This window comes from Chanodichthys erythropterus, chromosome 16 (genome assembly GCF_024489055.1).
Source record: "Chanodichthys erythropterus isolate Z2021 chromosome 16, ASM2448905v1, whole genome shotgun sequence".
Classification (NCBI taxonomy): domain Eukaryota; kingdom Metazoa; phylum Chordata; class Actinopteri; order Cypriniformes; family Xenocyprididae; genus Chanodichthys; species Chanodichthys erythropterus.
This window is the reverse complement of record NC_090236.1, coordinates 47567981-47709923: the sequence shown is the minus strand read 5'-3', so window position 1 is coordinate 47709923 and position 141943 is coordinate 47567981. Positions and strand designations below refer to the sequence as shown.

Here is a 141943-nt window from a genome sequence, read left to right as displayed (position 1 = left end):
CTATCTATCTATCTATCTATCTATCTATCTATCTATCTATCTATCTATCTATCTATCTATCTATCTATCTATCTATCTATCTATCTATCACTTCTCATCTATCAATCTATCTATCTATCACTTCTCATCTATCTCTCTTCTCATCAATCTCTCTATCTCTGTATCTCTCTTCTCATCTATCACTTTTCATCTATCTCTCTTCTCATCAATCTCTCTATCTCTGTATCTCTCTTCTCATCTATCACTTTTCATCTATCTCTCTTCTCATCAATCTCTCTATCTCTGTATCTCTCTTCTCATCTATCACTTCTCATCTATCTCTTCTCATCTATCACTTCTCATCTATCTATCTATCTATCTATCTATCTATCTATCTATCTATCTATCTATCTATCTATCTATCTATCTATCTATCTATCTATCATCTATCTATCTATCTATCTATCTATCTATCTATGACTTCTCATCTATCAATCTATCTTCTCATCTATCAGTCTATCTATCTATCTATCTATCTATCTATCTATCTATCTATCTATCTATCTATCTATCTATCTATCTATCTATCTATCTATCTATCTATCTATCTATCTATCTATCTATCTATCTCTCTTCTCATCTATCTCTCTTCTCATCTATCTCTCTTCTCATCTAACACTTCTCATCTATCTCTCTTCTCAGCTATCTATCTATCTATCTATCTATCTATCTATCTATCTATCTATCTATCTATCTATCTATCTATCTATCTATCTATCTATCTATCTATCTATCTATCTATCTATCTATCTATCTATCTCTCTTCTCATCTATCTCTCTTCTCATTTATCTCTCTTCTCAGCTATCTATCTATCTATCTATCTATCTATCTATCTATCTATCTATCTATCTATCTATCTATCTATCTATCTATCTATCTATCTATCTATCTATCTATCTATCTATCTATCTCTCTTCTCATCTATCTCTCTTCTCATTTATCTATCTCTCCTCTCAACTATCTTTCTTCTCATATATCACTTCTCATCTATCTTTTCTCATCTATCTCTCTTCTCATCTGTCTTCTCATCTATCTCTCTTCTCATCTATGACTTATCATCTATCTATTAACTCATTCAAATTCATAAACTCTATCTATCTATCTATGATCAACTCACATAGCAACCACCCAAAACAACCTAGCAACCACCCAGAACACCATTGCAACTGCATAGCAACCACACAAATCACCCTGGCATCATCCTAGCAACCAGCCTGGGTACAATAGCAACCGCATAGCAACACCATAGCAACCACCCCGAGTACCCTAGCAACCGCATAGCAAAACCATAGCAACCACCCTGAGTACCATAGAAACACCTTAGCAACCACCCAGAGTACCTTAGCAACCGCATAGCAACACCCTAGCAACCACCCCGAGTACCATATCAACCGCTTAGCAACCACCCCGAGTACCTTAGCAACCGCATAGCAACACCTTAGCAACTGCCCAGAGTACCCTAGCAACCGCATAGCAACACCTTAGCAACCGCCCTGAGTACCCTAGCAACCACATAGTAACACCATAGCAACCGCCCCGAGTACCCTAGCAACCGCATAGCAACCCCATAGCAACCGCCCCGAGTACCTTAGCAACCGCATAGCAACCGCCCTGAGTACCCTAGCAACCGCATAGCAACACCTTAGCAACAGCCTCGAGTACCCTAGCAACCGCATAGCAACACCTTAGCAACCACCCCGAGTACCCTAGCAACCGCATAGCAACACCCTAGCAACCACCCCGAGTACCCTAGCAACCGCATAGCAACACCCTAGCAACCACCCCGAGTACCTTATCTATCTATTAAAACTCAAACTCATCAAATCTATCTATCTACTAAAACTCATTCAAACTCATAACTTTGAAACTTTAAACTTTATAAACTACTTTAAAATTTCTGGACCAACTTTTTGCTTGAAAAAGCCAACTTACTGTAATCCTATTTAAACTTATTATTATTATTATTATTCTGAGACTAAAATTTCTGACTCTAACTCCTCCTAGAGCTTTAACTCCACAAACTCCAAACTCGGGTCAGACCTTCAAACTGTTCTGACTCGAGTTTCTATATCTTTTCTAACTGATCGGAGTCACGGTTTTCCTAAAAATGACTATTAAAGCTCGGAAAAATCCCATTGACTTTCATTGACGGAATGTTCAAATGAGCCAAGACACTCAAACTCCAACTGTCAAAATTCAAATTTAAACTACGGAAGCCTATTAGACTCAAAAACTCAAATAGACTCAAGTGCCATTCTATGTACTATTTCTAATCCATTCAAACTCATAAACTCTCTATCTATCTATCTATCTATCTATCTATCTATCTATCTATCTATCTATCTATCTATCTATCTATCTATCTATCTATCTAAACTAAATCTATATATCAAACTAAATCTATCTATCTATCAAACTAAATCTATCTATCTATCTATCAAACTAAATCTATCTATCTATCTAAACTAAATCTATCTATCAAACTAAATCTATCTATCTATCTATCTATCTATCTATCTATCTATCTATCTATCTATCTATCTAAACTAAATCTATCTATCAAACTAAATCTATCTATCTAAACTAAATCTATCTATCTATCTATCTATCAAAACTATATCTATCTATCTATCTATCTATCTATCTATCTATCTATCTATCTATCTATCTATCTATCTATCAAACTAAATCTATCTATCAAACTAAATCTATCTATCTATCTATCTATCTATCTATCTATCTATCTATCTATCTATCTATCTATCTATCTATCTGTCTATCTATCTATCTGTCTATCTATCTATCTATCTATCTATCTATCTATCTATCTATCTATCTATCTATCTATCTATCTATCAAACTAAATCTATCTATCTATCTATCTATCTATCTATCTATCTATCTAAACTAAATCTATCTATCAAACTAAATCTATCTATCTAAACTAAATCTGTCTATCTATCTATCTATCAAAACTAAATCTATCTATCTATCTATCTATCTATCTATCTATCAATCAAACTAAATCTATCTATCAAACTAAATCTATCTATCTATCTATCTATCTATCTATCTATCTATCTATCTATCTATCTATCTATCTATCTATCTATCTATCTATCTATCTATCTATCTATCATCACTGGTAGCTGCCAAGCCACTCCCTAGCAACCAAACAGAGTACCCTAGCAACCATTTTGGAAAATCTATATCTCTGCATCAGAACATCATAGAGACATGGGGGTTGGTTTATAATGTCAAGCAGCCTTTGGAGTATCATCACTGGTAGTTGCCAAGCCACTCCCTAGCAACCAAATGGAGTACCCTAGCAACCGTTTTGCAAAATCTATATCTCTGCATCAGAACATCGTACAGACATGGGGGTTGGTTTATAATGTCAAGCCGACTTTGGAGTATCATCATTGGTAGCTGACAAGCAACTCCCTAGCAACCAAACAGAGTACCCTAGCAACCGTTTTGCAAGATCTATATCTCTGCATCAGAACATCGTATAGACATGGGGGTTGGTTTATATTGTCAAGCAGCCTTTGGAGTATCATCATTGGTAGCTGCCAAGCCACTCCCTAGCAACCAAACAGAGTACCCTAGCAACCGTATTGCAAAATCTATTTCTCTGCATCAGAACATCGTACAGACATGGGGGTTGGTTTATATTGTCAAGCAGCCTTTGGAGTATCATCATTGGTAGCTGCCAAGCCACTCCCTAGCAACCAAACAGAGTACCCTAGCAACCGTTTTGCAAAATCTATATCTCTGCATCAGAACATCGTACAGACATGGGGGTAGGTTTGTATTGCCAAGCAGCCTTTGGAGTATCATCAATGGTAGCTGCCAAGCCACTCCCTAGCAACCAAACAGAGTACCCTAGCAACCGTTTTGCAAAATCTATATCTCTGCATCAGAACATCGTACAGACATGGGGGTTGGTTTATATTGTCAAGCAGCCTTTGGAGTATCATCATTGGTAGCTGCCAAGCCACTCCCTAGCAACCAAACAGAGTACCCTAGCAACCGTATTGCAAAATCTATATCTCTGCATCAGAACATCGTACAGACATGGGGGTTGGTTTATATTGTCAAGCAGCCTTTGGAGTATCATCATTGGTAGCTGCCAAGCCACTCCCTAGCAACCAAAAAGAGTACCCTAGCAACCGTTTTGCAAAATCTATATCTCTGCATCAGAACATCGTACAGACATGGGGGTTGGTTTATATTGTCAAGCAGCCTTTGGAGTATCATCACTGGTAGCTGCCTAGCCACTCCCTAGCAACCAAACAGAGTACCCTAGCAACCAATTTGCAAGATCTATATCTCTGCATAAGAACATCGTAGAGACATGGCGGTTGGCTCTTTTGACTCATCCTAGCAATCTGGACTTCCAACATGCTACACATGCTAGCAGTGAATAGCTACATGCTAATAGTGATTAGCCTAATGTTAAATCTAACTACTAAACTAAAACTTAAACTTTTAAACTGAAAACTCTCAAACTTCACACTTTTAAAACTACTTCAAACTTTCTGGACCGGCTTTTTCAAGCCAACTTAAAGTTTGTCCTCAAACTTTTTTATCTAGTTATTATTCTTCTTCTTAGACTAAATTTTAAATTGTATCTCCTCCTAGACTGTTCAAGCTACAAACACCAAACTCGGACTAGACCTTCAGACTGTTCTGACTCGGGTTGCTATATCTTTTCAGACTGAGCCGACTTACGGTTTTCCTTAAAATGCTGATTAAACCTGGAAAAAACTCCCATTGACTTTCATTGAACTGCCTTGGCTGATCTGAACATTCCGTCCAACTGTCAAAATTCAGATTCAAACACACAGACTCAATTAAACTGCCATTCCTATTTCCAAGCCATTTAAACTCATTCAAACTCATTCAAACTCATTCAATCTATCTATCTATCTATCTATCTATCTATCTATCTATCTATCTATCTATCTATCTATCTATCTATCTATCTATCTATCTATCTATCAAACTAAATCTATCTATATATCTATCTATCTATCTATCAAACTAAATCTATCTATCTATCAAACTTTATCTATCTATCTATCTAAATCTATCTATCTCTATCTATCTATCAATCTATCTATCAAACTAAATCTATCTATCTATCTATTTATCTATCTATCTATCTATCTATCAAACTTTATCTATCTATCTATCTATCTATCTATCAAACTAAATCTATCTATCTATCAAACTAAATCTATCTATCAATGAAACTAAATCTATATATCTATCTATCTATCTATCTATCTATCAAACTAAATCTATCTCTATCTATCAAACTAAATCTATCTATCTATCTATCTATCTATCAAACTAAATCTATCTATCTATCTATCTATCTATCTATCTATCTATCTATCTATCTATCTATCTATCTATCTATCTATCTATCTATCTATCAAACTTTATCTATCTATCTATCTAAATCTATCTATCTCTATCTATCTATCAAACTAAATCTATATCTATCAAACTAAATCTATCTCTATCTATCAAACTAAATCTATCTATCTCTATCTATCTATCAAACTAAATCTATCTCTATCTATCAAACTAAATCTATCTATCAAACTAAATCTATCTATCTATCTATCTATCTATCTATCTATCTATCTATCTATCTATCTATCTATCTATCTATCTATCTATCTATCTATCTATCTATCTATCTATCTATCTATCTATCTATCTATCATAGCAATCACCAGATCACCCAAGCAACCACCTTGAACACCATGGCAACAGCACAGCAACCACACAGAGCACCCTAGCAACCGCATAGCAACCACCCAGAACAGCATAGCAACCTCCTAGAATATCCTAGCAACCTCATAGCAATACCCTAGCAACCACCCAAAGTACCTTAGCAACCGTATAACAACACCTTAGCAACCACCCGAGTACCCTAGCAACCATATAGCAACACCTTAGCAACCACCCCGAGTACCTTAGCAACCGTATAGCAAGACCTTAGCAACCACATAGCAACACCTTAGCAACCACCCCGAATACCCTAGCAACAGCATAGCAACACCTTAGCAACCACCCCGAATACCCTAGCAACCGCATAGCAACACCTTAGCAACCACCCCTATTACCATAGCAACATCCTAGCAACCATCCCGAATACCCTAGCAACCGCATAGCAACACCTTAGCAACCACCCGAGTACCCTAGCAACTGCATAGCAACACCATAGCAACCAAACAGAGTGCCCTAGCAACCGTTTTGCAAGATCTATATCTCTGCATCAGAACATCGTAGAGACGTGGGGGTTGGTTTATATTGTCAAGTAGCCTTTGGAGTATGGTCATTGGTAGCTGCCAAGCCAGTCCCTAGCAACCAAACAGTACCCTAGCAACCATTTTGCAAGATCTATATCTCTACATCAGAACATCGTGCAGACATGGGGGTTGGTTTATATTGTGAAGTAGCCTTTGGAGTAGCTTCACTGGTAGCTGCCAAGCCACTCCCTAGCAACCAAACAGTACCCTAGCAACCGTTTTGCAAGATCTATATCTCTGCATCAGAACATCGTACAGACATGGGGGTTGGTTTATATTGTCAAGTAGCCTTTGAAGTGTCGTCATTGGTAGCTGGCAAGCCACTCCCTAGCAACCAAACAGTACCCTAGCAACCGTTTTGCAAGATCTATATCTCTACATCAGAACATCGTGCAGACATGAGGATTGGTTTATATTGTCAAGTAGCCTTTGAAGTGTCGTCATTGGTAGCTGGCAAGCCACTCCCTAGCAACCAAACAGTACCCTAGCAACCGTTTTGCAAGATCTATATCTCTGCATCAGAACATCGTACAGACATGGGGTTTGATTTATATTGTCAAGTAGACTTTGGAGTGTCGTCATTGGTAGCTGACAAGCCACTCCCTAGCAACCAAACAAAGTACCCTAGCAACCGTGTTGCAAGATCTATATTTCTGCATCAGAACATCGTAGATACATGGCGGTTGGCTGTTTTGACTCATGCTAGCAATCTGTACTTCCAACATGCTACACTTGCTAGTGAATAGCTACATGCTAATATTGATTAGCTAAGTGGTAAAGTAGACTAACTATCTATCTATCTAAACTACTAAACTTAAACTTTCAAACTTCAAACTTTCAAACTTAAAACTTTTAAAACTACTTCAAACTTTCTGGACCAGCTTTTTCAAGCCAACTTAAAGTTTGTCTTCAAACTTTTTTATCTAGTTCACCTCTGTTTTTCTGGTTTGAAGTGGTAATAAAAACCGTATTCTCCACGTGTTAAATAAAATGAATGGCTAAACTATCTTTTATGTTTTCCTGTTGTATGACACCTTCATTTAACAATAAACTCTCATAATATCACAAATCATGTGCATTGACGGATGTTTACAGTCCTGCAGAGTTATCACTGTCCATGGTACTGAATCAATCAGATAATTGACAAGCATTCACAAAGTATAACAGCAAACATGATGTTTAACTTGGGTGAACACTTCAAAAAGTAGTGTAAAACTTTTTTTTTCAAGATGGTTTACTGGACATTTATGAGAAAGGTAGGGTACCACAATGTTTATTCACCCAATTTGTACTTTTTTTTTTTTTTTTTTTTTTTTTTTTGCAGCAATCAAGTCACTTATCAGCCTGTACTTAGGCCCAATCCCATTTCTACCCCTTCCCTTTCCCCTACCCCTTAGCCTACCCCTTAGTTTTGGGCGTTCATGTGAATGAGTAGTGGTGTCTCTTTTGGCTTGACTGGTAGGGGTAAGGGCGATAGCCATTCAAACTAATATTTTTGTACTAGTAATTTTCTGCCAGGTCATACATAACCTGTGAAGTTGTGACCATAAAACATGAAATTCAGTGTATTTAAAACACAGGTAAAACACCTCTGAAAAATGTATATGGATAATTCCTTCCAGTGTGTAGCATTAATTGCTCAAAATCTGTATTTGTACTAGTTCATCTGAAAAAAACATTACATGTAATTGTTCAAAAATGTGTAACTGTTCAATAATGAAATGCTGCATTTAAAAAAAGTACTATCTGATAATAAAGATGTTACTACTTTTACAAATTATATTTGTATATCCTTTTTTAATGAACACATCTATATTAAAATATTACAAAATCTGACCATATTACAAAATTATTTTTTATGTGTCTACTTCACAAAAACGGAGATTTGCGTTAGTGGCTACGTGATGATGTCATCACGCAATGAAATCACAATGTAATTTAGCAACTGATAGCAACAAATCGACCAGCCTGAAATCAACTGAAGGCAAAAGACATTAAATCTCTTAATATCTCAGCAGAGGAGGATTAAAGAACTCCACAAACAGCATTACCAACCTCACTTATTACTAACTTCACTGACATTTATTTCTGTCAGACGTCTGCAGCAGGATAATTAACACAACTTTGTTATGTTTCTTTCATTTAGGCCGTGTGTCCACCAGAGCGTTTTTTCCAGCTGCTAGCGTACTTTCAATTGTTTTCAATAGGAGCGCCACGTTTTTTAAACGCCAGGAGCGTAACGAGGCGCTGAGCGTCTTTTTCACGCTCAAGCGCTGAGAGCTGGGCGTTTTTTACTGGTCGCCTTGAGTTGAAGAATGTGTCAGAAGAAGTCTCGGAGTCAAATGCAAGTTCACAATGTTTATTTTGAAGAGATAGAGAGAGGGTCAGACAGAGCACAACAGTCACAGTTCACAGGTGAAGAACCACACGCGGCGTCCAGCGATGTAATCCACTCTGGTCGATGACCGGAGAGAAATCCTCACACAACAGATGACTGAAGATGTGATTCACACCAGCAAAGAAAGAAACAGCTCACCGCAACCCGGAGGAGACTGGATCTCGCCTGAAAACAAAGCGCACCAGTTTCACCGGGAAACAAGGCAGGGTTCACTCGAGGTCAAGTTCATGAACACTCACAGACGTGTGAACTCCGGGCAAAGACAAACCTCCAGATGCCGGCGACTGAATCAGAGACAGAAACTGAGAGAAAATGAATAACTGGACCAGACAGCGTGACTGTGACCAACCAAGACAATGAGCGCGCGACGAAGGACAGGACAGCGTGCTACTTAAAGAAAACAGCTAATGAGACACAACAGGTGAACACTTACCGAAACGAGTGGGAGGGGCTAGTGCACACGCGAGGAACTGCCACCAACAGGTAAGTAAATAAACATACACACACACGCACCATAAATCACCCAGGCGTCGTGACAGAATGTTTAACTTTGAGTAAAATGCTGCGCTCATCACTGTCAGAGTGGAGGAGGGGCGGGACAAATACAACACCAACCAACTGTCACAACATTCTTGCTGTACAACGACATCAACAAGCAGAGAACGGAACAAAGTGGATGAGAAATTAATATTGCTGCTCTCCGAAAATACATAGCAAAGTAATGTCACATCGTGTCAACATTTTAAGTCTGAAATAAATTACCTGCAAAATCAGTTATAAGCAACAGTGACGCGGATATTCTGTATCATAGCAACAAAGCGTCTTAACAGAAAAAAAACGCTGCGCTGCAGAAGCGCTCTCAAGCGCTCAGAGATAGGCGTTTTAAGCAGACCGCCTAGCGTTTTCAGCTGGCTAAAAACGCTCTGGTGGACACACGGCCTTAGGTGTTTTTTCCAGCGACTAGTATACTTTTTCAATTGTTTTCAATGGGAACGCCTTTTTTTAAATGCCAGGAGCGTAACGAGGCACTGAGAGTCTTTTTCACGCTCAAGCGCTGAGAGCTCGGCCTCGAGTTGAAGAATGTTCAACTTTGAGTAAAACGCTGTGCTCATCACTGTCACTTTTTAGCCAGCCATCCAATCAGAGTGGAGGAGGGGCGGGACAAATACAACTCCGACCAACTGTCACATTCTTGCTGTACAGCAACATCAACAAACAGAAACAAAATGGATGAGAAATTAATATTGCTGGTCTCCGAACATACATAGCAAGTAATTCCACATTGTGTGAACATTTTTAGTCTGAAACAAATTACCTGCAAAATCAGTTATAAGTAACAGTGACGCGGATATTCCGTATCATAGCAACAAAGCGCTCTCAAGTGCTCACAGATGGGCGTTTTAAGCAGAGCGCCTAGCGTTTTCAGCTGGCTAAATATGCTCTGGTGGACACACGGCCATAGGCGTTTTCAGCAGAGCGCCTAGCGTTTTCAGCTGGCTAAAAACGTTCTGGTGGACACATGGCCTTAAGGTTACCGTGATGGTGATTGATGTTTCCATTTGTTGGTCTCTAAAGTTTTGTTATAAGTAGTGGCGTTCTTTGACTGCTGAGACAGTTTGTTTAGCAAACATGTTTGCAGTATATCAATAATTGTAATGTTATGAAAAGTAGTGATGTGACGTTTGACACCGAGGCTTCGAAGCTTGTATAAAAAAAAATGAAACATCGGAGCTTGATTCGTTTTGCTATAACCACGTGATCGGTGACGTCCGAAGCTTCGTTTTCGCACACAACCACGTGACTACTTCGTATTCTGATTCACATAACGTGAACCCTTGCGCAGATGTGAAGTGTCATTTGCTTTTTAGCAAAAGAATATGCCATAATACGAATAAATATTTACATGTGTTCAGTTTGTATTTATTCCCAGTTCATACTTCATTCTATTACAATCATTTATTTTGATAATATACCTATGCCAAAGCTTGCCTATTTCTCCCCCCAAATTTTATTCAGACTCATTTATTTAAATTGTGTAAGTGAAATGACACGTGAAAGACTTCTTTATGTATAATAATAATTTGCATTGTTTTATACGCTTTTCATAGCACAGACTGATTTATTACATGAAACAGTCCAAAAATAGCTGCGTCGTCTGGGACGCAAAGGCAGTTTTTTTTCACCTCTTGACCACAAGATGTCGTTATGTGCACCGTGTTGAAAAGCTTCGAGTAATGAACCTTTTTACGATGCACTTGAGGGGAAAGCCTCGGTGCTTCACAAAGCTTTATTTCGCCATCAGTAATGAAAAGATAAATGATGGTTATACTAGAATCGTGGATTTTCCTTACTATCCAGTGTTAATTTGAATGTAATTGTTAACATGTGCTATATTAATAAATTAAAAAAATATATATATTTTCTGCGGTGACACAAGAACACATCAACAATCAATCCATGAATCCAAAGTGTCATGCCACAATGCATGCTGGGTACCATGGTAAACAAAACAAAACTCCCAGAATGCACCACACTATTAATAAATAATGCAGCTGAATTGTACAATATATATATTTTTTTCTAACTATTGTTGGAAAACGATAGTTGTTTGCTGTGATTTTTGTTCTGTTTTATTCGCTTTTTTATGTCGAATTTATCTTTCTGAATATTTTGTTTATTGTCACCATTGTTGAGATTCATATGCTGATTACTGATATCTATATTTCTCACTGGAGTCCTCTTTCCTTCAATCCAATTCTGCAGTACAGTTATAACCAATGTTGTACTATCACCGGATTAGTAAATAAAATATATTAAGGGCTCATATCAATTATTATATTTCAAACTCATTGATAAAACAAGATATAATTAATAACATCTAAAAATATAATCACCCAAAATTCTATTGATATATTTCCAATTCAGCTTATTTCTACAATTGAGTTTTGACACATACAGATTCAGCAGCCAAGCATAAACCAAACGTTTAAACGTTTAGTGGCCAACTACTGGAACCACCGATCACGATCATGGTCACCCATATTTATCAAGCCTCTGACAATTACTTACAAGAACACTGCTGAAAAAAAATATTGCCTCAAATCTGCGCTTAAAAGTTACTTATGAAGCATCTCAGTCATAATTTAAGTGAACTACATCTTAAGTGTCAGAGCGTCAGCGTCTTAGAGGTGATTCACGACACTTTGCTGTGCCACAAATGGTATTTTGGATGACGACATAGGCATGGACCAATCACTGAATAGATTTCCTTATTTTAGAATATTCTCAGATAAATTCACACTGAATGGTGGAATTCCTCAGAGGACTTTACATTCAACACATTTGACAATAAATATTTTTCAAGATAATGCATTATGATATACACATTGGAAATGAAAGATACACATGTTTTCCACCACGTTTTAATAGTAATTTTTTAAACGGTATTTTGTTAAATGACCTGCCTAGCCTAGATTTTATGATCATTCCACGCCAGATCATCATTCCAGATGTGACAGATACCTTTATATAGCCTACGTTCGTGATTTTTGTTTTTTTTTCCAGCGGTGAAGGGAAGTGGTGTGGAATCCTGCACAGAAATCACTAACATTGTATTACAGTGAGGTTCTTGACTGTTTGAAGTAAAGTATTTGGAGTTTCGTAGGACTTTGCAGACGGTTCCTTCCATTCTGTCTCTTAGCCGTGTGCGTATTAGAGATCAGTGCGTTGCGGATGAAAGCTGGTTTTGAGGAAAATAAGGTTGTCACTGCTTGTCTATGTTACTATGATTAAAAAGAGGTGTTATTTGTGTAGTAACAGCATTTTGCGCACACGTTATTGATCCGGGAAATTGGAATCTGTGAATATGCGGCCAAGTTTACTTTACTCTGAAACTCTGTATTAAGTAGCTTGATTAACCAGTCGTTTATGTTTTGTTTGTGAGTGTCATTTATGTTTTAAACTTCTTCAGTTAAAATTATCATTAAACACTTTTCATTTGTTCTTTACATTAATATAAATATTTTCCAACTATTTTTGAAAGGCTGTGAGTGTGTTTTGAAAAGCTATTGAACTGGAACTATGTGAGTCCATCAAAACTGCCTTAAGCCTTTGATACTAAACTTCTTCAGCTAATATGACTTCATTAAACACTTTTCAACTGTTCTTTACATTGAGATAAATATTTTGCCACTTTTTTTACACTGATATGAGGCTTGTTTCAAAAGATATTAATTTTAGAAGTGTGTCAATACAAAATAGCTTTATTACAGTTTAAGCGTACAAACTATACTTTTCCAGTCAATATTTCTACGTTAAACACTATTAGTGTGTTCTTTACATTGAGATAAATATTTCATGGAGAGAGAAAATGATTGAGTACAGAGAGGCCTTAAAAACTGCCAGATCTGCCTATTTTTCAAAACTCTTAGAAGAAAATAAACACAACCCTAGGTATTTATTTGATACAGTGGCTAAATTAACAAGAAATAAAGCTTCAACTTCTGGTGTTCCCAAAGAGCACAGCAGTAACGACTTTATGAACATCTTTACTTGCAAGATTGATAATATTAAAGAGAAAATTATAACCATGCAACCGTCTACTACAGTATCGTGTCAGACATTGCATTGTAGTGTCCCTGAGGAAAAAATCATTTCATTTACTGCTTTAGGAGAGGAAGAATTGTCTAAACTTGTTAAATCATCAAAATCAACAACATGTATGTTAGACCCTATACCAACTAAGCTATTGAAAGAGATGCTTCCAGAAGTCATAAATCCCCTTTTTAATATTGTTAATTCATCTTTGTCATTAGGATACATACCAAAAACTTTTAAGCTGGCTATTATTAAACCTCTTATTAAAAAACCACAACTTGATCCTTAAGAATTAGTCAATTACAGGCCGATCTCAAATCTTACTTTTCTGTCAAAAATACTAGAAAAGGCAGTTTCATCACAACTATGTTCCTTTTTAGAAAGAAATAATATCTGTGAAGATTTCCAGTCAGGATTTAGACCGTACCATAGTACTGAGACTGCTCTCATTAGAGTTACTAATGATTTGCTCTTATCATCAGATCGTGGTTGTATCTCTCTATTAGTGTTACTGGATCTAAGTGCTGCATTTGACACTATCGATCACAATATTCTCCTAAATAGACTTGAAAATTTTGTTGGCATTAGTGGAATTGCATTGGCATGGTTCAAATCATACTTATCTGACCGTTATCAGTTTGTAGTAGTAAACGATGAGATATCATATCGATCACAAGTTAAATATGGAGTACCGCAAGGCTCAGTACTAGGACCATTGCTTTTCACTCTGTACATGCTACCCTTGGGAGATATCATTAAGAAGCATGGCGTTAGTTTTCATTGTTATGCTGATGATACTCAGCTCTATATTTCTTCAAGCCCTGACGAAACTTACCAATTCACAAAATTAACAGAATGCATAGCTGATATAAAAAACTGGATGACCAGTAATTTCCTACTACTAAATTCAGAAAAAACAGAGATTCTAATGTTTGGACCAAAAACTTCTTCACGTAATAACCTAGAATATTGTCTAACACTTGATGGCTGCTCTGTTAAGTCTTACCAGTCTTACCAATCTTACGAAGATACCAATCTTTCATTTGAAGGCCATGTTACTAGCATCTGTATAACCGCTTTCTTCCATCTTAAAAATATATCTAAACTACGACATATGCTCTCAATGAAGAATGCAGAACAGTTAGTTCATGCTTTCATGACCTCAAGGCTAGATTACTGTAACGCTCTACTGGGTGGTTGTTCCTCCCGCTTGATAAATAAACTACAGCTCGTACAAAATGCAGCAGCTAGAGTCCTTACTAGAACTAGGAAGTATGACCATATTAACCCAGTTCTGTCGTCACTGCATTGGCTTCCTGTTAAACATCGTATAGATTTTAAAATCTTGCTAATTACTTACAAAGCACTAAATGGTTTAGCCCCCAGTACCTAAGCGAGCTCTTAATGCATTATAGTCCTTCACGTTTATTGCGATCTCAGAATTCAGGCCAGCTGATAATACCTAGAATATCGAAATCAACTGCAGGTGGTAGATCCTTCTCCTATTTGGCACCTAAACTGTGGAACAACCTTCCTAGCATTGTTCGGGATGCAGACACACTCTGTCAGTTTAAATATAGACTAAAAACGCATCTCTTTAACCTGGCATACACATAACACATTATATATTTATATTTTCAAATTCGTTAAAGGATTATTAGGCTGCATAAATCAGTTCAGCCGGAACGGGAACACTTCCTATAACACCAGATGTGCTTGTTACATCAGAAAAATAATGGCATCTACGCTAATATTAGTCTTTCTGTTTATCCCGAGGTTTACCGTAGTCAACCGGATTCGGGGCCGTTTCCAGATGAGACCGAGGACCGGTGCCTTGACACGACCACAACGCAGCCCTGTATCAGCAGAGATCGATTCGACTAGATCATCCATTGTGAAGACATCATCAACACGACAGCCAGTGCCACAGTTTCCTCAAAATTATAATCACGATTATAAATCATGTTTATTCTATCAAAAGAGTAATGTAACCATGGCTATTTTGCAAGTTCTTTACCAACCTACACTTCACCCAAAAGGCCTGTAGGTGGCACAAAGAATTAAATTTAACCAACTATGATAACTTCGTTAGATGGTAAATCAATACAAAACATGGTTTTGGTGAGCACTTTGTAATATGTATTCACATTAGATTTTAAAGCAACACAATTCGTTTGCAATAAGACAAACCAGATTCAAATTGCCCGGCAAATTCATAAAGCAAAGAAAAATAATTTCTAGCTGATCAACATTATGAAAACTGGTAAAACCTTTAGGAACTTCAAAAGATAAAACAGCGAAATTCCTAATATTACTTCCAATATTTCCAAATTATGTTCATTTTCATAGAGTGGGCCAATATCGTGACGATTATTTAAAATCAATCGAGAGAAGCAGATATCGTTATCGTGATAAAATATGATTAATTGTGCAGCCCTAATTTAATTTAATTTGACTTGACATTTGATATTCAACAGTATCCTTGACATTTATTCAACAGTGCTTTTGATCTGCCTGCATTGACACTATTCTTTAAAAGGAAAAATTATATACCAATTATCAATGTAAAGCTGCTTGCAAAGTCCCATTGTTGAAAAAAACGACATGTGCTAAAGAGGCTACAGTTTGCCAAAGAACACATTGACTGGCCTAAAGAGAAATGGCGCAATATTTTGTAAACACTGAATTCAAGCCACAGTACACCGTGAAGACAGTGAAGCATGGTGGCACAAGCATCATGATATGGGGATGCTTCTTATACTATGGTGTTGGGCCTATTTATCGGATTCCAGGGATCATAGATCAGTTTGAGTACTTCAAAATACTTGAAGAGGTCATGTTGCCTTATGCTGAAGACCCCAAACACAACAGTAAACAGCATCTTGGTTCCAGACCAACTGTCTCTTGTTTCAGTAATTGGTGTGGAGAGAGTATTTAACGCCAGGAGAAGCAGGAGCCAGTGAGAGAGAGAAGGACTACTGGCTGTTCAACACTCCTGGATTCCTGTCTGTTCGTGTTGGAGTGAACTGTTATTGATTTTGACTGTTTTATGCCGGTCTGCACACCTTTCTGTTGTTTGCACGTTATTTAATAAGCAGCCAGTATTCAAAGCCGACCCTGTCCTCTTCCTTCCTCATATTTGAACCCTGTTACACTGGTGCCGAAACCCGGGAGGGAAGATGGATGCCACCGCCATGCCAGAGTCCTCCGGTGCACCATTTGCGGAGATTATTACATCCCTCGCGGTCATGCAGCATGATCAACACCAGGCCCTGCTGGACGCGTCTCCTGCCTCTCTCTCCTGCTGCAGACTTCGCTGAACCACGCCCCCTTGCCACAATGAGCAGCCAAAGATGACAGATGATGAAGACGGGTGAGGAACATGGAGAGTCAGGTAAGTATCAATGAGACCAGACAATGAGGTGTGTGAAGAGGTCTGCTTATATAAGGTGAGGTTATAGGCTGGTGCAGGTGTGTCCAGTTAGAATTCTGGTGACTGTGCACGAGTGGGTGGAGCTAAAGGGTCTGGTGTGGCGGATGGTGCAGTCTCCATGAAAGTTACTTTTTATGAAAAGAGATGTGTTTTGTGTTACTTTTTCTCACCTGGGCTGGGCTTGCTTGTTTGTTTTTTAATAACAACAAAAGTTATATTTGGTGCAAATTTAATGGCCCTTTCACACCAAAAGTGAAATGAATAAGCCTCAGGCTAAAGGAAATGCATATTCACATCTGTACAGTAGAGTGCACAGCTCAAACAAACCTTTCAGCTATGCTGCCAATCTGGATAAAAGAAAATTAGGATATAAAGTTATTTCTAAATCGTATTAGTATGATTGAATTAGATCATTAAAGGTCAGCAGCAAAGACATTGGTTAATAATGTGAGATTAAATACATAAAGTATATTTGTGTAATTTAATATTATAGGTTTGCGTAAAATTCTGATATTGCATTTCTGTTTTTAATTCATTTTGAGGTATACTGAATGTTGTCGTGCAAGTAAGATGATTAATTGCATATTCACATTTAGTCTAGAACTACAGTAACCACATCATGTTTATATGATATTATATTTCTCTCAACATGGGGACAAGAGCTGTCAGTCAATAAATGTGTAAAAACCATTTGCATTACTTATTTGAAAAAATAACTTGTATGTATTGTTGTAAATTGAAAAAAATAATGCATTACTTTATTAGATACTTGAAAAAGTAATGATTTCGTAACTCAAGTTACTTGTAATGTGTTACCCCCAACACTGATAAATACAGTTTCAAACATGAAAGATTTTTGTACAGTTGAGTGGCATCATTTGGATTAAGATTTACTAATGCAAGAAGCTAGAGACTCAGCACATCACAGAAGTTTGAGGTTTATATTTATTTTTCATCTTGAAAAGTCTCTTGTGACAATCAGCATACTTTTTTCAAACATTACTGTACAGATAAGAGAACACTCAGTGCAATAAGACAAAGGACATAGGCTTTCTACCTGTCACAGTGCACATTTTACATACAAAGAGATTTACATTGTTACATTTCTAAACTGCACCCTCTGTCCACAAGAGAGTGAATTTCAAACAATCATCTTTTTATTGATCTGCATACAATGTAGCTTGGCACACATACAAATAAACAGGCTACAACTTCTCACAACCTTCATATTTTTGAGACTGCAGTCCAAGTGCTACCTCGGTTATTTGTTCCCCATAATCTCTAATCTGGATCAGGTTACTCAACCTCTTTGACTGCTATGATGGAAAATAAAATGGACAATCTGTCTCATACTCTCAAACGCTATTTCAGCTGTTTAATAGTTTTATTTCTCCTCAAAATCCAAAACGCCTGTGAACTAGCAACCGGTACACAATACATTTACCCCTGATAGTCTACAGTCTTTGCCACCTCTCACCCAGTGTGACCCAGTTACAGTGAGCACCGGTCTCCAAGGCAACACATTTTGTACAGGCATCAGTTTCAAACATGGAGGTCAAAGGGAAGAATGAGACAGGGGGATGGGGAGGGAATTTTTTACTACAGGATCTAAGTACTTTGGCAATGCAATGTTGCATTTGTTGTGCAAATGAATGACCACTTGAACTTATCTGAGAGGTTGAGGTAGAGGGAGAACTGTATGTATCCAGTCAGGTAATATGTGGCAACAGATTGTGGAATTGCAGCTCTCTTGTGTACAGCATCTTTGTTTATGCAGCCATAATTCCTGTTACCAGACCATAGGGACTTTCACACCAAAGAGTTCTAAGAACTCATTACTAATAAAACAACTTATTTCTCTCCCGGGCCAATTTACTGGTTGCATTCACACCTGGAATAGGAACTCTGAAGTGGCCAACAGTGTTGCCTTTAAGCATAGCATTTACAAACTCTAAAAAATGGTGGATGGAGGATGCCGTGATCGGAGCTGTGTTTGTTGTTTGTCATGGGCAACTGAAAGAGCAAAAAGTGGGGCTAAGAGACAAAATCTCCTATGATAACTTTCAGTATTACATATTGTGGCAGAGAAAAGAATACAACCCTGCAGACAACAGATAAATGCCGTTATCACTGTTTTCCATTTTCGTGAAGTAAATATGTTTACACAGCTTTTTAAAAATGTCGGGTGCCAGTGTTTGATATGCGTTTGACCAGTCAGCATACACTTACATCACTGATAGTTCATATAGTGCTGGTTTAGACCCTACTCTAAAGTAGGAGCTAATTTAGTTCCCCATAAAGGAGTTCCTAGAACTAAAATTATTCCAGTGAAATCCAGGTCCTTCAGCCAATAGTTCTAGGAAATATGAAATGTTTCCTCCGGTGCAAAAGCCCCTCATGCGGCCATGGGTACTACATACAATAGATGAGAGCTATCAGTCATTGGTTTGTGTTGCTAATATAGATATTGTGTCTGTCTGAAATTTCCAATCAATCTACTCCATTAAAGGGTTAGTTCACCCAAAAATGAAAATAGTGTCATTAATTACTCACCCTCATGTTGTTCTACACCCCTAAGACCTTCGTTCATCTTCGGAACACAAATTAAGATATTTTTTATTAAATCCGATGGCTCAACGAGGCCTGCATAGACAGCAATGGTACTTCCTCTCTCAAGATCCATAAAGGTACTAAAAACATATTTAAATCCGTTAATGTGAGTACATTGGTTCTACCTTAATATTATAAAGTGACGAGAATATTTTTTGTGCTCCAAAAAAACAAAATAATGACTTTTTAACAATATCTAGAGATGGCCGATTTCACAACACTGCTTCTTGAAGCTTCAAAACTTTATGAATCAAATCAGTGGATCGGAGCACAAAAGACATATTTGACGTTTGATACGTGATCCGAATCACTGAACCAGCCATCACTAGATATTACGTCGGTTTTTTTTGTTTTTTTTTGGCGCACAAAAATATTCTCGCCGCTTTATAATATTAAGATAGAATCACTGAACTCACATGAACTGATTTAAATATGTTTTAATACCTTTATGGATCTTGAGAGAGGAAGTACCATTGCTGTCTATGCAGGCCTCACTGAGCCATCGGATTTAATCAAAAATATCTTAATTTGTGTTCCGAAGATAAACAAAGGTCTTACGGGTGTAGAACGACATGAGGGTGAGTAATAAATGACATTATTTTAATTTTTGGGTGAACTAACCCTTTAATGTATGATAAATAATGGCTCAGTCATTATACAAGACCATTGCACAAAAATCTTTTCATTTTACAATTATCCATGTACACAATTATTCAATAATGCTGAGATGCAAAAAATACAACTTTGATATTCCAGATTGTCATTTATCTCTGGGTGAACATCCTTGCTGTGCACTTTGAAGGATCCTCACTGGCACCTGCCAGCTATTGCCACAGACCCAAAAAGGAGAGGGTCACCCCTTGTTTTTACAGTTCTACACACCATGTACACACAGAACAGTTACAACATCCCTTAAAAGAGACATTTTCTGTTTTACCCTTTTTCTATGTGCAATGACCTGACCTTAAATCAGAGTCATAGTCTCTGAAACCTACCACAACAGAAAATAAAGGCAGAACAAATAAGATTGTGGTTAAAAACAATTAAATCCTTCTCAAAGGACTTTTGAGAAATGCTTTATTGGTTTATTTCTTAATATTAGACATTCAAATAAATGATCTAATAATGTGTGGAAAGGCAGCGAGAAGTAAGCTAGCCCTAATCCAATCACCATAACATCCAGTGTTGAAACAGAATTCATTCATTGTGGTAAAATACCACAGAAAGGTCATTTCCAGAGGTCCTGAAATAGAAAGCTAAGTCAAAGCTATTGATAAAAAGGTACTGACTGTGTATTGCGATGTAAAAAAAAAAAAAAAAAAATGGACATAAATTAAAGGTAGAAAAACAACGATTACATTGGACTAACGCTACATAATCTTTGCAAAGATATTCTGTTTAATTTAGAAAATATCTATTGATGCTAGGTCATTAAGGAATCACACTGAGTATAAAAATATTAGATATTAACAATGATACGAAAACCTCTAAAATATTGCTATATTAACCTCACCCACCCATCCTCAGGTGGGAGCACACTCTGACTGGCTTCAACCCTGCCTGAAAATAAAGGGCAGAGCATGACCCTAATGTGCTCACAAGACCAAGTCAAATGGCCGTGTCCCAGAAGACAGTAGTCTGAGTTGGGTAGGGGGGTGGGCTGTACTTCTTCGCCCCGTTTGTTTTCTTCCAACTGAGCATTGTAGGCAAGCTTTCTTTTTTGCATGGGCTACGATCAGGAAGCCGCTGACGAGAGCGTATCTCCCGGCAGAGGCGTTGTTTCCTCTCGATCATCTCCAGCATGGTGCTGTCACCATACAGCCATGGCATAGGGGGCATCTATTGGACACATGGAGAAGATAGGCTGTCAGTTCATTTATTTTACAGCTGCAGAAATAAAAGTTCAGGGATAAAGACACTACCTGTTGGACATCAGAAGGCTGTCTCTGAGGTGTGCCTATTGGAGATGGTGCTACTGCTATGGAAGCAGACCATCCTGCCTTTGAAACTGTCTTAAGGTCTGCAAAAAAAAAAAAAATTTCAACAGATGAACATGAAAAATCAGCTATGACATTGTCTTTCCAGCTGAAAGATCAGCTTTGACCAACATGAATTTCTGTGCTGTTCCAGAATAGATCAGGCTGTTTATTGCTGGACTAGCAAATTTATATGGAAGCTGATCAACCAACACTGCCTTTTTACTCTGCTGAAAAAAAAAAAAAAAAAAACACACCAGCCAGATCGGGACAATCTTTTGGCTGGTTTTAGAGAGATTTCAACCATTTTTTTAGCTAGCCAGGCTGAGAAAACAGCTGAACACCAGACTAGGAGGCCTAGTAGGGTACAGAATTTGGTCCATCAGCAGCATCAGTTGACAAGCAGTGCTCAAAACTTACCAGAGTTTGAGTTCCCCAATATTATATTTGGACTCATGGAGGATCGTCCAGAACGACTGGATGACGCCATGGCTGAAGATCCAAACCTTGTGTCCTTGTCCTGTACTTTGGGTGATTCTGTGTTATAGTTGCTTCTATCTTTTGCCTCATACCAGGATATAGTCTCAGTTGTGTGTACTCCCCTATCTTTGCAGTCCCGCCTGCTCATGACATCACTGCCATTGCTGATCCTTTCCTTGCTCCCCCGCATGCTCTCTGCACTGTGGTTACTCTTTTCCTTGTCCTGAACAGATTCTATGCCATGCTTGCCACCGTCTTTACTATCTCGTTGACTTTCCAAGCCTATTCTGCCCTTCTCCTTATTTTCATGTCTGGGAGGAAGGTCTATCTCATAGCAAACTTTCTCTCGGCTGTCACGTCTGGTGTCTTGACCATTTCTTAGCAGTTCTTTACTGTCTTGCCTAGGGAATAGCTCTGGACCAATACAACCTCGGTCTTTACTGTCCCATCTGGTGATAGGTTCTGCACTGCTGCAGCCCCTGTCTTTGCTATCTCGTTGAAGCAGTACCTCAGTGCTACTGCCTCGATCTTGGCTTTCTTGTTGGGGCCCCTGCTCTGGGCCGTTACATCCACTGTCCTTGCTGTCCCTTCTGGCTAATGGTTCAGTATTACTGTAGCCACAGTCCTTGCTGTCATGTCGAGATAAGGCCTCGATGCAATTTTGCTCTTTGTCTTTGCTGTCCTGTCGATGAGAGGACTTGCCATTGCTGCTGCGGTCTTTATCTCGCTTCGATTCTTTGCTGTGATGGCTCCTCTCCTTGTGCTCCCGTTTGGATTCAGAACTGTGACCCTTTCCCCTGGTTTCAACTAAAAGAAAGAGAAAAGAGAAAAATTACAGATATTTCAGTGATCTCATGCTGAACAACAATAGGCTTTTCACACTGATACGTTCCAATATATTTTTTTTTTTTACATTTTATTTCAAGGTCCAGTTTAGACATTCTCCCAACAATATGTAACTTTGTAAATACATGTCTGCTTAATATCTACTCAAATATATTATATATCCCCATATATTCTACTGACTTTAAGTAAATTAGCATGTACATGTCAACTTACTCTACTAACCCTACTGTAAAGTTGCGGTATAATATTGACAGCTAGTGGTTGAAATGGGTACTGCATTCCAAATTCAAAATATTGGAGAGAGTTGTTTCCCTTGCCCTCTCCTCCTCAGACTTGATGCTCATGTGTGTTGCCAGATTGAGGACACGCAATTGCAATCTCTGACCCAATTTATTTTCTTCTATGGCTACTAATATGCAGTGTTTTTCGTCAACTGACAATCCAAGGTGTCAAAATACTATTGGGTAAATTGGCAGTGTACATTAGCTGGGAAGAAGGATGGACAATAAAAACAGGAATGTTATGTTGTTCACTCAAACTTCTCCTATCTGCAAGGCGGAAGGAGTTTGATTCGCCAAGATGCATCCAAGGGAGGATTTGGAAGACTGACGAAAGCTGTGGCCTCAAGTTGAACAAGCAAAGAGGGCAGGAAAGCTTTTTTCACGGTCCATACGGTTTCATAGAAGGAATTTTCAGGTAGTTGGAAACTTTTTAGTGGGGCACTGGAGCTCTATCTAAAGGCTACGGTTCACATAGAGACTGAGTTTGAGTTTACTATTGGTAGTTCAATTTGTGTTTTTACTACTAGTTAGGGCCCGAGCACCGATGGTGTGAGGACCCTATTGGAATTGCTCCTATTATTATTATTATTATTAGGGCCCGAGCACCGATGGTGTGAGGACCCTATTGGAATTGCTCCGTTTTTTATTATTATTATTATTATTATTATTATTAGGGCCCGAGCACCGATGGTGTGAGGACCCTATTGGAATTGCTTCGTTTATTATTATTATTATTATTATTATTATTAGGGCCCGAGCACCGATGGTGTGAGGACCCTATTGGAATTGCTCCGTTTATTATTATTAGGGCCCGAGCACCGATGGTGTGAGGACCCTATTGGAATTGCTCCGTTTATTATTATTATTATTATTATTATTATTATTATTAGGGCCAAAGCCCTATAAGGGGCTGAAGGCCCTTTTGTTTTCTTTAGGATTATTATTATTTATTTATTTTTTTTTCTAAGTTTTGGGGGTTTTTGGGGCCCTTAACATGCTCAAGAACTCTTGAAATTTTGCACACGGGTCAGAACCCGCGGCCATGACAGCCGTAGAAAAGCTGGTACCCGGGCGTGGCAGAGGGGCTCGACAGCGCCCCCTTGAATTGGGTCAGAAAACGTGGTCCATATATCAAACACGCTTGCACATACAAGTATAAAACTCGGTACACATATAGACTTTATCGGGCCAAACAACTTTCGCACTCTAAGTTATACGTCACCTCAACAGGAAGTCAGCTATTATGGGTTGTTTGAAAAACGCATGCTCTGGAATTTGATATACTCCTCCTAGGCAATTAATCCGATCACCACCAAACTCGGTCAGCATGAAGGCAAGACATTGATGATGAAAAATTGCCATCGAATATTTGATATCTCGAACGGTTTGGCTGTGGCGAGGCAACGAATTTATGGCGAGAAAAGGGAAACAGGAAATGTGTTATAACTTCTGCATACATATATTGATCTTTATGAAACTTCACGTGTATGTTGGTTGTAATAGTCAGATCGCATGGATGTGACTATTGTGAGTCAAAGTTATACTGCCACCAACTGGCAGCAGGAAGCGTGTCACTTTCAAAATGCTCACCATTTTATTTTTATCCGATTTGCTTCAAACTTCACCACAATAATGTCAAAACATGGCAGATGTAGACCTTTGAAAAGAATTGTGATATCTCAAACATAGTTGCCTTGGCAACGCGTCAAACTTTTATAATATTCTTGGGCGTTTTTGAAGCCGTTAACATGCTTCAAATTGGATGAAACTCGACACACATATCATTATTGTCATACAGTAGATATGGACAAAGCCTTAGAAACGGGCGGGGAGCAGGGGCTCTGCAGCGCCACCTTTTGAAAAAAGTGGGGGTTTAGTTTAACCTACAGTCACCAAACTCGGTACACTTATTGTTCTCATTAAACTGGACAACTTTCTCATTTACAGTCATTAGCTCTGACCAACAGGAAGTCAGATATTTTGGTTTAAATGTGGATTTTTCAAACATTCTTACGCACACACATAAGCTCTCTTAGACGTAGGGTCTCAGTCCCCCTACCCCCCTCCCTCTGTATGTGTGTGTGTGTGTGTGTGTGTGAGTGAAAGTGAGAGACAGAGAGACAGAGAGAGTTTTACAGCCTCAGATCAGTTATTTAACCCTTTTATTGCAGACTCACTGTGCTTAAGAGTTTATTTCCAACCCTTACTCAAACACATCTGAAGCAGCTAATCAGGCCAGTTCATCTGTAGGCCACTGACAACATATTATTACATTATTAGTTTGATAATTAGGGTTAATTCAAATATAAAAACACACTGCAAAAGCATGCTTTTGGTGCATAAGATTGGGGCACAAACAACAGCTCAGGGAGGTCAAAAACATGAAGTGTGAGGATTATTGACTAGCCTTATTCCTGACTAGCCTACTGCGTTTCAAATTACGGGTTCCACTTCCGGTTTGGTGAACTTCCATTCAAAAAAACTGAAACTTATCATTTCAAATCATATGGTTGCCCTACAATTAAAGCTTATCTGTCAGCTTGACTGAATCAGCTGTCAATTTCTTTCATGTTTTATTTTCAGACATCATGAGAATGACATAACGCTTGGCATTGTAATATGTTACAACAAAAATATCTATGGCAAGAGCTCTTTTCAGCAGCTGCTTTATATCCTCCAGAATATTTTATTTTGTCTCTTTGCATACTGCTGTAATAGTATGAAAAAGGACAGCATATACTGTACATTTGTGGTCTGTTCTCTCTATATAATTTACAATACATCCCATTAATAATTCACTGGAATGCACAAAGAATCTCCTCAAAGCCTCACGTCTCTTTCCATGTTTGTTTCACAGGTATCACACAATGCTGAAGTTCATGACCTTTTTTATTAAGGCAATGTATTACATAATGCATATATATATTACTATAGAATAGTGATATCACAAACACTGTTGCTATGGCAACACATCAAACTTTAATATTAGTTTTGGAAGCTTTTGAGACTCTTAACATGCTTCAAATTGCATGAAACTCAATGCACACACCAGAGATATCAACCAGCAGACATGGGCAAAACCGTAGAAACGGGCGGGGAGCAGGGCCTCTATAGCGCCACCTTTTGACAAAAGTGGGGGGGGTTAGTTTAACCTACAGTCACCAAACTCGGTACACTTATTGTTCTCATTAAGCCGGATAATTTTTTAATTTACAGTCATTAGCTCCGACCAACAGGAAGTCTGCTATTTTGGTTTGAATGTGGATTTTTTGACTAAACAGGCTCTGAATTTTAAACTACTGCTTCTAGGAAGTTTATTCCATTCAGACCAAACTTTTTTTACATGTTGCTAAGACATTGAAGATGTTAAATTGATGGATAATGGATATCTCGAACCGTCTTGCCATGGTAATAGATTGAAGTAATGTAAAAAAGGTAAACGGAATGACTCATATTCTCTATTAAAAAAAAAACACTATACACAATTAATTTATATATAGAATAATATAGATGTTTGAAATAAACACATTTTATTCATTTTCTTCCAATTCAAAAAGCATGTGTAATTAAAAATAGGCAGATTAATCCATTTTTCAATCAAATATAATTAATGTAATACATAGAGTAACAACTAGAGGGCAGCATATACCTATTTTTAAAACAGGGTTGGATAAGTCAAACATATATAATCATTTTGATATATAAAGAACAAATAATTTGTTTTAATTATACTGTTTGTGAAGGTATATTTAAAAAATTATCAAAGACTACTTTGTCATAATTAAGATTTTTTTTGTTTTGTTTGTTTGTTTTAAATGATCTTCTCAGTCTGTCTCAGTCTCTCTCCCTCTCTCTCTCTCTGTCCTCCCCCATATTACCTCAGGCTCATTCGGGTGTGTGTGTGTGTGTGTGTGTGTGTGTGTGTGGGTGTGTGTGTGGGTGTGTGGGTTGTCTGTGTGTGGGTCTATGTCTGTGTAACACTGTCTATATATATCTTTTTCTCTCTCTGTGTATGCATATGTGTGCTTTACAGTCTTATTTTTTCTAAATATTGAGTTATTTATTTTTAACAATTACAATGAGAATTTTTGAATTATTTATTTACTGATATAATTCAAATTTATTAAAAAACCCTGTTTCAGTAAAATTTCACATGATTATGAAAGTGGATGTTTAAAATAAACTTGCATAAGTGAGCAGAAAATTCAAGATATGAACCTTATTAATACCTGAGACTGACATCAAAATTGTCCTTGCAGGTTCTGTGATTTGGCTCTATTTATTATTTATTATTTTTCCATTTTATTTTTTATCTTATACCACACATATTAAAATTAAATGAATGCATGCTTTTGGTGCATAAGATTGGTGCACAAACAACAGCTCATGGAGGTCAAAAAACACATGAATAGAAGAGTGTCTGTGATTGCTGATGTTGTATAATCCTCATTCACATTATGGCTGGATTAGTTATTTCAGAGCATTGTGGAGTTTGCACAAATAACAGTATATAATTTGGTCTAGAATTTTTATAGGGGTTGTCTGAAGCCAACTTCAGACTGCATGATTTTCAAACTAGTCTGGTCACTGTCCTTTTCACACTGCATTACTTTCGCTTTCAATTCAGTCGCTGTTGTGTTCAAAATGCATGATGAATCGGCGACAGAAGGTTTCACACTGCATGAATTTAGAATAGGAAGAATCCCCGACACATCTGTCTGGCACTCAAACTATGTTTCACAACCAAACACACGGGAGATGTGACAAGGAAACAACACAATATCACGTATGCAAGACCGGAGTTCTCAAGTGAGACTGGGTTTATTATTAAAAACGGTAACCCGCAAGAAGCTTGCAATACGAATGGCCTGTGTGCTGATTTGCAGCGAAAACAAGAGAAAAAAAAAGAAGAATATGGAGGAGGAAATGGTTGGAGAGACTGTGACAGAGCACTCGCATAACAGAGCACTGATTTGCCTGTGATTTCGGGCATTTGTCTGCGATTTCACAAAACCTGTCTGCGAACTAAAATCGGGGCTAAAATCATGCAGCCTGAACTCACAATGAGAAAAAACCCAGACATTTCAGATTATGATGATATTCTGCACTCATTTGAAATAGACTTATAACATTCTGTGACATGAAAGTCATCTCAATTTAAACGATCTCATGCATGTGGCTTTTGTGGTTTGTCATCATAGGAGCATCAGCCGCTGCAGTGAATGTGGTTTGAAATTGATATAGTCCTTTTATGTTTAATTGTTTTAAATGCACATTGCCCGCCATGCACAGCTGACCTGAAGCAACCAGGGTGGCAGTACCACCGGCTTTGGCCCGTCATCGCTGCTCGCAGCTATATTTAGGGCCCAAGCGAATTAAGCGCGCAGGGCCCTCTTGTTCTTCTAAGGATTATTAGGGCCCAAGCGAAAATTCGCGCAGGGCCCTCTTGTTCTTCTAAGGATTATTATTAGGGCCCAAGCGAAAATTCGCGCAGGGCCCTCTTGTTCTTCTAAGGATTATTATTATTATTATTATTTTTTTTTTTTTTTTTTTTTTCCGTCTTCCGGGGCTTTTTGGGGGCCTTAACATGCTCAAAAACTCTTGAAAATTGGCACACACATTGGAATCCGCGGCCATTAGGACGCCGGAGAGGCTGGTACCCGGGCGTGGCAGGGGGGCTCGACAGCGCCCCCTTGAAAAAAGTCTGAAAATTTGGTCCATATATTAAACATGCTTGCACGTATTAGTATGAAACTCGGTACACATATAGACCTCATCGGGCCGAACAACTTTCGCGCTCTAAGTTAATCGCCACGCCAACAGGAAGTCAGCTATTAAGGGTTGTTTGAAAAACGCATGCTCTGGAATTTGATATACTCCTCCTAGACGATTAATCCGATCGCCACCAAACTCGGTCAGCATGAAGTCAAGACACTGATGATTAAAAATTGCCAGGGGATTTTTGATATCTCGAACGGTTTGGCCGTGGCGAGGCAACGAATTTATGGCGAGAAAAAGGAAACAGGAAATGTGTTATAACGTCTTAATACATATATTGATCTTTATGAAACTTCACGAGTGTGTTCGTTATAGGAGTCTGATCACATGGATGTGACTATTGTGAGTCAAAGTTATAGCGCCACCAACTGGCAGCAGGAAGTGTATCACTTTTTGAAATGTTTTGAGATCACCCTCTTATTTTTACCTGATTTGCTTCAAACTTCATCAGTGTAATGTCAATACACAGCAGATGTAGACCTATGACAGGATTTTTGATATTTGAAATATTGTTGCCATGGCAACAGGTCAAACTGTAATAATATTCTTGAGTGTTTTTGAGGCTCTTAACATGCTTCAAATTGCATGAAACTCGACACACACATCAATATTGTCAACCAGTAGACATGGACAAAGCCATAGAAATGGGCGTGGTGGAGGGGCTCAGTAGCGCCACCTTTTGACAAAAGTGGGGGGGTTAGTTTTTCCTACAGTCACCAAACTCGGTACACATATTATTCTCATCAAGCCGGACAATTTTCTAATTTACATTCATTAGCTCCGACCAACAGGAAGTCAGCTATTTTGGTTTGAATGTTAATTTTTTGAAAAAACAGGCTATGAATTTTATACTACTACTCCTACAGGGTTTATCCAATTTACACCAAGCTTTTTTTAACTTGTTGCGAACACATTGAAGTTGTTTAATTGCAAACGGATTTTGGATATCTCAAACGGTTTGGCCGTGGCGAGGCAACGAATTTATGGCGAGAAAAGGGAAACAGGAAATGTGTTATAACTTCTGCATACATTGATTGATGTTTATGAAACTTCAGGAGTGTGTTGGTTGTAGTAGTCTGATCACATGGATGTAACTATTGTGAGTCAAAGTTATAGCGCCACCAAATGGCAGCAAGAAGTGTATCACTTTTAAAATGCTTTGAGATCACCCTCTTATTTTTACCTGATTTGCTTCAAACTTCATCAGTGTAATGTCAATACACAGCAGATGTAGACCTATGACAGGATTTTTGATATTTGAAATATTGTTGCCATGGCAACAGGTCAAACTGTAATAATATTCTTGAGTGTTTTTGAGGCTCTTAACATGCTTCAAATTGCATGAAACTCGACACACACATCAATATTGTCAACCAGTAGACATGGACAAAGCCATAGAAATGGGCGTGGTGGAGGGGCTCAGTAGCGCCACCTTTTGACAAAAGTGGGGGGTTAGTTTTTCCTACAGTCACCAAACTCGGTACACATATTATTCTCATCAAGCCGGACAATTTTCTAATTTACATTCATTAGCTCCGACCAACAGGAAGTCAGCTATTTTGGTTTGAATGTTAATTTTTTGAAAAAACAGGCTATGAATTTTATACTACTACTCCTACAGGGTTTATCCAATTTACACCAAGCTTTTTTTAACTTGTTGCTAACACATTGAAGTTGTTTAATTGCAAACGGATTTTGGATATCTCAAACGGTTTGGCCGTGGCGAGGCAACGAATTTATGGCAAGAAAAGGGAAACAAAGTGTTATAACTTCTGCATACATTAATTGATTTTGATGAAACTTTGGCTTAGTCTTCGTTGTACAAGGCTGATCACATGGATTTGAGTATTGTGATTCAAAGTCATAGCGCCACCAACTGGAAGCAGAAAATGTGTCACTTTCAGCATACATTGAGATCACCCTCTTATTTTTACCTGATTTGCTTCAAAATTCATCAGAATAATGTTAAAACTTGGCACATGTAATCCTTTGAAAATGGGCAGGGAGGAGGGGCTCTATAGCGGCACCTTGTAGTGCAGTAAATGTGGAGTGAATTTGACATAGTCCTTTGATGTTTAACCGTTTTAAGTGCCTATTGCCCGCTGTGCACAGTTGCCCTGAAGCCACCGGGGTGGCGGTGCCACCGGGCTTGGGCCCGCCATCGCTGCTCGCAGCTATATTTATTATTATTATTATTTTTTTTTTTTTTTTTTTTTTTCGTCTTCCGGGGCTTTTTGGGGGCCTTAACATGCTCAAAAACTCTTGAAAATTGGCACACACATTGGAATCCGCGGCCATTAGGACGCCGGAGAGGCTGGTACCCGGGCGTGGCAGGGGGGCTCGACAGCGCCCCCTTGAAAAAAGTCTGAAAATTTGGTCCATATATTAAACATGCTTGCACGTATTAGTATGAAACTCGGTACACATATAGACCTCATCGGGCCGAACAACTTTCGCGCTCTAAGTTAATCGCCACGCCAACAGGAAGTCAGCTATTAAGGGTTGTTTGAAAAACGCATGCTCTGGAATTTGATATACTCCTCCTAGACGATTAATCCGATCGCCACCAAACTCGGTCAGCATGAAGTCAAGACACTGATGATTAAAAATTGCCAGGGGATTTTTGATATCTCGAACGGTTTGGCCGTGGCGAGGCAACGAATTTATGGCGAGAAAAAGGAAACAGGAAATGTGTTATAACGTCTTAATACATATATTGATCTTTATGAAACTTCACGAGTGTGTTCGTTATAGGAGTCTGATCACATGGATGTGACTATTGTGAGTCAAAGTTATAGCGCCACCAACTGGCAGCAGGAAGTGTATCACTTTTTGAAATGTTTTGAGATCACCCTCTTATTTTTACCTGATTTGCTTCAAACTTCATCAGTGTAATGTCAATACACAGCAGATGTAGACCTATGACAGGATTTTTGATATTTGAAATATTGTTGCCATGGCAACAGGTCAAACTGTAATAATATTCTTGAGTGTTTTTGAGGCTCTTAACATGCTTCAAATTGCATGAAACTCGACACACACATCAATATTGTCAACCAGTAGACATGGACAAAGCCATAGAAATGGGCGTGGTGGAGGGGCTCAGTAGCGCCACCTTTTGACAAAAGTGGGGGGGTTAGTTTTTCCTACAGTCACCAAACTCGGTACACATATTATTCTCATCAAGCCGGACAATTTTCTAATTTACATTCATTAGCTCCGACCAACAGGAAGTCAGCTATTTTGGTTTGAATGTTAATTTTTTGAAAAAACAGGCTATGAATTTTATACTACTACTCCTACAGGGTTTATCCAATTTACACCAAGCTTTTTTAACTTGTTGCGAACACATTGAAGTTGTTTAATTGCAAACGGATTTTGGATATCTCAAACGGTTTGGCCGTGGCGAGGCAACGAATTTATGGCGAGAAAAAGGAAACAGGAAATGTGTTATAACTTCTGCATACATTGATTGATGTTTATGAAACTTCAGGAGTGTGTTGGTTGTAGTAGTCTGATCACATGGATGTAACTATTGTGAGTCAAAGTTATAGCGCCACCAAATGGCAGCAAGAAGTGTATCACTTTTAAAATGCTTTGAGATCACCCTCTTATTTTTACCTGATTTGCTTCAAACTTCATCAGTGTAATGTCAATACACAGCAGATGTAGACCTATGACAGGATTTTTGATATTTGAAATATTGTTGCCATGGCAACAGGTCAAACTGTAATAATATTCTTGAGTGTTTTTGAGGCTCTTAACATGATTCAAATTGCATGAAACTCGACACACACATCAATATTGTCAACCAGTAGACATGGACAAAGCCATAGAAATGGGCGTGGTGGAGGGGCTCAGTAGCGCCACCTTTTGACACAAGTGGGTGTTAGTTTTTCCTACAGTCACCAAACTCGGTACACATATTATTCTCATCAAGCCGGACAATTTTCTAATTTACATTCATTAGCTCCGACCAACAGGAAGTCAGCTATTTTGGTTTGAATGTTAATTTTTTGAAAAAACAGGCTATGAATTTTATACTACTACTCCTACAGGGTTTATCCAATTTACACCAAGCTTTTTTTAACTTGTTGCTAACACATTGAAGTTGTTTAATTGCAAACGGATTTTGGATATCTCAAACGGTTTGGCCGTGGCGAGGCAACGAATTTATGGCAAGAAAAGGGAAACAAAGTGTTATAACTTCTGCATACATTAATTGATTTTGATGAAACTTTGGCTTAGTCTTCGTTGTACAAGGCTGATCACATGGATTTGAGTATTGTGATTCAAAGTCATAGCGCCACCAACTGGAAGCAGAAAATGTGTCACTTTCAGCATACATTGAGATCACCCTCTTATTTTTACCTGATTTGCTTCAAAATTCATCAGAATAATGTTAAAACTTGGCACATGTAATCCTTTGAAAATGGGCAGGGAGGAGGGGCTCTATAACGGCACCTTGTAGTGCAGTAAATGTGGAGTGAATTTGACATAGTCCTTTGATGTTTAACCGTTTTAAGTGCCTATTGCCCGCTGTGCACAGTTGCCCTGAAGCCACCGGGGTGGCGGTGCCACCGGGCTTGGGCCCGCCATCGCTGCTCGCAGCTATATTTAGGGCCCAAGCGAAAATTCGCGCAGGGCCCTCTTGTTCTTCTAAGGATTATTATTATTATTATTTTTTTTTTTTTTTTTCCGTCTTCCGGGGCTTTTTGGGGGCCTTAACATGCTCAAAAACTCTTGAAAATTAGCACACACATTGGAATCCGCGGCCATTAGGACGCCGGAGAGGCTGGTACCCGGGCGTGGCAGGGGGCTCGACAGCGCCCCCTTGAAAAAGTCTGAAAATTTGGTCCATATATTAAACATGCTTGCACGTATTAGTATGAAACTCGGTACACATATAGACCTCATCGGGCCGAACAACTTTCGCGCTCTAAGTTAATCGCCACGCCAACAGGAAGTCAGCTATTAAGGGTTGTTTGAAAAACGCATGCTCTGGAATTTGATATACTCCTCCTAGACGATTAATCCGATCGCCACCAAACTCGGTCAGCATGAAGTCAAGACACTGATGATTAAAAATTGCCAGGGGATTTTTGATATCTCGAACGGTTTGGCCGTGGCGAGGCAACGAATTTATGGCGAGAAAAAGGAAACAGGAAATGTGTTATAACGTCTTAATACATATATTGATCTTTATGAAACTTCACGAGTGTGTTCGTTATAGGAGTCTGATCACATGGATGTGACTATTGTGAGTCAAAGTTATAGCGCCACCAACTGGCAGCAGGAAGTGTATCACTTTTTGAAATGTTTTGAGATCACCCTCTTATTTTTACCTGATTTGCTTCAAACTTCATCAGTGTAATGTCAATACACAGCAGATGTAGACCTATGACAGGATTTTTGATATTTGAAATATTGTTGCCATGGCAACAGGTCAAACTGTAATAATATTCTTGAGTGTTTTTGAGGCTCTTAACATGCTTCAAATTGCATGAAACTCGACACACACATCAATATTGTCAACCAGTAGACATGGACAAAGCCATAGAAATGGGCGTGGTGGAGGGGCTCAGTAGCGCCACCTTTTGACAAAAGTGGGGGGGGTTAGTTTTTCCTACAGTCACCAAACTCGGTACACATATTATTCTCATCAAGCCGGACAATTTTCTAATTTACATTCATTAGCTCCGACCAACAGGAAGTCAGCTATTTTGGTTTGAATGTTAATTTTTTGAAAAAACAGGCTATGAATTTTATACTACTACTCCTACAGGGTTTATCCAATTTACACCAAGCTTTTTTTAACTTGTTGCGAACACATTGAAGTTGTTTAATTGCAAAAGGATTTTGGATATCTCAAACGGTTTGGCCGTGGCGAGGCAACGAATTTATGGCGAGAAAAGGGAAACAGGAAATGTGTTATAACTTCTGCATACATTGATTGATGTTTATGAAACTTCAGGAGTGTGTTGGTTGTAGTAGTCTGATCACATGGATGTAACTATTGTGAGTCAAAGTTATAGCGCCACCAAATGGCAGCAAGAAGTGTATCACTTTTAAAATGCTTTGAGATCACCCTCTTATTTTTACCTGATTTGCTTCAAACTTCATCAGTGTAATGTCAATACACAGCAGATGTAGACCTATGACAGGATTTTTGATATTTGAAATATTGTTGCCATGGCAACAGGTCAAACTGTAATAATATTCTTGAGTGTTTTTGAGGCTCTTAACATGCTTCAAATTGCATGAAACTCGACACACACATCAATATTGTCAACCAGTAGACATGGACAAAGCCATAGAAATGGGCGTGGTGGAGGGGCTCAGTAGCGCCACCTTTTGACAAAAGTGGGGGGGTTAGTTTTTCCTACAGTCACCAAACTCGGTACACATATTATTCTCATCAAGCCGGACAATTTTCTAATTTACATTCATTAGCTCCGACCAACAGGAAGTCAGCTATTTTGGTTTGAATGTTAATTTTTTGAAAAAACAGGCTATGAATTTTATACTACTACTCCTACAGGGTTTATCCAATTTACACCAAGCTTTTTTTAACTTGTTGCTAACACATTGAAGTTGTTTAATTGCAAACGGATTTTGGATATCTCAAACGGTTTGGCCGTGGCGAGGCAACGAATTTATGGCAAGAAAAGGGAAACAAAGTGTTATAACTTCTGCATACATTAATTGATTTTGATGAAACTTTGGCTTAGTCTTCGTTGTACAAGGCTGATCACATGGATTTGACTATTGTGATTCAAAGTCATAGCGCCACCAACTGGAAGCAGAAAATGTGTCACTTTCAGCATACATTGAGATCACCCTCTTATTTTTACCTGATTTGCTTCAAAATTCATCAGAATAATGTTAAAACTTGGCACATGTAATCCTTTGAAAATGGGCAGGGAGGAGGGGCTCTATAACGGCACCTTGTAGTGCAGTAAATGTGGAGTGAATTTGACATAGTCCTTTGATGTTTAACCGTTTTAAGTGCCTATTGCCCGCTGTGCACAGTTGCCCTGAAGCCACCGGGGTGGCGGTGCCACCGGGCTTGGGCCCGCCATCGCTGCTCGCAGCTATATTTAGGGCCCAAGCGAAAATTCGCGCAGGGCCCTCTTGTTCTTCTAAGGATTATTATTATTATTTTTTTTTATTTTTTTTTTCGTCTTCCGGGGCTTTTTGGGGGCCTTAACATGCTCAAAAACTCTTGAAAATTGGCACACACATTGGAATCCGCGGCCATTAGGACGCCCCAGAGGTTGGTACCCGGGCGTGGCAGGGGGGCTCGACAGCGCCCCCTTGAAAAAAGTCTGAAAATTTGGTCCATATATTAAACACGCTTGCACGTATTAGTATGAAACTCAGTACACATATAGACCTCATCGGGCCGAACAACTTTCGTGCTCTAAGTTAAACACCACGCCAACAGGAAGTCAGCTATTAAGGGTTGTTTGAAAAACGCATGCTCTGGAATTTGATATACTCCTCCTAGACGATTAATCCGATCGCCACCAAACTCGGTCAGCATGAAGTCAAGACACTGATGATTAAAAATTGCCAGGGGATTTTTGATATCTCGAACGGTTTGGCCGTGGCGAGGCAACGAATTTATGGCGAGAAAAAGGAAACAGGAAATGTGTTATAATGTCTTAATACATATATTGATCTTTATGAAACTTCACGAGTGTGTTCGTTATAGGAGTCTGATCACATGGATGTGACTATTGTGAGTCAAAGTTATAGCGCCACCAACTGGCAGCAGGAAGTGTATCACTTTTTGAAATGTTTTGAGATCACCCTCTTATTTTTACCTGATTTGCTTCAAACTTCATCAGTGTAATGTCAATACACAGCAGATATAGACCTATGACAGGATTTTTGATATTTGAAATATTGTTGCCATGGCAACAGGTCAAACTGTAATAATATTCTTGAGTGGTTTTGAGGCTCTTAACATGCTTCAAATTGCATGAAACTCGACACACACATCAATATTGTCATCCAGTAGACATGGACAAAGCCATAGAAATGGGCGTGGTGGAGGGGCTCAGTAGCGCCACCTTTTGACAAAAGTGGGGGGGTTAGTTTTTCCTACAGTCACCAAACTCGGTACATATATTGATCTCATCAAGCCGGTCAATTTTCTAATTTACATTCATTAGCTCCGACCAATAGGAAGTCGGCTATTTTGGTTTGAATGTTAATTTTTTGAAAAAACAGGCTATGAATTTTATACTACTACTCCTACAGGGTTTATCCAATTTACACCAAGCTTTTTTTAACTTGTTGCGAACACATTGAAGTTGTTTAATTGCAAACGGATTTTAGATATCTCAAACGGTTTGGCCGTGGCGAGGCAACGAATTTATGGCGAGAAAAGGGAAACAGGAAATGTGTTATAACTTCTGCATACATTGATTGATGTTTATGAAACTTCAGGAGTGTGTTGGTTGTAGTAGTCTGATCACATGGATGTAACTATTGTGAGTCAAAGTTATAGCGCCACCAAATGGCAGCAAGAAGTGTATCACTTTTAAAATGCTTTGAGATCACCCTCTTATTTTTACCTGATTTGCTTCAAACTTCATCAGTGTAATGTCAATACACAGCAGATGTAGACCTATGACAGGATTTTTGATATTTGAAATATTGTTGCCATGGCAACAGGTCAAACTGTAATAATATTCTTGAGTGTTTTTGAGGCTCTTAACATGCTTCAAATTGCATGAAACTCGACACACACATCAATATTGTCAACCAGTAGACATGGACAAAGCCATAGAAATGGGCGTGGTGGAGGGGCTCAGTAGCGCCACCTTTTGACAAAAGTGTGGGTTAGTTTTTCCTACAGTCACCAAACTCTGTACACATATTATTCTCATCAAGCCGGACAATTTTCTAATTTACATTCATTAGCTCCGACCAACAGGAAGTCAGCTATTTTGGTTTGAATGTTAATTTTTTGAAAAAACAGGCTATGAATTTTATACTACTACTCCTACAGGGTTTATCCAATTTACACCAAGCTTTTTTAACTTGTTGCGAACACATTGAAGTTGTTTAATTGCAAACGGATTTTGGATATCTCAAACGGTTTGGCCGTGGCGAGGCAACGAATTTATGGCGAGAAAAGGGAAACAGGAAATGTGTTATAACTTCTGCATACATTGATTGATGTTTATGAAACTTCAGGAGTGTGTTGGTTGTAGTAGTCTGATCACATGGATGTAACTATTGTGAGTCAAAGTTATAGCGCCACCAAATGGCAGCAAGAAGTGTATCACTTTTAAAATGCTTTGAGATCACCCTCTTATTTTTACCTGATTTGCTTCAAACTTCATCAGTGTAATGTCAATACACAGCAGATGTAGACCTATGACAGGATTTTTGATATTTGAAATATTGTTGCCATGGCAACAGGTCAAACTGTAATAATATTCTTGAGTGTTTTTGAGGCTCTTAACATGCTTCAAATTGCATGAAACTCGACACACACATCAATATTGTCAACCAGTAGACATGGACAAAGCCATAGAAATGGGCGTGGTGGAGGGGCTCAGTAGCGCCACCTTTTGACAAAAGTGGGGGTTAGTTTTTCCTACAGTCACCAAACTCGGTACACATATTATTCTCATCAAGCCGGACAATTTTCTAATTTACATTCATTAGCTCCGACCAACAGGAAGTCAGCTATTTTGGTTTGAATGTTAATTTTTTGAAAAAACAGGCTATGAATTTTATACTACTACTCCTACAGGGTTTATCCAATTTACACCAAGCTTTTTTTAACTTGTTGCTAACACATTGAAGTTGTTTAATTGCAAACGGATTTTGGATATCTCAAACGGTTTGGCCGTGGCGAGGCAACGAATTTATGGCAAGAAAAGGGAAACAAAGTGTTATAACTTCTGCATACATTAATTGATTTTGATGAAACTTTGGCTTAGTCTTCGTTGTACAAGGCTGATCACATGGATTTGACTATTGTGATTCAAAGTCATAGCGCCACCAACTGGAAGCAGAAAATGTGTCACTTTCAGCATACATTGAGATCACCCTCTTATTTTTACCTGATTTGCTTCAAAATTCATCAGAATAATGTTAAAACTTGGCACATGTAATCCTTTGAAAATGGGCAGGGAGGAGGGGCTCTATAACGGCACCTTGTAGTGCAGTAAATGTGGAGTGAATTTGACATAGTCCTTTGATGTTTAACCGTTTTAAGTGCCTATTGCCCGCTGTGCACAGTTGCCCTGAAGCCACCGGGGTGGCGGTGCCACCGGGCTTGGGCCCGCCATCGCTGCTCGCAGCTATATTTTTTTTTTATTTTTTTTTTTTTTTATTTTTTTTTCGTCTTCCGGGGCTTTTTGGGGGCCTTAACATGCTCAAAAACTCTTGAAAATTGGCACACACATTGGAATCCGCGGCCATTAGGACGCCCCAGAGGTTGGTACCCGGGCGTGGCAGGGGGGCTCGACAGCGCCCCCTTGAAAAAAGTCTGAAAATTTGGTCCATATATTAAACACGCTTGCACGTATTAGTATGAAACTCAGTACACATATAGACCTCATCGGGCCGAACAACTTTCGTGCTCTAAGTTAAACACCACGCCAACAGGAAGTCAGCTATTAAGGGTTGTTTGAAAAACGCATGCTCTGGAATTTGATATACTCCTCCTAGACGATTAATCCGATCGCCACCAAACTCGGTCAGCATGAAGTCAAGACACTGATGATTAAAAATTGCCAGGGGATTTTTGATATCTCGAACGGTTTGGCCGTGGCGAGGCAACGAATTTATGGCGAGAAAAAGGAAACAGGAAATGTGTTATAATGTCTTAATACATATATTGATCTTTATGAAACTTCACGAGTGTGTTCGTTATAGGAGTCTGATCACATGGATGTGACTATTGTGAGTCAAAGTTATAGCGCCACCAACTGGCAGCAGGAAGTGTATCACTTTTTGAAATGTTTTGAGATCACCCTCTTATTTTTACCTGATTTGCTTCAAACTTCATCAGTGTAATGTCAATACACAGCAGATATAGACCTATGACAGGATTTTTGATATTTGAAATATTGTTGCCATGGCAACAGGTCAAACTGTAATAATATTCTTGAGTGGTTTTGAGGCTCTTAACATGCTTCAAATTGCATGAAACTCGACACACACATCAATATTGTCATCCAGTAGACATGGACAAAGCCATAGAAATGGGCGTGGTGGAGGGGCTCAGTAGCGCCACCTTTTGACAAAAGTGGGGGTTAGTTTTTCCTACAGTCACCAAACTCGGTACATATATTGATCTCATCAAGCCGGTCAATTTTCTAATTTACATTCATTAGCTCCGACCAATAGGAAGTCGGCTATTTTGGTTTGAATGTTAATTTTTTGAAAAAACAGGCTATGAATTTTATACTACTACTCCTACAGGGTTTATCCAATTTACACCAAGCTTTTTTTAACTTGTTGCGAACACATTGAAGTTGTTTAATTGCAAACGGATTTTAGATATCTCAAACGGTTTGGCCGTGGCGAGGCAACGAATTTATGGCGAGAAAAGGGAAACAGGAAATGTGTTATAACTTCTGCATACATTGATTGATGTTTATGAAACTTCAGGAGTGTGTTGGTTGTAGTAGTCTGATCACATGGATGTAACTATTGTGAGTCAAAGTTATAGCGCCACCAAATGGCAGCAAGAAGTGTATCACTTTTAAAATGCTTTGAGATCACCCTCTTATTTTTACCTGATTTGCTTCAAACTTCATCAGTGTAATGTCAATACACAGCAGATGTAGACCTATGACAGGATTTTTGATATTTGAAATATTGTTGCCATGGCAACAGGTCAAACTGTAATAATATTCTTGAGTGTTTTTGAGGCTCTTAACATGCTTCAAATTGCATGAAACTCGACACACACATCAATATTGTCAACCAGTAGACATGGACAAAGCCATAGAAATGGGCGTGGTGGAGGGGCTCAGTAGCGCCACCTTTTGACAAAAGTGGTTCGGTTAGTTTTTCCTACAGTCACCAAACTCTGTACACATATTATTCTCATCAAGCCGGACAATTTTCTAATTTACATTCATTAGCTCCGACCAACAGGAAGTCAGCTATTTTGGTTTGAATGTTAATTTTTTGAAAAAACAGGCTATGAATTTTATACTACTACTCCTACAGGGTTTATCCAATTTACACCAAGCTTTTTTTAACTTGTTGCGAACACATTGAAGTTGTTTAATTGCAAACGGATTTTGGATATCTCAAACGGTTTGGCCGTGGCGAGGCAACGAATTTATGGCGAGAAAAGGGAAACAGGAAATGTGTTATAACTTCTGCATACATTGATTGATGTTTATGAAACTTCAGGAGTGTGTTGGTTGTAGTAGTCTGATCACATGGATGTAACTATTGTGAGTCAAAGTTATAGCGCCACCAAATGGCAGCAAGAAGTGTATCACTTTTAAAATGCTTTGAGATCACCCTCTTATTTTTACCTGATTTGCTTCAAACTTCATCAGTGTAATGTCAATACACAGCAGATGTAGACCTATGACAGGATTTTTGATATTTGAAATATTGTTGCCATGGCAACAGGTCAAACTGTAATAATATTCTTGAGTGTTTTTGAGGCTCTTAACATGCTTCAAATTGCATGAAACTCGACACACACATCAATATTGTCATCCAGTAGACATGGACAAAGCCATAGAAATGGGCGTGGTGGAGGGGCTCAGTAGCGCCACCTTTTGACAAAAGTGGGGGTTAGTTTTTCCTACAGTCACCAAACTCGGTACACATATTATTCTCATCAAGCCGGACAATTTTCTAATTTACATTCATTAGCTCCGACCAACAGGAAGTCAGCTATTTTGGTTTGAATGTTAATTTTTTGAAAAAACAGGCTATGAATTTTATACTACTACTCCTACAGGGTTTATCCAATTTACACCAAGCTTTTTTTAACTTGTTGCTAACACATTGAAGTTGTTTAATTGCAAACGGATTTTGGATACCTCAAACGGTTTGGCCGTGGCGAGGCAACGAATTTATGGCAAGAAAAGGGAAACAAAGTGTTATAACTTCTGCATACATTAATTGATTTTGATGAAACTTTGGCTTAGTCTTCGTTGTACAAGGCTGATCACATGGATTTGACTATTGTGATTCAAAGTCATAGCGCCACCAACTGGAAGCAGAAAATGTGTCACTTTCAGCATACATTGAGATCACCCTCTTATTTTTACCTGATTTGCTTCAAAATTCATCAGAATAATGTTAAAACTTGGCACATGTAATCCTTTGAAAATGGGCAGGGAGGAGGGGCTCTATAGCGGCACCTTGTAGTGCAGTAAATGTGGAGTGAATTTGACATAGTCCTTTGATGTTTAACCGTTTTAAGTGCCTATTGCCCGCTGTGCACAGTTGCCCTGAAGCCACCGGGGTGGCGGTGCCACCGGGCTTGGGCCCGCCATCGCTGCTCGCAGCTATATTTTTTTTTTATTTTTTTATTTATTTTTTTTTTTTTCGTCTTCCGGGGCTTTTTGGGGGCCTTAACATGCTCAAAAACTCTTGAAAATTGGCACACACATTGGAATCCGCGGCCATTAGGACGCCCCAGAGGTTGGTACCCGGGCGTGGCAGGGGGGCTCGACAGCGCCCCCTTGAAAAAAGTCTGAAAATTTGGTCCATATATTAAACACGCTTGCACGTATTAGTATGAAACTCAGTACACATATAGACCTCATCGGGCCGAACAACTTTCGTGCTCTAAGTTAAACACCACGCCAACAGGAAGTCAGCTATTAAGGGTTGTTTGAAAAACGCATGCTCTGGAATTTGATATACTCCTCCTAGACGATTAATCCGATCGCCACCAAACTCGGTCAGCATGAAGTCAAGACACTGATGATTAAAAATTGCCAGGGGATTTTTGATATCTCGAACGGTTTGGCCGTGGCGAGGCATCGAATTTATGGCGAGAAAAAGGAAACAGGAAATGTGTTATAATGTCTTAATACATATATTGATCTTTATGAAACTTCACGAGTGTGTTCGTTATAGGAGTCTGATCACATGGATGTGACTATTGTGAGTCAAAGTTATAGCGCCACCAACTGGCAGCAGGAAGTGTATCACTTTTTGAAATGTTTTGAGATCACCCTCTTATTTTTACCTGATTTGCTTCAAACTTCATCAGTGTAATGTCAATACACAGCAGATATAGACCTATGACAGGATTTTTGATATTTGAAATATTGTTGCCATGGCAACAGGTCAAACTGTAATAATATTCTTGAGTGGTTTTGAGGCTCTTAACATGCTTCAAATTGCATGAAACTCGACACACACATCAATATTGTCATCCAGTAGACATGGACAAAGCCATAGAAATGGGCGTGGTGGAGGGGCTCAGTAGCGCCACCTTTTGACAAAAGTGGGGGGGTTAGTTTTTCCTACAGTCACCAAACTCGGTACATATATTGATCTCATCAAGCCGGTCAATTTTCTAATTTACATTCATTAGCTCCGACCAATAGGAAGTCGGCTATTTTGGTTTGAATGTTAATTTTTTGAAAAAACAGGCTATGAATTTTATACTACTACTCCTACAGGGTTTATCCAATTTACACCAAGCTTTTTTTAACTTGTTGCGAACACATTGAAGTTGTTTAATTGCAAACGGATTTTAGATATCTCAAACGGTTTGGCCGTGGCGAGGCAACGAATTTATGGCGAGAAAAGGGAAACAGGAAATGTGTTATAACTTCTGCATACATTGATTGATGTTTATGAAACTTCAGGAGTGTGTTGGTTGTAGTAGTCTGATCACATGGATGTAACTATTGTGAGTCAAAGTTATAGCGCCACCAAATGGCAGCAAGAAGTGTATCACTTTTAAAATGCTTTGAGATCACCCTCTTATTTTTACCTGATTTGCTTCAAACTTCATCAGTGTAATGTCAATACACAGCAGATGTAGACCTATGACAGGATTTTTGATATTTGAAATATTGTTGCCATGGCAACAGGTCAAACTGTAATAATATTCTTGAGTGTTTTTGAGGCTCTTAACATGCTTCAAATTGCATGAAACTCGACACACACATCAATATTGTCAACCAGTAGACATGGACAAAGCCATAGAAATGGGCGTGGTGGAGGGGCTCAGTAGCGCCACCTTTTGACAAAAGTGGGGGTGATAGTTTTTCCTACAGTCACCAAACTCTGTACACATATTATTCTCATCAAGCCGGACAATTTTCTAATTTACATTCATTAGCTCCGACCAACAGGAAGTCAGCTATTTTGGTTTGAATGTTAATTTTTTGAAAAAACAGGCTATGAATTTTATACTACTACTCCTACAGGGTTTATCCAATTTACACCAAGCTTTTTTTAACTTGTTGCGAACACATTGAAGTTGTTTAATTGCAAACGGATTTTGGATATCTCAAACGGTTTGGCCGTGGCGAGGCAACGAATTTATGGCGAGAAAAGGGAAACAGGAAATGTGTTATAACTTCTGCATACATTGATTGATGTTTATGAAACTTCAGGAGTGTGTTGGTTGTAGTAGTCTGATCACATGGATGTAACTATTGTGAGTCAAAGTTATAGCGCCACCAAATGGCAGCAAGAAGTGTATCACTTTTAAAATGCTTTGAGATCACCCTCTTATTTTTACCTGATTTGCTTCAAACTTCATCAGTGTAATGTCAATACACAGCAGATGTAGACCTATGACAGGATTTTTGATATTTGAAATATTGTTGCCATGGCAACAGGTCAAACTGTAATAATATTCTTGAGTGTTTTTGAGGCTCTTAACATGCTTCAAATTGCATGAAACTCGACACACACATCAATATTGTCAACCAGTAGACATGGACAAAGCCATAGAAATGGGCGTGGTGGAGGGGCTCAGTAGCGCCACCTTTTGACAAAAGTGGGGGGGTTAGTTTTTCCTACAGTCACCAAACTCGGTACACATATTATTCTCATCAAGCCGGACACTTTTCTAATTTACATTCATTAGCTCCGACCAACAGGAAGTCAGCTATTTTGGTTTGAATGTTAATTTTTTGAAAAAACAGGCTATGAATTTTATACTACTACTCCTACAGGGTTTATCCAATTTACACCAAGCTTTTTTTAACTTGTTGCGAACACATTGAAGTTGTTTAATTGCAAACGGATTTTAGATATCTCAAACGGTTTGGCCGTGGCGAGGCAACGAATTTATGGCGAGAAAAGGGAAACAGGAAATGTGTTATAACTTCTGCATACATTGATTGATCTTTATGAAACTTCACAAGTGTGTTGGTTGTAGTAGTCTGATCACATGGATGTGACTATTGTGAGTCAAAGTTATAGCACCACCAAATGGCAGCAAGAAGTGTATCACTTTTAAAATGCTTTGAGATCACCCTCTTATTTTTACCTGATTTGCTTCAAACTTCATCAGTGTAATGTCAATACACAGCAGATGTAGACCTATGACAGGATTTTTGATATTTGAAATATTGTTGCCATGGCAACAGGTCAAACTGTAATAATATTCTTGAGTGTTTTTGAGGCTCTTAACATGCTTCAAATTGCATGAAACTCGACACACACATCAATATTGTCATCCAGTAGACATGGACAAAGCCATAGAAATGGGCGTGGTGGAGGGGCTCAGTAGCGCCACCTTTTGACAAAAGTGGGGGGTTAGTTTTTCCTACAGTCACCAAACTCGGTACACATATTGTTCTCATCAAGCCGGACAATTTTCTAATTTACATTCATTAGCTCCGACCAACAGGAAGTCAGCTATTTTGGTTTGAATGTTAATTTTTTGAAAAAACAGGCTATGAATTTTATACTACTACTCCTACAGGGTTTATCCAATTTACACCAAGCTTTTTTAACTTGTTGCTAACACATTGAAGTTGTTTAATTGCAAACGGATTTTGGATACCTCAAACGGTTTGGCCGTGGCGAGGCAACGAATTTATGGCAAGAAAAGGGAAACAAAGTGTTATAACTTCTGCATACATTAATTGATTTTGATGAAACTTTGGCTTAGTCTTCGTTGTACAAGGCTGATCACATGGATTTGACTATTGTGATTCAAAGTCATAGCGCCACCAACTGGAAGCAGAAAATGTGTCACTTTCAGCATACATTGAGATCACCCTCTTATTTTTACCTGATTTGCTTCAAAATTCATCAGAATAATGTTAAAACTTGGCACATGTAATCCTTTGAAAATGGGCAGGGAGGAGGGGCTCTATAGCGGCACCTTGTAGTGCAGTAAATGTGGAGTGAATTTGACATAGTCCTTTGATGTTTAACCGTTTTAAGTGCCTATTGCCCGCTGTGCACAGTTGCCCTGAAGCCACCGGGGTGGCGGTGCCACCGGGCTTGGGCCCGCCATCGCTGCTCGTTAGGGCCCAAGCGAAAATTCGCGCAGGGCCCTCTTGTTCTTCTAAGGATTATTATTATTAGGGCCCAAGCGAAAATTTGCGCAGGGCCCTCTTGTTCTTCTAAGGATTATTAGGGCCCAAGCGAAAATTCGCGCAGGGCCCTCTTGTTCTTCTAAGGATTATTATTATTATTTTTTTTTTTTTTTCCGTCTTCCGGGGCTTTTTGGGGGCCTTAACATGCTCAAAAACTCTTGAAAATTGGCACACACATTGGAATCCGCGGCCATTAGGACGCCGGAGAGGCTGGTACCCGGGCGTGGCAGGGGGGCTCGACAGCGCCCCCTTGAAAAAAGTCTGAAAATTTGGTCCATATATTAAACATGCTTGCACGTATTAGTATGAAACTCGGTACACATATAGACCTCATCGGGCCGAACAACTTTCGCGCTCTAAGTTAATCGCCACGCCAACAGGAAGTCAGCTATTGAGGGTTGTTTGAAAAACGCATGCTCTGGAATTTGATATACTCCTCCTAGACGATTAATCCGATCGCCACCAAACTCGGTCAGCATGAAGTCAAGACACTGATGATTAAAAATTGCCAGGGGATTTTTGATATCTCGAACGGTTTGGCCGTGGCGAGGCAACGAATTTATGGCGAGAAAAAGGAAACAGGAAATGTGTTATAACGTCTTAATACATATATTGATCTTTATGAAACTTCACGAGTGTGTTCGTTATAGGAGTCTGATCACATGGATGTGACTATTGTGAGTCAAAGTTATAGCGCCACCAACTGACAGCAGGAAGTGTATCACTTTTTGAAATGTTTTGAGATCACCCTCTTATTTTTACCTGATTTGCTTCAAACTTCATCAGTGTAATGTCAATACACAGCAGATGTAGACCTATGACAGGATTTTTGATATTTGAAATATTGTTGCCATGGCAACAGGTCAAACTGTAATAATATTCTTGAGTGTTTTTGAGGCTCTTAACATGCTTCAAATTGCATGAAACTCGACACACACATCAATATTGTCAACCAGTAGACATGGACAAAGCCATAGAAATGGGCGTGGTGGAGGGGCTCAGTAGCGCCACCTTTTGACAAAAGTGGGGGTTAGTTTTTCCTACAGTCACCAAACTCGGTACACATATTGTTCTCATCAAGCCGGACAATTTTCTAATTTACATTCATTAGCTCCGACCAACAGGAAGTCAGCTATTTTGGTTTGAATGTTAATTTTTTGAAAAAACAGGTTATGAATTTTATACTACTACTCCTACAGGGTTTATCCAATTTACACCAAGCTTTTTTTAACTTGTTGCGAACACATTGAAGTTGTTTAATTGCAAACGGATTTTGGATATCTCAAACAGTTTGGCCGTGGCGAGGCAACGAATTTATGGCAAGAAAAGGGAAACAGGAAAGTGTTATAACTTCTGCATACATTAATTGATTTTGATGAAACTTTGGCTTAGTCTTCGTTGTACAAGGCTGATCACATGGATTTGACTATTGTGATTCAAAGTCATAGCGCCACCAACTGGAAGCAGAAAATGTGTCACTTTCAGCATACATTGAGATCACCCTCTTATTTTTACCTGATTTGCTTCAAAATTCATCAGAATAATGTTAAAACTTGGCACATGTAATCCTTTGAAAATGGGCAGGGAGGAGGGGCTCTATAGCGGCACCTTGTAGTGCAGTAAATGTGGAGTGAATTTGACATAGTCCTTTGATGTTTAACCGTTTTAAGTGCCTATTGCCCGCCGTGCACAGTTGCCCTGAAGCCACCGGGGTGGCGGTGCCACTGGGCTTGGGCCCGCCATCGCTGCTCGCAGCTATATTTATTATTATTATTATTTTTTTTTTTTTTTTCGTCTTCCGGGGCTTTTTGGGGGCCTTAACATGCTCAAAAACTCTTGAAAATTGGCACACACATTGGAATCCGCGGCCATTAGGACGCCGGAAAGGCTGGTACCCGGGCGTGGCAGGGGGGCTCGACAGCGCCCCCTTGAAAAAAGTCTGAAAATTTGGTCCATATATTAAACATGCTTGCACGTATTAGTATGAAACTCGGTACACATATAGACCTCATCGGGCCGAACAACTTTCGCGCTCTAAGTTAATCGCCACGCCAACAGGAAGTCAGCTATTAAGGGTTGTTTGAAAAATGCATGCTCTGGAATTTGAAATACTCCTCCTAGACGATTAATCCGATCGCCACCAAACTCGGTCAGCATGAAGTCAAGACACTGATGATTAAAAATTGCCAGGGGATTTTTGATATCTCGAACGGTTTGGCCGTGGCGAGGCAACGAATTTATGGCGAGAAAAAGGAAACAGGAAATGTGTTATAACGTCTTAATACATATATTGATCTTTATGAAACTTCACGAGTGTGTTCGTTATAGGAGTCTGATCACATGGATGTGACTATTGTGAGTCAAAGTTATAGCGCCACCAACTGGCAGCAGGAAGTGTATCACTTTTTGAAATGTTTTGAGATCACCCTCTTATTTTTACCTGATTTGCTTCAAACTTCATCAGTGTAATGTCAATACACAGCAGATGTAGACCTATGACAGGATTTTTGATATTTGAAATATTGTTGCCATGGCAACAGGTCAAACTGTAATAATATTCTTGAGTGTTTTTGAGGCTCTTAACATGCTTCAAATTGCATGAAACTCGACACACACATCAATATTGTCAACCAGTAGACATGGACAAAGCCATAGAAATGGGCGTGGTGGAGGGGCTCAGTAGCGCCACCTTTTGACAAAAGTGGGGGGGTTAGTTTTTCCTACAGTCACCAAACTCAGTACACATATTATTCTCATCAAGCCAGACAATTTTCTAATTTACATTCATTAGCTCCGACCAACAGGAAGTCAGCTATTTTGGTTTGAATGTTAATTTTTTGAAAAAACAGGCTATGAATTTTATACTACTACTCCTACAGGGTTTATCCAATTTACACCAAGCTTTTTTTAACTTGTTGCTAACACATTGAAGTTGTTTAATTGCAAACGGATTTTGGATATCTCAAACGGTTTGGCCGTGGCGAGGCAACGAATTTATGGCAAGAAAAGGGAAACAAAGTGTTATAACTTCTGCATACATTAATTGATTTTGATGAAACTTTGGCTTAGTCTTCGTTGTACAAGGCTGATCACATGGATTTGACTATTGTGATTCAAGGTCATAGCGCCACCAACTGGAAGCAGAAAATGTGTCACTTTCAGCATACATTGAGATCACCCTCTTATTTTTACCTGATTTGCTTCAAAATTCATCAGAATAATGTTAAAACTTGGCACATGTAATCCTTTGAAAATGGGCAGGGAGGAGGGGCTCTATAGCGGCACCTTGTAGTGCAGTAAATGTGGAGTGAATTTGACATAGTCCTTTGATGTTTAACCGTTTTAAGTGCCTATTGCCTGCTGTGCACAGTTGCCCTGAAGCCACCGGGGTGGCGGTGCCACCGGGCTTGGGCCCGCCATCGCTGCTCGCAGCTATATTTATTATTATTTTTTTTTATTTTTATTTTTTCCGTCTTCCGGGGCTTTTTGGGGGCCTTAACATGCTCAAACTCTTGAAAATTGGCACACACATTGGAATCCGCGGCCATTAGGACGCCGGAGAGGCTGGTACCCGGGCGTGGCAGGGGGGCTCGACAGCGCCCCCTTGAAAAAAGTCTGAAAATTTGGTCCATATATTAAACATGCTTGCACGTATTAGTATGAAACTCGGTACACATATAGACCTCATCGGGCCGAACAACTTTCGCGCTCTAAGTTAATCGCCACGCCAACAGGAAGTCAGCTATTAAGGGTTGTTTGAAAAACGCATGCTCTGGAATTTGATATACTCCTCCTAGACGATTAATCCGATCGCCACCAAACTCGGTCAGCATGAAGTCAAGACACTGATGATTAAAAATTGCCAGGGGATTTTTGATATCTCGAACGGTTTGGCCGTGGCGAGGCAACGAATTTATGGCGAGAAAAAGGAAACAGGAAATGTGTTATAACGTCTTAATACATATATTGATCTTTATGAAACTTCACGAGTGTGTTCATTATAGGAGTCTGATCACATGGATGTGACTATTGTGAGTCAAAGTTATAGCGCCACCAACTGGCAGCAGGAAGTGTATCACTTTTTGAAATGTTTTGAGATCACCCTCTTATTTTTACCTGATTTGCTTCAAACTTCATCAGTGTAATGTCAATACACAGCAGATGTAGACCTATGACAGGATTTTTGATATTTGAAATATTGTTGCCATGGCAACAGGTCAAACTGTAATAATATTCTTGAGTGTTTTTGAGGCTCTTAACATGCTTCAAATTGCATGAAACTCGACACACACATCAATATTGTCAACCAGTAGACATGGACAAAGCCATAGAAATGGGCGTGGTGGAGGGGCTCAGTAGCGCCACCTTTTGACAAAAGTGGGGGGGTTAGTTTTTCCTACAGTCACCAAACTCGGTACACATATTATTCTCATCAAGCCGGACAATTTTCTAATTTACATTCATTAGCTCCGACCAACAGGAAGTCAGCTATTTTGGTTTGAATGTTAATTTTTTGAAAAAACAGGCTATGAATTTTATACTACTACTCCTACAGGGTTTATCCAATTTACACCAAGCTTTTTTTAACCCTTTGACGCGTACGATCACACCGGTGTGATCAGTCTTGGCTGGCCCCAGCAGCGTACGATCACACCGGTGTGATTAGAACGTTCAGTGCATTACGTGATCAACTGCCAAATTCAAATGTGCGTGCGCGCTTTAACTGGCGCTAAACCAGAGACGGACACACGCAGCGCTTTTCATATATCACATATATGCAGTGTTTTCAACCAAATAATGTTCATTTCAGGTTTCAGACATTTAAATACACATGAGTACTAACAAAACAATATATTTAGAGTTTGTAAAATACACAATGATGTCTATAGAAGCGGAAATAACAACCCTTTCCATTATAACTTGACAACACGTTTAATTCATATCAGATACACATTGTGAAAGTAACTTAAAAGCTTACTCTATTCTTCCCCAGTTCACCGGCACACTTACTTTCATGTATTTCGGGAGAAGTGGATAAATTCACGGGTTGTAAATCCAACAGATCCGATTTTCTGCGCGGTGCAAACTAACATGGCTGCGCGCGCCCATCGCTCATATGGCTCAACTAACGCGATCGTTATAAAGGTGTTTAAACAGCAAAACACATCCACTTGCACATATTTGGCAATCTGAATATTAGATATTTCATGCTATAGTAAACAAATTTGTGAATATTTTGAATAAAAAAGGAAAAATCAAATGAAAGCAGATCATCATTCATACATAACAAGCAATGACGCGTCACCATGGAAACCATAAAGTGATACGTTCTAAATAACGGTCGCTTCAAAAACTCACGCTGGGGGTCAGACAGAATATTTGAAACTTACGTGCGAAAGGGTTAACTTGTTGCGAACACATTGAAGTTGTTTAATTGCAAACGGATTTTGGATATCTCAAACGGTTTGGCCGTGGCGAGGCAACGAATTTATGGCGAGAAAAGGGAAACAGGAAATGTGTTATAACTTCTGCATACATTGATTGATGTTTATGAAACTTCAGGAGTGTGTTGGTTGTAGTAGTCTGATCACATGGATGTAACTATTGTGAGTCAAAGTTATAGCGCCACCAAATGGCAGCAAGAAGTGTATCACTTTTAAAATGCTTTGAGATCACCCTTATTTTTACCTGATTTGCTTCAAACTTCATCAGTGTAATGTCAATACACAGCAGATGTAGACCTATGACAGGATTTTTGATATTTGAAATATTGTTGCCATGGCAACAGGTCAAACTGTAATAATATTCTTGAGTGTTTTTGAGGCTCTTAACATGCTTCAAATTGCATGAAACTCGACACACACATCAATATTGTCAACCAGTAGACATGGACAAAGCCATAGAAATGGGCGTGGTGGAGGGGCTCAGTAGCGCCACCTTTTGACAAAAGTGGGGGTTAGTTTTTCCTACAGTCACCAAACTCGGTACACATATTATTCTCATCAAGCCGGACAATTTTCTAATTTACATTCATTAGCTCCAACCAACAGGAAGTCAGCTATTTTGGTTTGAATGTTAATTTTTTGAAAAAACAGGCTATGAATTTTATACTACTACTCCTACAGGGTTTATCCAATTTACACCAAGCTTTTTTAACTTGTTGCGAACACATTGAAGTTGTTTAATTACAAACGGATTTTGGATATCTCAAACGGTTTGGCCGTGGCGAGGCAACGAATTTATGGCGAGAAAAGGGAAACAGGAAATGTGTTATAACTTCTGCATACATTGATTGATGTTTATGAAACTTCAGGAGTGTGTTGGTTGTAGTAGTCTGATCACATGGATGTAACTATTGTGAGTCAAAGTTATAGCGCCACCAAATGGCAGCAAGAAGTGTATCACTTTTAAAATGCTTTGAGATCACCCTCTTATTTTTACCTGATTTGCTTCAAACTTCATCAGTGTAATGCCAATACACAGCAGATGTAGACCTATGACAGGATTTTTGATATTTGAAATATTGTTGCCATGGCAACAGGTCAAACTGTAATAATATTCTTGAGTGTTTTTGAGGCTCTTAACATGCTTCAAATTGCATGAAACTCGACACACACATCAATATTGTCAACCAGTAGACATGGACAAAGCCATAGAAATGGGCGTGGTGGAGGGGCTCAGTAGCGCCACCTTTTGACAAAAGTGGGGGTTAGTTTTTCCTACAGTCACCAAACTCGGTACACATATTATTCTCATCAAGCCGGACAATTTTCTAATTTACATTCATTAGCTCCGACCAACAGGAAGTCAGCTATTTTGGTTTGAATGTTAATTTTTTGAAAAACAGGCTATGAATTTTATACTACTACTCCTACAGGGTTTATCCAATTTACACCAAGCTTTTTTTAACTTGTTGCTAACACATTGAAGTTGTTTAATTGCAAACGGATTTTGGATATCTCAAACGGTTTGGCCGTGGTGAGGCAACGAATTTATGGCAAGAAAAGGGAAACAAAGTGTTATAACTTCTGCATACATTAATTGATTTTGATGAAACTTTGGCTTAGTCTTCGTTGTACAAGGCTGATCACATGGATTTGACTATTGTGATTCAAAGTCATAGCGCCACCAACTGGAAGCAGAAAATGTGTCACTTTCAGCATACATTGAGATCACCCTCTTATTTTTACCTGATTTGCTTCAAAATTCATCAGAATAATGTTAAAACTTGGCACATGTAATCCTTTGAAAATGGGCAGGGAGGAGGGGCTCTATAACGGCACCTTGTAGTGCAGTAAATGTGGAGTGAATTTGACATAGTCCTTTGATGTTTAACCGTTTTAAGTGCCTATTGCCCGCTGTGCACAGTTGCCCTGAAGCCACCGGGGTGGCGGTGCCACCGGGCTTGGGCCCGCCATCGCTGCTCGCAGCTATATTTATTATTATTCTCCAAAGTGAATCGCATTTGAGAGGGCCTAAACGTGCTCGAAAACTCACGAAACTTTGCACACGTGTCAGAAGTGGTGAAAATTTACGTCTGTTATGGGTTTCGGAATTGGGCGTGGCAAAATGGCTCGATAGCGCCATCTAACGTACAGCCCCACTCGCTACATTATACTAGGGTTTTGAAATTCGGTACACACATTTATCAGCCCAATACCTACAAAAAATTCTCTTGGAGCAAAATCCGAAACTGAACAGGAAGTCAGATATTTTGAATTAATTCACCGTTTTTTGCATTTTCCAGACGTTGTACTTTAACGAACTCCTCCTAGAGATTTGATCAGATCAATGTCATTTTTGGTCAGTCTAATATAAAGGCCTTTGTGACGTTAAATTGCGAAGATTTAGAGTTTTCACTGAAGGGCGTGTCCGTGGCGGCCTGGCAAAGTTTGATGTTTTCGCCATGAAAAAGGAAGTTGTTGTAACTCAGACAAAAAACGTCCGATCTGCCCCAAACTTCACATGTCTTATTAGAGTCCTGACCTGAAGACATCTTCATAACAATATTCAGTTACAGTCATAGCGCCACCTGCAGGCAACAGGAAATGACATGTTTTACACTGTGATTAACTCCTAATAGAGATTTAACCAGATCAACATCAAATGTTGTCAGTCTAATCTTAAGACCTTAGCGATGATAAATGTCAAAGATCTTGAGTTTTCAGTGAAGGGCGTGTCCGTGGCGGCCTGACAAAGTCTGATGTTTCGCCATGAAAGAGGAAACTGTTGTAACTCAGGCATACTATGTCCGATCTGCTCCAAACTTCACATGTGTGATAAGAGTCCTAGCCTAAAGACGTCTATATGATAATATTCAGTTAGTCATAGCGCCACCTGCTGGCAACAGGAAGTGGCATGCTTTATACTGTAATTCACCACCAGATCCACATTTCATCATGCCACGAAGTACCAGACATTCTAGAAACACGTTAAATCATGCAACACTTGGCTGAGTGCTAATGTATGAGATTAACGCCACGAAAGAAACAGGAAGTTGTTGTAACTCAGGCATACAATGTCCGATCTGCTTCAAACTTCACGTGTTCAATGATAGTCCTGGGCTGAAGACATCAACATGGCAAAATTCAGTTACGGTAAAAGCGCCACCTGTTGGCCGCAGGAAGTGTGGCATTTCGAAATGACTTTGGCATAATTCTCCTGTATTCACTCACTTAAATGCATGTCGGCCACTGTTCACTGTTTTCCTGAGGCCAACGGGTGGCGGTGAGCCCGGGTGCGAGGGCCCTCTCAACGCTGCTTGCAGCTTTAATTATTAGGGCCCAAGCGAAAATTCGCGCAGGGCCCTCTTGTTCTTCTAAGGATTATTATTATTTTTTTTTATTTTATTTTTTTTTTTTATTTTTTTTCCGTCTTCCGGGGCTTTTTGGGGGCCTTAACATGCTCAAAAACTCTTGAAAATTGGCACACACATTGGAATCCGCGGCCATTAGGACGCCGGAGAGGCTGGTACCCGGGCGTGGCAGGGGGGCTCGACAGCGCCCCCTTGAAAAAAGTCTGAAAATTTGGTCCATATATTAAACATGCTTGCACGTATTAGTATGAAACTCGGTACACATATAGACCTCATCGGGCCGAACAACTTTCGCGCTCTAAGTTAATCGCCACGCCAACAGGAAGTCAGCTATTAAGGGTTGTTTGAAAAACGCATGCTCTGGAATTTGATATACTCCTCCTAGACGATTAATCCGATCGCCATCAAACTCGGTCAGCATGAAGTCAAGACACTGATGATTAAAAATTGCCAGGGGATGTTTGATATCTCGAACGGTTTGGCCGTGGCGAGGCAACAAATTTATGGCGAGAAAAAGGAAACAGGAAATGTGTTATAACGTCTTAATACATATATTGATCTTTATGAAACTTCACGAGTGTGTTCGTTATAGGAGTCTGATCACATGGATGTGACTATTGTGAGTCAAAGTTATAGCGCCACCAACTGGCAGCAGGAAGTGTATCACTTTTTGAAATGTTTTGAGATCACCCTCTTATTTTTACCTGATTTGCTTCAAACTTCATCAGTGTAATGTCAATACACAGCAGATGTAGACCTATGACAGGATTTTTGATATTTGAAATATTGTTGCCATGGCAACAGGTCAAACTGTAATAATATTCTTGAGTGTTTTTGAGGCTCTTAACATGCTTCAAATTGCATGAAACTCGACACACACATCAATATTGTCAACCAGTAGACATGGACAAAGCCATAGAAATGGGCGTGGTGGAGGGGCTCAGTAGCGCCACTTTTTGACAAAAGTGGGTTGGTTAGTTTTTCCTACAGTCACCAAACTCGGTACACATATTATTCTCATCAAGCCGGACAATTTTCTAATTTACATTCATTAGCTCCGACCAACAGGAAGTCAGCTATTTTGGTTTGAATGTTAATTTTTTGAAAAAACAGGCTATGAATTTTATACTACTACTCCTACAGGGTTTATCCAATTTACACCAAGCTTTTTTTAACTTGTTGCAAACACATTGAAGTTGTTTAATTGCAAACGGATTTTGGATATCTCAAACGGTTTGGCCGTGGCGAGGCAACGAATTTATGGCGAGAAAAGGGAAACAGGAAATGTGTTATAACTTCTGCATACATTGATTGATGTTTATGAAACTTCAGGAGTGTGTTGGTTGTAGTAGTCTGATCACATGGATGTAACTATTGTGAGTCAAAGTTATAGCGCCACCAAATGGCAGCAAGAAGTGTATCACTTTTAAAATGCTTTGAGATCACCCTCTTATTTTTACCTGATTTGCTTCAAACTTCATCAGTGTAATGTCAATACACAGCAGATGTAGACCTATGACAGGATTTTTGATATTTGAAATATTGTTGCCATGGCAACAGGTCAAACTGTAATAATATTCTTGAGTGTTTTTGAGGCTCTTAACATGCTTCAAATTGCATGAAACTCGACACACACATCAATATTGTCAACCAGTAGACATGGACAAAGCCATAGAAATGGGCGTGGTGGAGGGGCTCAGTAGCGCCACCTTTTGACAAAAGTGGGGGGGTTAGTTTTTCCTACAGTCACCAAACTCGGTACACATATTATTCTCATCAAGCCGGACACTTTTCTAATTTACATTCATTAGCTCCGACCAACAGGAAGTCAGCTATTTTGGTTTGAATGTTAATTTTTTGAAAAAACAGGCTATGAATTTTATACTACTACTCCTACAGGGTTTATCCAATTTACACCAAGCTTTTTTTAACTTGTTGCGAACACATTGAAGTTGTTTAATTGCAAACGGATTTTAGATATCTCAAACGGTTTGGCCGTGGCGAGGCAACGAATTTATGGCGAGAAAAGGGAAACAGGAAATGTGTTATAACTTCTGCATACATTGATTGATCTTTATGAAACTTCACAAGTGTGTTGGTTGTAGTAGTCTGATCACATGGATGTGACTATTGTGAGTCAAAGTTATAGCACCACCAAATGGCAGCAAGAAGTGTATCACTTTTAAAATGCTTTGAGATCACCCTCTTATTTTTACCTGATTTGCTTCAAACTTCATCAGTGTAATGTCAATACACAGCAGATGTAGACCTATGACAGGATTTTTGATATTTGAAATATTGTTGCCATGGCAACAGGTCAAACTGTAATAATATTCTTGAGTGTTTTTGAGGCTCTTAACATGCTTCAAATTGCATGAAACTCGACACACACATCAATATTGTCATCCAGTAGACATGGACAAAGCCATAGAAATGGGCGTGGTGGAGGGGCTCAGTAGCGCCACCTTTTGACAAAAGTGTGGGTTTAGTTTTTCCTACAGTCACCAAACTCGGTACACATATTATTCTCATCAAGCCGGACAATTTTCTAATTTACATTCATTAGCTCCGACCAACAGGAAGTCAGCTATTTTGGTTTGAATGTTAATTTTTTGAAAAAACAGGCTATGAATTTTATACTACTACTCCTACAGGGTTTATCCAATTTACACCAAGCTTTTTTTAACTTGTTGCTAACACATTGAAGTTGTTTAATTGCAAACGGATTTTGGATACCTCAAACGGTTTGGCCGTGGCGAGGCAACGAATTTATGGCAAGAAAAGGGAAACAAAGTGTTATAACTTCTGCATACATTAATTGATTTTGATGAAACTTTGGCTTAGTCTTCGTTGTACAAGGCTGATCACATGGATTTGACTATTGTGATTCAAAGTCATAGCGCCACCAACTGGAAGCAGAAAATGTGTCACTTTCAGCATACATTGAGATCACCCTCTTATTTTTACCTGATTTGCTTCAAAATTCATCAGAATAATGTTAAAACTTGGCACATGTAATCCTTTGAAAATGGGCAGGGAGGAGGGGCTCTATAGCGGCACCTTGTAGTGCAGTAAATGTGGAGTGAATTTGACATAGTCCTTTGATGTTTAACCGTTTTAAGTGCCTATTGCCCGCTGTGCACAGTTGCCCTGAAGCCACCGGGGTGGCGGTGCCACCGGGCTTGGGCCCGCCATCGCTGCTCGCAGCTATATTTTTTTTTTATTTTTTTATTTATTTTTTTTTTTCGTCTTCCGGGGCTTTTTGGGGGCCTTAACATGCTCAAAAACTCTTGAAAATTGGCACACACATTGGAATCCGCGGCCATTAGGACGCCCCAGAGGTTGGTACCCGGGCGTGGCAGGGGGGCTCGACAGCGCCCCCTTGAAAAAAGTCTGAAAATTTGGTCCATATATTAAACACGCTTGCACGTATTAGTATGAAACTCAGTACACATATAGACCTCATCGGGCCGAACAACTTTCGTGCTCTAAGTTAAACACCACGCCAACAGGAAGTCAGCTATTAAGGGTTGTTTGAAAAACGCATGCTCTGGAATTTGATATACTCCTCCTAGACGATTAATCCGATCGCCACCAAACTCGGTCAGCATGAAGTCAAGACACTGATGATTAAAAATTGCCAGGGGATTTTTGATATCTCGAACGGTTTGGCCGTGGCGAGGCATCGAATTTATGGCGAGAAAAAGGAAACAGGAAATGTGTTATAATGTCTTAATACATATATTGATCTTTATGAAACTTCACGAGTGTGTTCGTTATAGGAGTCTGATCACATGGATGTGACTATTGTGAGTCAAAGTTATAGCGCCACCAACTGGCAGCAGGAAGTGTATCACTTTTTGAAATGTTTTGAGATCACCCTCTTATTTTTACCTGATTTGCTTCAAACTTCATCAGTGTAATGTCAATACACAGCAGATATAGACCTATGACAGGATTTTTGATATTTGAAATATTGTTGCCATGGCAACAGGTCAAACTGTAATAATATTCTTGAGTGGTTTTGAGGCTCTTAACATGCTTCAAATTGCATGAAACTCGACACACACATCAATATTGTCATCCAGTAGACATGGACAAAGCCATAGAAATGGGCGTGGTGGAGGGGCTCAGTAGCGCCACCTTTTGACAAAAGTGGGGGTTAGTTTTTCCTACAGTCACCAAACTCGGTACATATATTGATCTCATCAAGCCGGTCAATTTTCTAATTTACATTCATTAGCTCCGACCAATAGGAAGTCGGCTATTTTGGTTTGAATGTTAATTTTTTGAAAAAACAGGCTATGAATTTTATACTACTACTCCTACAGGGTTTATCCAATTTACACCAAGCTTTTTTTAACTTGTTGCGAACACATTGAAGTTGTTTAATTGCAAACGGATTTTAGATATCTCAAACGGTTTGGCCGTGGCGAGGCAACGAATTTATGGCGAGAAAAGGGAAACAGGAAATGTGTTATAACTTCTGCATACATTGATTGATGTTTATGAAACTTCAGGAGTGTGTTGGTTGTAGTAGTCTGATCACATGGATGTAACTATTGTGAGTCAAAGTTATAGCGCCACCAAATGGCAGCAAGAAGTGTATCACTTTTAAAATGCTTTGAGATCACCCTCTTATTTTTACCTGATTTGCTTCAAACTTCATCAGTGTAATGTCAATACACAGCAGATGTAGACCTATGACAGGATTTTTGATATTTGAAATATTGTTGCCATGGCAACAGGTCAAACTGTAATAATATTCTTGAGTGTTTTTGAGGCTCTTAACATGCTTCAAATTGCATGAAACTCGACACACACATCAATATTGTCAACCAGTAGACATGGACAAAGCCATAGAAATGGGCGTGGTGGAGGGGCTCAGTAGCGCCACCTTTTGACAAAAGTTGTGTGGTTAGTTTTTCCTACAGTCACCAAACTCTGTACACATATTATTCTCATCAAGCCGGACAATTTTCTAATTTACATTCATTAGCTCCGACCAACAGGAAGTCAGCTATTTTGGTTTGAATGTTAATTTTTTGAAAAAACAGGCTATGAATTTTATACTACTACTCCTACAGGGTTTATCCAATTTACACCAAGCTTTTTTTAACTTGTTGCGAACACATTGAAGTTGTTTAATTGCAAACGGATTTTGGATATCTCAAACGGTTTGGCCGTGGCGAGGCAACGAATTTATGGCGAGAAAAGGGAAACAGGAAATGTGTTATAACTTCTGCATACATTGATTGATGTTTATGAAACTTCAGGAGTGTGTTGGTTGTAGTAGTCTGATCACATGGATGTAACTATTGTGAGTCAAAGTTATAGCGCCACCAAATGGCAGCAAGAAGTGTATCACTTTTAAAATGCTTTGAGATCACCCTCTTATTTTTACCTGATTTGCTTCAAACTTCATCAGTGTAATGTCAATACACAGCAGATGTAGACCTATGACAGGATTTTTGATATTTGAAATATTGTTGCCATGGCAACAGGTCAAACTGTAATAATATTCTTGAGTGTTTTTGAGGCTCTTAACATGCTTCAAATTGCATGAAACTCGACACACACATCAATATTGTCAACCAGTAGACATGGACAAAGCCATAGAAATGGGCGTGGTGGAGGGGCTCAGTAGCGCCACCTTTTGACAAAAGTGGGGGGGTTAGTTTTTCCTACAGTCACCAAACTCGGTACACATATTATTCTCATCAAGCCGGACACTTTTCTAATTTACATTCATTAGCTCCGACCAACAGGAAGTCAGCTATTTTGGTTTGAATGTTAATTTTTTGAAAAAACAGGCTATGAATTTTATACTACTACTCCTACAGGGTTTATCCAATTTACACCAAGCTTTTTTTAACTTGTTGCGAACACATTGAAGTTGTTTAATTGCAAACGGATTTTAGATATCTCAAACGGTTTGGCCGTGGCGAGGCAACGAATTTATGGCGAGAAAAGGGAAACAGGAAATGTGTTATAACTTCTGCATACATTGATTGATCTTTATGAAACTTCACAAGTGTGTTGGTTGTAGTAGTCTGATCACATGGATGTGACTATTGTGAGTCAAAGTTATAGCACCACCAAATGGCAGCAAGAAGTGTATCACTTTTAAAATGCTTTGAGATCACCCTCTTATTTTTACCTGATTTGCTTCAAACTTCATCAGTGTAATGTCAATACACAGCAGATGTAGACCTATGACAGGATTTTTGATATTTGAAATATTGTTGCCATGGCAACAGGTCAAACTGTAATAATATTCTTGAGTGTTTTTGAGGCTCTTAACATGCTTCAAATTGCATGAAACTCGACACACACATCAATATTGTCATCCAGTAGACATGGACAAAGCCATAGAAATGGGCGTGGTGGAGGGGCTCAGTAGCGCCACCTTTTGACAAAAGTGGGGGGGTTAGTTTTTCCTACAGTCACCAAACTCGGTACACATATTGTTCTCATCAAGCCGGACAATTTTCTAATTTACATTCATTAGCTCCGACCAACAGGAAGTCAGCTATTTTGGTTTGAATGTTAATTTTTTGAAAAAACAGGCTATGAATTTTATACTACTACTCCTACAGGGTTTATCCAATTTACACCAAGCTATTTTTAACTTGTTGCTAACACATTGAAGTTGTTTAATTGCAAACGGATTTTGGATACCTCAAACGGTTTGGCCGTGGCGAGGCAACGAATTTATGGCAAGAAAAGGGAAACAAAGTGTTATAACTTCTGCATACATTAATTGATTTTGATGAAACTTTGGCTTAGTCTTCGTTGTACAAGGCTGATCACATGGATTTGACTATTGTGATTCAAAGTCATAGCGCCACCAACTGGAAGCAGAAAATGTGTCACTTTCAGCATACATTGAGATCACCCTCTTATTTTTACCTGATTTGCTTCAAAATTCATCAGAATAATGTTAAAACTTGGCACATGTAATCCTTTGAAAATGGGCAGGGAGGAGGGGCTCTATAGCGGCACCTTGTAGTGCAGTAAATGTGGAGTGAATTTGACATAGTCCTTTGATGTTTAACCGTTTTAAGTGCCTATTGCCCGCTGTGCACAGTTGCCCTGAAGCCACCGGGGTGGCGGTGCCACCGGGCTTGGGCCCGCCATCGCTGCTCGCAGCTATATTTTATTTTTTTTTTATTTTTTTTTTCCGTCTTCCGGGGCTTTTTGGGGGCCTTAACATGCTCAAAAACTCTTGAAAATTGGCACACACATTGGAATCCGCGGCCATTAGGACGCCCCAGAGGTTGGTACCCGGGCGTGGCAGGGGGGCTCGACAGCGCCCCCTTGAAAAAAGTCTGAAAATTTGGTCCATATATTAAACACGCTTGCACGTATTAGTATGAAACTCAGTACACATATAGACCTCATCGGGCCGAACAACTTTCGTGCTCTAAGTTAAACACCACGCCAACAGGAAGTCAGCTATTAAGGGTTGTTTGAAAAACGCATGCTCTGGAATTTGATATACTCCTCCTAGACGATTAATCCGATCGCCACCAAACTCGGTCAGCATGAAGTCAAGACACTGATGATTAAAAATTGCCAGGGGATTTTTGATATCTCGAACGGTTTGGCCGTGGCGAGGCATCGAATTTATGGCGAGAAAAAGGAAACAGGAAATGTGTTATAATGTCTTAATACATATATTGATCTTTATGAAACTTCACGAGTGTGTTCGTTATAGGAGTCTGATCACATGGATGTGACTATTGTGAGTCAAAGTTATAGCGCCACCAACTGGCAGCAGGAAGTGTATCACTTTTTGAAATGTTTTGAGATCACCCTCTTATTTTTACCTGATTTGCTTCAAACTTCATCAGTGTAATGTCAATACACAGCAGATATAGACCTATGACAGGATTTTTGATATTTGAAATATTGTTGCCATGGCAACAGGTCAAACTGTAATAATATTCTTGAGTGGTTTTGAGGCTCTTAACATGCTTCAAATTGCATGAAACTCGACACACACATCAATATTGTCATCCAGTAGACATGGACAAAGCCATAGAAATGGGCGTGGTGGAGGGGCTCAGTAGCGCCACCTTTTGACAAAAGTGGGGGTTAGTTTTTCCTACAGTCACCAAACTCGGTACATATATTGATCTCATCAAGCCGGTCAATTTTCTAATTTACATTCATTAGCTCCGACCAATAGGAAGTCGGCTATTTTGGTTTGAATGTTAATTTTTTGAAAAAACAGGCTATGAATTTTATACTACTACTCCTACAGGGTTTATCCAATTTACACCAAGCTTTTTTTAACTTGTTGCGAACACATTGAAGTTGTTTAATTGCAAACGGATTTTAGATATCTCAAACGGTTTGGCCGTGGCGAGGCAACGAATTTATGGCGAGAAAAGGGAAACAGGAAATGTGTTATAACTTCTGCATACATTGATTGATGTTTATGAAACTTCAGGAGTGTGTTGGTTGTAGTAGTCTGATCACATGGATGTAACTATTGTGAGTCAAAGTTATAGCGCCACCAAATGGCAGCAAGAAGTGTATCACTTTTAAAATGCTTTGAGATCACCCTCTTATTTTTACCTGATTTGCTTCAAACTTCATCAGTGTAATGTCAATACACAGCAGATGTAGACCTATGACAGGATTTTTGATATTTGAAATATTGTTGCCATGGCAACAGGTCAAACTGTAATAATATTCTTGAGTGTTTTTGAGGCTCTTAACATGCTTCAAATTGCATGAAACTCGACACACACATCAATATTGTCAACCAGTAGACATGGACAAAGCCATAGAAATGGGCGTGGTGGAGGGGCTCAGTAGCGCCACCTTTTGACAAAAGTGGGGGGTTAGTTTTTCCTACAGTCACCAAACTCTGTACACATATTATTCTCATCAAGCCGGACAATTTTCTAATTTACATTCATTAGCTCCGACCAACAGGAAGTCAGCTATTTTGGTTTGAATGTTAATTTTTTGAAAAAACAGGCTATGAATTTTATACTACTACTCCTACAGGGTTTATCCAATTTACACCAAGCTTTTTTAACTTGTTGCGAACACATTGAAGTTGTTTAATTGCAAACGGATTTTGGATATCTCAAACGGTTTGGCCGTGGCGAGGCAACGAATTTATGGCGAGAAAAGGGAAACAGGAAATGTGTTATAACTTCTGCATACATTGATTGATGTTTATGAAACTTCAGGAGTGTGTTGGTTGTAGTAGTCTGATCACATGGATGTAACTATTGTGAGTCAAAGTTATAGCGCCACCAAATGGCAGCAAGAAGTGTATCACTTTTAAAATGCTTTGAGATCACCCTCTTATTTTTACCTGATTTGCTTCAAACTTCATCAGTGTAATGTCAATACACAGCAGATGTAGACCTATGACAGGATTTTTGATATTTGAAATATTGTTGCCATGGCAACAGGTCAAACTGTAATAATATTCTTGAGTGTTTTTGAGGCTCTTAACATGCTTCAAATTGCATGAAACTCGACACACACATCAATATTGTCAACCAGTAGACATGGACAAAGCCATAGAAATGGGCGTGGTGGAGGGGCTCAGTAGCGCCACCTTTTGACAAAAGTGGGGGTTAGTTTTTCCTACAGTCACCAAACTCGGTACACATATTATTCTCATCAAGCCGGACACTTTTCTAATTTACATTCATTAGCTCCGACCAACAGGAAGTCAGCTATTTTGGTTTGAATGTTAATTTTTTGAAAAAACAGGCTATGAATTTTATACTACTACTCCTACAGGGTTTATCCAATTTACACCAAGCTTTTTTTAACTTGTTGCGAACACATTGAAGTTGTTTAATTGCAAACGGATTTTAGATATCTCAAACGGTTTGGCCGTGGCGAGGCAACGAATTTATGGCGAGAAAAGGGAAACAGGAAATGTGTTATAACTTCTGCATACATTGATTGATCTTTATGAAACTTCACAAGTGTGTTGGTTGTAGTAGTCTGATCACATGGATGTGACTATTGTGAGTCAAAGTTATAGCACCACCAAATGGCAGCAAGAAGTGTATCACTTTTAAAATGCTTTGAGATCACCCTCTTATTTTTACCTGATTTGCTTCAAACTTCATCAGTGTAATGTCAATACACAGCAGATGTAGACCTATGACAGGATTTTTGATATTTGAAATATTGTTGCCATGGCAACAGGTCAAACTGTAATAATATTCTTGAGTGTTTTTGAGGCTCTTAACATGCTTCAAATTGCATGAAACTCGACACACACATCAATATTGTCATCCAGTAGACATGGACAAAGCCATAGAAATGGGCGTGGTGGAGGGGCTCAGTAGCGCCACCTTTTGACAAAAGTGGGGGGTTAGTTTTTCCTACAGTCACCAAACTCGGTACACATATTGTTCTCATCAAGCCGGACAATTTTCTAATTTACATTCATTAGCTCCGACCAACAGGAAGTCAGCTATTTTGGTTTGAATGTTAATTTTTTGAAAAAACAGGCTATGAATTTTATACTACTACTCCTACAGGGTTTATCCAATTTACACCAAGCTTTTTTTAACTTGTTGCTAACACATTGAAGTTGTTTAATTGCAAACGGATTTTGGATACCTCAAACGGTTTGGCCGTGGCGAGGCAACGAATTTATGGCAAGAAAAGGGAAACAAAGTGTTATAACTTCTGCATACATTAATTGATTTTGATGAAACTTTGGCTTAGTCTTCGTTGTACAAGGCTGATCACATGGATTTGACTATTGTGATTCAAAGTCATAGCGCCACCAACTGGAAGCAGAAAATGTGTCACTTTCAGCATACATTGAGATCACCCTCTTATTTTTACCTGATTTGCTTCAAAATTCATCAGAATAATGTTAAAACTTGGCACATGTAATCCTTTGAAAATGGGCAGGGAGGAGGGGCTCTATAGCGGCACCTTGTAGTGCAGTAAATGTGGAGTGAATTTGACATAGTCCTTTGATGTTTAACCGTTTTAAGTGCCTATTGCCCGCTGTGCACAGTTGCCCTGAAGCCACCGGGGTGGCGGTGCCACCGGGCTTGGGCCCGCCATCGCTGCTCGTTAGGGCCCAAGCGAAAATTCGCGCAGGGCCCTCTTGTTCTTCTAAGGATTATTATTATTAGGGCCCAAGCGAAAATTTGCGCAGGGCCCTCTTGTTCTTCTAAGGATTATTAGGGCCCAAGCGAAAATTCGCGCAGGGCCCTCTTGTTCTTCTAAGGATTATTATTATTATTTTTTTTTTTTTTTTCCGTCTTCCGGGGCTTTTTGGGGGCCTTAACATGCTCAAAAACTCTTGAAAATTGGCACACACATTGGAATCCGCGGCCATTAGGACGCCGGAGAGGCTGGTACCCGGGCGTGGCAGGGGGGCTCGACAGCGCCCCCTTGAAAAAAGTCTGAAAATTTGGTCCATATATTAAACATGCTTGCACGTATTAGTATGAAACTCGGTACACATATAGACCTCATCGGGCCGAACAACTTTCGCGCTCTAAGTTAATCGCCACGCCAACAGGAAGTCAGCTATTGAGGGTTGTTTGAAAAACGCATGCTCTGGAATTTGATATACTCCTCCTAGACGATTAATCCGATCGCCACCAAACTCGGTCAGCATGAAGTCAAGACACTGATGATTAAAAATTGCCAGGGGATTTTTGATATCTCGAACGGTTTGGCCGTGGCGAGGCAACGAATTTATGGCGAGAAAAAGGAAACAGGAAATGTGTTATAACGTCTTAATACATATATTGATCTTTATGAAACTTCACGAGTGTGTTCGTTATAGGAGTCTGATCACATGGATGTGACTATTGTGAGTCAAAGTTATAGCGCCACCAACTGACAGCAGGAAGTGTATCACTTTTTGAAATGTTTTGAGATCACCCTCTTATTTTTACCTGATTTGCTTCAAACTTCATCAGTGTAATGTCAATACACAGCAGATGTAGACCTATGACAGGATTTTTGATATTTGAAATATTGTTGCCATGGCAACAGGTCAAACTGTAATAATATTCTTGAGTGTTTTTGAGGCTCTTAACATGCTTCAAATTGCATGAAACTCGACACACACATCAATATTGTCAACCAGTAGACATGGACAAAGCCATAGAAATGGGCGTGGTGGAGGGGCTCAGTAGCGCCACCTTTTGACAAAAGTGGGGGGGTTAGTTTTTCCTACAGTCACCAAACTCGGTACACATATTGTTCTCATCAAGCCGGACAATTTTCTAATTTACATTCATTAGCTCCGACCAACAGGAAGTCAGCTATTTTGGTTTGAATGTTAATTTTTTGAAAAAACAGGTTATGAATTTTATACTACTACTCCTACAGGGTTTATCCAATTTACACCAAGCTTTTTTTAACTTGTTGCGAACACATTGAAGTTGTTTAATTGCAAACGGATTTTGGATATCTCAAACAGTTTGGCCGTGGCGAGGCAACGAATTTATGGCAAGAAAAGGGAAACAAAGTGTTATAACTTCTGCATACATTAATTGATTTTGATGAAACTTTGGCTTAGTCTTCGTTGTACAAGGCTGATCACATGGATTTGACTATTGTGATTCAAAGTCATAGCGCCACCAACTGGAAGCAGAAAATGTGTCACTTTCAGCATACATTGAGATCACCCTCTTATTTTTACCTGATTTGCTTCAAAATTCATCAGAATAATGTTAAAACTTGGCACATGTAATCCTTTGAAAATGGGCAGGGAGGAGGGGCTCTATAGCGGCACCTTGTAGTGCAGTAAATGTGGAGTGAATTTGACATAGTCCTTTGATGTTTAACCGTTTTAAGTGCCTATTGCCCGCCGTGCACAGTTGCCCTGAAGCCACCGGGGTGGCGGTGCCACTGGGCTTGGGCCCGCCATCGCTGCTCGCAGCTATATTTATTATTATTATTTTTTTTTTTTTTTTTTTTCGTCTTCCGGGGCTTTTTGGGGGCCTTAACATGCTCAAAAACTCTTGAAAATTGGCACACACATTGGAATCCGCGGCCATTAGGACGCCGGAAAGGCTGGTACCCGGGCGTGGCAGGGGGGCTCGACAGCGCCCCCTTGAAAAAAGTCTGAAAATTTGGTCCATATATTAAACATGCTTGCACGTATTAGTATGAAACTCGGTACACATATAGACCTCATCGGGCCGAACAACTTTCGCGCTCTAAGTTAATCGCCACGCCAACAGGAAGTCAGCTATTAAGGGTTGTTTGAAAAACGCATGCTCTGGAATTTGAAATACTCCTCCTAGACGATTAATCCGATCGCCACCAAACTCGGTCAGCATGAAGTCAAGACACTGATGATTAAAAATTGCCAGGGGATTTTTGATATCTCGAACGGTTTGGCCGTGGCGAGGCAACGAATTTATGGCGAGAAAAAGGAAACAGGAAATGTGTTATAACGTCTTAATACATATATTGATCTTTATGAAACTTCACGAGTGTGTTCGTTATAGGAGTCTGATCACATGGATGTGACTATTGTGAGTCAAAGTTATAGCGCCACCAACTGGCAGCAGGAAGTGTATCACTTTTTGAAATGTTTTGAGATCACCCTCTTATTTTTACCTGATTTGCTTCAAACTTCATCAGTGTAATGTCAATACACAGCAGATGTAGACCTATGACAGGATTTTTGATATTTGAAATATTGTTGCCATGGCAACAGGTCAAACTGTAATAATATTCTTGAGTGTTTTTGAGGCTCTTAACATGCTTCAAATTGCATGAAACTCGACACACACATCAATATTGTCAACCAGTAGACATGGACAAAGCCATAGAAATGGGCGTGGTGGAGGGGCTCAGTAGCGCCACCTTTTGACAAAAGTGGGGGGGTTAGTTTTTCCTACAGTCACCAAACTCAGTACACATATTATTCTCATCAAGCCAGACAATTTTCTAATTTACATTCATTAGCTCCGACCAACAGGAAGTCAGCTATTTTGGTTTGAATGTTAATTTTTTGAAAAAACAGGCTATGAATTTTATACTACTACTCCTACAGGGTTTATCCAATTTACACCAAGCTTTTTTAACTTGTTGCTAACACATTGAAGTTGTTTAATTGCAAACGGATTTTGGATATCTCAAACGGTTTGGCCGTGGCGAGGCAACGAATTTATGGCAAGAAAAGGGAAACAAAGTGTTATAACTTCTGCATACATTAATTGATTTTGATGAAACTTTGGCTTAGTCTTCGTTGTACAAGGCTGATCACATGGATTTGACTATTGTGATTCAAGGTCATAGCGCCACCAACTGGAAGCAGAAAATGTGTCACTTTCAGCATACATTGAGATCACCCTCTTATTTTTACCTGATTTGCTTCAAAATTCATCAGAATAATGTTAAAACTTGGCACATGTAATCCTTTGAAAATGGGCAGGGAGGAGGGGCTCTATAGCGGCACCTTGTAGTGCAGTAAATGTGGAGTGAATTTGACATAGTCCTTTGATGTTTAACCGTTTTAAGTGCCTATTGCCTGCTGTGCACAGTTGCCCTGAAGCCACCGGGGTGGCGGTGCCACCGGGCTTGGGCCCGCCATCGCTGCTCGCAGCTATATTTATTATTATTTTTTTTTATTTTTATTTTTTCCGTCTTCCGGGGCTTTTTGGGGGCCTTAACATGCTCAAACTCTTGAAAATTGGCACACACATTGGAATCCGCGGCCATTAGGACGCCGGAGAGGCTGGTACCCGGGCGTGGCAGGGGGGCTCGACAGCGCCCCCTTGAAAAAAGTCTGAAAATTTGGTCCATATATTAAACATGCTTGCACGTATTAGTATGAAACTCGGTACACATATAGACCTCATCGGGCCGAACAACTTTCGCGCTCTAAGTTAATCGCCACGCCAACAGGAAGTCAGCTATTAAGGGTTGTTTGAAAAACGCATGCTCTGGAATTTGATATACTCCTCCTAGACGATTAATCCGATCGCCACCAAACTCGGTCAGCATGAAGTCAAGACACTGATGATTAAAAATTGCCAGGGGATTTTTGATATCTCGAACGGTTTGGCCGTGGCGAGGCAACGAATTTATGGCGAGAAAAAGGAAACAGGAAATGTGTTATAACGTCTTAATACATATATTGATCTTTATGAAACTTCACGAGTGTGTTCATTATAGGAGTCTGATCACATGGATGTGACTATTGTGAGTCAAAGTTATAGCGCCACCAACTGGCAGCAGGAAGTGTATCACTTTTTGAAATGTTTTGAGATCACCCTCTTATTTTTACCTGATTTGCTTCAAACTTCATCAGTGTAATGTCAATACACAGCAGATGTAGACCTATGACAGGATTTTTGATATTTGAAATATTGTTGCCATGGCAACAGGTCAAACTGTAATAATATTCTTGAGTGTTTTTGAGGCTCTTAACATGCTTCAAATTGCATGAAACTCGACACACACATCAATATTGTCAACCAGTAGACATGGACAAAGCCATAGAAATGGGCGTGGTGGAGGGGCTCAGTAGCGCCACCTTTTGACAAAAGTGGGGGGGTTAGTTTTTCCTACAGTCACCAAACTCGGTACACATATTATTCTCATCAAGCCGGACAATTTTCTAATTTACATTCATTAGCTCCGACCAACAGGAAGTCAGCTATTTTGGTTTGAATGTTAATTTTTTGAAAAAACAGGCTATGAATTTTATACTACTACTCCTACAGGGTTTATCCAATTTACACCAAGCTTTTTTTAACCCTTTGACGCGTACGATCACACCGGTGTGATCAGTCTTGGCTGGCCCCAGCAGCGTACGATCACACCGGTGTGATTAGAACGTTCAGTGCATTACGTGATCAACTGCCAAATTCAAATGTGCGTGCGCGCTTTAACTGGCGCTAAACCAGAGACGGACACACGCAGCGCTTTTCATATATCACATATATGCAGTGTTTTCAACCAAATAATGTTCATTTCAGGTTTCAGACATTTAAATACACATGAGTACTAACAAAACAATATATTTAGAGTTTGTAAAATACACAATGATGTCTATAGAAGCGGAAATAACAACCCTTTCCATTATAACTTGACAACACGTTTAATTCATATCAGATACACATTGTGAAAGTAACTTAAAAGCTTACTCTATTCTTCCCCAGTTCACCGGCACACTTACTTTCATGTATTTCGGGAGAAGTGGATAAATTCACGGGTTGTAAATCCAACAGATCCGATTTTCTGCGCGGTGCAAACTAACATGGCTGCGCGCGCCCATCGCTCATATGGCTCAACTAACGCGATCGTTATAAAGGTGTTTAAACAGCAAAACACATCCACTTGCACATATTTGGCAATCTGAATATTAGATATTTCATGCTATAGTAAACAAATTTGTGAATATTTTGAATAAAAAAGGAAAAATCAAATGAAAGCAGATCATCATTCATACATAACAAGCAATGACGCGTCACCATGGAAACCATAAAGTGATACGTTCTAAATAACGGTCGCTTCAAAAAACTCACGCTGGGGGGTCAGACAGAATATTTGAAACTTACGTGCGAAAGGGTTAACTTGTTGCGAACACATTGAAGTTGTTTAATTGCAAACGGATTTTGGATATCTCAAACGGTTTGGCCGTGGCGAGGCAACGAATTTATGGCGAGAAAAGGGAAACAGGAAATGTGTTATAACTTCTGCATACATTGATTGATGTTTATGAAACTTCAGGAGTGTGTTGGTTGTAGTAGTCTGATCACATGGATGTAACTATTGTGAGTCAAAGTTATAGCGCCACCAAATGGCAGCAAGAAGTGTATCACTTTTAAAATGCTTTGAGATCACCCTTATTTTTACCTGATTTGCTTCAAACTTCATCAGTGTAATGTCAATACACAGCAGATGTAGACCTATGACAGGATTTTTGATATTTGAAATATTGTTGCCATGGCAACAGGTCAAACTGTAATAATATTCTTGAGTGTTTTTGAGGCTCTTAACATGCTTCAAATTGCATGAAACTCGACACACACATCAATATTGTCAACCAGTAGACATGGACAAAGCCATAGAAATGGGCGTGGTGGAGGGGCTCAGTAGCGCCACCTTTTGACAAAAGTGGGGGGGTTAGTTTTTCCTACAGTCACCAAACTCGGTACACATATTATTCTCATCAAGCCGGACAATTTTCTAATTTACATTCATTAGCTCCAACCAACAGGAAGTCAGCTATTTTGGTTTGAATGTTAATTTTTTGAAAAAACAGGCTATGAATTTTATACTACTACTCCTACAGGGTTTATCCAATTTACACCAAGCTTTTTTTAACTTGTTGCGAACACATTGAAGTTGTTTAATTACAAACGGATTTTGGATATCTCAAACGGTTTGGCCGTGGCGAGGCAACGAATTTATGGCGAGAAAAGGGAAACAGGAAATGTGTTATAACTTCTGCATACATTGATTGATGTTTATGAAACTTCAGGAGTGTGTTGGTTGTAGTAGTCTGATCACATGGATGTAACTATTGTGAGTCAAAGTTATAGCGCCACCAAATGGCAGCAAGAAGTGTATCACTTTTAAAATGCTTTGAGATCACCCTCTTATTTTTACCTGATTTGCTTCAAACTTCATCAGTGTAATGCCAATACACAGCAGATGTAGACCTATGACAGGATTTTTGATATTTGAAATATTGTTGCCATGGCAACAGGTCAAACTGTAATAATATTCTTGAGTGTTTTTGAGGCTCTTAACATGCTTCAAATTGCATGAAACTCGACACACACATCAATATTGTCAACCAGTAGACATGGACAAAGCCATAGAAATGGGCGTGGTGGAGGGGCTCAGTAGCGCCACCTTTTGACAAAAGTGGGGGTTAGTTTTTCCTACAGTCACCAAACTCGGTACACATATTATTCTCATCAAGCCGGACAATTTTCTAATTTACATTCATTAGCTCCGACCAACAGGAAGTCAGCTATTTTGGTTTGAATGTTAATTTTTTGAAAAAACAGGCTATGAATTTTATACTACTACTCCTACAGGGTTTATCCAATTTACACCAAGCTTTTTTTAACTTGTTGCTAACACATTGAAGTTGTTTAATTGCAAACGGATTTTGGATATCTCAAACGGTTTGGCCGTGGTGAGGCAACGAATTTATGGCAAGAAAAGGGAAACAAAGTGTTATAACTTCTGCATACATTAATTGATTTTGATGAAACTTTGGCTTAGTCTTCGTTGTACAAGGCTGATCACATGGATTTGACTATTGTGATTCAAAGTCATAGCGCCACCAACTGGAAGCAGAAAATGTGTCACTTTCAGCATACATTGAGATCACCCTCTTATTTTTACCTGATTTGCTTCAAAATTCATCAGAATAATGTTAAAACTTGGCACATGTAATCCTTTGAAAATGGGCAGGGAGGAGGGGCTCTATAACGGCACCTTGTAGTGCAGTAAATGTGGAGTGAATTTGACATAGTCCTTTGATGTTTAACCGTTTTAAGTGCCTATTGCCCGCTGTGCACAGTTGCCCTGAAGCCACCGGGGTGGCGGTGCCACCGGGCTTGGGCCCGCCATCGCTGCTCGCAGCTATATTTATTATTATTCTCCAAAGTGAATCGCATTTGAGAGGGCCTAAACGTGCTCGAAAACTCACGAAACTTTGCACACGTGTCAGAAGTGGTGAAAATTTACGTCTGTTATGGGTTTCGGAATTGGGCGTGGCAAAATGGCTCGATAGCGCCATCTAACGTACAGCCCCACTCGCTACATTATACTAGGGTTTTGAAATTCGGTACACACATTTATCAGCCCAATACCTACAAAAAATTCTCTTGGAGCAAAATCCGAAACTGAACAGGAAGTCAGATATTTTGAATTAATTCACCGTTTTTTGCATTTTCCAGACGTTGTACTTTAACGAACTCCTCCTAGAGATTTGATCAGATCAATGTCATTTTTGGTCAGTCTAATATAAAGGCCTTTGTGACGTTAAATTGCGAAGATTTAGAGTTTTCACTGAAGGGCGTGTCCGTGGCGGCCTGGCAAAGTTTGATGTTTTCGCCATGAAAAAGGAAGTTGTTGTAACTCAGACAAAAAACGTCCGATCTGCCCCAAACTTCACATGTCTTATTAGAGTCCTGACCTGAAGACATCTTCATAACAATATTCAGTTACAGTCATAGCGCCACCTGCAGGCAACAGGAAATGACATGTTTTACACTGTGATTAACTCCTAATAGAGATTTAACCAGATCAACATCAAATGTTGTCAGTCTAATCTTAAGACCTTAGCGATGATAAATGTCAAAGATCTTGAGTTTTCAGTGAAGGGCGTGTCCGTGGCGGCCTGACAAAGTCTGATGTTTCGCCATGAAAGAGGAAACTGTTGTAACTCAGGCATACTATGTCCGATCTGCTCCAAACTTCACATGTGTGATAAGAGTCCTAGCCTAAAGACGTCTATATGATAATATTCAGTTAGTCATAGCGCCACCTGCTGGCAACAGGAAGTGGCATGCTTTATACTGTAATTCACCACCAGATCCACATTTCATCATGCCACGAAGTACCAGACATTCTAGAAACACGTTAAATCATGCAACACTTGGCTGAGTGCTAATGTATGAGATTAACGCCACGAAAGAAACAGGAAGTTGTTGTAACTCAGGCATACAATGTCCGATCTGCTTCAAACTTCACGTGTTCAATGATAGTCCTGGGCTGAAGACATCAACATGGCAAAATTCAGTTACGGTAAAAGCGCCACCTGTTGGCCGCAGGAAGTGTGGCATTTCGAAATGACTTTGGCATAATTCTCCTGTATTCACTCACTTAAATGCATGTCGGCCACTGTTCACTGTTTTCCTGAGGCCAACGGGTGGCGGTGAGCCCGGGTGCGAGGGCCCTCTCAACGCTGCTTGCAGCTTTAATTATTAGGGCCCAAGCGAAAATTCGCGCAGGGCCCTCTTGTTCTTCTAAGGATTATTATTATTTTTTTTTATTTTATTTTTTTTTTTTTTTTTTTCCGTCTTCCGGGGCTTTTTGGGGGCCTTAACATGCTCAAAAACTCTTGAAAATTGGCACACACATTGGAATCCGCGGCCATTAGGACGCCGGAGAGGCTGGTACCCGGGCGTGGCAGGGGGGCTCGACAGCGCCCCCTTGAAAAAAGTCTGAAAATTTGGTCCATATATTAAACATGCTTGCACGTATTAGTATGAAACTCGGTACACATATAGACCTCATCGGGCCGAACAACTTTCGCGCTCTAAGTTAATCGCCACGCCAACAGGAAGTCAGCTATTAAGGGTTGTTTGAAAAACGCATGCTCTGGAATTTGATATACTCCTCCTAGACGATTAATCCGATCGCCATCAAACTCGGTCAGCATGAAGTCAAGACACTGATGATTAAAAATTGCCAGGGGATGTTTGATATCTCGAACGGTTTGGCCGTGGCGAGGCAACAAATTTATGGCGAGAAAAAGGAAACAGGAAATGTGTTATAACGTCTTAATACATATATTGATCTTTATGAAACTTCACGAGTGTGTTCGTTATAGGAGTCTGATCACATGGATGTGACTATTGTGAGTCAAAGTTATAGCGCCACCAACTGGCAGCAGGAAGTGTATCACTTTTTGAAATGTTTTGAGATCACCCTCTTATTTTTACCTGATTTGCTTCAAACTTCATCAGTGTAATGTCAATACACAGCAGATGTAGACCTATGACAGGATTTTTGATATTTGAAATATTGTTGCCATGGCAACAGGTCAAACTGTAATAATATTCTTGAGTGTTTTTGAGGCTCTTAACATGCTTCAAATTGCATGAAACTCGACACACACATCAATATTGTCAACCAGTAGACATGGACAAAGCCATAGAAATGGGCGTGGTGGAGGGGCTCAGTAGCGCCACTTTTTGACAAAAGTGGGGGTTAGTTTTTCCTACAGTCACCAAACTCGGTACACATATTATTCTCATCAAGCCGGACAATTTTCTAATTTACATTCATTAGCTCCGACCAACAGGAAGTCAGCTATTTTGGTTTGAATGTTAATTTTTTGAAAAAACAGGCTATGAATTTTATACTACTACTCCTACAGGGTTTATCCAATTTACACCAAGCTTTTTTTAACTTGTTGCAAACACATTGAAGTTGTTTAATTGCAAACGGATTTTGGATATCTCAAACGGTTTGGCCGTGGCGAGGCAACGAATTTATGGCGAGAAAAGGGAAACAGGAAATGTGTTATAACTTCTGCATACATTGATTGATGTTTATGAAACTTCAGGAGTGTGTTGGTTGTAGTAGTCTGATCACATGGATGTAACTATTGTGAGTAAAAGTTATAGCGCCACCAAATGGCAGCAAGAAGTGTATCACTTTTAAAATGCTTTGAGATCACCCTCTTATTTTTACCTGATTTGCTTCAAACTTCATCAGTGTAATGCCAATACACAGCAGATGTAGACCTATGACAGGATTTTTGATATTTGAAATATTGTTGCCATGGCAACAGGTCAAACTGTAATAATATTCTTGAGTGTTTTTGAGGCTCTTAACATGCTTCAAATTGCATGAAACTCGACACACACATCAATATTGTCAACATAACTTCTGCATACATTAATTGATTTTGATGAAACTTTGGCTTAGTCTTCGTTGTACAAGGCTGATCACATGGATTTGACTATTGTGATTCAAAGTCATAGCGCCACCAACTGGAAGCAGAAAATGTGTCACTTTCAGCATACATTGAGATCACCCTCTTATTTTTACCTGATTTGCTTCAAAATTCATCAGAATAATGTTAAAACTTGGCACATGTAATCCTTTGAAAATGGGCAGGGAGGAGGGGCTCTATAACGGCACCTTGTAGTGCAGTAAATGTGGAGTGAATTTGACATAGTCCTTTGATGTTTAACCGTTTTAAGTGCCTATTGCCCGCTGTGCACAGTTGCCCTGAAGCCACCGGGGTGGCGGTGCCACCGGGCTTGGGCCCGCCATCGCTGCTCGCAGCTATATTTATTATTATTATTCTTCTTCTCCAAAGTGAATCGTATTTTAGAGGGCCTAAACGTGCTCGAAAACTCACGAAACTTTGCACACGCGTCAGAAGTGGTGAAAATTTACGTCTGTTATGGGTTTCGGAATTGGGCGTGGCAAAATGGCTCGATAGCGCCATCTAACGTACAGCCCCGCTCGCTACATTACACTAGGGCTTTGAAATTCGGTACACACATTTATCAGCCCAGTACCTACAAAAAATTCCCTTGGAGCGAAGTCCGAAACCAAACAGGAAGTCAGATATTTTGAATTAATTCACCGTTTTTTGCATTTTCCAGACGTTGTACTTTAACGAACTCCTCCTAGAGATTTAATCAGATCAATGTCATTTTTGGTCAGTCTAATCTAAAGGCCTTTGTGGCGTTAAATTGCGAAGATCTAGAGTTTTCACTGAAGGGCGTGTCCGTGGCGGCCTGACAAAGTTTGATGTCTTCGCCATGAAAAAGGAAGTTGTTGTAACTCAGACAAACAATGTCGGATCTGCCCCAAACTTCACATGCTTTATTAGAGTCCTAACCTGAAGACATCTTCATAACAATATTCAGTTACAGTCATAGCGCCACCTGCAGGCAACAGGAAATGACATGTTTTACTCTGTGATTAACTCCTCATAGAGATTTAACCAGATCAACATCAAATGTTGTCAGTCTAATCTCAAGACCTTAGCGATGATAAATTTCAAAGATCTTGAGTTTTCGCTGAAGGTCGTGTCTGTGGCGGCCTGACAAAGTCTGATGTTTCGCCATGAAAGAGGAAGCTGCTGTAACTCAGGCATACAATGTCCGATCTGCCCCAAACTTCACATGTGTGATAAGAGTCCTGGCCTAAAGACATCTATATGACAATATTTAGTTAGTCATAGCGCCACCTGCTGGCAACAGGAAATGGCATGCTTCAGGATGTAATTCACTACCAGAGTCACATTTCATTATGCCACGAAGTACCAAACATGCTAGAGACACGTTAAATCATGCAACACTTGGCTGAGTGCTAATTTATGCGATTAAAGCCACAAAAGAAACAGGAAGTTGTTGTAACTCAGGCATACAATGTCCGATCTGCTTCAAACTTCACGTGTTCAATGATAGTCCTGGCCTGAAGACATCAACATGGCAAAATTCAGTTATGGTGAAAGCGCCACCTGTTGGCCGCAGGAAGTGTGGCATTTCGAAATGACTTTGGCATAATTCTCCTGTATTCACTCACTTAAATGCATGACGCCCACTGTTCACTGTTTTCCTGAGGCCAACGGGTGGCGGTGAGCCCGGGTGCGAGGGCCCTCTCAACGCTGCTTGCAGCTTTAATTATTATTATTATTATTCTTCTCCAAAGTGAATCGCATTTTAGAGGGCCTAAACGTGCTCGAAAACTCACGAAACTTTGCACACGCGTCAGAAGTGGTGAAAATTTACGTCTGTTATGGGTTTCGGAATTGGGCGTGGCAAAATGGCTCGATAGCGCCATCTAACGTACAGCCCCGCTCGCTACATAACACTAGGGGTTTGAAATTCGGTACACACATTTATCAGCCCAGTACCTACAAAAAATTCTCTTGGAGCGAAATCCGAAATCAAACAGGAAGTCAGATATTTTGAATTAATTCACCGTTTTTTGCATTTTCCAGACGTTGTACTTTAACGAACTCCTCCTAGAGATTTTATCAGATCTATGTCATTTTTGGTCAGTCTAATCTAAAGGCCTTTGTGACGTTAAATTGCGAAGATCTAGAGTTTTATACTGTTTTATACATGTTTTATACTGTGATTAACTCCTCATAGAGATTTAACCAGATCAACATCAAATGTTGTCAGTCTAATCTCAAGACCTTAGCGATGATAAATTTCAAAGATCTTGAGTTTTCGCTGAAGGGCGTGTCTGTGGCGGCCTGACAAAGTCTGATGTTTCGCCATGAAAGAGGAAGCTGCTGTAACTCAGGCATACAATGTCCGATCTGCCCCAAACTTCACATGTGTGATAAGAGTCCTGGCCTAAAGATATCTATATGACAATATTTAGATAGTCATAGCGCCACCTGCTGGCAACAGGAAATGGCATGCTTCAGGATGTAATTCACTACCAGAGTCACATTTCATTATGCCACGAAGTACCAAACATGCTAGAGACACGTTAAATCATGCAACACTTGGCTGAGTGCTAATTTATGCGATTAACGCCACGAAAGAAACAGGAAGTTGTTGTAACTCAGGCATACAATGTCCGATCTGCTTCAAACTTCACGTGTTCAATGATAGTCCTGGCCTGAAGACATCAACATGGCAAAATTCAGTTAAGGTGAAAGCGCCACCTGTTGGCCGCAGGAAGTGTGGCATTTCGAAATGACTTTGGCATAATTCTCCTGTGTTCACTCACTTAAATGCATGACGCCCACTGTTCACTGTTTTCCTGAGGCCAACGGGTGGCGGTGAGCCCGGGTGCGAGGGCCCTCTCAACGCTGCTTGCAGCTTTAATTATTAGGGCCCAAGCGAAAATTCGCGCAGGGCCCTCTTGTTCTTCTAAGGATTATTATTATTTTTTTTTTTTTTTTATTTTTTTTTTTTTTTTCCGTTTTCCGGGGCTTTTTGGGGGCCTTAACATGCTCAAAAACTCTTGAAAATTGGCACACACATTGGAATCCGCGGCCATTAGGACGCCGGAGAGGCTGGTACCCGGGCGTGGCAGGGGGGCTCGACAGCGCCCCCTTGAAAAAAGTCTGAAAATTTGGTCCATATATTAAACATGCTTGCACGTATTAGTATGAAACTCGGTACACATATAGACCTCATCGGGCCGAACAACTTTCGCGCTCTAAGTTAATCGCCACGCCAACAGGAAGTCAGCTATTAAGGGTTGTTTGAAAAACGCATGCTCTGGAATTTGATATACTCCTCCTAGACGATTAATCCGATCGCCACCAAACTCGGTCAGCATGAAGTCAAGACACTGATGATTAAAAATTGCCAGGGGATTTTTGATATCTCGAACGGTTTGGCCGTGGCGAGGCAACGAATTTATGGCGAGAAAAAGGAAACAGGAAATGTGTTATAACGTCTGCATACATATATTGATCTTTATGAAACTTCACGAGTGTGTTCGTTATAGGAGTCTGATCACATGGATGTGACTATTGTGAGTCAAAGTTATAGCGCCACCAACTGGCAGCAGGAAGTGTATCACTTTTTGAAATGCTTTGAGATCACCCTCTTATTTTTACCTGATTTGCTTCAAACTTCATCAATGTAATGGCAATACACAGCAGATGTAGACCTATGACAGGATTTTTGATATTTGAAATATTGTTGCCATGGCAACAGGTCAAACTGTAATAATATTCTTGAGTGTTTTTGAGGCTCTTAACATGCTTCAAATTGCATGAAACTCGACACACACATCAATATTGTCAACCAGTAGACATGGACAAAGCCATAGAAATGGGCGTGGTGAAGGGGCTCAGTAGCGCCACCTTTTGTCAAAATTGAGGGTTTAGTTTTTCCTACAGTCACCAAACTCGGTACACATATTGTTCTCATCAAGCCGGACAATTTTCTAATTTACATTCATTAGCTCCGACCAACAGGAAGTCGGCTATTTTTGTTTGAATGTTAATTTTTTGAAAAAACAGGCTATGAATTTTATACTACTACTCCTACAGGGTTTATCCAATTTACACCAAGCTTTTTTTAACTTGTTGCTAACACATTGAAGTTGTTTAATTGCAAACGGATTTTGGATACCTCAAACGGTTTGGCCGTGGCGAGGCAACGAATTTATGGCAAGAAAAGGGAAACAAAGTGTTATAACTTCTGCATACATTAATTGATTTTGATGAAACTTTGGCTTAGTCTTCGTTGTACAAGGCTGATCACATGGATTTGACTATTGTGATTCAAAGTCATAGCGCCACCAACTGGAAGCAGAAAATGTGTCACTTTCAGCATACATTGAGATCACCCTCTTATTTTTACCTGATTTGCTTCAAAATTCATCAGAATAATGTTAAAACTTGGCACATGTAATCCTTTGAAAATGGGCAGGGAGGAGGGGCTCTATAGCGGCACCTTGTAGTGCAGTAAATGTGGAGTGAATTTGACATAGTCCTTTGATGTTTAACCATTTTAAGTGCCTATTGCCCGCTTTGCACAGTTGCCCTTAAGCCACCGGGGTGGTGGTGCCACCGGGCTTGGGCCGCCATCGCTGCTCGCAGCTATATTTAGGGCCCGAGCACCGATGGTGTGAGGACCCTATTGGAATTGCTCCGTTTATTATTAGGGCCCGAGCACCGATGGTGTGAGGACCCTATTGGAATTGCTCCGTTTATTATTATTATTATTATTAGGGCCCAAGCGAAAATTCGCGCAGGGCCCTCTTGTTCTTCTAAGGATTATTAGGGCCCAAGCGAAAATTCGCGCAGGGCCCTCTTGTTCTTCTAAGGATTATTAGGGCCCAAGCGAAAATTCGCGCAGGGCCCTCTTGTTCTTCTAAGGATTATTATTATTTTTTTTTTTTTTTTTTTTTTTCCGTCTTCCGGGGCTTTTTGGGGGCCTTAACATGCTCAAAAACTCTTGAAAATTGGCACACACATTGGAATCCGCGGCCATTAGGACGCCGGAGAGGCTGGTACCCGGGCGTGGCAGGGGGGCTCGACAGCGCCCCCTTGAAAAAAGTCTGAAAATTTGGTCCATATATTAAACATGCTTGCACGTATTAGTATGAAACTCGGTACACATATAGACCTCATCGGGCCGAACAACTTTCGCGCTCTAAGTTAATCGCCACGCCAACAGGAAGTCAGCTATTAAGGGTTGTTTGAAAAACGCATGCTCTGGAATTTGATATACTCCTCCTAGACGATTAATCCGATCGCCACCAAACTCGGTCAGCATGAAGTCAAGACACTGATGATTAAAAATTGCCAGGGGATTTTTGATATCTCGAACGGTTTGGCCGTGGCGAGGCAACGAATTTATGGCGAGAAAAAGGAAACAGGAAATGTGTTATAACGTCTTAATACATATATTGATCTTTATGAAACTTCACGAGTGTGTTCGTTATAGGAGTCTGATCACATGGATGTGACTATTGTGAGTCAAAGTTATAGCGCCACCAACTGGCAGCAGGAAGTGTATCACTTTTTGAAATGTTTTGAGATCACCCTCTTATTTTTACCTGATTTGCTTCAAACTTCATCAGTGTAATGTCAATACACAGCAGATGTAGACCTATGACAGGATTTTTGATATTTGAAATATTGCTGCCATGGCAACAGGTCAAACTGTAATAATATTCTTGAGTGTTTTTGAGGCTCTTAACATGCTTCAAATTGCATGAAACTCGACACACACATCAATATTGTCAACCAGTAGACATGGACAAAGCCATAGAAATGGGCGTGGTGGAGGGGCTCAGTAGCGCCACCTTTTGACAAAAGTGGGGGGGTTAGTTTTTCCTACAGTCACCAAACTCGGTACACATATTATTCTCATCAAGCCGGACAATTTTCTAATTTACATTCATTAGCTCCGACCAACAGGAAGTCAGCTATTTTGGTTTGAATGTTAATTTTTTGAAAAAACAGGCTATGAATTTTATACTACTACTCCTACAGGGTTTATCCAATTTACACCAAGCTTTTTTTAACTTGTTGCGAACACATTGAAGTTGTTTAATTGCAAACGGATTTTGGATATCTCAAACGGTTTGGCCGTGGCGAGGCAACGAATTTATGGCGAGAAAAGGGAAACAGGAAATGTGTTATAACTTCTGCATACATTGATTGATGTTTATGAAACTTCAGGAGTGTGTTGGTTGTAGTAGTCTGATCACATGGATGTAACTATTGTGAGTCAAAGTTATAGCGCCACCAAATGGCAGCAAGAAGTGTATCACTTTTAAAATGCTTTGAGATCACCCTCTTATTTTTACCTGATTTGCTTCAAACTTCATCAGTGTAATGTCAATACACAGCAGATGTAGACCTATGACAGGATTTTTGATATTTGAAATATTGTTGCCATGGCAACAGGTCAAACTGTAATAATATTCTTGAGTGTTTTTGAGGCTCTTAACATGCTTCAAATTGCATGAAACTCGACACACACATCAATATTGTCAACCAGTAGACATGGACAAAGCCATAGAAATGGGCGTGGTGGAGGGGCTCAGTAGCGCCACCTTTTGACAAAAGTGGGGGGGTTAGTTTTTCCTACAGTCACCAAACTCGGTACACATATTATTCTCATCAAGCCGGACAATTTTCTAATTTACATTCATTAGCTCCGACCAACAGGAAGTCAGCTATTTTGGTTTGAATGTTAATTTTTTGAAAAAACAGGCTATGAATTTTATACTACTACTCCTACAGGGTTTATCCAATTTACACCAAGCTTTTTTTAACTTGTTGCTAACACATTGAAGTTGTTTAATTGCAAACGGATTTTGGATATCTCAAACGGTTTGGCCGTGGCGAGGCAACGAATTTATGGCAAGAAAAGGGAAACAAAGTGTTATAACTTCTGCATACATTAATTGATTTTGATGAAACTTTGGCTTAGTCTTCGTTGTACAAGGCTGATCACATGGATTTGACTATTGTGATTCAAAGTCATAGCGCCACCAACTGGAAGCAGAAAATGTGTCACTTTCAGCATACATTGAGATCACCCTCTTATTTTTACCTGATTTGCTTCAAAATTCATCAGAATAATGTTAAAACTTGGCACATGTAATCCTTTGAAAATGGGCAGGGAGGAGGGGCTCTATAGCGGCACCTTGTAGTGCAGTAAATGTGGAGTGAATTTGACATAGTCCTTTGATGTTTAACCGTTTTAAGTGCCTATTGCCCGCTGTGCACAGTTGCCCTGAAGCCGCTGGGGTGGCGGTGCCACCGGGCTTGGGCCCGCCATCGCTGCTCGCAGCTATATTTATTTATTTATTTATTTATTTATTTTTTTTTTTTCCGTCTTCCGGGGCTTTTTGGGGGCCTTAACATGCTCAAAAACTCTTGAAAATTGGCACACACATTGGAATCCGCGGCCATTCGGACGCCGGAGAGGCTGGTACCCGGGCGTGGCAGGGGGGCTCGACAGCGCCCCCTTGAAAAAAGTCTGAAAATTTGGTCCATATATTAAACATGCTTGCACGTATTAGTATGAAACTCGGTACACATATAGACCTCATCGGGCCGAACAACTTTCGCGCTCTAAGTTCATCGCCACGCCAACAGGAAGTCAGCTATTAAGGGTTGTTTGAAAAACGCATGCTCTGGAATTTGATATACTCCTCCTAGACGATTAATCCGATCGCCACCAAACTCGGTCAGCATGAAGTCAAGACACTGATGATTAAAAATTGCCAGGGGATTTTTGATATCTCGAACGGTTTGGCCGTGGCGAGGCAACGAATTTATGGCGAGAAAAAGGAAACAGGAAATGTGTTATAACGTCTTAATACATATATTGATCTTTATGAAACTTCACGAGTGTGTTCGTTATAGGAGTCTGATCACATGGATGTGACTATTGTGAGTCAAAGTTATAGCGCCACCAACTGGCAGCAGGAAGTGTATCACTTTTTGAAATGTTTTGAGATCACCCTCTTATTTTTACCTGATTTGCTTCAAACTTCATCAGTGTAATGTCAATACACAGCAGATGTAGACCTATGACAGGATTTTTGATATTTGAAATATTGTTGCCATGGCAACAGGTCAAACTGTAATAATATTCTTGAGTGTTTTTGAGGCTCTTAACATGCTTCAAATTGCATGAAACTCGACACACACATCAATATTGTCAACCAGTAGACATGGACAAAGCCATAGAAATGGGCGTGGTGGAGGGGCTCAGTAGCGCCACCTTTTGACAAAAGTGGGGGGGTTAGTTTTTCCTACAGTCACCAAACTCGGTACACATATTATTCTCATCAAGCCGGACAATTTTCTAATTTACATTCATTAGCTCCGACCAACAGGAAGTCAGCTATTTTGGTTTGAATGTTAATTTTTTGAAAAAACAGGCTATGAATTTTATACTACTACTCCTACAGGGTTTATCCAATTTACACCAAGCTTTTTTTAACTTGTTGCGAACACATTGAAGTTGTTTAATTGCAAATGGATTTTGGATATCTCAAACGGTTTGGCCGTGGCGAGGCAACGAATTTATGGCGAGAAAAGGGAAACAGGAAATGTGTTATAACTTCTGCATACATTGATTGATGTTTATGAAACTTCAGGAGTGTGTTGGTTGTAGTAGTCTGATCACATGGATGTAACTATTGTGAGTCAAAGTTATAGCGCCACCAAATGGCAGCAAGAAGTGTATCACTTTTAAAATGCTTTGAGATCACCCTCTTATTTTTACCTGATTTGCTTCAAACTTCATCAGTGTAATGTCAATACACAGCAGATGTAGACCTATGACAGGATTTTTGATATTTGAAATATTGTTGCCATGGCAACAGGTCAAACTGTAATAATATTCTTGAGTGTTTTTGAGGCTCTTAACATGCTTCAAATTGCATGAAACTCGACACACACATCAATATTGTCAACCAGTAGACATGGACAAAGCCATAGAAATGGGCGTGGTGGAGGGGCTCAGTAGCGCCACCTTTTGACAAAAGTGGGGGGTTCGTTTTTCCTACAGTCACCAAACTCGGTACACATATTATTCTCATCAAGCCGGACAATTTTCTAATTTACATTCATTAGCTCCGACCAACAGGAAGTCAGCTATTTTGGTTTGAATGTTAATTTTTTGAAAAAACAGGCTATGAATTTTATACTACTACTCCTACAGGGTTTATCCAATTTACACCAAGCTTTTTTTAACTTGTTGCTAACACATTGAAGTTGTTTAATTGCAAACGGATTTTGGATATCTCAAACGGTTTGGCCGTGGCGAGGCAACGAATTTATGGCAAGAAAAGGGAAACAAAGTGTTATAACTTCTGCATACATTAATTGATTTTGATGAAACTTTGGCTTAGTCTTCGTTGTACAAGGCTGATCACATGGATTTGACTATTGTGATTCAAAGTCATAGCGCCACCAACTGGAAGCAGAAAATGTGTCACTTTCAGCATACATTGAGATCACCCTCTTATTTTTACCTGATTTGCTTCAAAATTCATCAGAATAATGTTAAAACTTGGCACATGTAATCCTTTGAAAATGGGCAGGGAGGAGGGGCTCTATAACGGCACCTTGTAGTGCAGTAAATGTGGAGTGAATTTGACATAGTCCTTTGATGTTTAACCGTTTTAAGTGCCTATTGCCCGCTGTGCACAGTTGCCCTGAAGCCACCGGGGTGGCGGTGCCACCGGGCTTGGGCCCGCCATCGCTGCTCGCAGCTATATTTATCTTTTTTTTTTTTTTTTCGTCTTCCGGGGCTTTTTGGGGGCCTTAACATGCTCAAAAACTCTTGAAAATTGGCACACACATTGGAATCCGCGGCCATTAGGACGCCGGAGAGGCTGGTACCCGGGCGTGGCAGGGGGGCTCGACAGCGCCCCCTTGAAAAAAGTCTGAAAATTTGGTCCATATATTAAACACGCTTGCACGTATTAGTATGAAACTCGGTACACATATAGACCTCATCGGGCCGAACAACTTTCACGCTCTAAGTTAATCGCCACGCCAACAGGAAGTCAGCTATTAAGGGTTGTTTGAAAAACGCATGCTCTGGAATTTGATATACTCCTCCTAGACGATTAATCCGATCGCCACCAAACTCGGTCAGCATGAAGTCAAGACACTGATGATTAAAAATTGCCAGGGGATTTTTGATATCTCGAACGGTTTGGCCGTGGCGAGGCAACGAATTTATGGCGAGAAAAAGGAAACAGGAAATGTGTTATAACGTCTTAATACATATATTGATCTTTATGAAACTTCACGAGTGTGTTCGTTATAGGAGTCTGATCACATGGATGTGACTATTGTGAGTCAAAGTTATAGCGCCACCAACTGGCAGCAGGAAGTGTATCACTTTTTGAAATGTTTTGAGATCACCCTCTTATTTTTACCTGATTTGCTTCAAACTTCATCAGTGTAATGTCAATACACAGCAGATGTAGACCTATGACAGGATTTTTGATATTTGAAATATTGTTGCCATGGCAACAGGTCAAACTGTAATAATATTCTTGAGTGTTTTTGAGGCTCTTAACATGCTTCAAATTGCATGAAACTCGACACACACATCAATATTGTCAACCAGTAGACATGGACAAAGCCATAGAAATGGGCGTGGTGGAGGGGCTCAGTAGCGCCACCTTTTGACAAAAGTGGGGGGGTTAGTTTTTCCTACAGTCACCAAACTCGGTACACATATTGTTCTCATCAAGCCGGACAATTTTCTAATTTACATTCATTAGCTCCGACCAACAGGAAGTCAGCTATTTTGGTTTGAATGTTAATTTTTTGAAAAAACAGGCTATGAATTTTATACTACTACTCCTACAGGGTTTATCCAATTTACACCAAGCTTTTTTTAACTTGTTGCGAACACATTGAAGTTGTTTAATTGCAAACGGATTTTGGATATCTCAAACGGTTTGGCCGTGGCGAGGCAACGAATTTATGGCGAGAAAAGGGAAACAGGAAATGTGTTATAACTTCTGCATACATTGATTGATGTTTATGAAACTTCAGGAGTGTGTTGGTTGTAGTAGTCTGATCACATGGATGTAACTATTGTGAGTCAAAGTTATAGCGCCACCAAATGGCAGCAAGAAGTGTATCACTTTTAAAATGCTTTGAGATCACCCTCTTATTTTTACCTGATTTGCTTCAAACTTCATCAGTGTAATGTCAATACACAGCAGATGTAGACCTATGACAGGATTTTTGATATTTGAAATATTGTTGCCATGGCAACAGGTCAAACTGTAATAATATTCTTGAGTGTTTTTGAGGCTCTTAACATGCTTCAAATTGCATGAAACTCGACACACACATCAATATTGTCAACCAGTAGACATGGACAAAGCCATAGAAATGGGCGTGGTGGAGGGGCTCAGTAGCGCCACCTTTTGACAAAAGTGGGGGGGTTAGTTTTTCCTACAGTCACCAAACTCGGTACACATATTATTCTCATCAAGCCGGACAATTTTCTAATTTACATTCATTAGCTCCGACCAACAGGAAGTCAGCTATTTTGGTTTGAATGTTAATTTTTTGAAAAAACAGGCTATGAATTTTATACTACTACTCCTACAGGGTTTATCCAATTTACACCAAGCTTTTTTTAACTTGTTGCTAACACATTGAAGTTGTTTAATTGCAAACGGATTTTGGATATCTCAAACGGTTTGGCCGTGGCGAGGCAACGAATTTATGGCAAGAAAAGGGAAACAAAGTGTTATAACTTCTGCATACATTAATTGATTTTGATGAAACTTTGGCTTAGTCTTCGTTGTACAAGGCTGATCACATGGATTTGACTATTGTGATTCAAAGTCATAGTGCCACCAACTGGAAGCAGAAAATGTGTCACTTTCAGCATACATTGAGATCACCCTCTTATTTTTACCTGATTTGCTTCAAAATTCATCAGAATAATGTTAAAACTTGGCACATGTAATCCTTTGAAAATGGGCAGGGAGGAGGGGCTCTATAGCGGCACCTTGTAGTGCAGTAAATGTGGAGTGAATTTGACATAGTCCTTTGATGTTTAACCGTTTTAAGTGCCTATTGCCCGCTGTGCACAGTTGCCCTGAAGCCACCGGGGTGGCGGTGCCACCGGGCTTGGGCCCGCCATCGCTGCTCGCAGCTATATTTATTATTTTTTTTTTTTTTTTTTTTTTTCCGTCTTCCGGGGCTTTTTGGGGGCCTTAACATGCTCAAAAACTCTTGAAAATTGGCACACACATTGGAATCCGCGGCCATTAGGACGCCGGAGAGGCTGGTACCCGGGCGTGGCAGGGGGCTCGACAGCGCCCCCTTGAAAAAAGTCTGAAAATTTGGTCCATATATTAAACATGCTTGCACGTATTAGTATGAAACTCGGTACACATATAGACCTCATCGGGCCGAACAACTTTCGCGCTCTAAGTTAATCGCCACGCCAACAGGAAGTCAGCTATTAAGGGTTGTTTGAAAAACGCATGCTCTGGAATTTGATATACTCCTCCTAGACGATTAATCCGATCGCCACCAAACTCGGTCAGCATGAAGTCAAGACACTGATGATTAAAAATTGCCAGGGGATTTTTGATATCTCGAACGGTTTGGCCGTGGCGAGGCAACGAATTTATGGCGAGAAAAAGGAAACAGGAAATGTGTTATAACGTCTTAATACATATATTGATCTTTATGAAACTTCACGAGTGTGTTCGTTATAGGAGTCTGATCACATGGATGTGACTATTGTGAGTCAAAGTTATAGCGCCACCAACTGGCAGCAGGAAGTGTATCACTTTTTGAAATGTTTTGAGATCACCCTCTTATTTTTACCTGATTTGCTTCAAACTTCATCAGTGTAATGTCAATACACAGCAGATGTAGACCTATGACAGGATTTTTGATATTTGAAATATTGTTGCCATGGCAACAGGTCAAACTGTAATAATATTCTTGAGTGTTTTTGAGGCTCTTAACATGCTTCAAATTGCATGAAACTCGACACACACATCAATATTGTCAACCAGTAGACATGGACAAAGCCATAGAAATGGGCGTGGTGGAGGGGCTCAGTAGCGCCACCTTTTGACAAAAGTGGGGGGTTAGTTTTTCCTACAGTCACCAAACTCGGTACACATATTATTCTCATCAAGCCGGACAATTTTCTAATTTACATTCATTAGCTCCGACCAACAGGAAGTCAGCTATTTTGGTTTGAATGTAAATTTTTTGAAAAAACAGGCTATGAATTTTATACTACTACTCCTACAGGGTTTATCCAATTTACACCAAGCTTTTTTTAACTTGTTGCGAACACATTGAAGTTGTTTAATTGCAAACGGATTTTGGATATCTCAAACGGTTTGGCCGTGGCGAGGCAACAAATTTATGGCGAGAAAAGGGAAACAGGAAATGTGTTATAACTTCTGCATACATTGATTGATGTTTATGAAACTTCAGGAGTGTGTTGGTTGTAGTAGTCTGATCACATGGATGTAACTATTGTGAGTCAAAGTTATAGCGCCACCAAATGGCAGCAAGAAGTGTATCACTTTTAAAATGCTTTGAGATCACCCTCTTATTTTTACCTGATTTGCTTCAAACTTCATCAGTGTAATGTCAATACACAGCAGATGTAGACCTATGACAGGATTTTTGATATTTGAAATATTGTTGCCATGGCAACAGGTCAAACTGTAATAATATTCTTGAGTGTTTTTGAGGCTCTTAACATGCTTCAAATTGCATGAAACTCGACACACACATCAATATTGTCAACCAGTAGACATGGACAAAGCCATAGAAATGGGCGTGGTGGAGGGGCTCAGTAGCGCCACCTTTTGACAAAAGTGGGGGTTAGTTTTTCCTACAGTCACCAAACTCGGTACACATATTATTCTCATCAAGCCGGACAATTTTCTAATTTACATTCATTAGCTCCGACCAACAGGAAGTCAGCTATTTTGGTTTGAATGTTAATTTTTTGAAAAAACAGGCTATGAATTTTATACTACTACTCCTACAGGGTTTATCCAATTTACACCAAGCTTTTTTTAACTTGTTGCTAACACATTGAAGTTGTTTAATTGCAAACGGATTTTGGATATCTCAAACGGTTTGGCCGTGGCGAGGCAACGAATTTATGGCAAGAAAAGGGAAACAAAGTGTTATAACTTCTGCATACATTAATTGATTTTGATGAAACTTTGGCTTAGTCTTCGTTGTACAAGGCTGATCACATGGATTTGAGTATTGTGATTCAAAGTCATAGCGCCACCAACTGGAAGCAGAAAATGTGTCACTTTCAGCATACATTGAGATCACCCTCTTATTTTTACCTGATTTGCTTCAAAATTCATCAGAATAATGTTAAAACTTGGCACATGTAATCCTTTGAAAATGGGCAGGGAGGAGGGGCTCTATAGCGGCACCTTGTAGTGCAGTAAATGTGGAGTGAATTTGACATAGTCCTTTAATGTTTAACCGTTTTAAGTGCCTATTGCCCGCTGTGCACAGTTGCCCTGAAGCCACCGGGGTGGCGGTGCCACCGGGCTTGGGCCCGCCATCGCTGCTCGCAGCTATATTTATTCTTCTTCTTCTTCTCCAAAGTGAATCGCATTTTAGAGGGCCTAAACATGCTCGAAAACTCATGAAACTTTGCACACGCCTCAGAAGTGGTGAAAATTTACGTCTGTTATGGGTTTCGGAATTGGGCGTGGCAAAATGGCTCGATAGCGCCATCTAACGTACAGCCCCGCTCGCTACATTACACTAGGGCTTTGAAATTCGGTACACACATTTATCAGCCCAGTACCTACAAAAAATTCTCTTGGAGCGAAATCCGAAACCAAACAGGAAGTCAGATATTTTGAATTAATTCACCGTTTTTTGCATTTTCCAGACGTTGTACTTTAACGAACTCCTCCTAGAGATTTAATCAGATCAATGTCATTTTTGGTCAGTCTAATCTAAAGGCCTTTGTGACGTTAAATTGCGAAGATCTAGAGTTTTCACTGAAGGGCGTGTCCGTGGCGGCCTGACAAAGTTTGATGTCTTCGCCATGAAAAAGGAAGTTGTTGTAACTCAGACAAACAATGTCGGATCTGCCCCAAACTTCACATGCTTTATTAGAGTCCTAACCTGAAGACATCTTCATAAAAATATTCAGTTACAGTCATAGCGTCACCCATAGGCAACAGGAAATGACATGTTTTATACTGTGATTAACTCCTCATAGAGATTTAACCAGATCAACATCAAATGTTGTCAGTCTAATCTCAAGACCATAGCGATGATAAATTTCAAAGATCTTGAGTTTTCGCTGAAGGGCGTGTCTGTGGCGGCCTGACAAAGTCTGATGTTTCGCCATGAAAGAGGAAGCTGCTGTAACTCAGGCATACAATGTCCGAACTGCCCCAAACTTCACATGTGTGATAAGAGTCCTAGCCTAAAGACATCTATATGACAATATTTAGTTAGTCATAGCGCCACCTGCTGGCAACAGGAAATGGCATGCTTCACAATGTAATTCACTACCAGAGTCACATTTCATTATGCCACGAAGCACCAAACATGCTAGAAACACGTTAAATCATGCAACACTTGGCTGAGTGCTAATTTATGAGATTAGCGCCACGAAAGAAACAGGAAGTTGTTGTAACTCAGGCATACAATGTCCGATCTGCTTCAAACTTCACGTGTTCAATGATAGTCCTGGCCTGAAGACATCAACATGGCAAAATTCAGTTATGGTGAAAGCGCCACCTGTTGGCCGCAGGAAGTGTGGCATTTCGAAATGACTTTGGCATAATTCTCCTGTATTCACTCACTTAAATGCATGACGCCCACTGTTCACTGTTTTCCTGAGGCCAACGGGTGGCGGTGAGCCCGGGTGCGAGGGCCCTCTCAACGCTGCTTGCAGCTTTAATTAGGGCCCAAGCGAAAATTCGCGCAGGGCCCTCTTGTTCTTCTAAGGATTATTATTTTTTTTTTTTTTTTTTTTTTTTTTTTTTTTTCCGTCTTCCGGGGCTTTTTGGGGGCCTTAACATGCTCAAAAACTCTTGAAAATTGGCACACACATTGGAATCCGCGGCCATTAGGACGCCGGAGAGGCTGGTACCCGTGCGTGGCAGGGGGGCTCGACAGCGCCCCCTTGAAAAAAGTCTGAAAATTTGGTCCATATATTAAACACGCTTGCACGTATTAGTATGAAACTCGGTACACATATAGACCTCATCGGGCCGAACAACTTTCGCGCTCTAAGTTAATCGCCACGCCAACAGGAAGTCAGCTATTAAGGGTTGTTTGAAAAACGCATGCTCTGGAATTTGATATACTCCTCCTAGACGATTAATCCGATCGCCACCAAACTCGGTCAGCATGAAGTCAAGACACTGATGATTAAAAATTGCCAGGGGATTTTTGATATCTCGAACGGTTTGGCCGTGGCGAGGCAACGAATTTATGGCGAGAAAAGGGAAACAGGAAATGTGTTATAACGTCTTAATACATATATTGATCTTTATGAAACTTCACGAGTGTGTTCGTTATAGGAGTCTGATCACATGGATGTGACTATTGTGAGTCAAAGTTATAGCGCCACCAACTGGCAGCAGGAAGTGTATCACTTTTTGAAATGTTTTGAGATCACCCTCTTATTTTTACCTGATTTGCTTCAAACTTCATCAGTGTAATGTCAATACACAGCAGATGTAGACCTATGACAGGATTTTTGATATTTGAAATTTTGTTGCCATGGCAACAGGTCAAACTGTAATAATATTCTTGAGTGTTTTTGAGGCTCTTAACATGCTTCAAATTGCATGAAACTCGACACACACATCAATATTGTCAACCAGTAGACATGGACAAAGCCATAGAAATGGGCGTGGTGGAGGGGCTCAGTAGCGCCACCTTTTGACAAAAGTGGGGGTTAGTTTTTCCTACAGTCACCAAACTCGGTACACATATTATTCTCATCAAGCCGGACAATTTTCTAATTTACATTCATTAGCTCCGACCAACAGGAAGTCAGCTATTTTGGTTTGAATGTTAATTTTTTGAAAAAACAGGCTATGAATTTTATACTACTACTCCTACAGGGTTTATCCAATTTACACCAAGCTTTTTTTAACTTGTTGCGAACACATTGAAGTTGTTTAATTGCAAACGGATTTTGGATATCTCAAACGGTTTGGCCGTGGCGAGGCAACGAATTTATGGCGAGAAAAGGGAAACAGGAAATGTGTTATAACTTCTGCATACATTGATTGATGTTTATGAAACTTCAGGAGTGTGTTGGTTGTAGTAGTCTGATCACATGGATGTAACTATTGTGAGTCAAAGTTATAGCGCCACCAAATGGCAGCAAGAAGTGTATCACTTTTAAAATGCTTTGAGATCACCCTCTTATTTTTACCTGATTTGCTTCAAACTTCATCAGTGTAATGTCAATACACAGCAGATGTAGACCTATGACAGGATTTTTGATATTTGAAATATTGTTGCCATGGCAACAGGTCAAACTGTAATAATTTTCTTGAGTGTTTTTGAGGCTCTTAACATGCTTCAAATTGCATGAAACTCGACACACACATCAATATTGTCAACCAGTAGACATGGACAAAGCCATAGAAATGGGCGTGGTGGAGGGGCTCAGTAGCGCCACCTTTTGACAAAAGTGGGGGTTAGTTTTTCCTACAGTCACCAAACTCGGTACACATATTATTCTCATCAAGCCGGACAATTTTCTAATTTACATTCATTAGCTCCGACCAACAGGAAGTCAGCTATTTTGGTTTGAATGTTAATTTTTTGAAAAAACAGGCTATGAATTTTATACTACTACTCCTACAGGGTTTATCCAATTTACACCAAGCTTTTTTTAACTTGTTGCTAACACATTGAAGTTGTTTAATTGCAAACTGATTTTGGATATCTCAAACGGTTTGGTCGTGGCGAGGCAACGAATTTATGGCAAGAAAAGGGAAACAAAGTGTTATAACTTCTGCATACATTAATTGATTTTGATGAAACTTTGGCTTAGTCTTCGTTGTACAAGGCTGATCACATGGATTTGACTATTGTGATTCAAAGTCATAGCGCCACCAACTGGAAGCAGAAAATGTGTCACTTTCAGCATACATTGAGATCACCCTCTTATTTTTACCTGATTTGCTTCAAAATTCATCAGAATAATGTTAAAACTTGGCACATGTAATCCTTTGAAAATGGGCAGGGAGGAGGGGCTCTATAACGGCACCTTGTAGTGCAGTAAATGTGGAGTGAATTTGACATAGCCCTTTGATGTTTAACCGTTTTAAGTGCCTATTGCCCGCTGTGCGCAGTTGCCCTGAAGCCACCGGGGTGGCGGTGCCACCGGGCTTGGGCCCGCCATCGCTGCTCGCAGCTATATTTATTTTTATTTTATTATTATTTTTTTTTCCCATCTTCCGGGGCTTTTTGGGGGCCTTAACATGCTCAAAAACTCTTGAAAATTGGCACACACATTGGAATCCGCGGCCATTAGGACGCCGGAGAGGCTGGTACCTGGGCGTGGCAGGGGGGCTCGACAGCGCCCCCTTGAAAAAAGTCTGAAAATTTGGTCCATATATTAAACATGCTTGCACGTATTAGTATGAAACTCGGTACACATATAGACCTCATCGGGCCGAACAACTTTCGCGCTCTAAGTTAATCGCCACGCCAACAGGAAGTCAGCTATTAAGGGTTGTTTGAAAAACGCATGCTCTGGAATTTGATATACTCCTCCTAGACGATTAATCCGATCGCCACCAAACTCGGTCAGCATGAAGTCAAGACACTGATGATTAAAAATTGCCAGGGGATTTTTGATATCTCGAACGGTTTGGCCGTGGCGAGGCAACAAATTTATGGTGAGAAAAAGGAAACAGGAAATGTGTTATAACGTCTTAATACATATATTGATCTTTATGAAACTTCACGAGTGTGTTCGTTATAGGAGTCTGATCACATGGATGTGACTATTGTGAGTCAAAGTTATAGCGCCACCAACTGGCAGCAGGAAGTGTATCACTTTTTGAAATGTTTTGAGATCACCCTCTTATTTTTACCTGATTTGCTTCAAACTTCATCAGTGTAATGTCAATACACAGCAGATGTAGACCTATGACAGGATTTTTGATATTTGAAATATTGTTGCCATGGCAACAGGTCAAACTGTAATAATATTCTTGAGTGTTTTTGAGGCTCTTAACATGCTTCAAATTGCATGAAACTCGACACACACATCAATATTGTCAACCAGTAGACATGGACAAAGCCATAGAAATGGGCGTGGTGGAGGGGCTCAGTAGCGCCACCTTTTGACAAAAGTGGGGGGTTAGTTTTTCCTACAGTCACCAAACTTGGTACACATATTGTTCTCATCAAGCCAGACAATTTTCTAATTTACATTCATTAGCTCCGACCAACAGGAAGTCGGCTATTTTTGTTTGAATGTTAATTTTTTTAAAAAACAGGCTATGAATTTTATACTACTACTCCTACAGGGTTTATCCAATTTACACCAAGCTTTTTTTATCTTGTTGCTAACACACTGAAGTTGTTTAATTGCAAACGGATTTTGGATACCTCAAACGGTTTGGCCGTGGCGAGGCAACAAATTTATGGCGAGAAAAAGGAAACAGGAAATGTGTTATAACGTCTGCATACATATATTGATCTTTATGAAACTTCACGAGTGTGTTAGTTGTAGTAGTCTTATCACATGGATGTGACTATTGTGAGTCAAAGTTATAGCGCCACCAACTGGCAGCAGGAAGTGTATCACTTTTTGAAATGTTTTGAGATCACCCTCTTATTTTTACCTGATTTGCTTCAAACTTCATCAGTGTAATGTCAATACACAGCAGATGTAGACCTATGACAGGATTTTTGATATTTGAAATATTGTTGCCATGGCAACAGGTCAAACTGTAATAATATTCTTGAGTGTTTTTGAGGCTCTTAACATGCTTCAAATTGCATGAAACTCGACACACACATCAATATTGTCAACCAGTAGACATGGACAAAGCCATAGAAAGGGGCTCAGTAGCGCCACCTTTTGACAAAAGTGGGGGGTTAGTTTTTCCTACAGTCACCAAACTCGGTACACATATTGTTCTCATCAAGCCAGACAATTTTCTAATTTACATTCATTAGCTCCGACCAACAGGAAGTCGGCTATTTTTGTTTGAATGTTAATTTTTTTAAAAAACAGGCTATGAATTTTATACTACTACTCCTACAGGGTTTATCCAATTTACACCAAGCTTTTTTTATCTTGTTGCTAACACACTGAAGTTGTTTAATTGCAAACGGATTTTGGATACCTCAAACGGTTTGGCCGTGGCGAGGCAACAAATTTATGGCGAGAAAAAGGAAACAGGAAATGTGTTATAACGTCTGCATACATATATTGATCTTTATGAAACTTCACGAGTGTGTTAGTTGTAGTAGTCTTATCACATGGATGTGACTATTGTGAGTCAAAGTTATAGCGCCACCAACTGGCAGCAGGAAGTGTATCACTTTTTGAAATGTTTTGAGATCACCCTCTTATTTTTACCTGATTTGCTTCAAACTTCATCAGTGTAATGTCAATACACAGCAGATGTAGACCTATGACAGGATTTTTGATATTTGAAATATTGTTGCCATGGCAACAGGTCAAACTGTAATAATATTCTTGAGTGTTTTTGAGGCTCTTAACATGCTTCAAATTGCATGAAACTCGACACACACATCAATATTGTCAACCAGTAGACATGGACAAAGCCATAGAAAGGGGCTCAGTAGCGCCACCTTTTGACAAAAGTGGGGGTTAGTTTTTCCTACAGTCACCAAACTCGGTACACATATTGTTCTCATCAAGCCAGACAATTTTCTAATTTACATTCATTAGCTCCGACCAACAGGAAGTCGGCTATTTTTGTTTGAATGTTAATTTTTTTAAAAAACAGGCTATGAATTTTATACTACTACTCCTACAGGGTTTATCCAATTTACACCAAGCTTTTTTTAACTTGTTGCGAACACATTGAAGTTGTTTAATTGCAAACGGATTTTGGATATCTCAAACGGTTTGGCCGTGGCGAGGCAACGAATTTATGGCGAGAAAAGGGAAACAGGAAATGTGTTATAACTTCTGCATACATTGATTGATGTTTATGAAACTTCAGGAGTGTGTTGGTTGTAGTAGTCTGATCACATGGATGTAACTATTGTGAGTCAAAGTTATAGCGCCACCAAATGGCAGCAAGAAGTGTATCACTTTTAAAATGCTTTGAGATCACCCTCTTATTTTTACCTGATTTGCTTCAAACTTCATCAGTGTAATGTCAATACACAGCAGATGTAGACCTATGACAGGATTTTTGATATTTGAAATATTGTTGCCATGGCAACAGGTCAAACTGTAATAATATTCTTGAGTGTTTTTGAGGCTCTTAACATGCTTCAAATTGCATGAAACTCGACACACACATCAATATTGTCAACCAGTAGACATGGACAAAGCCATAGAAATGGGCGTGGTGGAGGGGCTCAGTAGCGCCACCTTTTGACAAAAGTGGGGGTTAGTTTTTCCTACAGTCACCAAACTCGGTACACATATTATTCTCATCAAGCCGGACAATTTTCTAATTTACATTCATTAGCTCCGACCAACAGGAAGTCAGCTATTTTGGTTTGAATGTTAATTTTTTGAAAAAACAGGCTATGAATTTTATACTACTACTCCTACAGGGTTTATCCAATTTACACCAAGCTTTTTTAACTTGTTGCGAACACATTGAAGTTGTTTAATTGCAAACGGATTTTGGATATCTCAAACGGTTTGGCCGTGGCGAGGCAACGAATTTATGGCGAGAAAAGGGAAACAGGAAATGTGTTTTAACTTCAGCATACATTGATTGATGTTTATGAAACTTCAGGAGTGTGTTGGTTGTAGTAGTCTGATCACATGGATGTAACTATTGTGAGTCAAAGTTATAGCGCCACCAAATGGCAGCAAGAAGTGTATCACTTTTAAAATGCTTTGAGATCACCCTCTTATTTTTACCTGATTTGCTTCAAACTTCATCAGTGTAATGTCAATACACAGCAGATGTAGACCTATGACAGGATTTTTGATATTTGAAATATTGTTGCCATGGCAACAGGTCAAACTGTAATAATATTCTTGAGTGTTTTTGAGGCTCTTAACATGCTTCAAATTGCATGAAACTCGACACACACATCAATATTGTCAACCAGTAGACATGGACAAAGCCATAGAAATGGGCGTGGTGGAGGGGCTCAGTAGCGCCACCTTTTGACAAAAGTGGGGGGGTTAGTTTTTCCTACAGTCACCAAACTCGGTACACATATTATTCTCATCAAGCCGGACAATTTTCTAATTTACATTCATTAGCTCCGACCAACAGGAAGTCAGCTATTTTGGTTTGAATGTTAATTTTTTGAAAAAACAGGCTATGAATTTTATACTACTACTCCTACAGGGTTTATCCAATTTACACCAAGCTTTTTTAACTTGTTGCTAACACATTGAAGTTGTTTAATTGCAAACGGATTTTGGATATCTCAAACGGTTTGGCCGTGGCGAGGCAACGAATTTATGGCAAGAAAAGGGAAACAAAGTGTTATAACTTCTGCATACATTAATTGATTTTGATGAAACTTTGGCTTAGTCTTCGTTGTACAAGGCTGATCACATGGATTTGACTATTGTGATTCAAAGTCATAGCGCCACCAACTGGAAGCAGAAAATGTGTCACTTTCAGCATACATTGAGATCACCCTCTTATTTTTACCTGATTTGCTTCAAAATTCATCAGAATAATGTTAAAACTTGGCACATGTAATCCTTTGAAAATGGGCAGGGAGGAGGGGCTCTATAACGGCACCTTGTAGTGCAGTAAATGTGGAGTGAATTTGACATAGTCCTTTGATGTTTAACCGTTTTAAGTGCCTATTGCCCGCTGTGCACAGTTGCCCTGAAGCCACCGGGGTGGCGGTGCCACCGGGCTTGGGCCCGCCATCGCTGCTCGCAGCTATATTTATTATTATTATTATTTTTTTTTTTTTTTTTCCCGTCTTCCGGGGCTTTTTGGGGGCCTTAACATGCTCAAAAACTCTTGAAAATTGGCACACACATTGGAATCCGCGGCCATTAGGACGCCGGAGAGGCTGGTACCTGGGCGTGGCAGGGGGGCTCGACAGCGCCCCCTTGAAAAAAGTCTGAAAATTTGGTCCATATATTAAACATGCTTGCACGTATTAGTATGAAACTCGGTACACATATAGACCTCATCGGGCCGAACAACTTTCGCGCTCTAAGTTAATCGCCACGCCAACAGGAAGTCAGCTATTAAGGGTTGTTTGAAAAACGCATGCTCTGGAATTTGATATACTCCTCCTAGACGATTAATCCGATCGCCACCAAACTCGGTCAGCATGAAGTCAAGACACTGATGATTAAAAATTGCCAGGGGATTTTTGATATCTCGAACGGTTTGGCCGTGGCGAGGCAACAAATTTATGGTGAGAAAAAGGAAACAGGAAATGTGTTATAACGTCTTAATACATATATTGATCTTTATGAAACTTCACGAGTGTGTTCGTTATAGGAGTCTGATCACATGGATGTGACTATTGTGAGTCAAAGTTATAGCGCCACCAACTGGCAGCAGGAAGTGTATCACTTTTTGAAATGTTTTGAGATCACCCTCTTATTTTTACCTGATTTGCTTCAAACTTCATCAGTGTAATGTCAATACACAGCAGATGTAGACCTATGACAGGATTTTTGATATTTGAAATATTGTTGCCATGGCAACAGGTCAAACTGTAATAATATTCTTGAGTGTTTTTGAGGCTCTTAACATGCTTCAAATTGCATGAAACTCGACACACACATCAATATTGTCAACCAGTAGACATGGACAAAGCCATAGAAATGGGCGTGGTGGAGGGGCTCAGTAGCGCCACCTTTTGACAAAAGTGGGGGGTTAGTTTTTCCTACAGTCACCAAACTCGGTACACATATTGTTCTCATCAAGCCAGACAATTTTCTAATTTACATTCATTAGCTCCGACCAACAGGAAGTCGGCTATTTTTGTTTGAATGTTAATTTTTTTAAAAAACAGACTATGAATTTTATACTACTACTCCTACAGGGTTTATCCAATTTACACCAAGCTTTTTTTATCTTGTTGCTAACACACTGAAGTTGTTTAATTGCAAACGGATTTTGGATACCTCAAACGGTTTGGCCGTGGCGAGGCAACAAATTTATGGCGAGAAAAAGGAAACAGGAAATGTGTTATAACGTCTGCATACATATATTGATCTTTATGAAACTTCACGAGTGTGTTAGTTGTAGTAGTCTTATCACATGGATGTGACTATTGTGAGTCAAAGTTATAGCGCCACCAACTGGCAGCAGGAAGTGTATCACTTTTTGAAATGTTTTGAGATCACCCTCTTATTTTTACCTGATTTGCTTCAAACTTCATCAGTGTAATGTCAATACACAGCAGATGTAGACCTATGACAGGATTTTTGATATTTGAAATATTGTTGCCATGGCAACAGGTCAAACTGTAATAATATTCTTGAGTGTTTTTGAGGCTCTTAACATGCTTCAAATTGCATGAAACTCGACACACACATCAATATTGTCAACCAGTAGACATGGACAAAGCCATAGAAAGGGGCTCAGTAGCGCCACCTTTTGACAAAAGTGGGGGGTTAGTTTTTCCTACAGTCACCAAACTCGGTACACATATTGTTCTCATCAAGCCAGACAATTTTCTAATTTACATTCATTAGCTCCGACCAACAGGAAGTCGGCTATTTTTGTTTGAATGTTAATTTTTTTAAAAAACAGGCTATGAATTTTATACTACTACTCCTACAGGGTTTATCCAATTTACACCAAGCTTTTTTTAACTTGTTGCGAACACATTGAAGTTGTTTAATTGCAAACGGATTTTGGATATCTCAAACGGTTTGGCCGTGGCGAGGCAACGAATTTATGGCGAGAAAAGGGAAACAGGAAATGTGTTATAACTTCTGCATACATTGATTGATGTTTATGAAACTTCAGGAGTGTGTTGGTTGTAGTAGTCTGATCACATGGATGTAACTATTGTGAGTCAAAGTTATAGCGCCACCAAATGGCAGCAAGAAGTGTATCACTTTTAAAATGCTTTGAGATCACCCTCTTATTTTTACCTGATTTGCTTCAAACTTCATCAGTGTAATGTCAATACACAGCAGATGTAGACCTATGACAGGATTTTTGATATTTGAAATATTGTTGCCATGGCAACAGGTCAAACTGTAATAATATTCTTGAGTGTTTTTGAGGCTCTTAACATGCTTCAAATTGCATGAAACTCGACACACACATCAATATTGTCAACCAGTAGACATGGACAAAGCCATAGAAATGGGCGTGGTGGAGGGGCTCAGTAGCGCCACCTTTTGACAAAAGTGGGGGGGTTAGTTTTTCCTACAGTCACCAAACTCGGTACACATATTATTCTCATCAAGCCGGACAATTTTCTAATTTACATTCATTAGCTCCGACCAACAGGAAGTCAGCTATTTTGGTTTGAATGTTAATTTTTTGAAAAAACAGGCTATGAATTTTATACTACTACTCCTACAGGGTTTATCCAATTTACACCAAGCTTTTTTTAACTTGTTGCGAACACATTGAAGTTGTTTAATTGCAAACGGATTTTGGATATCTCAAACGGTTTGGCCGTGGCGAGGCAACGAATTTATGGCAAGAAAAGGGAAACAAAGTGTTATAACTTCTGCATACATTAATTGATTTTGATGAAACTTTGGCTTAGTCTTCGTTGTACAAGGCTGATCACATGGATTTGACTATTGTGATTCAAAGTCATAGCGCCACCAACTGGAAGCAGAAAATGTGTCACTTTCAGCATACATTGAGATCACCCTCTTATTTTTACCTGATTTGCTTCAAAATTCATCAGAATAATGTTAAAACTTGGCACATGTAATCCTTTGAAAATGGGCAGGGAGGAGGGGCTCTATAACGGCACCTTGTAGTGCAGTAAATGTGGAGTGAATTTGACATAGTCCTTTGATGTTTAACCGTTTTAAGTGCCTATTGCCCGCTGTGCACAGTTGCCCTGAAGCCACCGGGGTGGCGGTGCCACCGGGCTTGGGCCCGCCATCGCTGCTCGCAGCTATATTTCTTCTTCTTCTTCTTCTTCTTCTTCTTCTTCTCCAAAGTGAATCGCATTTTAGAGGGCCTAAACGTGCTCGAAAACTCACAAAACTTTGCACACGCGTCAGAAGTGGTGAAAATTTACGTCTGTTATGGGTTTCGGAATTGGGCATGGCAAAATGGCTCGATAGCGCCATCTAACGTACAGCCCCGCTCGCTACATTATACTAGGGTTTTGAAATTCGGTACACACATTTATCAGCCCAGTACCTACAAAAAATTCTCTTGGAGCGAAATCCGAAACCGAACAGGAAGTCAGATATTTTGAATCAATTCACCGTTTTTTGCATTTTCCAGACGTCGTACTTTAACAAACTCCTCCTAGAGATTTAACCAGATCAATGTCATTTTTGGTCAGTCTAATCTAAAGACCTTTGTGACGTTAAATTGCGAAGATCTAGAGTTTTCGCTGAAGGGCGTGTCTGTGGCGGCCTGACAAAGTTTGATGTTTTCGCCATGAAAAAGGAAGTTGTTGTTACTCAGACAAACAATGTCGGATCTGCCCCAAACTTCACATGTTTTATTAGAGTCCTGACCTGAAGACATCTTCATAACAATATTCAGTTACAGTCATAGCGCCACCTGCGGGCAACAGGAAATGACATGTTTTACACTGTGATTAACTCCTCATAGAGATTTAACCAGATCAACATCATATGTTGTCAGTCTAATCCTAAGACCTTAGCAAAGATAAATATCAAAGATCTTGAGTTTTCGCTGAAGGGCGTGTCTGTGGCGGCCTGACAAAGTCTGATGTTTCGCCATGAAAGAGGAAGCTGCTGTAACTCAGGCATACAATGTCCGAACTGCCCCAAACTTCACATGTGTGATAAGAGTCCTAGCCTAAAGACATCTATATGACAATATTTAGTTAGTCATAGCGCCACCTGCTGGCAACAGGAAATGGCATGCTTCACAATGTAATTCACTACCAGAGTCACATTTCATTATGCCACGAAGCACTAAACATGCTAGAAACACGTTAAATCATGCAACACTTGGCTGAGTGCTAATTTATGCGATTAGCGCCACGAAAGAAACAGGAAGTTGTTGTAACTCAGGCATACAATGTCCGATCTGCTTCAAACTTCACGTGTTCAATGATAGTCCTGGCCTGAAGACATCAACATGGCAAAATTCAGTTATGGTGAAAGCGCCACCTGTTGGCCGCAGGAAGTGTGGCATTTCGAAATGACTTTGGCATAATTCTCCTGTATTCACTCACTTAAATGCATGACGCCCACTGTTCACTGTTTTCCTGAGGCCAACGGGTGGCGGTGAGCCCGGGTGCGAGGGCCCTCTCAACGCTGCTTGCAGCTTTAATTCTTCTTCTTCTTCTTCTTCTTCTTCTTCTTCTCCAAAGTGAATCGCATTTTAGAGGGCCTAAACGTGCTCGAAAACTCACAAAACTTTGCACACGCGTCAGAAGTGGTGAAAATTTACGTCTGTTATGGGTTTCGGAATTGGGCATGGCAAAATGGCTCGATAGCGCCATCTAACGTACAGCCCCGCTCGCTACATTATACTAGGGTTTTGAAATTCGGTACACACATTTATCAGCCCAGTACCTACAAAAAATTCTCTTGGAGCGAAATCCGAAACCGAACAGGAAGTCAGATATTTTGAATCAATTCACCGTTTTTTGCATTTTCCAGACGTCGTACTTTAACAAACTCCTCCTAGAGATTTAACCAGATCAATGTCATTTTTGGTCAGTCTAATCTAAAGACCTTTGTGACGTTAAATTGCGAAGATCTAGAGTTTTCGCTGAAGGGCGTGTCTGTGGCGGCCTGACAAAGTTTGATGTTTTCGCCATGAAAAAGGAAGTTGTTGTTACTCAGACAAACAATGTCGGATCTGCCCCAAACTTCACATGTTTTATTAGAGTCCTGACCTGAAGACATCTTCATAACAATATTCAGTTACAGTCATAGCGCCACCTGCGGGCAACAGGAAATGACATGTTTTACACTGTGATTAACTCCTCATAGAGATTTAACCAGATCAACATCATATGTTGTCAGTCTAATCCTAAGACCTTAGCAAAGATAAATATCAAAGATCTTGAGTTTTCGCTGAAGGGCGTGTCTGTGGCGGCCTGACAAAGTCTGATGTTTCGCCATGAAAGAGGAAGCTGCTGTAACTCAGGCATACAATGTCCGATCTGCTCCAAACTTCACATGTGTGATAAGAGTCCTAGCCTAAAGACGTCTATATGACAATATTTAGTTAGTCATAGCGCCACCTGCTGGCAACAGGAAATGGCATGCTTCACAATGTAATTCACTACCAGAGTCACATTTCATTATGCCACGAAGTACCAAACATGCTAGAGACACGTTAAATCATGCAACACTTGGCTGAGTGCTAATTTATGCGATTAACGCCACGAAAGAAACAGGAAGTTGTTGTAACTCAGACATACAATGTCCGATCTGCTTCAAACTTCACATGTTCAATGATAGTCCTGGCCTGAAGACATCAACATGGCAAAATTCAGTTACGGTAAAAGCGCCACCTGTTGGCCGCAGGAAGTGTGGCATTTCGAAATGACTTTGGCATAATTCTCCTGTATTCACTCACTTAAATGCATGATGCCCCCTGTTCACTGTTTTCCTGAGGCCAACGGGTGGCGGCCTTTCAACGCTGCTTGCAGCTTTAATTTTCTTTGTGTTTTTTTCTGTTTTAATGTTAATGATTAAGGACAAAATTATTTTTGGTTTACTGAATGTTGGGGGCTTAAAGGACATTGTTTAATGAAAAGCTGTTCTTTTTTATTTTTATTAAGTGTGTTTTCTACAATACTTTACAGTCATGGTTTAAATCGTTCTGGAGGAGTGGCAATATGCTTCAATAAATGTCCTGGGGAAGTCATCACTTATAAAGCTGACAAAAGTGATCATTGGTTGATGGTAGTACTGAAAATTTATGTTCTTTTTTTTTTCATTTTAATTAATATTTAGGGCTTTAACAATGCAGCTCAAAACCAAAAATTAGTTTAAGATATTTCAAAGACAATTTCAGAAACTAAAGTGTTGTACCCATCTGATAATGTTTTAGTTGGAGAGGACTGGTATATGGTTCCAGATGAATGGAAAGACAGATGGCCTCCTGGACTTAACAAGGGCCGGCTCAATATTAGTGTTGATTTTCTGAAGACAGAAAATAATTTGAATGAAGTTTGGCGATATTTAAATCCTGAGGTTGAATGTTGTAGGGCATTGCTCGACAGAACTTACCAATGACTTTATCAATGAACAACGTGATCGAACAAAGCTTCATTTGACAAAGGATTCATTTGCTGACACCAAAATCCCTGGGGGCACTGGATAGCTCCTAATTCCTGCTAGTCAGCATTAAGAGAAGTGGTAACGTGAACAGAGAATATCTGTTCTGAGGCCTTCCTGATCACATTAAATGTATAGACGCTCACAAAACCCTTTTGTATCAAACAAATAGAACAGGAAACACTAATTAATCGGACCTGAAAAGAACAACGGATCCACACAGGCATCCTCCTGATTAGGAGTCCGTTTTGACCCGGTCACATGTGACTCTGGTCGCTGTTCAATGACTCTATGCTTAAGGACTCAATCTTGAATCTCAAAAGGGACAATTTTCGATTATTTAAAGTATTAACTATATCCAGAATAACACTTGCTATAATGTGATTACTAACATGTTGGATTCAATGCATTATATGTTTGTATTCCCGTATGCATTTTCTTTCTCTTGTAATCATTGTTTTAATTAGGTCAGTCTAGCAATATGTGTGTAAGAAGTGTGTCATGTTTGAGTTCTAAATGCAGAATTTATAATTCTCTGTAATTCTGTGTGAATGAAACATTGAAATTCAGTATCAGGAAAATATTAAGAAACGTTATAAGGTTGTTAATAAAACAGGAGGTTGTTCCACAGATATCACGCAATGTGATCAATAGACAATAGACAATAGACAATAGACGAGGTGTGTCTAATCTCCGTAGCAACGTCTCATTGGAGGATCGCATCTGAAGGATGGAGCCAAATTGCTCCTTTAAAACTATGCTGTCCGAACAAGTCAAAGTCAAAGTCGAAGTCGGAGTTGAAACCCAGTAGCCGAAGCACCGTTACTTTGACCATGACTGAAAAGTCGCTTGGGTCATGCTGAAAAGAAGAAGTTGAGAACTGATCCTTGACTGGGGCTGATTTTCCATCTAACAGTTGCCGACTTCATCCACGAGCCACGCAGCTGACCATTCAACAGCCGTCACATCCAGACTCCAAAACACTATGTGAAATATCTGACCAAAGTCTCCCAAGAAGAGAGCCGCTCAAGCCAGACGCTCAGAACAGCGCGTTTCACCAGCCGGCAACAACTTTAAAGCTTCTGCGCAACCCAACGAAGGGCTTCACAGATAGACGTCACCTCAAAGACAGCCAGTCCGAGCCGGGATCCCGCTCAACAAGAGTCACGGGACAACCCTATTACCTCAGCTGTCAGAGCAAACGCAGGTACAAGCAAACTTCTCTCTTTCTCTCGCTGGAAACTGGTTAAACACCTTTAAACCAAAAGAATCAAGCCAAAGCTCTGCTTTTGTGATTTTCCTCAGGTTATGAGTTAAGTTAGCACTGAACTTGGGACTTTTCATAACTCATATCAACTCCGCGAATGTGTGTGCATGTATGTATGTGTGTGTGCAGGGACGGACTAGGCCCGGCCCAAAGCAATTAGCGCGCAGAAACTCAACAACAACAACAATAACGCCTGGCATGAGTGTCACAAGACTTTAATTGTGGCTCATGATACTATACCATCCAAATTATAGCAATAGCACTGATGTTGACTAGATGTTGTGTGTTAAAAGAACTTTGAAACTTGCAATTTTTTTTCCTCAATTTTTTCCTTCTCAGCCCCACCCTTTTCTTTCCGTTTTTTACCCGCGGCCGCGTTATGCATATTGTTTGTTTGTTTCTATGCTTCTTCTATCTAACATATTTTCTGTTGGTTTTTTCCTACTCTTCCACTTCTTTTCCTTACTTGGCGGCCACAGCCAGTGCAGCTGGCATCCAACTTAAAGGTCCATTGCTGCCACCTACTGTACTGGAGTGTGAAACAGATTAGTGGGGGAAAAAAACAGGTGATGACTGCATGCGTGGCGGGTGGTGGGCCGGCCCGCCGGCCTATCTGGAGTACCGGCTGTTCTGTGATTCTCCAGATCACACAGATGGCAGGTCCGCCCCTGTGTGTGTGTGTGTGTGTGTGTGTTTAGCCTTAGTTTCTTGTAATCATTAGAGAAGTAGTCAATAAACCTTGTTTTGATTTTCACATATACGAGTTTCTTGTGCTGTGTGTCAAATTACTGCCTTAAACTTAAAAGATCAAGTTACCTCTTGCTGATAAAAATATAATAATTATAATAATAATAATCATAATAAAATATTGTTACTGTTGGCCGCAGAATAATATTTTATCCAGAATTGGTAAAATACTCTAACCTCAATTTTCGCTGGACGAATAATTGATGAAGTGTTAAATATTAATTCTGAATCATTTACAGTGAATAATTTACAGTTGATTCAATTCTTATTCAATTGAGCTAATAAATAGGCAAAGTCCTTACAATGTTTTTCATGGTTTAAGCCTAATGGGGAGAGCAAGTCTAGAATTGATTATTGGATGGTCAGTGACAACATTTTAAAATATACTTCACAATCTAATTTCTAGAGCTCCGTTAATGGATCATTACTTTATAGATCTTGTTTTAGAACCCAAATCTAAGCAATTTAGAAACAAAGGTTACTGGAAATTCAATGCCTATCTTTTACATAATGAAGAATTTTGCAATAAAATCAAAGAATTTATAAGGGCTATAGAGAGAGATGATTCTTTTGTAATATAAGTAAATGGGAATTTCTAAAATTTAAAATTAAATTTAATTAAATTTGCTATAAGTTTCTGGTACGCTTCTCAAACGTACCACGGCGCAGCTGGTGTAAACACAAGCATTGACTAGAGTGGCCGTGTAAACTCAAAAGCATATGCCTTCTCCATCATTTTTGATTCCTGTTCTCTTGGTGTATCTTCTGAACTATGTTGCAATGGTGGCTGCACTATTTTTCTTCTCCGATCTTGCCCAGCGAATGTCCGGTTGTCTGGTAATAGTATAGAAAAAATTGCACTGCGCATGTGTCGAACACTGTCATCCGCACGCATGGTTTAGTATACTTTGAAAGACGCGCGGACACGACTACACGCGTGACGCGTCCGGGTGCGGAAATTGAAGTATAGAGGGTATGCATCGACGTCACTTTCCCGCCGAAAGCGCGCTCCCTCTGCTGGACTGAGTGGCAAAAGAACCTGCTGCATGACTGGATTTAACAGGGGAAACTGCGAAAACGCGAGTAAAACAAACGATTACACTAAAGGTTGGAATTGAATGTGTTCCTTACAACTTGTCAAATAAACCTAATCCATGGATATTGACATGCAGCCTTGAGTCGTGTTTCCTGACATTTATATGTGCCTGATTTCGACGGTGGGGAAATACATCAAGCAAATCTGCCTGTGAATATTTTATATAACTACGATATAGGTAGGTTTAAATCTGCGTAATCACTTATATCAATGTTCTATATATCGTCATATTGTCCATCCCTAAAACATATAGTTTTATAGTATAGTTTTTATCAGTGTTGTTAAAAAACACCCAATAATGCAGATTATAAGATGGAAAATATTTAATTGATGAGTTGTCAAACTAATATATAACAATACAATATATACTGTATGATTTTACCTCAAAATCTAGCAATTTGACACAAAATGATAACTGCAAATCCATGTTTCTCTGCCTGGAGTCGAGCTGTTTCTGTGAATTGCAGTGATCCATTTGTTTTGTTTTTTTCCCCTGTTGCTTTCTGCAGTTTTTAAATATATAGCTCAGGGTTTGTGTCAAAGCTATTTGTACAGTCAATCACAAAGCTCTTTCCCGTTTTGGATGTGTTTTGTGTGTTTTTCGCGACATTCACGCTGAAAACCAATGCTGCCGATCAAGGGGCTCGCACACCGGACGCGAAGCTCAGCGCCGCAACACGTCTTTCAAATTCGAACGCATTGTTTTATATTTTTTTCTGAGTCATAGCTGGGCGCCGCGGACAGGCACCGAATGTTGCTGCTGGTGTGCGTAAGTTACACTCATAGAAAAAATATGCGTTTGAATTTTAAAGACGTCTTTTGTTGTGATATGGTGCAACCTTTTTGGAGAGATAATTCTATGACATGAAATTCAACTATATTTAAATGATCTCATGGTTTTGGTTGTTGTGGTTTTGATCATATGGGCACCAGCCTCTGCAGTAAATATGGTGTGAATTTGACATAAACCTTTTATGTTTAACCATTTTAAATTCCCATTGCCCGCCGTGCACAGTTGCCCTGAAGCCACCGGGTTTGGGCCCGTCTTCGCTGCTTGCAGCTATATTTAGAGCCCAAGCCACTAATGGCCAGCTCAACAGGAAGTCAGTTATTATGGGTTGTTTGAAAAATGCATACTCTGGAATTTGATGTACTCCTCCTAGGCAATTAATCCGATCACCACCAAACTTGGTCAGCATGAAGTCAAGACATTGATGATGAAAAATTGTCAGCGGATTTTTGATATTTCAAACGGTTTGGCCGTGGTGAGGCAACGAATTTATGGTGAGAAAAGGGAAACACGAAATGTGTTATAACGTCTGCATACATTGATTGATTTTGATAAAACTCAGCTGTGTGTTCGTTGTACAAGCTGATCACATGGATATGACTATATTGAGTTAAAGTTATAGCGCCACCAACTGGCAGCAGGAAGTGTGACAACGTAGTATTATATTATTAGTTTGATAATTAGGTTAATTAAAATATAAAAACACACTGCAAATGATAACTCTAATTCTAATTCATTCAAAACCCATATTTACAGAAATTACACATGATTTTTTATAAAAGTGGCTGTTTATAACAAACTTGAATAAGTAAGCAGAAAAATCTATACACATACCTTTTACCCAAGACAGATATTAAAATCATCTTTGCAAGTTTCGTGATTTGGCTCTATTTATTAATTTGATATAATTTTTATTTTTACATCAAATACTACCCATACTGAAATTAAATGAAAGCATGATTTTGGTGCATAAGATTATTGTGCAAACAACAGCTCAGGGAGGTCAAAAATTACATGGAGAAGTGTTAGGATAATACAACATGAGCAATCACAGACATTCACATTACACTGGATTAGATTTCTCAGAGTACTGTTGAGTTTGCGCAAGTAACAGTAGGTAGTTTTCTCTGGAATTTTTATAGCGGTTGTCTGAGAAAAATGCAAACATGGCAGATTAGGACGGTATTCATCACTCATTTGAAATTGACTTATGATATTCTATGACATGAAATTCATCTACATTTTAATGATCGCATGGGTTTTGTTGTTGTTTTGGTTTTGTTCATACGGGCACCAGCTGCATTAATAACTGTTTTAAAGCACTTTTTTCCACTGTGCACAGTTGCCCTGAAGCCACCGGCGAGGCGGTGCCACAGGGCTTGGGCCCATCATCATTGCTTGCAGCTATATTTATTATTATTATTCTCTAAAGTGAATCGCATTTTTGAGGGCCTAAACATGCTCGAAAACTCATGAATCTTTGCACACTTGTCATAAGTGGTGAAAATGTACGTCTGTTATGGGTTGCAGAATTAGGCGTGGCAAAATGGCCCGATAGCGCCACCTAACGAAGTGCCCCTCGCGCTACATTTCACGTAGATTTTGAAATTAGGTACACACATTTAACAGCCCAATACCTACAAAAAATCTCTTGGACCAAAATCTGAAACCGAACAGGAAGTCAGATATTTTGAATTAACTTGCCATTTTTTGCCATTTCCAGACGTTGTACTTTAACAAACTCCTCCTAGACCTTTAAACAGATCAATGTCATATTTGGTCAGTCTAATTTAAAGGCCTTTGCGACGTTTCATTGCGAAAATCTAGAGTTTTCTCGGGAGGGTGTCCATGGTGGCCTGACAAAGTTTGATGTTTCGCCATGAAACACAAAGTTGTTGTAACTCGGGTATACAATGTCCGATCTGCTCCAAACTTCACATGTTTGATAATAGTCCTGGCCTGATGACATCTACATTGCAATATTTAGGTATGGTCAAAGCGCCACCTGTTGGCATAAGGAAGTGTGGCACTTTGAAATGATTCTCCTGTATTTACTCGCTTTCATGCATGTCGCCCACTGTTCACAGTTTTCCTAAGGCCATCGGGTGGCAGTGAGCCCAGGTGTGAGAACCCTTTCATCGCTGCTTGCAGCTGTAATTAACATTGTGTCCTTACCAACACAAACTGTAACTTATTTATACTATCTTATTTACCCTTTAGTAGAGATGATTTACACATTAAAATTACAATATTTGTCATAAAAATCTAAATATTTTGGCATGTATTAAAACAATTGATATCTAAGGTTAGCGTCAACATTTTTCATGGCATAAAGAATATCATAAAATCCCCTAATTTTAAATTATTTTTTTAATATCGGTATTTACAAAAATGGACAAATCTTGAAAGTAACTATGTAAATGTATTACATTTTTATATAATTTTTAAAAAAAGTTTATAAAATTACCGTTATTGTAATGTTGTGGTAAGGATGTTTTGTAAGAAAAAGAGATGAAAAACCATAACAAATAAACATGTTCCAGATTAAAATATTAATGTCTAGATTCAATTTTGTCTGCATTTTTATATGTATTACAGACTGTGATCGTTAAAATTGAATTTCATACAGGCTGATTTTTTTTTATTTTCTTTTATTTGGGAGAGTCAAAAGTGCCCATAGTTGTAGAAAAAAAAATAAAAAAATTAACACATTAACTTAAATCGGTCTGTTATAACATTATATTGAGCTTGAATAAGATTTGTGTGTGTGTGCATGTTTTTGTGATTTATGAGGACACAAATTTGTATACTGACATGGGTATTACACTGGTATTATGACGTAAACATGAAATATGAGAACAATTCATGAGTCCTCATATTTAAAATAGCTTTAAAAACATACTAAATGTTTTATTAAAAATGTAAAAATGCAGAATGTTTTCTGTGATGTGTTGGTTTAGGGGTAGGGGTAGTGCAGTGTAGGGATAGAATGTACAGTTTGCACAGTATAAAACCATTACGCTTATGGAATGTCCTCACTTTTTGATACAAAACTGTGCGTGCCTGCGTGTTTGCATGTGCTAACTATTAGTGAGATGAGACTGACCAGCATAATTTACTCACCGTTGTTACAGTTCCCTCATCTCCAAGACTCCATTTCCCATGATCCTCCTGTTTCTACACCTGCACTCACTTCCCTCGTCAGCTCCTCATCATCACCCATCACCATCACCTGGACTTCCTCGTTTGCACTCCCTATATATATGGACTCACTCCCTTCACTCCTTGTCTGTTCTAAATGTTATATGAAGTGTTTGGTTGTTGTCTCCGTGTGTCTTCAATAAATACCCATCTATTGTGGAAATCCGTAAACGCCTCATCTCTACAACAGCAAACCGTAACAGATGAACAGACCAATACCGACTGGATATCCACAAAAGAAAATGGGTATTCTTCTGACTCCAGCTTACCCAGAGTCTCTCACGGCGGAGGAAAGACTTTGTCGTTTGCGGCAGAGTGGCAGACCGTTGGAGAGATATGTGGAGGAGTTTCTGGAGGTATGTTATCTGGTGAGCTGGCCGGACGCCAGTCTTAATGCTGTGTTTCTGATGGGACTGGACAAGGAAATTATTCGTTATAACGAACCAGCCTGTAATTTCTCCTTAGTCAATTCTCTAAATTTAATTCTCTTCTTAAATGGTTCTAATTTCGAAGTAGACGAAATTAAAGAGAACCAGCGCTATCCTTGTCCAGCCCCATCGGCAGCTTATCAGGCCTCACCAGCTCACCTCACCCCAAAGCCCTACACATACCACTTCAACGGTCCTGTCCATTCCTGGCCATCAGCGTTTCCCTGGGGTAGGAAGTGTGTCTCTAACAGCGCTGACCTGGGAGCCAATGTGGCAGACCCTATGATGACATCTGTAAGGTCAGCGCTGCAGTCTACCACCATTCCAGTGACCGCTCCACCCCGAAAGCCAGCTCCAGCCGCCGCCGCCGAGCAAGCTTCTCCAGTCTCCACAGAGCCAGCCCCAGTGGCTGTGGGGATTCTGATTGAATTTGAGGGGATGGACTGGACCCCTTTTCCAGCCCTCTCCAAGCCAGCCGCCCCAGTCTCAGCCGCCGAGCCAGCCGCCCCAGTCTCAGCCGCCGAGCCAGCTGCTCCAGTCTCAGCCGCCGAGCCAGCCGCTCCAGTCTCAGCCGCCGAGCCAGCCGCTCCAGTCTCAGCCGCCGAGCCCTCCGCTCCAGTCTCAGACGCCGAGCCCTCCGCTCCAGTCTCAGCCACCGAGCCCTCCGCTCCAGTCTCAGCCGCCGAGCCCTCCGCTCCAGTCTCAGCCGCCGAATCAGCTGCTCCACGCGCCGCAAAGCCCGCTCCATGCTCCTCCACCCACATTTCCATGATGTCTCTGGGACTCCTTGTTGCTATCCTAAACCTCCCCAAGTATTTTTTTGGGGGGGGCCAAGTACCCGTGGGTGGGGGACATGTGGGGAATACACATGGGGGTGGGCTCCGAACACTGCCGTGGCTGCCCACGTCTCCTGTCCCGCCGTGGCTGCCCACTGCACCTGACCCGCCGTGGCTGCCCACTGCTCCTGACCCGCCGTGGCTGCCCACGTCTCCTGACCCTCCGTGGCTGCCCACTGCACCTGACCCGCCGTGGCTGCCCACTGCACCTGACCCACCATGGCTGCCCACTGCACCTGACCTGCCATGGCTGCCCGCTGCACCTGACCCACCATGGCTCATGTCATTCCAAACATATATACATTTCTTTCTTCTGTGGATGACAAAAGAAGATAATTTCAAAACTGTCTAAGCGTTTTGTTTGTTTGTTTGTTTGTTTGTTTGTTTTTCATACAATGAAAGTCTTTAGGGTCCTATGTTGTTTTGGACTCAATTGACTTTCAGTGTATGTACAAAAAACAAACAAAATATTTTGTAAAATATCTCCTTTTGTGTTCTGCAGACAAAATGACATGATGATGAGGAAAAGAAAAAATTTTTTTTGAGTGAACTATACATTTAATGACTAAAGATTATATTATGTATACACACACACCTTCCTATTGTTGCTCTTGCTTTATAAAAATTCATAAAAATACAAGTTGTGCTATACCAGATTTTTTAGCCTTTTTGATTATCCACAGTCCCTGAAGGTTCTGCCTTCTGTGTACTGCCAGGTAGTCAAGTCAAGTCAAGTCACTTTTATTTATATAGCGCTTTTTACAATGCAGATTGTGTCAAAGCAGCTTTACAGTGATAACTGGTATATAATTTTGGCAAATCAAATCAGGCAGATCAAAAGCACTGTTAAATAAATCTCAAGAATACTGCTGAATATCGAATGTCAAGTTAAATGTCAAGTGTCCCCAACTAAGCAAACCAAAGGCGATGGCGGCAAGGAACCCAAACTCCAACAGGTGACATCAGGTGGCAAACAGGTGGCAAATAGGTGTTAAAATGAAGAACAAAACCTTGGGAGAAACCAGGCTTAGTCGGGGGGCCAGTTCTCCTCTGGCGTACAGTGCTTTGTTATGATTCAGGTTGCCATCATAAGTCTGATAGGATCGCAGTATTCAAAGTATTTATTCTTTAAAGGTTTAGGATCGTATTCATCATGCCGGTATGGACGATTTGTTGAGAAACTGTGCTACTGGCTGTCGTGTCGATGAGGCCTTCACAATGGAGGATCTAGCTGACTTGATCTCTGCTGAAACTTCAGGGCTGCGTTGTGGTCCAGTTGAGGATCGTATTCATCATGCCGGTATGGACGGTCTGTTGAGGAACTGTGGCACTGACTGTCGTGTCAATGAGGCCTTCACAATGGATAATCTAATTGACTCGATCTCTGCTCATACTTCAGGGCTGCGTTGTGGTCGTCATCTGGATACGGCCCGGATCCGGTTGACTACGGTAAACCTCGGGATAAACAGAAAGACTAATATTAACGTAGATGCCATTCTTCTTCTGATGTAACGAGTACATCTGGTGTTATAGGAAGTGTTGCCGGTTCCGGCTGACCTAATTTATGCAGCCTAATAAACCTTTAACGGATTTGAAAATATAAATTGATAATGTGTTATGTGTATGCAAGGTTAAAGAGATGCGTTTTTAGTCTAGATTTAAACTGACAGATTGTGTCTGCTTCCTGAACAATGCTAGGAAGACTGTTCCAGAGTTTAGGTGCCAAATAGGAGAAGGATCTTCTGCCTGCGGTTGATTTTGATATTTTAGGTATTATCAGCTGGCCTGAATTCTGAGATCGCAACAAACGCAAAGGATTATAATGCTTTAAGAGCTCGCTTAGGTACTGGGGAGCTAAACCATTTAGTGCTTTGTAAGTAAGTAACAAGATTTTAAAATCTATACGATGTTTAACAGGAAGCCAATGCAGTGATGACAGAACTGGGCTAATATGGTCATACTTCCTAGTTCTAGTAAGAAGTCTAGTTGCTGCATTTTGTACGAGCTGTAGTTTATTTATCAAGCGGGAGGAACAACCACCCAGTATAGCGTTACTGTAATCTAGCCTCGAAGTCATGAACGCATGAACTAACTGTTCTGCATTGTTCATTGAGAGCATATGTCGTAGTTTAGATATATTTTTAAGATGGAAGAATGCGGTTTTACAGATGTTAGTAACATGTCCTTCAAATGAAAGATTGGTATCAAAGAGCACACCCAGGTTCCTAGCTGATGACGAAGAGCAGCCATCAAGTGTTAGACAGTATTCTAGGTTATTACGTGAAGAAGTTTTTGGTCCAAAAATTAGAATCTCTGTTTTTTCTGAATTTAGTAGTAGGAAATTACTGGTCATCCAGTTTTTTATATCGGTTGTACATTCTGTTAATTTTGCGAATTGGTAAGTTTCGTCAGGGCGCAAAGAAATATAGAGCTGAGTATCATCAGCGTAACAATGAAAACTAATGCCATGCTTCCTAATGATATCTCCCAAGGGTACTGAGCCTTGCGGTACTCCATATTGAACTTGTGATTGATATGACCTCTCTTCGTTTACTACTACAAACTGATAACGGTCAGATAAGTATGATTTGAACCATGACAATGCAATTCCACTAATGCCAACATAGTTTTCGAGTCTATTTAGAAGAATATTGTGATCAATAGTGTCTAATGCAGCACTAAGATCCAGTAACACTAATAGAGAGATACAACCACGATCTGATGATAAGAGCAAATCATTAGTAACTCTAATGAGAGCAGTCTCAGTACTATGGTACGGTCTAAATCCTGACTGGAAATCCTCACAGATACTATTTCTTTCTAAAAAGGAACATAGTTGTGATGAAACTGCCTTTTCTAGTATTTTTGACAGAAAAGTAAGATCTGAGATCGGCCTGTAATTTATTAATTCTCTAGGATCAAGTTGTGTTTTTTTTAATAAGAGGTTTAATAATAGCCAGCTTAAAAGTTTTTGGTACGTATCCTAGTGATAAAGATTACCAATATTAAGAAGAGGATCTATGACCTCTGGAAATATCTCTTTAAATAGCTTAGTCGGTATAGGGTCTAACATACATGTGGTTGATTTTGATGATTTAACAGTTTAGACAAGTTTAGACAATTCTTCCTCTCCTAAAGCAGTAAATGAATTAAATTTTTCTTCAGGAATACTACAATGCACTGTCTGACACGATACTGCAGTAGACGGTTTGCATGGTTATAATATTTTCTGTAATATTATCAATCTTGCAAGTAAAGACGTTCAAAAAGTCATTACTGCTGTGCTCTTTGGAAATATCAAAAGTTGAAGCTTTGTTTTTTGTTAATTTAGCAACTTTATCAAATAAATACCTAGGGTTGTGTTTATTTTCTTCTAAAAGTTTTGAAAAATAGGCAGATCTAGCAGTTTTTAAGGCCTTTCTGTACTCAATCATTCTCTCTCTCCACAAAATGCTATACTTCTAGTTTTGTTTTCTTCCAGCTGCGCTCCATTTTTCTGGCTGCTGTTTTTAGGGCCCAAGTGTGCTCATTGTACCATGGCATTGTATTAATTTCCTTAATCTTTTTTAAATGCAAAGGAGCAACTGAATCTAATGTGCTGGAAAAGACAGAGGCAATAGTTTCTGTTGCAACATCAAGGTCTTCTAAGCTGTCCGGTATGCTATGGTGATGAAACTGATCAGGAAGATTATTTATAAAGCGATCTTTAGTGGTAAAAGTGATGGTTCTACCATACTTATGGCAGAGAGGCAGTTTAACCGATTTGACCAAATGTAGTATATACGAGACTAGATAATTATCTGAGATGTCGTCACTCTGCTGCAGAATTACAACGGCATGTGTATCTATTCCATGTGACAATATTAGATCTAAAGTATGATTACGACAATGAGTGGGTTCTGACATGTGTTGTCTAACACCAATAGAGTTTAGAATGTCTGTAAATGCCAATCCCAATGAGTCTTTTTTATTATCTACATGGATATTAAAATCACCAACAATAAGGACTTTATCTGCAGCTAGTACTAACTCCGACAGAAAATCAGCAAATTCTTTAATAAAGTCTGTATGGTGTCCTGGAGGCCTGTATACAGTAGCCAGCACAAATGTCAACTTACATAATGTTACGTAAAGTACCATCACTTCAAAGGAATTATATTTTAAAGACTTTTGACTAATACTGTAAATATTACTATAAATTACAGCAACACCTCCCCCTTTGCCTTGCTGTCGAGGATTGTGTCGATAATCATAACCTTGAGGGCTAGACTCATTTAAAGTAATGTAATCATCCGGTTTTAGCCAGGTTTCTGTCAAACAGCACATCTAGATTATTGTCTGTGATAATATCATTTACAATAAGTGCTTTTGAAGAAAGTGATCTAATATTTAACAACCCAAGCTTTATCATTTGTTTATCATTATTATCTCTATTTTTTATTTGTTGAACATCAATTAAATTTTTACCATTAAATGGTTTTGGAAGTTTTTTGTTTTTACTAATTCAGGGTACAGAGATAGTCTCTATGTGATAATATCTAGGTGTGAGAGTTTCTATGTGTTGAGAATTATCTGACTTCTGTAACGTGAGGCAGCTAGCAGACGGTGGGTTTAGCCAGTCTGTCTGCTGCTTTTTTCTGTCCTGGGCCCCAGTTTGTCATGTTTCAGCTCTAAGACTATGTGCCATATTACTAGAGAGAAGAGCAGCACCATCCCTGGACATCTTTTCAACAGGTCAGGTCTGCCCCAAAAACTTTTCCAGTTGTCTATGAAGCCTATATTATTCTGCAGACACCACTTAGACAGCCAGTCATTGAGTGATGATAATCTGCTTACTGTCTCATCACTCCGATGAACAGAAAGAGGGCCAGAGCAAATTACTTCTCCTGACATTGTACTTGCGAGTTCACCTCTTTAATGTTAATTTTAGTGATCTCCGACTGGCGAAGTCGAACATCATTTGTGCCGACGTGAATAATAATTTTAGAGTATTTACGATTAGCATTAGCCAGCACTTTTAAATTTGCTTTGATGTCAGGTGCTCTGGCTCCCGGCAAACATGTAACTATGGTGGCTGGTGTCTCTATTTTCACGTTCTGTGTAATAGAATCACCAACAACTAGGGCACTTTCAACAGGATTCTCAGTGTGTGCGTCACTGAGTGGGGAGAACCTGTTTGATGTTCTTACTGGAACGGAAGAGTGGTGTTTTCTGCGGCTAGGCCGCCTTACCATTACCCAAGTGCCCTGCTGCATGGGCTCTACAGCCGGAACCGAACAATATACAGAGTTCACTAAGCTAGTTGCATCCAAAACAGTATCTGAAGCCCCTGCATTCTTACTATCCTTACTAAGTTTGGATGCGTGTCTCTAATTCTGAGATTCTCTCTGTCAGCCTGACTATTTCCCTACATTTATGACATGTAAATCCCTCGTTGCTGACAGAGAGAGCTATGCTGAACATGTGACAAATGGAACAGGAAACAATTCTGGGAGAGGATGACATGACTCACCGTGTTTGTAGACTGATCCGAGTTACCACAGCTGTTGAAAAAGGAGCGCACGAGAGACTGATGACAAAACAAGCTAGCGAGATGAAACGCGTTTTAACAGCGATTTAGATTCAAAGATTACAAGCTAGCGACGTCAGATTAATGTGGTAGGCAATAGTATATATAGAGTAATAATAATATAAGCAACAATGAATAAAAGTACAAGATTCAATAAAAGTAAGAGAAAACAAAGCTATAAGGAGACGCAAACCACTCTGAGCAGCGAGGCAGAGGCAGCAAGGCAGACAGGAGCAATCGAGCAATCAAAAAAAATCAGGCAGTATGGTCAGCCTTCTTTGCTTACAACAAAATCAATGAGTGAGTTCATAAATAGGTCACACACTGTTTTCCTCAGTAAAGGATATTCTTGCCTCAGCACAGCCATATACTGTGCCAAGCCAGTCTTTGTATAATACAACATACAGGTGCAGCACAGATGCAAGACCCTTATAGGCCATATGGAAATGTGCACAATCAACCATCCCTACAACAACAGATACACACTTCATGAGAACCAGGTATAAACCTAAAAGCCACATGTCAACCAGGCAACACCAACAAACATAAAACCAAAAGAGATTTTAGAAATGAGTAAGGAAATAAAAAAAAAAAATTAGTCTAACAAATTACTTCACACTAACATCAATATGAGCTAAGTGTAAGCTACACCCAGATCTTTGAGGTCAGTCCTCCCAGTCTGGTATCCAGTGTGAGGGATACACCGCTGGTGTCTGCATGCACTGCTGGTATGCCCAAATCAGCTCACTCTAGCCCTTCTGCTCCTGAACAGTCTTCTGCTTCCTAAATCCTGTCTTCCTGCCACAGCTACGGAGGCCACTTATGAACTTTTGTCCTGCTCTGAACCAGCCATGGGGGTTGATTTGTGAACTATCTGTTACAACCCAAAGATCTGCCTTTGAACCCTTAAACCTGCCTGTCCTGAGCCCAGAAATGATAAATGCACCCCATGTCTTTCCTGTTACCCCTGTCACTGTCATAGAGACCATTCAAGAACTTTCTACTTGCTCTGTTTATCCAAGTGTGTCTAATTCTGAACTATCCGTCTTGCCAATCTCAGTCAAGGAGTTAAATAATAAACGGTCTGTCCATATAGTGTCAACCCATGAATCTGTTTCTGAATTATCTGTCTGTCCACTAATTTCAAGTAATATGTCTGACTTTGAACAGTCAGTCCAGTCTCAGTTAGCACACACAATTCTGGACTGTCAGTCTATCCCAAATCAATTCAGAATCTGTTTGTGAACTGACTTCCTCTCTAGCTTCAGTCTGTGAGACGGTTTATGAACTGCCTTGTCCAGTTTCAGTCAATAAGTCAGATTTGGAACTGTTCGCCTCTCCTTTTTCAGTCAGTAAGCCGGTTTATGAACTGCCAGCCCATTCAGTAGTCACCAGGGAGATTACTGGTGAACTTTCTGTGCTCCCTGCCTTGATCTCTGATGTCGTGAATGCACTGCCTGTCTCTTGTATCTCAGTTTTCCCTAGGTCCCAGGCTCCTTCGTGGTGGTCTCCTGCTCTGTCTGTTCTGGCCTGGAGATCTTCTGCTCCGTCTGCTCTGCTGTGGGGGTCTTCAAGCCCCTGGGTTGGTCATCTGCTCCACTGTGGGGGTCTTTAAGCCCGTCTACAAGGCCGCCTGTCCAGCCTGTTCCGCCCTAGCCGTCTGTCCGACCTGCTCCGTCATGGCCACCTGCTCAGCCCGCTCCACTCTGGCCATCTGTCCTGCCTCAGTCTCCAGGCCGCCGCCTTCTCCATTGACCTGGTCCTCCATCCTGCCCCCTGTTCGCCCTCCATTCCGCCACCTGTTCGCCCTCCATTCCACCTCCCTCATGGTCTTTTGGTTTTTAGGAGCGTCTGGAAGCCACTCCTTTGAGGGGGGGCTATGTCACAATCCCAGTTTGGTGTCTTTTGTTTTGTATGGACTCTTGCACCACACTAACTGTTGCACTTCACCCCGGACTATATTTCCCATCATCCATTGCACTGATTACACACACGGCTGTATCCAATCACACACCCTACATAAGCCATGTACTTCCTCTCTCTCATTGCCGAGTATTGGTTAGCATTTATGCTGTTTTAGCGTAGGTACTTTATGAAGCAAGTTCCCTGTTCTAGTTTGTATTTCTAGTTCTAGTCTAAATCAAGTCAAGTCTTTTTTCCTGATTTCCTGTTTCCTGATTACCCACCTGTTTTGGATTTCTCTCGTCTTGTCATCTGGATTCTGTTCGCACCATGCTTGGATTTATTATCTGTCTATGAACTACTTGCTTGCCTCTACCTTTGGATCATGTTCACCGTTGATTGACCTACACCTGTTTCTTGGATTACTCTTCTGTCTTGCCCTCTAAATACCTGTAAGCCATTGTCATACCCTTGCCTGGACTATGTTTTTGAATAAAGCTTTGCACATGGATCCGCATGTTTCTCGTCTCAGTTGACCCGTAACACCACCACATACAGGTAAATACTTACCTTTTGTAGACCTAAAAGTAGTTCATATTTGCCTGTCTATAGGCATATTCTTCTTTCTTTCTTTCTTTCTTTCTTTCTTTCTTTCTTTCTTTCTTTCTTTCTTTCTATCTTTCTTTATTTCTTTCTTTTTTTGTTTTGTTGGCTGGAGCTGCTTTTTTAGAGCAGTTCTTAAGAACTGTTTTACATATTAAAAGAAACATGCTACTTTGGTTTAATGCATCAGCAGCATGTCTGTGGAATGAACCCTAACTGCTTTGTCCTCTAAATCTCTCTGGATTAAATTTTATGATCTATGTCAGTCTTTAAAAATCTGATTAAACTTTTGTGGAGACAGAATAATTCCAAAAAGTCTTTGCTAAACCCAAGGACAGAGTGTATGGCATTCTTTGAATAATTATAATTTTAGCAAGGTGTTAGGTCCAACACAGGGTGCCTCTGAGACTTTACCAATACATAGTGAATATAATGGACCCAGGATTTAATGGATTAACAACTTTCATGAGTAAATAATAAAATACAACTGAAGAGTGTGGGAGAAGAGCCTCTCACTAAATCATCACACTCACTCTGTCAGTCCCTGCAATTTTCCCAAAATCCTCTACAGGTGTATAAAATCCAAAATTAAAGTCTTCACATAATAAAGCAGTAACATTTTATTTTGATAGTCCACTTTACATATTCTACTAATTATAAGTATCTTTGCAACTACATGTCAACTAGCAGTCATTAGATTAGTAGACTGTCTGCTTAATATCTACTAACACGTTATTTCGATGCTCCCCCCACAGACATTATACTGACAATACTCAAAACTTATTCTACTAACCCTAACCCTAACCTAACATTCTATAATATTACTCTGAGAGTTAGTTGACATGTAGTTCCAAAATAGCTATAGTTAGTAGAATGTCTTAAGTGGAGTATCATAATATAGTGTATATATATAACCATTAAAATTACTGCAAAAATACAAAACTCAAAATCTGTTGTTGGTATCTTTGTGCTGGTTTAAGTCAGACATGAATTAAGCCAGTATTATTTAATTTTACTAAATTGATTTTGCATGAACATTGAACACTGAATGTTTTGCACTACAGCAAATGTGTCTTTTTGTGTAACTTATACACTTGAGCAAATGTTTGAAGGTTTCGAAACTGGTGAACAATTACTATATTAGTGACTGAATATATTATGAGAAATAGGCAATCACACTCACTTTCTCCTGGCTCCTTGCTCTTTCTGCCGCTGGTATTTTTTTTCAGCATGTTCCTGCCAGTGGTGAAGAGGTTGGTGAGCTCATCTAGTGGGCTAGTGGGAGTCCGTGAGCGTGCCACTGAGACGTTCTGCATAGAGCCGTGATGCCGCCCCCCTGAGCTTGCATCCTGTGGCGGTGATGCCTTCCCATGAGGTGTGGCTGAGGTGCTGCGAGGAAGGCCTGCTGTAGGAAATGGCCCATCAAAAGGTGGTGACCTCATGAGGCTAAGAGGTGTCAGGCAGCGGCCCATACTGACAGGTGAGGGGCAGGCTGAGTGGCTGCGCTGATATCCGTTTGAAGAGGAGGAACTTTTATAGAGGGCACAGGGCAATGGCGGTGCTGACGATCGGCCAGATACTGTTATTGTAGGAGTGGCTGCTAGCTCCCTCTCGGCACGTCTTAGGTGCGACGTAGAGGCAGAGCCAGAAGGTTCCAGAGAAGATGAGGTTGGTGACTTGCAATAAGAGCCATTGTCTAACATAGGAAGCTTTGCTACATCGAGAGGGGTTAGTGGGGACTCGTCTGAGTTGGGTGAGCACTGAGCAGGGGCAGGAGGGAAAACCAGTAAAGGTGGTCTGTGGGTCAACAAGTTGGGGAATGGGGCGGGAATGTCACAAATGGGTGTGCCTCGAGGGGTGGTACAACGGCTTAGGGGGGCATGAATATCAAGCTCAGTTGGGCAGGGTGTGGCACACTGCGAACGACAGCTCAAAAGATCTGAACGTGAGTCAAACTCGTCAAGGGCAGGGTACTTCATCTCTTCATAGACAGCCTCTCCCGGCTCATCTTCCTCACTACGAGGGGTCGGTTCTCTGCCCACATTCCCAGACATCTCAATGTAAACTGGTTCCTCTAAGTCTGAGTCCTGTGCTCCTTGCTGCTGAGGAGGAGAAGGAGCCTGGCCATCCCTTGAGAATATGGACGGAGAACCTTTTATACGATGATTGCGGATGTAAGACTCATCAAAGGATGTGCTCAGTTGCGTGTTGGGATTCCTCTTAGGCTTCGGTGGGGGAATTTTCCTGCAGTCCTCACTGCTGCTTTGTGTTCCTGGGTAAGCAGAAAAAACATTAAAAAAGTTATGAATCAGCACATTAGCATAGTAGCAGAGAGTTCGGGTCATCTGTACATAGGATAATTTAATAACTTTCAATTATTCAGATGCCAGATGGTCCTGCTGCACCAAAACTATCACTAACTTTATCACCCGTTCCATACACACAGCAATATATTTTATATGACATAAAATACAAAAGCTTATTTTTATATACAAGCATAGGCAAACACAATCTGGGCACTCCCTCAAAAGTGACATACAAGTATAGATAATAAGCTTGTACACAATCTGTACTGTTCTGACACCAAAATAAAAATGACAAAATGCCTTTATTTCAGTACTGAGAAAAGATCATCTTACATCATATCAAAATGACATTTTCTCATAAACGATTTGTGCGTATGTAAAGAGGGAAAAGAGTAAAATTGCACCAGATTAATGTCATTTTTCATGTTCTCTCTGTGAGTTAGTGGATCCCTTTGCGCATTCCTGAAACAAAACAAAACAAAAAAATACTATATATGTGTTAATTCTGTGAAAGTGGAGACTGGTGGATCTTGAGATCCGTTTCAATGCCTCTGAATGTGCCCTTCCTCTCTCTGCCTCTTCCCTCCCTATGAGTGGATGTGTTTACCCTCGCCCCCTCTCCTCCAGGGGAACTAAATCTAGGTCAATCGCTCCTCCTGAATGAATTCTGCACTGCCTGGTCCCTCCCCCTCCCCCTCACCCTCTCAACCCCCGCTTCAACACGCAACTGTCCTCTGAACGAGGGACATCCCCCACTCTATGGTGCACATTGGCTAAAGCGCTGTTGAGCTGGCTGCTGGCTCATTCCTCATTGGTTGTTGCCACACTCTAACTTCCTGTCACCTCACTGATGATTGGTGGAGGCTGATGTCTGATGTCTGGATTGGTGGAGCAGCAGAGGGTCTCTGTTTCTGTGGGCTGGTTGCCGTGGCATTGTGGAAGATCTGCGTGCACACTGTGATCCCTTCAAATTCTGACGAAAAGCAACTCTGACGGCATACGTCAGTACTGCAGAAACATAAACGAACTTAATACTTTTGCAGCCTACAGCTTTGATTCTTTGATGTATTTTCTGTAACTCATCAAAATTTTGGAATATTACACCAAAGAGTCTGATCTGTTTTGTATCTATGAGGGTAAACAAAAATAACATTAGAACACTATTTTGCATATACTGCATGCCATCTCTTTTTCTTTTCAACAACAACTTAAAATTAACACAAAAACACACTAACCTGGTTTACTACTTAAAAACAAAAAGAGAGCCAAAACTACAAAGAAATAAACTGATGGGCTTGTTGAGATCTGCATAAGGATGCCCCCTGGAACAAAGTTGACATAACTGATGACAAGAGTGGGTGTTAAGAACAGTAAAGAACCAATTATATTAACCTTACAATTCATAGCTTATTCAAAACACTGTTCCCATATTTACAATCACTTTGCCTACTGTTAATCATTGGAGGGTGGAATGGGTATATGGTGTGCTTCAGCAGGACACAAGGACAATGGAAGTAAGTGGCTTATTGCTTTTATGAAACAGCAGCAATGAGATGTACCACTAAACAGAATAAACAAGTAATATACAGGTGCTGGTCATATAATTAGAATATCATCAAAAAGTTCATTTTTCTCCCAAGTGTTTGAATCAGCTTTACTTGACAGTATTCTCAAGCTTGTGGTCATCCCTGTTGCTTGTGCACCTTTGCCTACCCAATTTCTCCCTTCTAGTCAACTTTGCATTTAATATGCTTTGATACATCACTCTGTAAACAGCCACCACATTCAGTAATGACCATCTGTGACTTACTCTCTTTGTGGAGGCTGTCAATGATTGTCACCTGGACCATTGCCATGTCAGCAGTCTTCCCCATTAGTGTGGTTTCAAAGAACAAGAGATACCCGGAATTTATACTGTAGGGATGGTCATTTAATGAAACTCAAATGTTAATATTCTAATATTTTGATATACTGGATTTTGGACTTTCATTAGCTGTACGCTCTAATCAACAAATGTAAAAAAAAAAAAAAAAAAAAAAAAAAAAAAAAAAAACTTTTGAAATGTTTTACTTTACATGTAGGGAATCTAGTATAAATGAAAGTTTCATTTTTTAAAAATAATTTACAATAAAAAAAACTTTTTCACGATATTCTAATTATATGACCAGCACCTGTAGTTAATTCATTATGTTTGCCATGCTACATTGCAATTTTTTTTTAATTAATATATAAAGTATTTATATATATTTATTTTTCTTTAAATATTTTCTTTTACTTTTTTGACCTCGTGACGAGCAGGGCAGGTGAGAGCCGTGAGGCAACGGCACGAGGCCGGTGACGCAAGTGATAATGAGCATCATCTGTGAGGCGCGCCGGCCTCAAGTATCTCATGGAGGAGCTCCGGAAGCATAAAAGGAGGAGCGACGACAGTGAAGGATGAGAGAGGACCAGGCCTGGATATTATTTTATGTTTTATTATGTTTGTGTGGCTTTCGTTTTGTATTTATTTATTTCGAATTAAAGTTTTGTTGAATGTTTGCTGGCTCCCGCCTCCTTCTTCCCATATTTATGAACTGTGTTACATTGGTGCCGAAACCCGGGAGGAAGGAGGGACATGCTGTCGGAGAGCACTCACTGCTGAGGGGGATTGCGGAGCTGCAGAGTTCGGGCAGCGCGGGCGGTGGTGCTGGAGCATAGTGACAGGTGGGACGAAGAGCTCGGTGCCGTGCCCCTGGGACGAGGTGGGGTGGCTGCCGTCCAAGAGGGAGTGGAGGAGTCGCCGCCAGTGCAGTCTCGGGAGAACCCCCTGGCCTGCGAGGGGCGATGGGGGCATGTGACAAGCAGGGCGGGCGAGAGCCGTAGGGAACGGGGTCTGCCAGCATTACTTTAGTTTTGTATTTATTTATTTTGAATTAAAGTTTTGTTGAATGTTCGCCAGTTCCTGCCTCCTTCTTCCCATATTTATGTAACTGTTACAGACCTTTTTGCCACTATTGATAAAAATGGAGAGAGGACAGGAAATAGTAGGCTAAATTCTAATTTAGCAGGTACAGTTTCCCTATAGTGCCAAGGGCACAGTTCTGACACTCACAGCTTGCCTCTTTGCAGATATCAATCAAAACCTTTAACCTTCTAGTTACAAACTACAGGCAAGCAGTTTTAACCACTACACCACATCTCCCCAAATGATGGGAAGGAACAGCTGGGAGACAATTTTAGGGTCATTTGCATTTGCCTTTGCTCAACGTGTAAAAAATTTTGTCTTACACCTGGAGGACTGTGAAATATCACATACTACAGTCTTGTTTGCACTCAGTCCAGCTAATGATTTGACATTAAATAATAGTCAAGGTTCATTTTAACCAATTGTTCAGCATCAGCTAGTGTATAACCACAGAATCAGTGGATCTCAACGTTTTGTGCAACAGGAAATGTGAAGCTTGGATTAAACACCATAGCATCTTACCGTCACACCTCTCTGAATCATCGCCTTTACACCCGGTGGGACTGAAGTCCACAGCTTCAGAGGAGATGCTAAGCTTAGTGCTGGGGTCCCGCCGGGGCTTGGGTGGGGGCTGCTTACGGGATATGGGGCTGCCCTCTTCTTCCACTCCTCCCACGGAGTGCAAGGACTGGGAGCGAATGGCGAAACCTGAATTACAGGGGGGCTGGTGCTGGTGAGGGGACACGTGTTCCGCAGGGGCTGGCATGCTCATTGAGCCCATTCACAAGTGCTTACCCTCAGTGACCACCTCTTCCCCCCTGACAAGAGATCACACATAGAAATAAAACAGTTCATGAATGGATGCTAAAGTCAAGAGCAGCACTGTATGATATATTAAAGTGATAAGACACAATTTAATTGATGTTCAGTCAGTATATTTACATTTTTAGTTTGAATGTAATAATAACAGTATGAAATTATATACTTTAATTTTATAATGAAACAGTTTCTGTACTGAAGTACTGAATGTTAAATTCAGTTTGTACACTACACAAATTTCTGTAATCCACAAGATGACATGGAGAAAAAACAGGAATTAATACAAACACATTCAAAAACATGATGTTTCTACAATATTTTGGATTATTTGAATATTTTAAGAATAAATTATTTACATTTTCTGTACATTTTCACATATGATAATGCTAATTTGTCAGCTTTAGCTAATACTGTTAGAGTACTGTTATGAATAAACCTGAAAATAAACATTTTAAATGGATTTCAAATCATGCTCTCAAATTTTTAGTGGACCACTTAGTGGCCCCCTGGGCATCCCTGAAAACCCTCTGCCCTAAACCATATAATACAGAGCTGCTTAGTAAATTATTCTGTACTGATGTGTGTCTGTGCATGTGCTTCACTCTAAAAAAATTGGGGTTGTAAATGTTTGCCCAAGAGTGTTGTAATTAGCAACACTCTCATGAGATCTGTGATAAAGTTACTCATCTGAATTAATGGCTTATTAGGAGCTATTGATTTTTGTTTAGCACCCTTTCCAACTTTTAATGACACAGTAAAAGGCCTGCAACATAGCATTGATTTTTTTAAGTGAATATGTGGATTGCACTTTCATGGGGCTTGACAAATTGGAAAAAAATTGTTAAAACACAACTTAGTCAAGGAATATAAGCTTAAATGGCATGGAGATAATTTTACAGATTTGCAATAATGACAATGATACAATATTACAAATATGACAACATGCTCTATGGACTGCATTGGAAAATATCTTTGATCTTCTTTGGTCTCTAATTTAAACTCAAGCATGCTATTTACTGACATATCTATGTTTCTAATGCACTGGGTATGTAGCCCTGAACTCCTTTGGTTTTTCTGATGTACTAGATCAAAAGTCTCTGTTAAGTTCTCTCTCTCTCTCTCTCTCTCTCTCTCTCTTTATCCCCATCCCCCTAAAGATTACTGTCCCACAAATGGGAATGACTTTAACCAGCCATTAGTTTTAATTTAAGGTGCGTAACATCTATTACCTGAGCATGAACATGTGTTTGTGTAACTTGGTAACTTGCGCACATACAGCTGCTGAACAGCAGGAGTCTCAAGAGAAGGGTTCATTGGTCAGGGGCTTAACTTTGCCTAGCAACAGGGTACCCACGGAAACCAAAAACCTCCTACTGCTGCTCTATGCAACCATCCCCTGTGCACACACACACACACACATACAACGGATCAGGTATTAAGCTCTCATTAGAAAGAGGAACAGTGATGTTGGAGCAGCTGTCTGCAATGCATGTGCCTACTCCTGCTCTGCAAAGACAAGTTTCCTACTGTTAAAAAAAGCTGATGCCATACTTCGCCTTAGCAAAGTGTTCAGTGCAGTTTTACACAATCTTTTTTTGAGATTCCAAATGAAGAATTGCAATTATGCTTCAGTTTTATGTTTTGCAACAACTTAAAACGACTTGACTTAAAACCTGATTGAAGGTTTTTTATCCTATCCTATTTTGACTTTTGACTCTTATCTCTGACAATTATAACTCCGTCATCTGAAGGTAGATTTCCCAAACTGTGTAAAAATTGAGGCTCTGTTGCACTTTTCAAAGCACTGCACTGCAACACAGGCTAAACCAACGGCATGATTCTGGTGTGGGACTATTTGTTTATCCAACCAATGGGGGCTGTATCCAGGAAACCTGTTTGAAAACATTATAGTCATTAGGTGTGTTCATCTTGAAGCGTCTCTACGCAGACGGATCAGTGTATGACATCAAAGTCTGCTCTCTAAGTGCTTTTGTCTTGATGTCATACACTGGTCTGTGCAGCGCCGCTTCAACAGACCTACTATTTTTTCAACTCCGTTTGGTGACAAAAATTACATTATGTTTAAATATGGCAAATTAAACAGACTGTAAACAGGAAACACATCTTGACAATCAAACAACAAAAAAAGATAACAGAATTCTGCTTGAGAATTAGTTGTGTGTGTGCATGTGTGGCACTGTATTATTTATTGCATTGCCCTTGCCCAGTAAAAGAGTATGAACTCATGCTCAAAGCCAGTGTATTGATGCTGATGGACAGCATTCTTTCCAGCCTTTTCAAATTATTAAAAAGAGAAAAGCAATTCCATGTATTAAAATGCTACACACAGAATAATACATTAAATTAAATTATTTTTCAATTCTGCATAGTATCATTTAAACAACTTTATTTCATTTCAACTTTAATTCTGTCCATGTTTTTCGGTGTTTACAGCATAGTTGTTGTATGCAAATTAGCACATGAGACTAAGTGCATGGACAAAGTTTCTGTGTGCTCCCAGAGACAGTGAAAGCTCCAACAGAACAGCAGATAATTAAAGAAGACCCACCTCACTCAGAGCAATGAAGCTATCTGATTGGTCATTGGCTGCTCTAGCTGTCACCAGGCAGAACACATCTCCAGCTAGCATGCTCTTCACACTTAATCTCTTTCTAACAGATTTTTTCTCTCTCCCTCTTTTCCTTCCTCTCTCTTCCCATCAGTTCCTCTAAAAATGGGTCGTCTCATTGACCCAGTTATATGCCTCATGAAAAATCCAGCTATTCTTTTTTTCTAGCCCTCATCCTCCAGCCATTGAATGAATATTCAGTATGAATATTACTGAATGAATATTTGAATATTTATGAAAGTATGAATATTTTATTTCAGCAACAGCTGATAAGCAGACCAGGTGTAGACCAATACCAGGAGGTAAAGACTCTTCTATGCCCTTTACAGCCCAAGAAGAGTGTGACTTGTTGTCACATTTTGATGAAAGTTCTTCAGTATCAAGCAGCTGCAACACTGGTGTCTTATGTAAATTCACTGAAGTCACTGAAGACACAATTTAATTAAACACTACATCTGATCAAATCAAACACTACAAACACAACATCTGGGGACAATCAAATCCAATCAATCTTCATTTAGGAGATTTTACTGGGACCAGATATCAACAGACAGATTTAGCAAAATGAAGATTTGTCGAGATATGTTGAGATTACCTAAAAACTGAATAATGATAATCTGGGACATTGGGTATTGTGGAACACCTAAAATCTGTTGGGTACATTTCTGTCTCAGTCACAAACAAGTCAAGTATTTCAACATGACTATATTAGATGTGTTGTCTCATTTGCTGATCCAAAGTGTTTGGATGATAAAAATATAAATGGATGACAAATATAAATTCACCACAAATTGCTTAATCTATTATTTTCTGGTTTGTAACAAAAAGTCTAAACCAAACTTATCTAGGTATCATTAGGTCCTATGGTGCTCCGAAGACTAAATCATTAAAAGATGAGCACAGTTGAACACAAAAAAATGCTTGCTTTGCATGTTTTACCATGCAAATTATGCTTTGCGGTAACAGGTGTATTATGAAAAGCCGGCATTGCTCAAAAGCACAACTAATGTCATGTCAGAGCTGAAATAAATGTTTTTTGGAAGTTAAATCCTGAGCCAAATGCATGAAAGAGGTCTCTGAGACCATTTAACTTTTATTCCACTTAGAAGATGGGGCCAAATGTGATCAATGCAATCTATGCCAACAGGTCTGAGGCAGCACTCAATAGTAAATTGCCCACTGACACAATTACAGCTGTGTTGATGTTATCAAGGCCACAGATTTGAAGTGTCAAAATACTTCTGACGCCATTGGTCATGACTAGAATAATTTTTTTATGATTGAAATTACATTACGTTGAAAACCTAAACTTTATTTAAATACTAGTGTGAAACTGATACTATTGTAGTGAGTGGACCAGTAATGTCGAGCAACATTTTCCATTTTGTGGGTGCGTGCCTTGCACATAACTTTTCTAGTCACTGAAAAGGAAGAAATACGTTATGAAGTTCAAGTCCCAAATATGTCAAAGTTGAAAAATAAATCAACCTCCACAAGTTGAAGGGAATGTGGTCTTTCCTGCCAACATGGCACTATGCCATCGCGAGTGAGACTTGGGAGTCTTGGGAGTAAGGGAGCACCATGGAGAACCATATTAGGGTTTGTTTCCTGTCATGTATGTGACTGTTATTTACATACATGTAGTTTGTGTGTGCCAGTAAAGGTGTAATGAATGCTCATGTGTCATATCAACTTGAGTAAGCTGAGTGAGTATCCCTGTCTGCAATCTTAGTTTTTCTCAGTCGCTTTGGCACATTTTTTTTTTTAACTATGCTTAACATTTGCAAACCAGTAAGTGTATTTCTCAAAACAATTTGTATAAACACCACTACACAATGGACTGTCTGCAAAAGCCTGTAACTTGCTCAAAATCCTTAGTTCATCTCTCACAAATATTTATGTCAATGATTATGTTAACATATCAGTGCCATCAAAATTAAAAGTCATTGTGTCATTGTTCACAAACAAGGTAGTCAAAATGCTTAGCCATGTTGTCAATATACTGTAACAGTGTAATCTGACAGTGTTTTCTGATATGGATATGTTTTTGATACAAATAGTGCACAAGGCTACACTTTTTCTTTATGGAATATATCAATTTCAACAGTACAAATTTACATTGGTAATTTTTGATAGGATTTAGTTACAATTTTACAGGTGACAAATTATACGCTCTAAAAAATGCTGGGTTGAGTCAAATATAGACAAACCCAATAGTTGGGTTTAAAAATTAATTAAAAAATTTAAACCAACAGTTGGGTTTGTCTATATTTTACAGTTGGGTTTGTCTATATTTTGAAACAACCCAGCATTTTCAGAGTGTAGTACAATGTCCCTGTGATACAGAAAAGAAAGAAATACAGCAGACAATTGTACGAAATCCATTGCATAAATGGACCAATGCATTTTCAAATTTTTTTTGAAGAATGAGAAATTGCTTTTATGATGTGCACAAGTGACTAGATGATGTGAATCAGTTGTGATCTGAGAAATGTACCAAAGCAGCTGAGAAAAAAGTGATTGTATTTGCAATATGTGCAATCTTTTAAGAATTTGTATGTATGCATTGCTAACATATCTCAAATCTCTTACCTTTTAATGGCTTCTTCCTGCTTTCGCTTATTGTTGTTTTTCTCCTGAAAGTTAATCTTATTTTTCTCATTCCACACGTGGTCAATGTTCTGTGTGACCAATATGTTATATGTTCTTAGTCCACAGTCCTCAACATGCTGCAAAAACATTAGTGAATCTTCCTCTTTAGAGTTAATCATTGCTTACAGGCATTCCAAAAGGGTATTCTGCAAATAAAAACATATAATTGTTACGTTAACAATTATAATTGTGATAATTTGAATTAAAGGTTTGTAATTATTTGTTGCTTTGATAGATAGATAGATAGATAGATAGATAGATAGATAGATAGATAGATAGATAGATAGATAGATAGATAGATAGATAGATAGATAGATAGATAGATAGATAATAAAATGCTTAGAACTGTTGAATTCATACGGCAGTGCTATTTTAATGGGATGTGTGTAAATAAACAAGGGTTCTGGGTCAATGAGATTCTCCCTTCATCGGCAAACGCAGAGAGATAGTGGAGCTCTAAGCCTCAGCAGCACATCTACAAAGAGATTGTTTATCAGTAAGCTGTAGTATTGTATTCAGCCTGGTTATTATGAAAACAGGCCAGTACATTTCTCAGTCTGGAATATGAAGCATACAGTAGTAGGACACTGGTTAGTGGTCCATTTGTGCTGCATTTAATGAGTCACAATGTGTTGTGTGACTGTACAGTTTTTTTGAGCTTGAGTAACCCTTGAGTAAGTATATATATATATACATAAAATCATACTGATGCAGTAATGCAGAGTGTGTGAAGTCTTTTGCAGTGTACATCTGCAGAAGTCTAGGAGAAGGAGGAGACAGCATTCTGTATTATGTAGGTCAGTATTTTCAGAGTGATCCATGAATCTGTGCATGCTTGTTTACGTGTGAGGGGCAGTATGTGTGTGTGAGGAGGGAGTTGGAGGGGGGAGGGGGGTTACAGCAGCCAGATGAGTAATGCACCACCAGCTCAGAGACCTACCACCATTGTCCAACATGGCATTTTCAGTTGACCTTTGAAAAACTTGTGTTGACCATAGACTTTCATATTTACGAAGCGTTATTCTTATTGCATTTAATGTCACATGACCTTACTGAGTCAGTAGGAAGTTTGCAATAGCTAAAGCAAGTTTGAGTTTGCAAACTACAAAAAATTGTTTCTTCTTTTTGTCATGTCAACACAATTCAGGTTTATGCATACTGTTGATAGTTGGGTGAGCTGGCCTATGTCTAACCATCAGAGACCCTGTATTTTCCTGTAATTTGGTCCTCTTCCCTTGAAATTGTCTCCTTCCTAGATTCTTTATAATGTTCTTAAAATATCTCATCTTATCCTTCCTCGGCCATTCACTTGCCATTCAGATTGTCTGTGCAGCAGTTGACCTTCTGTGGAGAGATGACTCTATTCTCCAAAAGTGAGCACAAAACATGTATTTAGGTAACAGCTAGAGAGATGAATACCCCATCTTCAATGTAAAATGTCAAGGCCAGGGTGAAATATTAAGTCTGAAGGTGTGCGTGAGAGTGCAAGCTATAGTGTCCTATCAAATAAGATGATTTATCCAGCAAGTTAGATCTGAAAACAAAATAAGGTTGTATGTAAAGTTATATTAGGATGAATGTAAAGTTCCAAGATGAAAGGAACAAGAGCTCAGATGAGTTTTGTACTTACAGAGGAACTATGTCCCTGCAGGCTACAGTGTCAACCAGTTCAGGTAGATCCATTAGGCTCCCAAAAGTACGTGGAACAAAACCTGACTGATATCCTGAGATTACAACTCCAGTCCTACAGAAATGATTCAGGCCATTGCAAAATCATGATCCAGTCCGCAAAGTCGAATTCCTGCATAAAATCAGGAGGCAGGGAGAGTGCAGCCGTAAAAAGTGGTTGTCTGCAGCTCTGTGTAGCTGAAGAACCTTCAGCCCCCTGGATATGTGCAAGTACGTAACTCCAGTCTGAAAGATGCTCTCCTCTTCATCTGTACATGCTACACTTACTAAAGTGCAACAAAACATTAAATAGAATAACCTGAGAAAAGCATCCTTCCTAATTGCAGTCCACGTGCACTTTTAAAAGTCCTATACAGCGCAAAACAAAACAAAAAGCTTCCTCAGTCTTCTGAGATGAACCATGCACATTCACCTTCTTAAGTGAAACCTTTTTTTTTTTTTTTGGTAGTTTATGAAGGATGAACTACAGCACGGGCTGTGCTGGGCACCTCACGGTAGTGCTTGTTCTCGGATGTGGGGCTCCTCTCTGAGTGGATGCCACAGCAGATTAACTCAGGCGTCACAAAACAAAGAACACGCCTCCACCCTCCTCCTCTTTCCCCCTTGCATGCACTCGCTCACACCATTTCTCGCTCTCAGTACCAAGGACAGCTCCTCTGCAGCCCTGCTATTGTTGGTAGGCTGTAGTAAAAAGGGCAGGAAACATGTGTCAGTCAAGTGGCAGAGTGGGCGTGGTGGGCATACAGGGTGTGACCTCATTAGACTTGCCTTTGCAACTGTGAGCACCACTCCCAGTGGCCTCAACCAGTAAACAATACAGCGAAAAAGCCTTAAAAGTCACACTTCAGAGTAAACAACATGGTTCATTTATGCATTAATTTTTACATTTATTTTTAATTCTAAAAGCAAAAATAACTTCCAGGAAATAAAAAATAATTGCTTTGAATCTTCTGTCAAAAAGTAGGGAAAAACAAAAATCACAGTATAATAGACAAAGAGAACAGAGTTGGTATGTATGAGATTTGTTTACATGCTTAATGCAGTGGGAACCTGCGAGTACAGGGGCTGTTCAAAGGGATTATTACTGTCGAGACAAAGGGACGAGTGGCAGCGATCTGTTGTTTTGCTCAAGCCCCCCTTTCCCCCTCCCTCACTTTCCCCCTACCAGCCTCCCACAGTTTCTGTGTCTGTGACTGATCAAGCATCCAAAAAACAGGAAAACTATGTGAGAGGCAAAAGCATCTCTTACTTACTTGTCCCTTACTGCCATGGACAATAATTAGGTAAACATCTCCTCGTTGCTTTGCTTGGCAAACACAAAATAAGATAGTTTATCCAAGTTAAGCTGCTAACAAAGACCAGCTTGACCTCTTGAAATGAGCTTTGTGTTGAGGTTACAGTTTAGACTCTTAAGTGCAGAATCAATAACATGCATTGGACGTTTGTTCAAACAATTCACGTAAGTGTAAAGACAGTGATCATTTTTTAGCCACTTTCCATGTGGAGAATAGCTCCAAACCTAATAAAACACATCTGATAATCAAGGTCTTCAGAATTAAAGCTACAGGCAGGTGGATTTGATCAGGGTTAGAGCTAAACTCTGCAGAGCCCTGCTCTGAGACATCGATAGGAATAAGTTCTGCTTAATTAAAAACTGTTTAAATCTATTTGGTGGAATAAAAATGCAAATGATCTTTTAGGTGCCAACAAAACCCTTCAGTAACACTTAGCACAAGTAGATTTTAACTCACACCCATCCCCCTATGACAGGATCACACTTCCCAACGATTGTGAGCTGTTGTCAGAGGAGTGATACAGAGGTGACATTTTGGGGTCCTCAAACAGGCAGCAGATTAATTCTAAGATTTTGCCTCTTACAGGTTATAAATCCACTGTTGTGCCCTGATCCTGCAGACAAATTGGTTACACCTGATTTTTTTCTGGTCTAAAGCAGGTCTGCAGTTTCTAATCTTGTTCTTAGATTAACACAATGAGAAAACGACCTTATGACCACCAAGGAATCCTTCAAAATGACTGGTGACCTACACTGCAAAAAATGTTTGTAATTTTTAGAGAAAAAAAGATTTTACTATACAGTGAACAAAATTAAATGGTAAAATACTGTCAAATATATGTTTTTGGAAGTAAAACTGAATTATCATGTAATTTACAGTGAAAACAGTAAAAGAAAATTAACAGAAGTCCCTGCTGACACGTGATTATATTTATATGAACAAGTTTTTGACCATACATTTTTTCACAGTAGTGATATATGTGATCCAGAGAGATCATGCAGACAACATAACTGACCAAATGTGAACATGAAGAAGTGCTCTATTATACGGATTCCCATAACCTCACTTGGAGATGTCTCCCTTCTGTCATGTGCTTATAAATACTAAAGGTAGGGTATGTCGGACACCCCCCTACCTTCAACACACACATGGACACACACTGTAACCATGCACTCTTAAAAAAAACCTTTATATTTAAGAGTAACAGAAATGTATATTTCTTAACCCATCCATGGCCCAATTGATTCCTCTAATACAGGAGAGACCAAGGCTAGTTATATGTTCTGAATCATTGTTCAGTTATACAAATATTTCTTTAGCAGATGTTTTGTATGTTGGTTCCAAATATATTTTCTTAATTTAGTTTTCTTTTTTATTTTTTGGCTTAAATGTATAATACAAACTAAAACTCTAAAATCATATTTTTGTAGCGAAAATTAACTCAAAGGGGAAATATTAATAATTATTCATAACTCATTATGATTATTAATTATTATTAATTATGAATATGCAAATCCGTTAATCAGATTAACTGGACGTAGCTACATTAAAATTAACATTACAATCAGTTAACCTGTTTGTCCAGTGAACGCTCAGTGTTGATTGTTTATTAATTCTAAGAAATGTCAATTTCCAAGTTATGGAAAAATAATATTTCTTATTGTACTGTACTACTCACGTAGTCCGGATCTATCACTTAAGAGGCAATTCATTAGCAGACGGAGTCAGAACCAAACGTGTATTGTGCACAATCTTTATTAACTAACTCACAAACAAACACATAACTAAACTAACAAACACATAACATAACATAACATACATAAAGGGTCACACACACACACACACGCAAGTCAGAATGAGTAATGATAGTGTTGAACCGGAAGAGATGCTGTTACTAGAGCTACATGAAATGTCAAAGGCAATCTGGAAAGGAATCATCAGTTTCTTCAGCAATAGCAAGGTAAGTCTTACAAATTAATACTAACTTGCTGTTTAGTGTTAAAATGTACGATACTTGCAAGATGCCCTTAGGCTGAGGAGCATCGGCTCTGCCATCTGAGGAGAGATCTTGGGTGATTCAGTCCGAAGTTGTTGCCAGTCTTTTCCATGTGGGATGAGGAGCACATGGCTCGTTTGTAGGCCGAGGCCTACAGGCCTTGCAGGCCTGGCCTAGGCCGGCCGCAAGGAGATCGATTCGGTCGTTCAGAAGCAAGGAGAAAAAGAGAGGGAGTGGCACTGTTCGCTGGTTTTTAACCTCTGGTCAAAGTCACACCTCTCAGTTGTTGACCGGACCAATGAAGATGTTGTAATTCTGGCTGGCAACACCCCTCCTGTCAGGGCTTTTACAACCCAGAAAGATTAACAAGCTGAGTTCTTGAATCAGAACTATTAAATATTCTTTTAATACTGATGTGTTGCACAGGTATGGATGTACCGCATACACAAGCATTTAAATCTTCCCGCTACGAACGTATAGACACTAAACATGGCATGATTGAAGTTACCGTGCAGGTCATAACATTTAACAATCATCAAACATGTAAATACAATGAGTACAATACAACATCAGTAATAATGGATACCATTTCCTGAGAAGGAATCATTTATAGCACAGTCTGTCTATACATTAATGCCATAGAGTCTGTGTTCTGTGTGGAAAATGCAGGGAAGATGCAGATTTTCTGTGTCTCTACTCTGTTCTCCATGCGACAACCACATTCCTCAGCGCAATAAACTTGTAACTGAAAACTTCCCGGGGGATGGGGACAGACTCCAGAGTGAGCTTAAAACTATTGGTTAACTAACCAATAATTGTGTCTGATTTGCCTCAGTCATTACATTTTGCTATAGCTTTTGGCTAAATGCACAACAAAACCACACTGCCATGCATAATTACAGAAATCAATTACATAATAAAGATAGATTCCAACTATACAGCTGAACAGTTCCCTTTCAGTCGGTCACATTCGATGTACGTCTGGAACTGACGGACAAACTGGGGATCGCTTTGAAAGACCAATCTACTTCAAGTGTAAGTAAAACGAGCCAATGCGCATTGGCATGTGATAATTACAACAGCTGCTCCGCGCTGCAGCATGAGTATTTAATGAGCAGCAAGTGCGTCACATATTTGCTTTTTGCTTCGGAGCCAAACACATGTGTTGTTCCTGCTTTGAGTTTCTTGACGAGAGTTGGTGGAAGACGAGCTGTTCTATTGGGAAGGAGCCTCTGTATGCCCGGTGCTGGTGTGACAGCGCTGACAGTGTTGGCCACAATCTCACGAGAGCAAAAAAAAAAAAAAAAACTGTTCTCACAGCTCTCTGGAGAGGGCGCCCTAAAAGGGCACACATGGTTTGACCCTGCATCCCTGTCAGACCCTGCGCGTCTGGATGCGGGCGCTACCTCGCCCCGGCTGACAGTCATGATTACTGCCTCACATGTTTAGACTTCGCACATGCTGAGGTGGCACTCATGGGTGATTCATGTTCTCACTGCACGAACATGACCATCTCAGTGTTAAGGTCGAGACTCTAATACCTCGAAAAAACTGGAGCCCCTTCGTATATTCCCTGATCTAGTCCTTCTTCTGGGCCAGCTTAATAACCTAGGTGACCTGAAGATCACAGTGAGGAATACCCTGCCGTGTCAACATCCTCGGGCTCCTCACTCCTCTACAACACTGTAACTGGTGAAGCTTCCAAGAGGGCATGCTGATCCGCCTTGTGCGGTACCAGTCGTTACTGTTGGGGCTCCCCCAGTGGACCAGATGTCAGTCTCTGCATTAAAGGGTGAGCTTATGTCCTCCGGGGATGAAGATTCGGCTGCACTGCCCCCAGTCAGACTCAGAGCTAACTGCTATGCTTTCCCAGGCTGCCCCTGGACGATTGGTTTCTTGGGGCAGCCCGTGCTGGTTCTCAGCACCCCACCCCAGTACTTTTTCTTTCCGGAAGTGCATAAAGAGGTGACTAAATCGTGGAAAGCACCTTTTTCTGCACAAAGTCGGTCTGGTCCCTCTTCCTTCCTCACTACCATCGATGGCAGGGCGGCTAAGGGCTACGTGGAGCTCCCCCCAGTGGAGTGGTCTGTGGCAATGCAACTGTGTCCCAAGACCGCTACCTCTTGGCTGGGTAATCTGCATCTTCCCTCCCGAGAATGTAGGTCCTCTCTGGTGGGCAAGGCTTACACAGCTTGTGGAGAAGCCACTCCCGCCCTGCATGCCATGGCGCTCCTGCAGGTCTACCAGGCCAAAGCACTCAAGGAACTGCACAAGGGTAGTTCTGACCCAGGGGTTATACAGGAACTGCGTACAGCGATGGAAAGTCACTGCACGCTCTCTGGGTCGGCTGATGTCCACCTTAGTGGTCCAGGAGCACCACCTATGGCTGAACTTGGCAGAGCCTGACAAAGTTTGGTTCCTCGACGCCCCTGTCTGTCAAGTCGGCCTCTATAGCGATGGCGTTGAAAACTTCACCTAGCAGTTCTCAGCAGCACAGAAGCAGACAGAGGTGATCAAGCACATCCCGCCCCAACGACCAGCTGCTGCCTCCACCCAGTCATTGGCTGCAGCGCCTCCACCTGCTCATCACAGGGGTGCCCCCCTGCACCTCCGTCCCTGCTCAGCCGAAGCAGCAGCCTCCACCTAGTCAGCAGGCGGCCGGCCGCTAGAGGAATGCCCAGCCTATCCAGGTCCCTGTCAGGTCCCCCGCCAATCCAGGCTGCAAGCGTAAGTCCAAGCAGCCCTGAGACGGGTGACCTAGAGATGGAAGGATC

At 39.9% G+C, this 141943-nt stretch overlaps 1 protein-coding gene across 1 annotated transcript; it reads right to left on the bottom strand.

Moving 5' to 3' along the window:
- Window positions 1–21014: 21014 nt before the first annotated feature.
- Window positions 21015–134308, bottom strand: nyap2b (neuronal tyrosine-phosphorylated phosphoinositide-3-kinase adaptor 2b). The gene is given in 6 exon segments (XM_067363468.1): window positions 21015–21245; window positions 21326–21426; window positions 21803–22669; window positions 124023–125098; window positions 128599–128907; window positions 134130–134308. Coding segments are annotated over 6 exon segments (2763 nt in total).
- Between the last annotated feature and the right edge of the window lie 7635 nt (window positions 134309–141943).